This window comes from Trachurus japonicus, chromosome 3 (genome assembly GCF_045865225.1).
Source record: "Trachurus japonicus isolate A0001 chromosome 3, Traja_1.0".
In the NCBI taxonomy this organism is placed as follows: domain Eukaryota; kingdom Metazoa; phylum Chordata; class Actinopteri; order Carangiformes; family Carangidae; genus Trachurus; species Trachurus japonicus.
The window spans coordinates 35,926,141-36,049,445 of NC_140909.1; the positions used below are offsets into that span (position 1 = coordinate 35,926,141).

The following is a 123,305-nucleotide window of genomic DNA, read 5'->3' on the forward strand; positions in this document are numbered from 1 at the left end:
TCATACTCTCCTTCTTTGCTCTGGGTTTTGTGATCAGTCAGCCACCTGTATGGTTTTGGTCTGGTGGATGCAGAGGCCATGGTACTGGAGGCTGCAAAGTGGAGGACGGTTCCTTCTCAGCACACCTGCAGTAAGAAGCCTGAGCGACGCACCAGGTGAGGTGAGGGGCCGGTTGGTGCAGTGTGTCAACTGAAAAAAACTCAACCTGGTTGGGCACAGGAACACAGACTCACCTCATGGGATCCCAACTGGACAACACCTGTTTGAAATTATATGACTTTATCTATTACATCAAAGGTTTTTGTTAAAGATTTACCATAAATATCTCCAAGACATCCATCATGAGACACGTGCACCCTCTGCTCATGTACTTTACATGGACATCAATATATTCTAACAGCTAAGATGTAATCTTCATGATACACTGATGATCTATGCTCAGGTACATCCATGCTGGTCAGAGTGTAAACAGCAGCATCACCACATCCGGATGTTCAGAAGATCCCGAGCATCACGTGGACTACCTGGAGCATGTGGTGGTCAAGGTTCTGATAGCCCACCCACGACGAGGAGACCTGGAGATCAACCTCATCTCTCCATTGGGGACGAGAACACAGCTGCTGGCCAAGAGGTGAGAGCTGAACTATGTGCACTGATGTACAGTTTAGGTTTGACTGTATATGAAGATCATGGTGGCCTTTTATTAAAGGCTCAGTTCTATCAAATAGTCCGGTGGTTCTGGTTCTATCCGCAGAGGTCTGGACCGTTTTCATGATAGTTCATAGCGTGGTGAATGTGCAGGTCACAACTTGTCCATCAGAGTTCCAAACAGTTTTGGAATTGTTGGATTGTGTATTTGATGAGTTTGATGAAGGAAAGGCCGAAGTACCGCGCACCGTGCAGAGCTCACGTCTCTGCCCCGCCGTTCTAAAAATAGCTTACACCCACAATTAAAGGTAATGAACCTACTCCTAAAACTATAGGGATTGCAATAGGTGAATTTTCCAAAATTTTGAAATATCCCTTTAACCAGGTCAAAGATTACAGTCACTGGGCATTTTGGTTCGGTAGGATTCAAAATAGTGTGGCAGCACAGGAAGTAAAGTCATAACTAAGTCTCCACAGCTCTTCTCCTGCTCAACACCAGATCACCAGTCGACCTGGGTCCCCTGTGGTCCCAAGACACTCCACTGGGGCTGCATTACCACCTGGCCTCAGCTAGGTGCCCCTTTCTGACATCACTGACCCTCCTGTGGTTCTGAGTGCCCCTTAGTTCTAACCCGTGGCAGATTTCCCCACCTGGCCTGCTGCCATTTGGCCATGGCTGGTGCTGCAGCCTCCTATCAACCTGTCTCTGAAATGAACCAGACTGGAGTCTGTCCACCACAGGACAGCTGAGCTCTCTTATCCAGTTGTAGGATCCTGAAGAAGGATCAGATGGTAGGTGCAACAAGTCTCCCTCACCAGGACCAGCAAAGATCCACCTTCCAAGATGTATCCCACCACCCCATCACAACCCTACTTGTCTAGATGAGGCCTGTTTGTCACACTGTGATTCAGTGATAAAGGTCATGGTGAGATGTTCAGAACGTCCGGTTTGCCACATGTATCTTCATCTGTGGAGAATAAAAGTTGTTAGAGAATAAAAGTAGTCCTAGGCCCCATTTACCTGCCCTCTGCTGGGGAGCTGGTCCTCAGCCCTTATACTGGTTCCTCCTCTCTTCTCAACCCCTGCTCCTTCTTCCTGAATGTCCCACCAGGTCTCCCTGCAACCTAAGAAATGCTATCACATCCCAAAAAGTCTCTCACAAATATCATACTTAAAGCTATGGTCTACGATTTGGAGCATTGGTAATTATTATTAACATCGTTTATACAGTGATTATGGTCCTGTGGTCCGATATACACAATATAAATAGCAAAAAGAACCAAAAAAATCCATTCAGTCTATCAGCCGTGGGCCTGCATAGAAATTGACCAATGGGCGCCGCGCGCCCCGTCCGGCTCCCACTGGCTCTCACCCTCCATCCAATCCCCTCGTCTCTCCTGCTCCTCCTCGACCCGCCTCGTCCCCACCCCCTCCGCTTAGAAACTACAAGTAGTTTGTAACCGCTCTGAGCTGCTCAGCCACAGACACATGAACCCACCAATTCAGCGCCTGCTGCCCCCCACCCCCAGTCGGTCCGCCGAAAAAAAGCCCCACTAGGATTCAGAGAAGCACAGTACAGAAGCACAGAATGTGTTGCTGGCCTTATTACCGGTACCGCGTCGAGTCTCCCTGATCCTCTCCCAGACACACAGCTGCTTCCAGCCGCAGCCGCAGCCTGACCGGTGCTCTGCACCCTGCACACCGCGGCCCTGCTGAGCTCCTGGTCTTCCTCCTCTCCCCGACACACAGCTGCTTCCAGCCGCAGCCTGACCGGTCTCTCTGCACTGCGGTGCTGCGGAGCTCCAGGCCCCGGTCTTCCTGCTCCTCTTCCCCAGACACAGCACCCTGTGGCCGGTCACCCAGCGCGAGGAGTCTCCCTGTAGCATGAGGCTGTGCTAATGGTTGCTAATGGCGGCGCTGCTCGTACCAGCGGTCGCCGCGGTCCCGTTGCCGGGGACGGCGACGACGGTACTGGCACCGCCTCGTTACCGGCAGCTGGTGCACAGCGGCGGCGCCAGCCCCGATGCCGCCGCTGTGCACCAGCTGCCGGTAACGAGGCGGTATTAGTGGGCTAGCGCCGAGCACAGCCTCATGCTACAGGGAGACTGTTGGCGCTGGGTGACCCAGGACAGGGTGCTGTGTCTGGGGAAGAGGAGCAGGAAGAGTCGGGGCCTGCAGCTCCGTGGCGCCGCGGTGCAGAGAGACCCAGGCTGCAGCGGCGGTGCTGAGTTTATGTTGAACAGGTAATCTTTGGTTTTATTGTGGAAGTTGTGACTGTGAATATGACATTTTACTCTGCATTCAAAGCTGCGTTTGGTTTCTGCAGGCAGCAGGCTTGTTGCTTGCTCCGAGTCCGCTCTGCTCTGTGAGGGGAGGGGGGGGAGGCGTGTCGCGAGGAGGTCCCGAGGGGCGGGCCATACGAGCTCAGAGGGGAGGGGCGGGGGTGTGTGAGAGGTGCTTTTTTCAAATTTTTCTCATCCTCTTTCAAAATGTAGACCATAGCTTTAATAGTTGACCAGGTATGTCAGAACAAAACTTACTCTAACCTGGTCAAGCCCACATTAATAATTTAACATGATGGCCCAATCAAACACCAATAAGAACCTTCTCTAATGATCATCATTATCTTCAAACCTGCAAAAAGAAGAAGGATGTGTGTACATGACCTTATCTGCCCCCCTCTTGCTCCACTGTCCACAGGAAGTTTGACAGCTCCAGCGAGGGCTTCAGGGACTGGCAGTTCATGACAGTTCATTTTTGGGGTGAGAGGGCAGAAGGCACATGGACTCTAGAGATTATTGACTCACCGTCAAAGCCACGTAACCCCGAGGTACTGGGTAAGGTCCAACCACACATACACTCAGGTTCACATTTACATTAAACCTCAAAAGATGTATCACGATTATCATGATTGCTCCTCGACTCAGGCAACCTCAAAGAATGGACACTGATCCTTTATGGCACATCTCAGGACCCGTACCAGCCCCACGGAGCTCAGCATGCCTCCTCCAGGGGTTTGGAGATCCCAGAGCCAGAGGAGCTCCTGGAGGAGTCGGAGGAAGACGAGTACAATGGTGAGAAGATCCAAACACCTCATCGTCCTCACACACTGACACAGTGGTGGTGGTGGTGGTGGTGTTGTTGATCATGATCCATGTGGTGTCCATCAAGGACCTTGCCACAGTGAATGTGGAGACCAGGGCTGTGACGGACCAGATGCTGACCACTGTCTCAACTGTGTCCACTTCAGCTCAGGCAGCCTGAGAAGTGGAAGGTAAGACCAGGCTGATAGGCAGACCAGCAGAGGTTATAGCTTCTTAGCTGATTGTTTTGGTTCCCACAATGCCTCTCTCACATTAGCTGCAGTTTTTTTTGTGCCAACTGCCTTTGTCCCCTCTCTGTCTGTGGAGAAAATGTGTGAGCCACTGTCCACTGGGACACTACGAGGACACAGCGTCCCGTCGCTGTCGACGCTGCTTTAGAGGCTGCGAGAGATGTGAGGGTCGATTACCAGGAGACTGTCTCTCCTGTCGCAGAGGTCTTTACCTCAACACGCTCAACTCCAGCTGCGTGGAGACCTGCCCCACAGGCTACTTTGCTGACCAGAGTAAGTTCACACATCTAGTTCTTGTTTTTATTTTATTTTTTAAATAACTGAGTATGTATAGTCGCATCCATCAGGGCTTCACAACCTTTCTCTCATATTGTCAGTTTTCCTGCTCGGCTGTGGGACATACTGGGGTGTGTTAGTTTCAGCCTAGTGCAGGTTTCAGAATGATAAGACTGTAGTGTGAGCAGGGCCGTTGCTAGGAATTCTGGGCCCCCTGAAAGAATACTAAAGTGGGCCCCTGTCCCCTGACTTTTCCACTTTTTTTCTTAGACTACGTATGTATTATCATTTTTTATTTACTTTGTTTTGATGCTAATGCAGCATTACTATGAGTATTAGTCAGGGTTTTATGCAGAATAATTCAGTCATACAAAGATTAGACTACTTGGGTTTTTTGTGGGCCCTACTTGGTGCTGGGCCCCTAGAATTATCTTCACCTTTCCCCCCTACCCACCTTTTTCCGAACGTCAAAAACATAAGCCGGTTTTGCTCTTCCGGTGGAATTTTATGTTTATGTTTCCATGGTTTTGGTAGTCGCGGTAAATGCATGGATTTTTTTTTCAATGAAAATCTGTAAAACGCATGGATCATCACACCAGCTTTTAACAATGGATATCACATTTGTGTTAAAAGCCAGCGTTAATAGATCCATGCGTTTACGGCAACTATGACAACGACTGAAAACCATGGAAACGTAAACGTACAATTCCACTGGAAATGCAAAACAGGCTTCCAGTTTTGACTATAGATGACGTGGAAACTTGTGGATACAACGGCCCTGAGTGTGTGTTGTTTGTGGCAGATCAGAGACAGTGTCTGAGGTGTCACGACACCTGTATGAGATGCCTAATGTACGCAGACAGATGCAGCGCCTGCAGTGAAGGCTACAGGTACATGTACATACCAACACACATGGTAATATTTGAGCTTTTATTTTTAAGAAATATTGTAACATAGCTGTGGTTTTTGTTTGCAGTCTGGCAGGGATGACTTGTGTTCCTGAATGCACCAATGGAACCTTTTTTCACCTGGAGGAGATGACGTGCAGCTCATGCCATTCCTCCTGCAGGACTTGTACAGGTCAGTGTGTTTGTATTTGCAGAATCCTGAGAGAAACAGACCTGTGATTAAAAAGATTCAAGTGTAGGTGTCAAAATATTTGATATCTCCTTATTTCAAAAGCTGCTGGTAATATATGACCCAGTGACCTGCAGGTTTCAATCTTGCAGGGCCAGGTATGGAGGAGTGTATCCAGTGTGCTGGGGGCTACATGCAGCAGGGCTGGAGGTGTGTGCACACCTGTTCTCCTGGCTACTACTCTGGAGAGGCAGCAGGAGTCCCTCATAAACTGTGTCACAGGTGAGTGACTCACAGACACCACTGACTCAATCATTTGCTGATCTCAGATCTGTTCTGCTGGCTTCATGTTGCTCTGTGGCTCCAGGTGTGAAGAGAACTGTCTGAGCTGCACCGGCCCGGGAACAACCTGCATCAGATGCAGAGAGGGTTACAGTCTGGTCAGCAGGACATGTATCGTGAATGCATCATGTAGTAACGGTGAGTTCAGCTGATGTAGTGAACCTGTACAGGGAGGACAAGGGAGGATGTCAGTTCTTGGCTTCAAGTCTTAAAGGGATATTTCAACATTTTGGAAAATCTATTGCCATAATCCCTATAGTCACAGCAGTAGGTTCATTACCTTTAATTGTCGGTGCAAGCTATTTTTAGATCGGCGGGGCAGAGACGTGAGCTGCTTGGCTAACGCAATGGAGGCATATGGTATTTCCGTCTTTTTCTCTCATCAAACTCATCAAATACACAATCCTGTGGACATCTCCTGGACAAGTTGTGACCTGCACATTCGCCACGCTATGAAATAATAATGGAACGTTACAAGCGTTGTTTTCGAGGCAAATGCGTAGCCAGAACTACATTCCAGACATGGCTGCTGGGCGGAGTGATTTCAAAAGCGCAAGTAGTTCCGAGTATTTTCCTCATGTGTCGTAATGTTACATAATTATACGTTATTATTTCATAGCGTGGTGAATGTGCAGGTCACAACTTGTCCACGAGAGTGTTTTGGAGTTGTTGGATTGTGTATGAGTTTGATGGGGGAAACGTGGAAATACCGTGCACCTCTGTAGCGTTAGCTGAGCAGCCTGCATCTCTGCCCCGCCAATCTAAAAACAACTTGCACCAACAATAAAAGGTAACAAACCTACTGCTATTACTTTAGAGATTATGATAATGGGCAAATTTGCCAAAATGTTGAAATCCCTGTAAACTGCATCTCGGCCTTAATACAACTCATTTCAGTCGTCCAGTGTATTTGAGATGAAGTTGTGGAAGGATCTATCGCAGTTTGGAAGTGATAGCTGGGAAATATTTTCAAGGATAACATGAGTTGTTTTTTTTTGTAAAGTCATTCTCTCTGTGTTATCCTGAGTCATGGTTTTTCAGTTTATCATATTGAACTTGTCAGACTGCAAGTTCATGTATTCTCAGTATTGTGCTGATTCTCTGTCCCTGTCAGCTGATGAGGTCTTCTGTGACATGGTCAAGTCCAACCGTCTCTGTGAGAAGAAGCTCTACCGTCAGTTCTGCTGCCGTACCTGTCTGATGAACGGATGATACACCCGCTGCTCTCTCACTCTCTATCAGGGTTAAACCTAACTTAGTTATCATTTATCATTTCAAGTTAAAATGACTTTTAATTGTGCTTTTCAGCAAAATGTAACAGGGCATTAAACACATCTCTTTGAGTGAAGCTCTTCGGTTGTTTTTCTGCAGGTGTTAAAGGTCTTGGGTCTGATTTAAAGGTACAATATGTGGAATGTGTACAAATACTCAAATGTGTAAATGTACAAACTGCATAATGATGTATGACCTACTGTTTAAAACATTGTTTATTCATATACTGGGATGAATGGAGCTCAATCTAAACTGTGACAAAGAGAGAAATAAATCTTTTTTAGTCAGTTTTAGTCTGGTATTTCCACCCACAGTTCACAGCACTAGCAAAGAAGAAAAATAAATCTGGACTCAAATAAATGTAATTCTACTTAGCAATGCAACATTATGTTTCTTGACTAATTTTACATAATTTGCCAGATTTAGAAGAAAAGCTGTGGTTTTAGGATGTGTCCTGTAGAAACACAACAAAAAAATCTATTTCAATTTGATGGTTTCAGAAGAAAGCACATTTTTTTATAACTACACTTAAATTCACTGTAGATGGATCAAATATTTAATATTTATCATTCTTCTGTGGTTACACCATTAGACATTTTCAGGGCATTCAGTCTTACTTTTGTTTAAAAGTGGTTCAATTTCATTTCAAATGGCATAAAACCAACATGAATAAAAAATGTATATTATAACAAATCTGATACATGCTTTTAAAACATTTATTTATTTTCATTTATTTAAAACAACTTTGACACTCACTGAAATAGGGTCACACAATAACACAAATGACTGTCTTCATATTGTAGGCTCATACAATGGACTAAGTCACTTTGTTTCCAGGTCTCTATCCACATTCACATTCACAGCTATGTTCAATTTACCCAAAGCTACATGTAGGCCGGAGAACATTCACACAAAGTCATCAAATTCATAACTCGAGTCCAAGTCATGTGACTCGAGTACGTATAACTGTATTCATTAGATACAAAAATACAAACATATGGAACATATGAAAATACATACATTTAAAGTGTCCTGCTCTCTTCTACATTTCCGTTAACAATTCTCCTAACGCCTCTCTCATCTCTACATTGTTGTTGGAGGTTTTCTCTGATACTTCCCACTCTAGACACCCCTTTATAATGACAATGTGAGTTATTATTTGCCACTGTACAAGTAGAATCTGATTGAAGTGAACTGTGAGCTTCTGTGTAGAGGTCTGTGCCTGCGTGGGGTCTCTCTGGGAACTTTGGTTTCCTCCCACAGCCCACATACATGCACACTGGGTTAGTGTTGCATCAATGGCTGACGCTGGAGCTGGTGTGGCTTCTACAGTCTATGGTAGCTACTCTGCAAAGCTGAACGAGTGGCAGATTTGAAGCAATAATTGATTAAAACTGCAGGCCATAATAATATTCCATAATTTCTGCAATATTAATATGAAGTAGCTGACAGTGTCAGGTTGTTGTGAAGTTTGTTGTGGTTCTCCTCCATTTGAGACGGAGTCTCCCCAGCGTTCCTGTGGAGGAGTCAGAGACAAAGTCAGGACCAAACTATGAGAACCTGTAGCACCTCATATCTTCACTTTCTGGGTAATAGGCTGAAGGAGTGGACTGACCAGAGCCACAGGTTGCAACACATCACGTCCCTCCTGTGAGAGGAGACCGGAGGTGAAAAGTCTGAACCATGACATTTCATTTCATTTCGATTTATTTCATTCATGGTATACATTCTCACATAGTTGCACATATTTACATAATATACACATTTTCACCATGAATGAAAAGGAGCAGGGTGAAGAAAACCAATATTATTCTCTGTTTCAAAATATTAAGAATGATGAAACATAGTAATGACCAGAAAACAAACAAAATAACGGTAGACACCACTCATCTATCTATCTTTTCTTTTTTCCTTTCTTTTTCTCTATCTCCTTCTTCTTTTTTGTAGATGCTTATCTTTTCTTTTTTAAACATATTCTTAAACTGAGACATACTTGTACAACTTTTCAGACATCAGATTCTACACTCCACATGGTGCTCTGTCACTCACTTAATGACGGCAGTATCTGCTGGTAGAGATCTGAGACCTGGAGCTCCTGGAAGGCTGCAGACAGCTCTGCTGAGGACTGGTAGTCCACCACCGCAAACCTCTGAAGCCTGACAGAAGACATGAGAGACATTAAGGGCCTGTCCCAGACACACTTACACGCTTGGGCACTTCGCGTGTGCGTTCATGGGCTTAGTGTGTCCCACTTCTCCAACGACCAAAAGTTTGAAAAGCTTGATTTGCACTTTACTTACACTTAGGTTAATACCGCATTGGAGCGTAAATATAAATCCCACAATGCACCAGCTGGTGAAGTCTGCTGTCACCAGGAGCCACAAGCAACGTTTGGGAAATGCCACTGTGTAAATTTCAATAAAATTAATTTTTACTTTCTAATGGACTTTTTAATCTCATATTTTATATTCTTTTATCTCATATTTTTCCATTTCAGTTTTGTTCTCTTTAGGCTACGTTTACTTTTACATCTGATCATTTTGGCCTGTGATCACATAGTGAATATTCTCTATTGATTATAACTTATGTGAATATTTTTCATCATGCTCTGTTTAATCCTAAGGGTTTTTCTTTTTTTTTTTTTTACTTACGGCAAGGCAAGGCAATTTTATCCAGCAGGGGCATAGCCCGTTTTTACAAACAGTTTGCCTCAAAGGGCTTTACATGGCATCATAACAACATCTCTGCCCTTAGACCCAAGGCTCGTCCTCATTCAAGTAATGTGATCCCTACCCATGTTCACAGGAGGAAGACGAGGGGGCTTCGATGAGAACCTTCATCATCCTCTCCTTGCATTTTTTCCCAGAAGAATCCACATCCACCTTCACCGTCTTCAACAGGCGACAAAACTCCTGCGGAGGCAACGCAACGGTGACTCTGAAGTAGGTAACTCATCATGTGATCACAAAAACACTGTTGAAAACATGACAGTGAAATGTGGGACGCTCCAACTTCAACTTACAGAGCATCACACACAATGTGAAGGTAAAGATAAGTGGGAGGTGGACGGCTTTCCTCACACATACAAGGTGCAACAACAAAGTGCAAGGTGCAGCGACCATGTGTTAGAACAACATGAAGATGAAGATGAACATGAACTGTAGAGAACTTTTGAACTGGCACACACATGCATACAAAAGTGTTAATAATGAACACAACTTATGACACGTGTCCTGTTTGGATTAGTGACTGTGGAATGAATGGACGGACAGCCCCTGTACTGTGTGCCACCCTCTAGATAACTCAATAGAAACATTCTATTTGAATCTTATTTAAAGGGGAACTATGCAGGATTTTTTACCTCCATTAAGCAGCTCCAGAGTCCTATTGCTGGTTAAATCAATGACTTGTAACTTGTTCCAGGGAGAATGGAGACTCTCTACCTTCCACCTAGCATCTCTTGGCTGAAAACCAACCTTGTAAGATCAGAACTGCCACCCTGGTGTCCCAGCTCTTGTAAGCCCCGGCCGTAACCTGTAGTAACCTGTAATTTCTTGTTCATGACAGATAAGACTACACAAATATACACATTGTAACATTGTATATGATAAATAACTTTATCTATCTACCACTCTATTGACTGATTTCTCACCAGCTTCGTTGCAAACAAATGCACATGGCCAGGAGGAGGGTTAGCAACACAGAGGAAAGCGACCAGACTTGCATAGTTCCTCTTTAAATAAAGGTTTAATATACAAATAAACAATGACTATCTCACTCAACCCCACATCAAATAACCTCAACTATCCCTTAAAGCCAGTGTTGCATTTATAGCACAGGAGGTTACAATGTGCCCTCTGGCTGACACAGTGACTCTGTCGTGGAGAGGGACAGCTAGTTAGTTAGCATGCTAACTTCAGAGGAAGGAAAGGAGTGATGGGGAGTGTTTTGGGGTTTTTGACTGATTACATAATATCTAATCAATTATAATTGCCCTCTGGGGTTCAGCCATCAGTGAAGGAAATGATACACAGAATGAGCTTTGATGATGAAAATGACATAATGTTTCATACTGTGACACCTGGTGGCACTTTGAAGGTTGTTCAGTCCATTTACCTTTTATCTACATGTAACACAAGGATATGTGGTGATGAGTCAGTACCTTGACGTCAGCTCTGGCTCCCTGCAGAATAACCAGTATGATCCGTCCCAGTAACAGCCTCCCAGTCAGCTGCAGCTGCTGGCTCCAGCCCTCCAGCAGTCCAACGTAGCGGCTCAGAGATCGTATGTGGTCCAGAGACAGCACAGCGGTCCACCTCTCCTCTCTGTCTCCACCTTTCACCCCCTCCTCTGCTCCTCTGGTGTCCTTAGTCCCCTCCACATCCTGATGCTGTCAAACATCACACAGCGGCTTCATCATTCAATCCTGCTGATGTAGATGTTGCTAATATTCATGAAATATATAATCAATAATATTCAGGAAACTTTTCAGAGCCACACCTCTACTTACAGGGACTGAGACTTTTACATTATGTTTATCAAATGACTAAATCAAATAATGTGCTACAGATAGCTCAATGGGCCTTATTCACGAACCACAATTTGTTCTTAAGTCCCACTTATGCAGTTTTTACGAAGATTGTGGCATTCACAAATGTTTTTTTTTTCAGGATTTGTTCTTAGCTAAGAACAAAATCTATGCACACACAAGAGCATACTTATGCACATTTAAGAGCTGGTAGGCTACTTGTGCTAAATAATACAACTTACGAGGAGATCACATTTCTGTGGTCTAAGAACACGTTCATGAATCTGGCGTTTGGAGTTTTCTGGAGTTTTCTTAAGAAAAGTACCTGGATCCACTCTACCAGCTGATGAACCATTGGCTCTGGTGATAAGGTTGCAGCTTGGTCCAGCAGCTTCTGTCTGATGCTGTGACACTGGGTCCTGGAGAAAGCAGTGGAGGAGACGGAGATGTCGGGGGGGCAGGAGGGGTACCGGGGGTGCAGGTGGAACAACAGACTCAGGTTCAGCGCTCTCTCTCCTCCGGTTGAGGTGTTTATTTGGACCAGGAACCCGTCCTGCTCTGTGAACACAGTCACAACGTAGCAGCAGAAAGGAAAATAAAACCAGCAGCCATCTAGACCAACATATGCCCGGGTCCTTGGCCAGAGTGGGGCCCACATACTTCCTATTATAGGACTGACTGAGAATCCTCTGTTTATAGACCTCTTCATGTATTAACATAACATTCAGAGTAAGACCTGAATTCTTTTCCAGAGAAAGCAAATAATCTCTTAGTAGTTTCTGATTTGTGAAACCTTTATTATTTGTGTAAGTGCAAAAACCCACTGCATTTTTCTTCATCTAGAACTCATTAGACCAGGTCCTGATCAAAACCCACAATACCTGAACTTTTCAGATTTGGTCTACATTATCCCACAGAGGATATAGCCTATGTCACAATTTCTTATTTGGGAAACCTTTGAAAATGCAACAAAGGGACCTTACAGCATGTTTTTGTCTGCATAGTTCACGTTAGACCAACGTTTTGTTTTTTGCATTTTCATAAATAGAAAGAAGATTTCACAAATCACCAATCACCCAGGGCGATAGATATAACGTCAACCAATCAGAAGCTGACTTCCGCTGGGACACTCACCGGACTGCTGCAGCAGCTGGAACTCCCCCTGTCCGCAGTAGATGGCGGAGAGAATAGAAACCTCCTCTACTGCAGCTTCAGACATGATTCATGACGTCATCTGCACCACCGCTGCACGAGACACACAGCATTTAACACTTTTAATACCGTACAGACTCAGTGGACTTTTTTTTGTTTGTTTCAGTGGACTTACAAGTTCCAAAGCAAGTTCGGCTGCGGGATGTACTACACCTGTCCGCAGCTACGTTGTCCGGGTCGCTCCTTACACCAGAACAACAGTTCCGGTCTGGGCTCCATTCAGTGAAGCGCAAGCAAAGACGGTTTATCTTTGGCGCAAGTAAAGTAAACCAGAGAATTTCTAATATTGAGGTTTAGGGTCGTAGACTGGCTCTGAGTAAACACAAATATCTTCTTCTAGGATTCCGGCAGGCTGTACCTACGCCATCCAGCGTAATGCTGCCCTCCATCGGTTATAGCCAGATCCTAACTAAATTCTCTCATATAACCAAAGTCCTTACGTCTCTGATATAACCCAGTAAACACAAATATCATCAAGGTCAAGGAGAGATGTCGAATGATGATTTTATTTAGGACCATAAAAATCTAGAGGTTTAAAAACAAGTTGCAGAACAATATCTCTATCAGATGATGTAATATATAGGCTACGGTGTTGCATTGAATTCCCTGTCAATAAGCGTTAACAGTAACACATCCCACATATGACCATGCAGCTATTTACTCCTGCCTCTCACCTCTCTGCCTGGTTTAGGCAGTCAGCCAGATGCTGCAGATGTTATTGTAGTGGATATAACTTTAACAAACCAAACTAAACAAACATTAAGTGGTCCAGACAATGGTTTGAATGGGATACTTAATTGTTTAGGCCTTACAGGCATAAATGAAGACAGATTATGTGACAAAATAAAACTAAAATTAGGCTATGTATGTGTGCTACTGAGGAGCTTTTCACCAGATTTCAACATGAACAAAGCTGTACAGAGGGTGAATGAATGTCAAAGACATTAAACAATTAATAAGTCTGTAGCTGTGATGCCATTTCCTATTTCCATTTTTTGTTTTTTTTTAATGCAAGACTTTGTGGCTTAGTTTAAAATGTGTAGTGATTTAACAAGAAGACATAGAGTGTGAGAGCTGACAACATAGAGGCGTGTTGAGACCTCGCGTCAGGTCTGGATGACTCAGAAACACACACAGTAGGAGCAGAGAGTGGTACGACACATTTGAAATTTATTCATAGACATAAGAAGACTCCAATCAGATTATAAAAATAGTCATCAGGCTGTATTAGACCACAGAAAAAGATAAATAGTGTGATTTCCCTCTTCAAAGTGCACAATCAGTTTGGTAGCAAAATACTTGACACAACACCACTCACTGTTTCCATTTAAATCACCACAATCATTCATTTTCCACCAGACCACCTGACACTGACATGCCGCTACAAGTAAAAAAAAAACAAAAAAAAACATCAATTAAATAATTATCTATGGATCTATACACCAGTTTCCCCAGAGCAGTAAAGAATGGCCTTTAAAAGTTCCCTCTCCTCAGTTGTGGACCCGTTTCATATAAAATAGTACAAATGTAAAAACTAAAAGGACTTAAACAGCTTTTTTTTTTTGGCAGCAATTGCATCAGTTTAAAAATCTACCAGCATCTGTTCATCATTAAAACCGGCTGGTGTGAGAATGAAGATGAAATACTGCACAAAGCAACTGCTGATTACAGAGAAGTAGGTGACACACTGTTTTCTCTGTATGTCAACAGAGGTGCAGGTGCCCAGCTCAGGGTATAATAATGTGGACACATCTGAAAACACTGATCACGTGTGACAGTTATCATACAGATGATTATAATATCAGTGTTTAAAGTGTGGGGAGTGAGTGAGGGATGTCACTGGGACTGCAGGTGGGTGGTTTACGATGCAGCCTTGGCCTCTTATGTAGTATTTTAACCATGTGCCCCGTTCCTGTGTGTGTGATATGCATTCATACATGATCATGTAGACGATCACAGAGAGAAGGAGCTCATGTGCTAATGCTAACATGATTCCACAGTTCTAGACACATTCATGTACAAATGGAGCTAGTGTGCATCTCAGATGTGTTCACAGTATAGTAGTTAGTTAGCAAACGGAGTGACTGTCGACAGAAGTAAAACGTCACCGTCTAGAACAGAAGAACTTCACCACGGCTGCAGAGTAACAAGGTGGAAGGATGCATTCAGGGACTACAGTCAGTCAGGACTGCTTCACATTCACTTTCTGCACACGCAAACATTTGGACTGTTAGCTGAAACCCTCTGGTTGAATCATTATGAAAGAGTTTTTTTTTTTAAAGTACAGGACTGTGTGCTTCAAAAGAAATACAGCCAACAGGAGCTTCAGATGACACTGTGTAGAAATCTATTGGTTTGAATTTCTTCACTTCAGATCAATTTAAGATAAATTAAAAAAAACTCAGATGCTTTGTTTTGTTGGAAATTATCCTTTTCGACAAATGAAATTGGACTTGTCAGGAAAAGATGCACAGGTGGATCGTAGCCATCACAGGCAAACAGTTGACTGTAACAGTGACTCACTGTCTTAGCCTTGTTTAACCAGGTGATGGACGACTGTTAGTATTCATCTACCTCTTGAACCAGAGCATCCTCCTACTTTGTCACCCTTTTAAATTTTTAAATTGGAAATGTGAAGACTGTACACCTGAAACATGTGTGACTGTGTGGCTTCCAGATGGCACGACACAACATGTATGAAAAAAAAAGGTCTGGGTTGAAATCACTCAGGAGCCAACATGGCTGCCTCTCGCACAAAAATAACAAGATAAGATCAAATTTAAGGCACAAGCTGACATGATGAAACTACAGTACATTCAAGTCAGTAATTTGTTGGAATCTGATTGGTTATTGCAAACGCAGCGGTTTTCACGTCCCCTCAGGACCAAACCATTTCCTCCTCAGACCCAAGAACAGGTAAGGACCGCAAAGAAAAGACCTGACACCTGGTCTGTGGAGGGTCAGGTCCTTGGGTCTGCAAGTGTTCATAAACGATGTGTTCTGCTGACAAGAGCTGAGAACTTCCAAACGGACAGAGACAAGTCGTGTGACAGTTGCTCTTGTAATTTCATGAAAGGCACAGAATCATTGCTGGTGAAGGTGATGGAGACGGAGGAAGTGGAGGCAGATGTGAATGCACTTTTATGTTCTTGGAAACCTGAGAAGAGAGGAGGTTTTCCTGCCTCTGATTACAGTACTAGACCTCCTCTGGTTAACGAGACGGAGGTTGAGGAATGGTTGTAATTAATGTCCAGAAAAGTCTTTATTAACAAGCTGTGTTTACCCCAGGGATGGAGCTGCAGCCCTGATTGGGAGATTGTGAGGTCTTACGGTCTCAGCGTGTTTTCCTATAGAAAACGAAGGCTGCTACCAATGCTACTGATGCTACTGTGGCCAGAGTCCTCCACCGGGAAAAGCCACGGATCACCCCCTCCTGAAAAACACAATAACAAGAGACCAAAATGAAGGGCTTTGGATCTTACAGACAAGTCCACGTACTGGACCATAAGACCACGCTTCACTTCACTTACCCAGCCTCCCTGCTGTATGAGCCAGCCGTAGAGCTGCTCTCTGATGACTTGGAGAACCCAGCTGATGACCCTCCTGATGTTTTCTAGATGGTTGGTGGTCAGAGCCTTTAAAACACGAATGGCAAGAACACAATAACAGAACGTTATGAGACAAAATTGTTTTTGAGGTAAAGTCATGCAAAACTACTGATGCACATTGCCACATTTGGGCTATGTACCATGTAACGTGTGTCTTATGACAGCTGTGAGCCAGTAATCGTAATTGTCTGTGTGGAGGCAAGTCACTGACTCTTGTGAAAGATTTGTGATTGGTGAAATGAACAAATCTGAGAGACACAAGGTTAAGTTCATGTATCCATTAGTATATGCAGTTGAATTGTTGATGTGTCTATACATCATGAGTTGTCAGGCCGTCCACAAGGTGAACAACACACCACATGACATCATATCATCCAGTCAGATGTTCTCTGTAAGTCTTGGAAACCACTTAAACAGCTTGATGCTTTACCTACTGAACCCAAATTCTTCCTTCTACACTGCCATCTAGTGGGCATTTAGACTAACACACCTAATTAAGTGAATGTCAATTTTTCAATGAGGAGCAACCTATAGAAATATAGATATTAATAGTGTCAACATTCCTGTTTCTTCTCTTTAAATGGCTGGGGTTTAAAGGGTTTCCCATCAGAAATTGATAAAGTGGTGGCACTCAAATTTTAATATCTTAAAGGGATAGTTCACCCCAAATTCAAATTGCACTCATTATTTACTCACCCTCATGTCGACTAAGGGCTGGGAGAAGTTTCAGAGTTATCCGTGGCTTCTCTGAGTTACAGGGGGTCTCGGCGTAGCAGTGCATGCCCATATAACGGTTGCAAATGGATACCACTTTTCATCGTAACAAAAAGACACACCAAAAAACATCCAAATACCTCCATGCTGCTCGTATGTAATGTCCGTCTTGTATTGAAGCCCCGAAATGCGAAATTGTTCCGAAAAAAATTGAATAAGTCTATATTTCAGGCTTGTTTGTAGCGGAAGCTCCTCTTCCTGGTCCGTCCAAATCTCGCGCGATTTGCACTGGGGTCAGTGCGATTACTGTGGTAAGTGGTATCCATTTGCAACCGTTATATGGACATGCACTGCTACGCCGAGACCCCCTGTAACTCAGAGAAGCCACAGATAACTCTGAAACTTCTCCCAGCCCTTATTAGTCGACATGAGGGTGAGTAGATAATGAGTGCAATTTGAATTTTGGGTGAACTATCCCTTTAAGACATTAGCATTAGAACACTGTAATCTGCTGACCTAAAGTGTGCAAACTTGACGTCTCAACATGGAGGTCAGAAAACATATTTTGTACCAATCTGTGCTCCATAATCAAGGGGCAAATAATATAAATGGTTCAGAACAGTTCACTTTTTTAAATACACTACAGATTACATCTCCCCCTCTACAGAGCAACTTAACCCAGCATCCTCCCGAAAACTGGTCCCTGACTTCTAGCCCTGCTCTGTGTTACCTTGTGTATGAGCCTGTAGGCGAGGTGGAAGAGGGCCACCACTCGGCCCCAGTTGATGCCATCAGCAAAGATGCTCCGGGCCACCTGCATGAAGATGTCTTGAGCACAGTTACCCTGAACCTGGTTGATCAGTCTGAAGGGAGGGAAAGGACACAAATTTAATTAACAACATTTATTTAACAATTTACTGTCGGGTCCACGGCCTCACCCCACCTACCTAGATCCACCATTCAACCTCGAAGTTTGTTTACCTCTGGGTTTACTGCTTCACATACAAAGAGTGAGGCATGCAGCAGGGAAACCCAGAAACAAACATGAACTGCTATCTGTTACTACTGTCTGAACATTTTCAAGATATCTAAACAGTGATAACCATGATCATTTTGGTCACTACAAATGTCATATTTAATTTATTTTTTTTCAATACTTTTCTTGTCCTTTGTCTTGCCAGTTGCATCCAGCTTGAAACTAAATATTAGGTGCTTTTCTTTATTTTTGGCAACAAGCTCCTCCATGAATCATATGTTTAAAATGGTGTGTGGGGACTTATGACTAGTATATCAGCTGAATCTATCAGCGTTTACCAGAGGTTGGATCAATAGAGGAAGGTTAAAAAATTGCTCAATCTAGGGACAATAAGATGATTAATAACCTAACCCTTATGACTTTAAACCAACACTTAGTAACTTTTCAACCTTCATATAATATTTTTGTGATGGTACATCGACTTACAACAGGTTGAATGACACTTCTGTCATGGCCTGAGGGTGTCTGTGTCGCCTTCACTGGCACTAAGCAGCTTCCCCCTTTCCCCATTCATGTGGGATTACCGCTATCATGGCAGGAGCAGCAAGAAAACTAAAGAAATTTAAAATTTTGTCCGAGGAGACTAAAAAACCAGAGAGGGACAGTTATGCGGAACGGCTGCGGAGCCGATACGTTTCTATTCTAGTCAGTGTATCCACCGGTCTGAGCAGGGCCGTTGCTAGGAATTCTGGGCCCCCTGAAAGAATACTATAGTGGGCCCCTGCCCCCTGACTCTTCCACTTTTTTTCTTAGACTACAGATGTATTATCATTTTTTATTAAGCCTACTTTGTTTTGATGCTAATGCAGCATGAGTATTAGTCAGGGTCTTATCCAGAACAATTCAGTCATACAAAGATTAGACTACTGGGTTTTTTTGTGGACCCTACTGGGCGCTGGGCCCCTAGAATTATCATCACCTTTCCCCCCTATACAATGGCCCTGCCTCTGAGTCACGGCCCCTGCACCCTCCGCAGAGCTTTTATTTTTGCTGGATGCTGGAGCACCGTGCATAAATTCAGCACAGAGCAGCTAGTGTGGGACAGAGAATCGTGTAAGGCCTGAAGTCAACAGGTCAGAGGTTTTCAGACACCATTTCACCACGTTGACACCATGAACGAGGAGATACTGATTGTAAAATCACAAAATAGGCAGATCAACAAGTCAGCACCGAGTTGTTGCACATGACCAGGAGATCAGGATGTTTATGACACTACGCGCCAGTGCTCATGGGAAATGGGGTCTTCCTTCAGGCAAAACACAACCGCTCTGGTCCACTGGCACCGCCAAACTCTACTAAAGTATTGCTTTAAATAATGAAAACTTAATGAAACCTGGTGTTTGTTCTATACATTAATGTGAGGATCCTAATCATCGTCACTTATTCAACTATGTTACACAACAAACCCTTCATAGAATGATCTCTACTCCTCTCAAACATATAGAAGGTTTGTGCTGCTGTGTACGAAATCAACGAGTGTGAGTGAAGGAGTCTGAACACCTTGATCACTGTGACCAGTGAAATCTCACCGTTGGAACTCGACGTTCCTGTTGAGATCATCGGCGATCTTGAGCAGCTGCTCCACCACCTCTTTGACCTGCGGGTCCCGCTGCTCGTCTGGACGTCCTCCCAGGTCCTCAGAGCTGACCTGTCGAGCAGGGTCCTGTGTGTTTATGCGCTCAATCACGTACCTGGGACAAAGGAAAACTACTTTATCAAGAGAATCACAGGTCGTTTCTTCTTTGTTTTTTCAATGGAATTACAAGTTTAGTTTATTTGCGGGAATCCCCATTAGCTGCACGCTAGAGCACTGCTAGTCTTCCTGGGGTCCACATTTAAAAACAGTACATTTAAACACACATTTACAATCACAACACGAAAAAGACAAGAAAAGGTAACAAAAACTTATATTAAACCTTTACAATAGGTATAAATCGTCATCTACATCAAAGAACATAAATAAGACACTCCAATATACAGTGGCTATAAAATAAAATAAAGGGGTAAAACAAATCAAAGTGACAACAACAAGATAACCTACATGAGCCTATATAAAACCCTATGTGTGTATGCATGTTTGTGTGCATGTGTATGCGCACATGTGTTATGTTACACATATGAAATTCCAAGATGTTTTTTTATTAGCTTTTTAAATGATTTCCGTGTGAGTTTGGTTATTGGAAAGTGCAGCTAATCTACTGGTACCTCACTTTCCTCTGTAGCCACACCTATACTAATGGCGCTTTTCCACTACACTTTCACAGCACGGAACGGCACGGCACGGCACGGCCCGGTAAAGGTACTTTTCCACTACAGCTGAGTTCTCTAGTACCTCCTCCGCGGGGGCGGGGGCGGAACGGGGCTGATCGCAGAGGCGATCGCGGGGCCGCATTGTCCGCCTCTCTTTTTTGAATCCGCTCGTCAGCTCCAAACTCACTCGTCTGGACCTCGTTAACAGACCAAAGTGTGGTTTTACACGCAGAAGTCATTTGACTCGGGTGAAGGAATAACAACAGTCTTGGTACAGATCAGCTGGCACTGTTGCCACTGTGGTTTTGAAATTTTTTTGATTCTCATGTCGGACGTCGCGCTCGCGCCGGCGCTCTGCCCAATCAGTGGAAGGCAGTCGGCTGACGTCCCGTTATAGTATCGCTTCGGCTCGCTTGGAACCAGAGCCGAGGAGGTACTAAAAATGGTACCTGGTACCAGGTACTAGGGCTAGTGGAAAAGCAAAATATGCGGGCCGTGCCGCGCCAGTGGAAAAGCGCCATAACACAAATAAGGCTTCCAGGAAAACTGGATTGTGTCACAACAACCAGTATAAATGCAGGGTGTCCTGTGACCTTTGACCTTATGAGGAATTCCTTAGTATCTGGTTAAAATCTTTACATTTGAATAAACCGCTGAAGTAACAGTATCGTTCTTTTCACTAACATTGAGAAAACATATTTACAAAGACACTCCAGAAAAGTGGCTGTGCTACAAGGCCCAAATAAAAGCCCCAAGGTTAGGTCATTGTGGCTTAGGCAACAAACATCTGGAGGCTAGCTAAGCTCGCTAATGTTTAGTCCGCAACGTTTTGAAATATTTCATAGGGTATTTTAGGCATCAAAAGGCTTAGCATAACTTATAAATAACTCCTAGAAACTGTGCTGGGAATTGCAACCTGTGGTAATGTCATGAATTTACATTGAGTAAGGAACATGCTGTTTTACCAAATTCCTAGACAAGACTGAAAAGGCTAAGTGGATTGAAATATGTAGAGGTCTGCCTGTAACAGAACAAACACGGGGAACAACGTATGTGGAAATAACCAGTTAAATGTAATGAAGTTCCATATTAAGAATTATAGCTGCTGCGCAGCGATGGGTCGGGTCCGGGCTACTTTTGGGCAAATCTAGGCAATTCTGAGCAACAAACAGGAGAATAGGAAGACAAGACAGTTGACCTTATAATGTTCAATTTGCATCAGTTGAGGATTGAACCCATAACCTCGGGAACCAAAGACCGGTGTCTATCGCACTGAGCTAATTGACAAGTGCCATTCAACAGTGGCTTCACAAATTGAGTAAGCCATTCACTGTCGTGTAGGCAGATTTGAAACCACAGTAAAAAGAAAAGTCAGTTTTTGAGGTAAAATAATGATATGTATTTGTCAAACATCTACTGTGACTCTAAGATGTTAGGAGCCTTCGCACATGGTCCAGTCCAAACTATTTGGATTTTTAAACTTAGAGGCTTGCTGTGATGCCACCATTAGGACAATTGTATTGTGTTTCGTGTTGAGGACAACTGACATTTAAATCTGTCATCATCATCGTCATCACCCTTGCTGGGTCTCGAACTCACAATCTCTGACACCAAGAACTAGCTCCTAACTCACTGAGCTAATTAGCTGATAGTGAGACCTGCTGTGTAGCTTCATTTATCCACTCAGGTGAGCCAGTGCCCGGGCAGCTGTTGTGATGAAATGGTCAAAATGTCAGAAATTCAGTCATCTAAACAAAAATCTGATAATACATAAATTGCATCTTGACAGCATGGAAATGTTGGTGATTTGTTTTTAATGATAAGTGTTTTGCTTCATAAGAGAAAATATGATGTTTATAAATTCCACACTCACATTGACTGCAGTTGTTCCCATGAGAGCAGAATTCAAAATGTTCTCAAAAATTCAGTTTTTGAGATAAAATTCTGATATTTGCCAAACTTCATCAACCATGACTCCAGAATATTGTCATTTTTTTTCAGGAAGATTGAAAATGTATTTATCAAGAATTTGATGGTATATGTTTACAGTACTGTTTACAGTCAAACGTTTTCATGCACTGTAGGCTCAATTTTTGCTTAATCAAAAATCCAAGAAACAAGTTTTGTGGAGGACGGTCTGGAGATGCTCTGTAGCAAGTTTGGTGTCAATTGAGCAAAAATTGTGGGAGGAGATACATTTTAAAAGTTTTACAGTTATTGAAAAAAACAGAGTGATGGACTTCATAATTTGTAATAAGTTTAAGTGGAAAAGTGCAAAAGTTTCAGCAGTATTGGGGCTACATTGTGGTGAAGTTTCAAAACTTTAGCATCTACCGTTGGTTTGGTAGGAATTTTTAAAGTTTTTTAATTTAAACGCTTGAGTGAATCTGGCATGGGTTTGGACCTTTGTGCAAAGTTTGGTGAGTTTTCGCCCATGGGAAGTATGACTTCCTTGGAAGAAGAAAGAAAGAAAGAAAGAAGAAGAAGAAGAAGAAGAAGAAGAAGAAGAAGAAGAAGAAGAAGAAGAAGAAGAAGAAGAAGAAGAAGAAGAAGAAGAAGAAGAAGAAGAAGAAGAAGAAGAAGAAGAAGAAGAAGAAGAAGAAGAAGAAGAAGAAGAAGAAGAAGAAGAATTCCTAGGAATACAATAGTGTCCCGGCAGCTTAGCTGCCCGGACCCTAATAAACAGAACAAGTGTTCAGTTGCTTTACTGCTCTGAAGAATCTTTGTGTGTGTGACTGTAGGTGATTAAAATATTTGATATTTAGATAGATAAAAGGATCAGACTGGTGTTATTCCATTTCAGTGAATCAATACTCAGCCCACAGCTCCACAGTGGAAGACATTTTTAGCCATTTGAAATAGAAAGAAACAGAAAATCAATATTTGGTTGGGTCAGTGTTGATGTTGTGTTGGGCTGCCTGTCAAAGCATGGGACACTTTGCACTTGTGTTTTGGTGAGACTTACCCTCTGAGGACCACTGCCCCCGTCTCCAGGATGGGATCATCGATGACATCTGGAACAGTAAGAGGACCAATCAGCACAAGATCAAGGGAATCAATGTGGTTTCCAATCACTTCATCATAACATGAATGATTATATTCAGTACAGAATCAGATCATTCAGTATGTGTGAGCTTGAGTGCATATACATATGTGTATGCATGTATGGAAGTACATCATGTATGATAATAGGCATGTACAAGTGCTTAGTAGCAGTATGTGCACGTGAAGTATTCAGTGTTGACCTGGGGTGCTTCTCATAATGATGAACTGGTTCAGAGTAAAAAAGTAAAAGGCAAACAGCTAGGGTGTGCACGGCAGCTGCACCACTACATCACTAGTGGAAATCACTGACAGTGTGGTGGTGAGATGAATGATGCTGTGAAATTTCAGTGGCTGGGCTCTGGTCTGTATTTGTGCTGCCGCTGAGTGCATAAGGGGGGAGACGATGGAGTGAATACAAACATGTTAAACAAAACCTGACACTGTGGCTTCATTCGTAACATTAGCTGCCTTTGTATCCATTAACTGGTGGTACTTCCCACCACTGCATGAAGAAAATATCAGTAAATGTAAATTAACAAATAGATATTGTTAACCCAGATGTATGTGTGGTATCTGACTTTGTAAATGAAGAAAAATAAGTAAACAATTTGCACATTAGTCAGCGCAAGTTATTTTCTCTGAAGGGTGTAGTTATTCTAAAGTTCAGATAGAAATGTCCATCATCTTGTCTTAAAGGGATAGTATCATTTTTTAAAACTGGGATTGTACGATCTACAAATAGCCCCTAAGTACTTTAATTGCAGTAGAAGACTCTCTGCACTCCTCCCGTTAGCAACGCCAGCCCATAATAGCCCTGCCCAGAGATTTACAACATACAGTGTTGTGAACAGACCCAAAGAAACGGCCTATTTTCACGGCCTAAAAGAGGTTTTACCTGGAAAAAAAAAATACACATTTCCATTGTTCGCTATAATATAATTTTTTAGCAAACAATGGAATGTGTATTTTTTTTCAGGGTTAGGGTTAGGTTAAAACAATGGACATCAATTAGGGTTTGAAAAAAATGAGGAGGAATCAGTTCAACCATCTAATTCATAATACAGATAAAGAAAAGATTTCCTATTAAACCAACATGAAGCATGGACGCTGTTTGCCTGGGGCTTTACAGTTACAGATTTTATGTCACTGGGAGGTGGAACACAATTTAATTTAATTGGATTGACATTGTGTTATAATGTGATAATAGCCAGAGGTCTGATCTGTTCAGCTGTGTCTCTTACTAACGGTGGATTCAAAATTACAGATGGAACAGCGACAGACTTTCAGTTTCTGTCTGTCTGTGTACACAGGACAGTCGTCATTACAGATGAATCATCTGCTGCTTCATGACGTTAACTACACAGAATGGTGATTGATGTCTGTCCTACAGATCTGAATGACTCTTGCTCATCTGTTTTGCAGCTGTTTTCGGTTTTGGGAAACCAATAAAGATGCACAGAGCTTTGGTCAAAATCAAAATCACAATAGAGCCATCTGTAATATTCAAATCCCAAAAGATGTTTATTTTTTGATAAAGGTAAATGTGGCACACTGGTGTGCACTGTTACCATAAGTGTCTATAGAGCTTGGTGCTATAATATAGCCTACTGTAGACCTACATGACTAAAAAATCTCTGAGATGTAAAGGAATAGGTTTGTTTGGTACAAGACTAACAAACATTTACATCAGTGTAGTATTTCTCTGTGAAAATCTAAGTGTGTAGTAGGGTGTGTAGGGTTTGGGGCATATAGTGTAGCCTAGTTGTAGCCTAATGCCTGCCTACAGAGTCTCAGTCATTTGATTTAGTCTGCCTGGATAAACTGGGCGATGTGCTTGAGTTGGTGTGAAGTATGTCATCCTCAACTACAGTGTTACTGCTTAAATGTTGCTTTTCTATTAGCTACATAATAAATACACCGTTTTAAAAAGTTTCTTTCACTCGTCTTCGGGTGACGTCATCTTCCTGAAGCCATCAGCCTGTGGTTGTCGTCTCCATCTCGCCCTTTCACCTCATAACAATAAAGCTGTAGCTAATCAGTGTTTGACGGTCACGTATCTCACTGTGGTTTCTCTTCAGTGTTTGTAAGTGTGAAGGCTCCACGGAGAACAGCGTGTCCTCCCCCCCGAGCAGCACCGCTCACACTGCGGTCAGGTCTGACTCTTTTTTAGGCTACGTTGTTTGTCAGCAGCCGCACCGAGCCGACCTGAACTCATCCCTGCTTTACAACCACTGGCCTACATTAGCTCGGTATGAATCCAGTCGTAGCCTATAGTTTTTTCACTAATAACCCAGTAATACTGCTCTAGGGTCAGTTCAACCCAGCAGTCTCTGCTCTGTCAGACACACAGACATTGAGCAGCTCTCTGGACAGAAACCTCCAGGTGTGGCCCGCAGCGCAGCGGCCCCTCGTCGCCGGGTTAGAGGGGGTAAAGGCTGGGGTCAGGTTAGCGACAGGAAACGGTCGGTCGGAGTCAAACTTGGGTTCATGTTAACACGGGGAAATATGTCGACGCGTTTACCGCTTGCTCAATTCCTGACGAGTTAAACACGGGCGTAAAAAAAACCACCGGCGGAATTTAAAAAGTTGTCGCGGGCCGACTCGGCACGGCTCGGCTCGGCACGGCTCGGCTCGACTCAGCGTCAACCTGACATGGCTCCACATACCTTCTCCACCCACGGCTCCCTGAGGCTCCTGCTCTGGGCCGTTCCTCTCCTCTTCTCCCCGCCTGTCAGCCATGACTCACTCCACACCGACGGTCAGCTCGACTACCACCGCAAAGTCTTCCTCCGACATGTAACGTTACCGTTCAGGTGCTCGGTTGTTCACGGAGCGGCGTCGCTCCCCGGGTCTGTGCCTTCCGTGAAGCTCGTTGCTTCCCATGCAATAACAAGGAAGTGACACGGAAGAGACGGAGCGCAGCAGAAACCCGGCTCCCGCTCTACGTACGAGACGAGTCTCTGGTGTTTGGTTTTTTACAAAATAAAGAAAGGCCTCCCTCATTTTTCACTCCTCCCTTAACTTATTTTTAGTTCAATAGACTTTGCCATACTGTAGAAATAGGCTACCACATGACGTCAGGCGTTACAACCCACTTAAACAAAGTGTTTCAAAAAAAAAAAAAAAGGAATGGAACTGTTATTCCCTCATCCTTAGATTAAAAGCATTGGTTTATCGTAGGCCACTGTGCAAAAGTTTTAGGCAGATGTGAAATGCAGTGAATGAACAGAGAAATCTAATCAATAGGCTATTTGGTGACCACCCTTTGCCTTCAAAGCAGCATGAATTCTTCTAAGTACTTGCACACAGGCAGAATTGCAGAATAACCACAGATTGTGTGGATGTCGGCCTCAGTGGAGGCCATAACATAGGACTTCTTGATCTTTAGGCTTGAACATACAGTGGCATGAAAAAGTTTGGGCACCCCTGGTCAAAATGTAGCCTACTTTATGTTAATGCCAACAGTTCATCAAGTGGAAGATGAAAGGATCTCTTAAAGGCATACAGTAAAGTTAAAGACACACTCACTTCACATTTTAAACAATATAATTTTTTTTTTTTTTTTTTTTTCATATTTTACATTTTCAAATGACTGAATGAGAAAAGGAAAATGACCTGCAGTAAAAGTTTGGCCACCCTCATAGTTACCTATGCCCAGACTGATAAGCATTCTTACTTTACTGCCTGCTTTTGCACAGTAGGCCTACTGTAAATATTTCAAACTCAAAACTCAAAATAAAACGCTGGAATAGTTGGATCTGAAGTGTCTTTAATTCAAAAAACAACCTGAGTTGCATACAAAAAAGACCAGAAAAATAAAAGTTAGGAACTACATGCATGTAGCAATGCATGGCAATAGACAAAGGCGACTGAATAATTGACTGAACTGAATTATTCAGTCGCCTTTGTCTATTGCTAATCAACACTATATAAATATAGTGTTGATTAGCTCATCCCAGTACCAGTGGGTACCAATCCCTTTTAGTTACTTTTATGACTCCCACACTGTGGCTTGCAACACACACACACACACACACACACACACACACACACACACACACCCAATGCTAGTTAATCAACACTCCCATGTGTCAGGTTGGCCTATCTGTGAGCCCATTTCTAGTCAATGTGGTGCGTCTCTACACTCTAAGTTTTGTGGTGGTATTTTTTAATGAAAAATTAGGTAAAAGTTTAAGAATAACAAGACCTGTAAAAGTAAAATATTATGCCACCTTTAAAAATCAAGTATGGTTTGTTTTATTATTTCAGTAATCAAAGTATAATCATTTTAATTGTTTTGATGTTTATTATTTTAATATTATATCTATGTTTGATTTACTTGTTTGAAAGGGTAATGCTCTATACTCAGTAGAGTCATTTGCGGGGACCGAGTGAGTCCATGCCTATGACAGCAGTAGTCTGAGGTTCCCACAGATGACCTGTTGCTAACCCCCAGAGTGATGACATGTACCCCTTTAATCTTGCTTCTGGATGGGCAGGGGACCTGAGCACAGTGAAGCGTGTCCAATTAATGTTGATTTAAAGCCATGACATCTCAGATAAGGGAATTGTGTGTGCGCTGTCAACATGCATAGATGGGGGAGTGTCTGCTTGGCAGCCTAAGGGCCCTTGATTAGCTGGCTCTCATATGTTGCAAGCTATGATATCGAAGTCATAAAACAACTTTTGACAGAATTATGGGTGCAAGATAAGCTCACGGATGAGAAGAGACACCTGTAAGTGTAGGAGGAGTTGAACAGGTCCCCTGGCACCAGAGGAAGGGGGCTGGTGTTGGAGTGAGATCACCATACTGAGCTATATAAGCCCCTGCGCTACCAGTTTGATTCAGTCGCTTGTGTTCGTTAATGCAATACAATACCTTGCATGAAGTTCCTTACTTTTATTTTCTTATCTTTTATCTATATGCGACCTGGGTTGTTTTTCTTTTGCTTTGTTCTTAAGTGAATTAAAGACAACTCTACTTCAGATCCATCTTTTCCAGCGTTTCATTTTGAGTTCAAAGTTTATTTTTATTACGTGGTGTGGGACAACTCAACGGCCCAGATTTTTTCCTTCATCAGTTTCAAGTTGGCCTCTCTGTGAGCCTGGTTTCTAGTCAATACGGTGACTTTCCTGTCACTCAATGGAGAGAACTCTACACTCTGCATGTGATTTTTGGTACGCACACCACATTATTCTGGGATCTCCTGTCCATCAACACATACATACACAGTCACATACATACGCATTCACAAACATACACAGTCACATACATACGTATTTACATACATACACATTCACAAGTACTGGGGTTTCCTGTCCATCCAGAATGAGGTACAGAGAGAGGAAGGAATACGATGCTCTCCCTTCACGCAAAACACTACCGCTTTGGTCCACCGGCGCCGCCAAACTCAACCAAAACTGAAAGTTCTTTAGTACTGCTTTAAAATAATAAATAAAAGAATCCATTCCTTGATTTTAACAGTGGCGTAATATTCTTTTATAGGTCTTGTTGTTTCTAAACCCTAACGTCATTTTTTATTTAAAAAAATGCCACCACAATGGCATCCCATTCCTCAACCAGGAGTTGTTGAAGGATCTCATACCAAATATGTTTTACACACCACCACATGATGGCAACAGTGAACCATATATATAACTCTGTTGCTGGCACTGTGAGAATCTGTAATCCATGTGTCTGAGTTGTGACGATGGACTGAACAGCCTGAGGTTTGGTTTTTTTCGTGTTTGTGTTTGAACTTAATCAAATGTTAAATATTTAACCATAATATTACACTGAGCACTGTCTGTTGTCTACAAGTCTCAAAAACTAAAGCTGAATTCAGGACATACTGGTTTTAATGTGAGAAGGTTGAAAAAGAAAGGGTGAAAAATAAACCCACAACTGCCAGTCATCAACGCACACTGTACATTGTGTGTTTAATCTGTACATCAATAAACGTATGAGTTATTGATGTTCTGAAACTATTTCTTGGTGAACCACAGTTACAGAGGTGTAAAGCTACTGTAAATGGATTTATATAGGGCTTTAACAGTATTACTCAAAAAAAAAAATCATACAGTGATAACGATAGTTTAATGTTGTAGAGTGTTATTCCTTTCCAGGCAACACAACCCGAGCCGTGTCAAAAGACAGATAAAAAGTAGGAGAAAGAAAAAGAGGAAGGACAAACACAACCACATGAGTCTCAGCGTGACACAACTGATAATTTTTTGCATATTTTTCATATTGACATCGGTTAGGGATAGACTACCTCTTTCCCCACCTCCTCATTCCAACCAATCATATCACGGACCATGATCACATTGGCCTTTACTGTACATTCCCCAGAATCGCTGAATAGACAAACTTTGTTTAGTCATGGGCAAGACACAAAGTGGTTCCCCTGGCTTCACACCTAAAGCTGTCCTTTATCTTCTTTGAAGAGCTCTGATGGTTCGATTCCAGCCATTCTCTTAATGTGTCTGCCAGGTTTCTCTACACCCCTCCATCTCTGTGTGTCCCAGCTCAGTGCTTCTCTAATACAGTGTTGGAGCTGATTTTCCTACCAGAAAATACAGTGTTACATTCTGACTCCTCCACTCAGTCAGTCCCTTTAAAAAGTTAAAAATGAAAGATAATGAGTTCACATGTTATGGTTATATGAAGTTACATAATGTGATCCCAAAAATTTGTTATCACACACACTACCAAATATGTTTTACACACCACCACATGATGGCAACAGTGAACCATATATAACTCTGTTGCTGGCACGGTGAGTTGTGATGATGGACTGAACAGCCTGTGGTTTGGTTTTTGTAGTGTTTGTGTTTGTACTTAATCAAATGTTAAATATTTAACCATAATATTACACCGAGCACTGTCTGTTGTCTACAAGTCTCAAAAACTAAAGCTGAATTCAGGACATACTGGTTTTAACCTCCTGAGACCCGGCCCATGCATGCGTGTCCTCTGTAGTGGACACTTTGTTCACCTGTATCTTCCTTAAGTATTTGGAGTTACCCTATCAAGCCCTATAGTATTCTGTAGAGGACATCCTGGGCTTTCCAGTGATGTGTCATGTGATGGGTTTGCATGGTGGGAACTTTACTTTTTTTCTCTATCAAGATGGCCGCCATACCAAAACACACATTTCATGGAGAGAGGAGGGGTAACACAAATATTTGTTATCTATTGCTATTTTTACCAGGATAATTATATATATTCTTGTTTATTAACATGTCAATAACAATATTATTACATCTGAAAACAGTTTCATAATTTCTGTTTTGAAATAACAGTCCTCTTATGAATGTCAACTGTAGTGGACACCGGGACCATTTTAATGTATTTAATGACTGCACATCGTTGTAGGAGAAAGAAGTGAAGCAGAGGGGATTCTAGTAGATAATAGAGAGAGATTCAGATTTGGAGCTGTCAAATGAGGAAAGGGATGGGGATGAGAATCAGCCTATGATAGGGAAAGGTGGTGATGAAGAAGGAGAGGAAGAAGATGTAGGATAATCTGATGAGACAGACTCAGAGCCAGAGAGGGAGAAGGAAAGTCGTCATGCTCTGTTGGCCAGACTAACTTGTAGGCTATGTTTTTTTTTGCTTTGTTTCAGGTTAATGTATTTAAATCTGTTAGATTATTGCTGTACTATGTGTCACTATTGTTGAATATTTGCAAATTGCCAAAAATATGCTTATGAGTTTGGTCAGTAGGGAGTCAGATCACATCCATGACACTGGAATTAAAACACAGCATTAAGGGATATTCCGGCACAAGTTTAACCTATGGTCTAATGCACCATCAGACCCAGTAGAACTCCCCCTCCAGAGATCAAGTTTTTAGACTGCAAACTTCTCTAGCTGTAGTGACTTCAGCATAGACAGCCAGATAGAAAAACACTGCTGTCTATGGAGCCACGAGCCAACGTAATCAAAAAAGCCACTGATAGCGACAAATAATGCTCAGAACAGCACCAAATTTCATCAGCAGTGCAAACAGGGTTCCATCCCATACAAGGCATCAAACACCTGCTAGCTTTGACTGATTTCTATTGAAAAGAAACAAAAACACAACTCATCCACTCTCCTCCAGCTTCTTCCTACTGATGCAGAATCCCTGACAAGTCGATTACCAAATGCATCAATGTTCCTATCTGTCTTCCCTATCTGTTTCTAACAATAGCTAGCTGTTGTTGTGTTTAAGTACGTAGTTTAAGTGTTTAAGTTAGATATGCTTCTCAGTTAGTGTTTGGGTTAGTTAAATAGTTAGTTCACTTGATTATAGTATGGACCCTGTTGTTTTTACTTTGACTTTTGGCGAGGCTGCCATAGCAGGCCTACCAGGTTGTGGTGAGCTCAAGAAAAAACTAAACATGGCCACATTTGCCTAACACTAAACCAGTGTGTCCTCTGTTTTCTTAACATAACACTAGCAGGTATTGACAGGGAAATGAATAGGTTGAGTTGCTAATACTGTCACAGTCAGCAAAGTGTGTGTGTATTTTGGAACTAATTGTGACTCCTCACTTTTCAACTGCATTCTGTAATCGACTTGTTAGGGCTTCTGCATTAGCAAGAAGCGACTGGAGGTGTGTGGGTTAGTATTTTTTATCTAATTAAATGTATTCTTGGGTTAATATCACTATTACACTGCTATAACTATATTACTATAATTATCTCAATTCAGTTGTATTTTCACACGGAAATCGTCCTGTTGTCCTCTACAGTGGACATGCTGTAAAATTAAAATTAAAAATATATTAAAATAAAATAAAATTGTAAGGTGTTCTTTTAGGCCCAAACAGATAGGAAATCAAAAAAAAAAAGAAATTGTAAGACACTTTTTTTCTCTGGTTCTCAGGAGGTTGTGAGAAGGTTGAAAAAGAAAGGGTGAAAAATAAACCCACAGCTGCCAGTCATCAACGCACACTGTGCATTGTGTGTTTAATCTGTACATCAATAATGAGTTATTAATGTTCTGAAACTATTTCTTGGTGAACCACAGTTGCAGAGGTGTGAAGCTAAATGGATTTATATAGGGCTTTAACAGTATTACTGACCACTCAGAGTTCTTTGAAATACATCCAACAATTCACTCACACTTTTATACATCACATCCATACACACTCTGATGGAACAGCCATTGTGTATCCTCCCCAAAGTTCACAACTGAACATAACAACATACGCCAGCAGATCTGGTACAGTCATATGTACAGAGATCAGAACCTGTGCTCACAAACTGTTTCTGTTAACCAGTGACAGATGGACTGTTGCTTATCAAAGTAACAGTTTGAACACTTACTCTAACTCCTTATAAAACCATATTGTTGTATAGCAATTATGAAGGTCTTTTAGTATAAAAGTTAGGTGCTGTTTTGCACAAGATTAAATTTGCATTGCATATTGTTGAAATATTTATTTACTGTTGTTAGCTTTACTTTGTAACCCACATCCCTAAGAAAGCACAAACACCAAGACAACAACAATCTGTGTAACCTGAAACTCCAGAGAAGGATCCAGAAAACTGACCCCTCTTTAGATGGAGCAGTGCTGAGCCACAGTCAAACTGACAGTTCTGGTTTGGTATTTATGGGCTACTCTACTCACCTTATTCAAAGTCAGAATTTAGAACATCTTGAGATAAATATCTGTGTTTTTCTCTCTCCTGTGTGTAACATGTATATTTACACTGCTGTGACGCAACATTGGGTACAATACATTGAAACTATTTGACATAATAATGACACTCTATAGAAACATTGGAATGATAGGCTACTTAATTCATCTATCAATATGCATGCAATTCACAATTCATACATGTCACAATATTTCCAACAGTTTTGTGGTTTCAGGTGCTCATTGTGAGCTGTGTGAAACATTATTTTGTTATGGTATACAGTTGTCTCGTGTAAGGTCTAAATGACAGTAGTGAATCTTTAATAGTCTTTGTGTGTGGATGTTTGTTAGACATTCACCTTTTGATAAACAAGGCAAACTGCTCATTAGTTGGTTTGTACAGACTCAAACAGGTCCACCAGCATCTAGACTGTGGAGTTGTCTGGACATGAATACATGTATTGAAGGTTAAAGAGATGTATAGGTTCAGCCTAAATCGCACTCCTCACACTCACACACACACACAGACATGTGTGCGCACGTTCGTGCAATTAAATATGTATTTGGTTTTATGTAAAGCATCTTTGAGAGCTGTAAAAGCACTGTATAAATAAAATGTATTATTATTATTATTATTATTAAAGGTACATTGTGTAGGAATTACTCCCATCTAGCGTTGCGGTTGTATATCGCAAGCAACTCAATCACATTTTTCATGCTGCATTCACGTGAAATTGGGCAGACGGCAGAAGGACGACAGCTGCTGCAGATAACAGCATAAACAAGCCTCTATGTAAACAAGTGGTCCGTCAGCACGAGGCAAAACAATACACGTGACAATATGTTGTCATGGCGATGTGGTATTGTTTTACCGGCTTTCTCTCGACTTCTGTGACTAAAATGACATCTGGTTTGTTACCGACGGCCGTCTGCCCGACTGCAGGTGAATGCAGCATCAGTGTAACGCTCCATTCCTCCTCACTGCGTTACCGCGGTGACTTTTCACAGACGCCACCTCCACCTGAGCCGACAGCTCCAGTGTCTCTCCGGGCGACACGACATGGCAGCCAGCACCGAGCTTACCCGCTCCATGTACTATATATGTAGATATGAATGATATGAACGGCAAATTCAGAGTTTACCAGAACACTTCAATTTGTTGATGGGGGGGATTACTGATTAATGAAAAACATACTTTTGAATGAAATAATCGATTTTCGTGAATAGATAACATGAGAAGTTACACAATGTCCCTTTAAACAATCATGCTTATTAATAGCAACTTTGCCCCCACTCCCAGGCCTAAATTATTAAACTGCTCCATTTACTTTCAAGTACTTGCTTTTGATCCCGGTTATTTCTATTGTTGCACTGTATGAAAACGCACACACAAAGTTGTGTCCCATAACTCCTGACCGCCACTGTCTTTCTGTGAACGACTGTGAGAAAATGCTCCTAATCTCACTGTCGGCTACAGAGTGGTCCAAACTGACAGCATGTTTTAATTTCAGCCTTGTCATGACAGGAAGTCTGTGTGTGTATGTGTGTATGAGAGAGAGACGGAAAGATAGCTATAGAGTGTGTGTTTGGAGGAGTGAGGGGATAACAGGAAGTGGAGAAGATGGTGCATGGGAAACAGTTAATGGAGTTATTTTTGCTGGGGACACTGGTGTGAGGAGGGCTGCTTGACCTAGGTCCTGTTCACACTGGTGCTAAATATGGCAACCAGTACTAATATTAGTGTAACCGGTCATCTGTCACTGAGCGTTCGTAGTTCAACTGCAGTAACAAATGAGCATCAAAATGAGCAAGATAAGAGACGACTGAACTACACAAAAGCATGAGTTAATTTAATCTAACCTAGCCTATATAACATTTACTTACAGTGTCATACAAGTTTCTGTTATATGTGCATTCAAATTAATAAAACAAGGTTGTAAGAAATAAACAGAGTAGCTACCCTCCTCTTTCAATATTTAAGTTTTTATATTGATTCAGACTGTAAAGCTCCATCAACAACTACTGTCAGACAGTTTTTGCACAGTCACTGTGGCATCAGTGTCAAAAATAAGGAAGAATGGAGTCATGTTTCTGTGTGTTTTAAATGGCTGGAACAGGACACAGATGTCATATTTCCTCCTTCTCTTCTTTATGGAAATCTGTTTTGACTGCAGATGTGCACAGCATTTCTGTAACAGTTCATTGAATGCAATATCTTCATTTCACGTCACTTGTACATAGTTAACTGATAGTGGTCAGCCCTTTTCTTTGTAGTTTAGTACACACTTTAGTAAAAAAAAATGAAATGATATATTTGATTTTACAAATTAAGATAGGTTTGTATTTGTGTCAGTATTTACTCTCAAGTTCAGCTGTTTTGTGACGGCCTGGAACAGTTCACATATCATCTGATGAGGGGAACTGTTATTGAGGCTATAATGATAGCCTACAATGGATTAAGTCAGGTGACAAAGACATAGATTTAGAGCAGACTACTCCAAAATTGTGACATTGTGAACATGTTTAATATTGTAACCATGACTTATTTAACCCCAAAATACAATATGTTCCTTCACCATCAGGTGGTTTTGTGCCTAAACACCCTAACTAAACCAGCTGGTCTGCCCTTCAGTCACATTGGTCCTGTCCCTTTGCAGGGGTATGCTGTTGTATGTTGTACCATAATGGGACAAGCAACCTATTGTATAAGGTTGTTTAGCTTAAAGGATTTCGTATACAATTGATTCCATGTTGATTGATGTGCAGTCATGTCTATCACCAGCTCTTTGTTCTCCACCAGCTCCTCCGGAAAATGTTTAAATGCTCAATTGTATTCAATTTAAGTCACATTTTATAATTTGTTTTTACACCTTGTTTTTTTTTTTTTTTTTGATCAATACATTGATCAACCATAGCACTCAAACGACTGACTTTTACTTTATTGTCACATAAAGGAGAAATTATTTTCGACAGCACTGCACTCATTTGACAAAATACAACAGAAGCAACAACACTCCCCATCCGCCCTTACACAATAAAACAGTTGTGATCACACTCAGGGTCTGTTGTTGAGGGATGTAATGGCTGAAGGTATCAGGCTTCTTCCTAAGCCTAACCCGTCCTGCACCTCAGAGTCCTGTACCTACGCCCTGAGGGCAGTTGGGCTATTGAGTGGGTGTGTGGATTCCTGTTCTATTGAAATTGTGATGGGTGTAATAGTCCTGTTAATGGCTTTAATGAGGTTGGGTGTGGGGAGACCTATTATTATTTTTTTGCAGCAGTGTTTGGTCACCTTTGTAAGTTTGGTCTGGTTTTTGACAGAGAGCATGATGAAAAAACTGATGGAACAACACAATTAAACTGGCTGAAAGATTCTTTGAGACAGCTGCAGTAATAGATGAGGAGCAACATGAAGTCCTTTGAGTTTATGTTTTAAATTAAGAGTCTTTTGAGTGGATGGCTGACAGGTGATTGGTTTAATGTTCTGAGCTGATATGTGTTCAAGTCAGTCAAGTCATTGAAAGTACAAATTATGTCTCATATCAAGACGCTAATATTATAGAGGGAACTCTTAAAACAGTTCACAGATATACAATGAGATACGACAATAACAGTTACCAGTTTTAATGTTATGGCTGATCAGTGTATTTGAACCCGGTGAAGGATTTTAGTAATTGGGCACTTAGATGTGAAGTTAATCAGAGAAACAAACAGAGTAAATGTGGGACAGCTCAGCTGGCAACTCTTCCCTGACTGTAGATGTGAATGTGATCTTACTGAAACTCGAAACATGGAGAGATTTCTCAGGTAATGGAAGGTGTGGTTCCTGTGGAGGGGGGAGGGGGAGAGTTTTGGTGTGATGTCAGTTTTGCTGCTCTCCCTCTTGGTTGGTCAGGTTTCTCACAGTGTGCCTGCCACCGATCTGATCTTCAGGTTGTATCTTGCCTGGGGCTAAGAAAAACACCGCAGGCAAACAGACAGCAGACACACGGTCCAGCCAAACAGCAAAAAGAAAACAACAGAGATTAATGGTTCACTGTGATCTAAGTTGATCTTTTCTTCCACCACCACACCTGTACCCACATACCTGCAGAACTTGTAGATGTCCCACAACATTGCAACATCACTGGAAAAGCCAGTTTTGGGCCTGAACACAATCACTGACTGAGACACTGACTGTTTAGTGTCAGAGCAGTTTCAGTTTTTGGTTGGAGTCACAACAGGAAGTGGTAGTTATAGATCATCAGGAGCCAGGGTTAGAGGGCTCCTCTCTCTCCCACTCTCGACCTCACACACACACCCTCAGATGATTTATTTTCACATGTATTGGGTACAAGACGATCATTTTCAATCAGCGGACTGAAGAGGTATCCATATACTCATCATCTCAACCCACACATTCACTTTGAACAGTGGATTTTATTAGACATAATTGGTCATCACATTTGTATTTTCTAAAATGAATATAACTGCACAGATTTACATGATGTCAGAGGTGGCTCTGTGTGCATATGGTGTCTGAATGTCAGTGTTGTTTTGCTGTGGTCTTCACTCAGTGGAGACACTGAAACATTTCCTGAAGCAAATGTCTCCCTTGAACCCCACAGACCCTCTGAGAAGGGTTATGTTTATTCATCTGTTTGTACTGAGTGTTTCCAAACACAGCATGAACATCTGCTTCACACTCATTTCAATTCACTTGTGAGGCTGCAAATGAACAAGTGCAGATAATTGTAGTGTGCAGCAGTTTTATTTTCGGCATCAATGGTGTGAATTCACGCAATTTTTCCCCATGTATGGTTCTGCAAGTAACAATTATCAACACACCCAGCTTTATCAGCTCCACCAGCATCACAGCACACACACAATTTAGTCCACTCTAGTGAATTTTATTTTACTAAATCCCATTATTTTTTAAGTTCTCTGTATTGGAATCATGTATGAAGTCTGTGTTACCTTTTTTTTTCTTAAATATGTTTTTCTTTTTTTCTTTTTTAAATCTATGCCTGTCCTGCTACATGGTAGTTTCCTTATTGAGTAATGAATAATGTCTTAGCTTAGGTTAACAAATTAATTATAGTTAGTTTAATTGGCAACAACTTAATTATAAGCTAATTCACCATAAACCCACTCACCTTCCACATGTGATGCCGAATTTACTTGAATTGTTGTTCAGAATCTCCATGTTCACCTGATGCATGTTTAAATTTATCAGCTTAAATATTGTTGTAGGCTATGATTACCATGTTACCAAGTATGAACATGTATTTTGTAGTATAGGGGTCCTTCAGGCAAGTATGGGGTTTGTTACAACCAACATGTTTCAAGCACTTTCAAGGAGAATTTTCAATCTTTTCAAGTACTTTACAGCTGTGGTAAATTATATATTTATGTACACATACAGTAAAGCTTACATCTATACTCAAAATTGTTGTTTCACTTCCTCAGATGTTATTACGCTATAAACAACCAAATTTCTGTTCATAAGATTCCACAGGTACAGTAGTAGTCTTGTCGGGACGGGATCAAGCAGACATGTGGCTGACTGTGGAAGAAGTAATTGCAGAAGTTAAGTCTGACGTAAGTCGATGGGGGAGAAGCTGACCAAGTATATGCACTAAGTCTGGGACGTGCTTCTATAGGTGCTGTTATCCATTACTAGCAATCTTTGTTCTAATATTCACAATCTTTTCAGTAAAGAAACAAAACACACTGACAGAAGTACACTCCTCTGGGCTGACTGGCACTAAGCAGTTATCCCTCATCCAGTTGGCTATGTTCTATGATTTAGCTAATCGCCCTCGATGCTTCCAGCTTATTTAGCCTGTGACTTTACTCACAGCTGGTTAGCTGAATTAAACGTAGATAAAATGTTAGCCTAATGCGAAATTCCCCCCTATGGCCTATATACCATTCATGTAGCTTATCAGCACTGACTCTTAGCTCCACATACTTTTTACACATGTTGGCAGGATATTCTTGGGTTTGATTCGTGTTATGGTCATGTTTGTATTTGTTATCTTTAAACAAGCCCCTGCTGTAAAAAACAAAAAACAAGCACATTCTGGCCTGTCGTCACCTCCCACACATAGTGATCAGAGGTGTAAGGTCAGAGGTCACATAGGGGAGAGCGGGGTAAGTAGTGCCAATTTTTACTTAAATTGCCTTTAAAGCAAGGGGACTATAATAATGCCCCCAACTAATATATGTACATATAGTTTAGGATGTTGTGCATCCCTGGGAACAATCACTTTGAATCTTAAATCAACTGTTTCAGAAATATAGCTTTAGAAAAAAAAAAAAAATTCTGGCACAACTTGCCCCCGGTGCGGGGTAAGTTGTGCCATTAGAGAGAATACACTGGGGTAAATTGTGCCATTGATAATTGAAGTAAAACAGATCATTTTAATCTCACAAATGTTAATGCTATATAAAAGCAAGACATTCAATACAAAATTAAAGCCAGAAGCGGCGATGATCGGGCCCTCGCTTGTCCCCATGCAGTCGCGGAGGCCTGAGCCACGCTGGGGGCTGTGGCGCAAAGAAACGCCATGTTTTGTTCATCCACCAGGCTACGAGCACAACCAGACTGGGCAGGTGTGTTCAGGGGCGGTCCCTCATCACACATGTCAAGTTTCAAGCAAATCCGTGCCCACTGCCATGTTTCTCCTATACACAGACAGCACTGCCACTGGCACAACTTAACCCAGGCCCTTTGGCACAAATTACCCCAAGCCCAGCATTTTGAGAGAAAAGGATTCCCCAGCTGTTTTGAGCTGGCATCATGCTAACTGTATAGACTCATGGTGTAGCTTAATAAAGCACTAAAACATGTGTGAACTGTTTTCAAAGTTATCTATAATTGTTCAAACATGGCAATCAAAAAACCTTCATCATAGAAATTTTACTTTGGAGGGCAAAAACTTGTTTTTTAAACATAAATGTGCTTTCCTCTCAAGCCATGTGTCTCCCTTCTTGATAGGATGAGTGAAATGGATGCCCCTTCAAAAATATGTGGTCACATGACCAACTTCTTCTATGGTTTTCTAGATAACAGGGGTGGAACTACTTGCCCCATGGCACAAATTACCCCACTCTCCCCTACAGAGTGAAAAACAAGGCCATCTGTATTTTATGTGAAACTAAGCAGTTAGACTTGTATCAACTTATTTTTTCCTAGCCTCGTAAACCAGCCTCTCGCGGAAGTGCATTTCATTTCATTCCGAGGGAGAGTCTGGCCTCATCCCCATTCTAAGCGTTTGGACTGAAACCCTCAGAAGGCCGAGCCAATCAGCTTCGCCCGCTGTGATTGACACAGCACGTTGGCCAATCAGGGACCGACTGGTGCAAAGCCCCGTCACTACACCGACTTGCTGATTGGCTGAATGGGGTTGTCTGTCAACGCTACTACCAAAGATATTAAACCGTCTTTGCTACTACTCCCGCCCTGCTGCCGCCCACCCCAAACGCTTGCAGGGGGGATGAGGCCAGACTCTCCCGAGAAATGAAATGAAATGCATTTCCGCGAGAGGCTGGTTTACGAGGCTAATTTTTTCCCCCCAATATTTAAACATTGAACTATTCAACAATTACAATTTTTAGAACTTTATCCCAAAAACAACTTTTTAAACCCTGGCATCACCTTTGATGATTTAAATTTAAAACATTTCACTGTGTGTGAATCTGTTTATTGTCTGTCTGTGATGAAAAACTTTTCCCGTGCCCTGAACTCTGTTCTCCCCACTGTGGGTCGTCGAGGGTGCACACTCGGCGCCTACGTGACACATACATACGCACACCTACACACACGCTCACCTGCTGTTGCTGCGGAGGTCTGACTCGGGTTCACTGGCCGAACCGAGGCAGTTCCGGTCCACGTAATAAGTAGCGCACTGTGGCGCGCTACCTTGGGTCAGGTGACCACGGACTAACCCATATGTGGTGAATTGTTATAAAGTATTGTTAATTTATGTGTTCTGGCAACACAGTCTCACCCCTTTGCGTCAAACGGTTGACGCTTGGTCAAGGCCCCTTACGTCAATATAGTGACGTGGAGGGGGTACCCTCGAGGTCGTTTCTCGACGAATAGGGCCACTCATAGACTTGAATGCAAATCCCTCATCGTCGGATTTAGACGAAGGGGGGCGGGACCGTTTCTCCCTCACTCCCAGTGCGTCAACAGCCTGACGAACGGTCACTGTCCCTCATCGTCACATACCTGACTCATTAGGTGCCCGTTTTTCGTCAGGTTTTGGCTCGGCTTTCAGTTGATTCCAATGCAGTTCCCTTCGCGGCGATATGTGACGCTCAGAGCAAGTGATCCAGCCGACCCGGCTGCGGCACTGACGGACGCTGTGAGCAGAGAATAACTTTTTTTTTTTTTAACTTTTCCTTAAATCTTTATTGAACCTGATGCTGCTGTGTCTGACGTAGCTTTCGGCAAGGACGTCCTTTCGGTTATTTATTTATTTATTTATTTAGTGATCATGGTGTTTGGTGCAGAATAATCAATCAATAAATAAATAAATAAACTAGAAAAAACATTTCCAAGAATGGAAATGGTGTGAATGCTGAAAGCAATGCTGAATGAGCTGAAGAAATTGTTGAAACAATGCTGAATGAGCTGAAGAAAGAAAGAAAGAAGAAAAGGACAGAAGGAAAGAAAGAAAATGGGAAGGGTAGATGGAGAAGAAAAGAAGAAAAGAACAAAAGGACAGAAAGAAAGAAGACACAGAGAGAAGGGTAGATAGAGAAAGAAAAAGGTAAGAAAAACAGAATAATAGAACATAAAGAGAATAGAGAATGAATGAAAGAGACAGAGGAGTAGTAAGAAAGAAGGAAAGATATTGGGGTGATATATGAAAGAAGAGATATACAGAGAGCAGTAGAAAGAAAGAACGAAATGGGGTAGAAACAGAAAGAGAAAAGGAGTAGAAAGAAATGGGGTGAAAGAAACAAAGAAGTAAAAAGAAATGGGGTGAAAGAAAGAAAGAAGAAAAAGAGAGAGGGGGATGATAGATAGAAGTTATGTAAAATACAAATGAGGGACTGTGACATTACTTCCGGGTCGCTGCTCGTGCGGTTGACCGGCTGGCGTGCTGAAGCAGTTTCTTTTTAACTTTTTTAACTTTCTTTCTTTTTAATCTTTCTACGCTTCTTTTGTCTTGGGACTGCAACTTTAAGTGCAATGGATTACCTGGGCCTGTTTTTTTTATACTGGTGCTTCTGTTACTTATGCACATTGCGGATTACTCGTCGGGCACGGAGCTCAACCAGCGAGTTGTGTACTCCAGAGACTTCCTACTGCAGCTTCTTCGGCTCCACGCCACTCAAGCGCCTGGAACGGGGACGCTTCCAGAGGAGATACTCCACGTCCCTCGATCCAGCTACGCCCCGGATAACAAAGGGAAAAGAACCCGGCGGGGAAGGAAGAAAAAGAGCGGAGTGAGAGCCAGACTCAAACGGGAAAGAGGTAAACACCAGCCGCTTCCCTCTGTTATCTTAGCCAATGTGCGCTCATACGGAACAAGACAGACGAACTACAAGCTAATGCGACATACATGTACGAGTACAGGACAGCGGAGGTACGAGTACGGAAACCTGGCTCAGTAGCAATGACAGCGACAGTTCTCTGTATATTGATGACTTTGGGACTCAGAGAAGGAGGGGCGACCTTTGTGCCCAGAGCTGTCCTCCTGCTCAACTCGCAGCCATCGCTGCCCCAAGAACTGTGTTGGAGCCCCACCCAATCCCAGCCCCACCCAATGCCCCCAGCCCGTCCCCATCCAGTCACTTCAACCCAGCCCCACCCAACCACCCATCACCCTCCACCCACCACTCACCTCCTAAGTTGTGTGGAGGGTTGGACTGGACTTGATTGGCCTGAAGGACATGAATGCACTGCACTTTAAAGTTGCAATTACTTATATTTATTTATTTATCTCATACTTGTGTGTGTGTGTGTGTGTGTGTGGTTGTGTGTGTGTGTGTGTGTGTGTGTGTGGGTGCGTGTGTGTGTGTGAGTGTTTGCTGTTTATTGTGATCTTACCTGAACTGCTCAGCGTGCTTTTTAATTGCCCCTTGGGGATGAATAAAGTTTTTTTTTGAATTTTGAATTTTTAAAAGAAAGAAAGAAAAAGAGAGAAAAAAAGAGACAAGGGTTTATAGATAGATACTGTAGATAGATAGATAGATAGATAGATAGATAGATAGATAGATAGATAGATAGATAGATAGATAGATAGATAGATAGATAGATAGATAGATAGATGTTAAAAGCTGCGTCCTATGTCCCAAGGCTCCACCTGTAATTGTACTACTATTAATAGAGTTGGAAAGACTAAACGTCTGAACTTAAATTCATGAGAAAAATATAAATTGTTGGAGATGTTTACATCAGAAGTATAAAATAATTGGCCATTTTAAAAAGACGACAGGGGGGGGGGTGTTACGTTTTTTTTTTTTTGACCAAAAATTTAAATTTCTCCAAACTCGGATATATCATCTGGGGGTCCGAGGGGAGTCCAACGCAGAAGGTTTGGTTGAAATCGGGCCGGTGGTTTTGGAGAAAATGACCAAAAACCAAACAGGCCATTTTAAAAAAGACGACAGGGGGGGGGTGTTACGTTTTTTTTTTTACCAAAAATTAAAATTTCTTCAAAATTTCTCCAAACTCGGATATATCATCTGGGGGTCCGAGGAGAGTCCAACGCAGAAGGTTTGGTTGAAATCGGGCCGGTGGTTTTGGAGAAAATGACCAAAAACCAAACAGGCCATTTTAAAAAGACGACAGGGGGGGGGTGTTACGTTTTTTTTTTTTTGACCAAAAATTAAAATTTCTTCAAATTTCTCCAAACTCGGATATATCATCTGGGGGTCCGAGGGGAGTCCAACGCAGAAGGTTTGGTTGAAATCGGGCCGGTGGTTTTGGAGAAAATGACCAAAAACCAAACAGGCCATTTTAAAAAGACGACAGGGGGGGGTGTTACGTTTTGTTTTTTTGACCAAAAATTAAAATTTCTTCAAATTTCTCCAAACTCGGATATATCATCTGGGGGTCCGAGGGAGTCCAACGCAGAAGGTTTGGTTGAAATCGGGCCGGTGGTTTTGGAGAAAATGACCAAAAAACCAAACAGGCCATTTTAAAAAGACGACAGGGGGGGGTGTTACGTTTTTTTTTTTTGACCAAAAATTAAAATTTCTCCAAACTCGGATATATCATCTGGGGGTCCGAGGGGAGTCCAACGCAGAAGGTTTGGTTGAAATCGCGCCGGTGGTTTTGGAGAAAATGACCAAAAACCAAACAGGCCATTTTAAAAAGACGACAGGGGGGGGGTGTTACTTTTTTTTTTTTTTGACCAAAAATTAAAATTTCTTCAAATTTCTCCAAACTCGGATATATCATCTGGGGGTCCGAGGGGAGTCCAACGCAGAAGGTTTGGTTGAAATCGGGCCGGTGGTTTTGGAGAAAAAGACCAAAAACCAAACAGGCCATTTTAAAAAGACGACAGGGGTGTTACGTTTTTTTTTTTTTTGACCAAAAATTAAAATTTCTCCAAACTCGGATATATCATCTGGGGGTCAGAGGGGAGTCCAACGCAGAAGGTTTGGTTGAAATCGGGCCGGTGGTTTTGGAAAAAAATGACCAAAAACAAACAGGCCATTTTAAAAAGACGCCCGGGGGGGGGTGTTCCTTTTTTTTTTTTTTTTGACCAAAAATTGAAATTTCTTCAAATTTCTCCAAAACTCGGATATATCATCTGGGGTCCGAGGGAGTCCAACGCAGAAGGTTTGGTTGAAATCGGGCCGGTGGTGTTTGGAGAAAATGACCAAAAAACCAAAAAGGCCATTTTAAAAAGACGACAGGGTGTTACGTTTTTTTTTTTTTGACCAAAATTGAAATTTCTCCAAACTCGGATATATCATCTGGGGGTCAGAGGGGAGTCCAACGCAGAAGGTTTGGTTGAAATCGGGCCGTGGTTTTGGAGAAAAATGACCAAAAACCAAACAGGCCATTTTAAAAAAGACGACAGGGGGGGGTGTTACGTTTTTTTTTTTTGACCAAAAATTAAAATTTCTCCAAACTCGGATATATCATCTGGGGGTCAGAGGGGAGTCCAACGCAGAAGGTTTGGTTGAAATCGGGCTGGTGGTTTTGGAGAAAATGACCAAAAACCAAACAGGCCATTTTAAAAAGACGACAGGGGGGGGGTGTTACGTTTTTTTTTTTGACCAAAAATTAAAATTTCTCCAAACTCGGATATATCATCTGGGGGTCAGAGGGGAGTCCAACGCAGAAGGTTTGGTTGAAATCGGGCCGGTGGTTTTGGAGAAAATGACCAAAAACCAAACAGGCCATTTTAAAAAGACGACAGGGGGGGGTGTAACGCCCGCCAATGTAATAATGCCCACAAACGTAATAAACCACAAACGTAATAAAAATATGCAGCTTTTAATGTAATAATCCTGCAAACGTAATACATTTTCCACAAACGTAATAGCCGCTGCCTACTACAAACGTAATACGCGATTTCCCACAAATGTAATAACTATTACGTTTGCAGAGATTTATTACATTTGTGGGGAAGTGAAAATCTTCAATTTTCAATGTAATAAAATGTAATAACGCAATGGTCGTTGTGTTGGTTGTTGTTGTTTATATCTACTAATAGCCCACCCCACCCTGCCCACCCCCAAGCAGCGCATCTCTCTCTCTCTCTCTCTCTCTCTCTCTCTCTTCCTCCCAACCGTGTACCTATCACAATCAATCCTAAGCAAATGTTTATTATAGAAGCATCTGCAGGGGACAGCGCGTGTCATAAGCAGGAGGACAAAAATGTACGCAAAAGAAGTAAAAGAAAAGAAAGAGGCATCTCTCTCTCTCTCTCTCTCTCTCTCTCTCTCTCTCTCTCTCTCTCTCGGGCAGTGACACGCTGTCATTCATTCATATTTCAGCACTGAGACAGCGGACAGCGGCTTGGTCATATTCAGCACTACTAAGACAAAATATCAGCAGTTCCCCGATAAATCCATGGCACTGTACATATAGTTATGAGGCAGAAAGAGAACTCAACACTGTCTTCTCCCGAAGTAAAACAATATTATATAAATAAATAAATATATGATAAAGACAACGTTTCGAGCGACTGGCTCTTCGTTGTATTTGACTCCGTACAGCAACAATAATAATAATCATAATAATAATAATGACTATATAAGACCCCCCTACAGTGGAGCAGTTTGCAAGTAGCCTATGGTGTGTGTTTTAAATAGATAGCCTGGATAGTTTTACGCATGCCTCTGTCAGGCATACAACAACCACTTCATGCAGTTTTGTTAATTTTTTAGTTAATTTTCGTTTCTTTTGGATTTTTTGTGCGTATTATGGAGCCGTTTTGGTCCATGTTTGTAAGTCTTTTTTTCCCCTGAATATAATTTTCTAAAGATGCAACAAGCGGGGTCGGAGTGTGTGATTGAAAAACCACCACGGTCTGCTCCCCGTTCACAGTATCGAGCCTCTGATCAGCAGGTTTGGTTTTTTAGCCAGGAGCCTCTACTCTCCCTGTAACAAGCTCCAAGTCATTTGTCAGTACAATTAGTCCCAAGCAGTTTAAAAAAAAATGAAACATAAGGTAAATATCCGGCATATTTTCTCTTTTGCTCCTCGGACCAGATCGCGTCCATAGCGGTGTGTTGGCAACGGTCTGTCATACAGAAAGAACAAAGTAACACACACGCATCACATTATGAAAGTGCTTGTGATTTTTGGGGGCTAAAGTGGGGACAACAGAGCTCAGCCAGGTGGAGAGCGTAGCTATAGCGCACACCCTAGTGTACATTCAAAATGATAAGTTAGTTTAACATTAAGGTCGGAGGGTTTTTCCCCCCCTACCTGTTTATTGACAGGGCTGATACAGACAGAGGACACATATGTGATTGACAGAGGGAGATAGCCTGATTTTAAAAAAAAGGTAAACACAACACTTATCAGTCTAAATAGGCATCTAAAGGTTTATTAATTCAATTCAATTTTCCCGCAGACAGCGGCGAGAGAGAGAGAGAGAGAGAGAGAGATGCGCTGTTTGAGGGGTGGGCAGGGTGGGGTGGGCTCTCCGTGATTGTGGAGCGGAGAGTCAGCAGCTGGATTTCGCACAGTCAGTAGGCTATTAGTAGATATAAACAACAACAACCAACACAACGACCATTAGTCATTGCGTTATTACATTTTATTACATTGAAAATTGAAGATTTTCACTTCCCCACAAATGTAATAAATCTCTGCAAACGTAATAGTTATTACATTTGTGGGAAATCGCGTATTACGTTTATAGTAGGCAGCGGCTATTACGTTTGTGGAAAATGTATTACGTTTGCAGGATTATTACATTAAAAGCTGCATATTTTTATTACGTTTGTGGTTTATTACGTTTGTGGGCATTATTACATTGGCGGGCGTTACAGGGGGGTGTTACTTTTTTTTTTTTTGACCAAAAATTAAAATTTCTTCAAATTTCTCCAAACTCGGCTATATCATCTGGGGGTCCGAGGGGAGTCCAACGCAGAAGGTTTGGTTGAAATCGGGCCGGTGGTTTTGGAGAAAATGACCAAAAACCAAACAGGCCATTTTAAAAAGACGACAGGGGGGGTGTTACGTTTTTTTTTTTGACCAAAAATTAAAATTTCTCCAAACTCGGATATATCATCTGGGGTCCGAGGGAGTCCAACGCAGAAGGTTTGGTTGAAATCGCGCCGGTGGTTTTGGAGAAAAGACCAAAAACCAAACAGGCCATTTTTAAAAAAGACGACAGGGGGGGTGTTACTTTTTTTTTTTTTTGACCAAAAATTAAAATTTCTCCAACTCGGATATATCATCTGGGTCCGAGGGGAGTCCAACGCAGAAGGTTTGGTTGAAATCGCGCCGGTGGTTTTGGAGAAAATGACCAAAAACCAAACAGGCCATTTTAAAAAGACGACAGGGGGGGTGTTACGTTTTTTTTTTTTGACCAAAAATTAAAATTTCTCCAAACTCGGATATATCATCTGGGGGTCAGAGGGGAGTCCAACGCAGAAGGTTTGGTTGAAATCGGGCCGGTGGTTTTGGAGAAAATGACCAAAAACCAAACAGGCCATTTTAAAAAGACGACAGGGGGGGGTGTTACTTTTTTTTTTTGACCAAAAATTAAAATTTCTTCAAATTTCTCCAAACTCGGATATGTCATCTGGGGGTCCGAGGGGAGTCCAACGCAGAAGGTTTGGTTGAAATCGGGCCGGTGGTTTTGGAGAAAATGACCAAAAACCAAACAGGCCATTTTAAAAAGACGACAGGGGTGTTACGTTTTTTTTTTTTTTTGACCAAAAATTAAAATTTCTCCAAACTCTGATATATCATCTGGGGGTCCGAGGGAAGTCCAACGCAGAAGGTTTGGTTGAAATCGCGCCAGTGGTTTTGGAGAAAATGACCAAAAACCAAACAGGCCATTTTAAAAAGACGACAGGGGGGGTGTTACGTTTTTTTTTTTTTTGACCAAAAATTAAAATTTCTCCAAACTCTGATATATCATCTGGGGGTCCGAGGGAAGTCCAACGCAGAAGGTTTGGTTGAAATCGCGCCAGTGGTTTTGGAGAAAATGACCAAAAACCAAACAGGCCATTTTAAAAAGACGACAGGGGGGGGTGTTACGTTTTTTTTTTTTTGACCAAAAATTAAAATTTCTCCAAACTCTGATATATCATCTGGGGGTCCGAGGGAAGTCCAACGCAGAAGGTTTGGTTGAAATCGCGCCAGTGGTTTTGGAGAAAATGACCAAAAACCAAACAGGCCATTTTAAAAAGACGACAGGGGGGGGTCCCTAATAGCAAAGTTCCTTTGGCTTGGATGTGGCCCAAATAAACAGCAAAGATCTGGCCCACTTACGGAAGTGAATGACGGCCCATATCTGGCCCAAGTATATGAAAGCTATGCTTAACCATAACATAACCAGACCTCTACCAGAACTGTACCAACTACATATGGCTTATAGCTGGGCTTCATAGGGCCTGCCTGTATGGCGATTTTAAAAAGACCACAGGCGCGCGGCTTACGTTTTTTTTTTTTTGACCAAAAATTAAAATTTCTCCAAACTCGGATATATCATCTGGAGGTCCGAGGGGAGTCCAACGCAGAAGGTTTGGTTGAAATCGGGCCGGTGGTTTTGGAGAAAATGACCAAAAACCAAACAGGCGATTTTAAAAAGACGACAGGCGCGCGGCTTACAGTTTTTTTTTTTTTGACCAAAAATTAAAATTTCTTCAAATTTCTCCAAACTCGGATATATCATCTGGGGGTCCGAGGGGAGTCCAACGCAGAAGGTTTGGTTGAAATCGGCGGTGGTTTGGAGAAAATGACCAAAAACCAAACAGGCCATTTTAAAAAGACGACAGGCGCGCGGCTTACGTTTTTTTTTTTTTGACCAAAAATTTAAATTTCTTCAAATTTCTCCAAACTCGGATATATCATCTGGGGGTCCGAGGGAAGTCCAACGCAGAAGGTTTGGTTGAAATCGGGCCGGTGGTTTTGGAGAAAATGACCAAAAACCAAACAGGCGATTTTAAAAAGACCACAGGCGCCCGGCTTACGTTTTTTTTTTTTTGACCAAAAATTTAATTTCTCCAAACTCGGATATATCATCTGGGGGTCCGAGGGGAGTCCAACGCAGAAGTTTTGGTTGAAATCGGGCCGGTGGTTTTGGAGAAAATGACCAAAAACCAAACAGGCCATTTTAAAAAAGACGACAGGCGCACGGCTTACGGTTTTTTTTTTTTGACCAAAAATTAAAATTTCTTCAAATTTCTCCAAACTCTGATATATCATCTGGGGGTCCGAGGGGAGTCCAACGCAGAAGGTTTGGTTGAAATCGGGCCGGTGGTTTTGGAGAAAATGACCAAAAACCAAACAGGCGATTTTAACGAGCGTCTAGGCTGCACCTGCACTGTTCTATTTATAGACTTTGATAACGAGCTGGCCCCAACAGCTGGCCACTGCACACAGAGCAGAGCAGAGCAGAGAGATTTGTGCTCTGAGCAGCTTCCGAAAACAGCCCAGAAAAAGAGAACCGTATCTCTTATCAGAATGTGGCCATGACTACTGGGGCAAGGAGACCTTCCTGAGCACATTGATGTGCATTAAATGTTTGTAGGGCAAAAACTTTTCTCAGGGTCGCAAGGTAGAAAAGGGGGCATTTCTGTTTTTCTAATAAAATCAGCTCCTACTTTTATATTGAAGTGGATGAGCCACTGGAGCGGGTCTAGCTGCACAATTAGGCTCATAGAGACAATTCTGTAAGTCTGTCTGCTGTTTTGAACACATCAAATGAGACACGACAAGTGTGGCTACAAACCAGTGAGGAAATCATGTGTCTAGAGTTTAATTTGTGGCCGTGCTGGCAATTTATCCAGAAAAAATCCTGAATGTTTTTTCGATCCCTCTCACTCTAGCGATGATGTCACTCACTCTAAGCCCTGCTCGTTAGACGCAACACACACCCATTATAAAGCTGGATTTTGTCAAAAAACTTAATGATTTTAAGCGGCCAAATATCAGAAAACTGTTGAAGATATCAATAAGCTGAGTCATAGAGGAATACTTAAAAAGTTTGTCTACAGCTCAGAATTTGAATGAAGTCTCTAGCTGAAAGTATGTGGACACTTTAAAGGCTGAAAGAAGTAAGAAGATTTGAAGAGTTTCAAGACTGTTTCAATGCATTCTCTATGGGGAAAAAAAAATCAGAAATAGTTGAATATTGCAAAAAGTATGAATAGTTGAAAAGAGAAAAGACATAGCACACCTGTCCCGAAAAGGCTGAACATTTTGATATTTGAATTGTTGAAATAGCACAAAGTATGAAGGACTAGTTACATGACGAAGAAAGGCAGAAAATGGCACGAACCGAATAACAATAGTGTGAATGCTTCCAGCATTCACACTAATTACGTCCTTGTCGGAAGCTGCGTCAGACCAGGAGGGGGGGGGGGTTGTGGATTCTACAGATGAAGACCACTTCCGCGTTCAAAAAGCTGCTCTGTTTAATCAATATTCTGAAGAAAGATCTGATTATTAGCCACAACGCTGTAACCATCCAAGGAAGACTGTGTAACAATATTATGTGCTTCTGCTGAGTCCAAAAGCCCTTTGTAATATCAACTTTATTTTAAGAAAACACGCTTTGTTTCCATGTCATATCACAGAGAAGCACTACATTACCCATAATCCTCATATTTATCAGCGACGTGTCTGATTGGTTGAGCTTGCTGTTACCAGCAAATGAAAAAATAAAACAAATTGAGCTTATATTATTTTCTTAGTAACTAAAAGGTCTTAACATCTTTTTTGTTTTCAACATTGAATAAAAAAAGGGTGCTAAAATTCAACAATAAAGTGCATAAAAGTTGGCTTGACTTCTTTCTTTTTTTCATATTTTCACCAGCATCTTTCTGTCCACATCACATCATATTTATTGTAATTTTTAATTCAATGAGTGACATTTTATTTTTTATCTGAAAAACATTATTATGAATTCAAGGGTCAGAGGTCACTGATTAGTGTTAAATTTAACCTTTTTGACCCTGTTTCCTTGAATAAATCACTAAGACTTTGATGCGGGAAGCTGAGATTTTGATTTGATTTTGTTCAGAGCACTAGGGACAAAGTTTCTGTAGAATTTCAGACCTGTCGGACGTCCAGAAGGGTCACAGCTGACTGTCCAGGCTCGTTTTTCTCGGCCTTCAAAGCCTAGATTTAGAAGCCTCTGACCTTAAAGGAGAAATGCAATTCTTTAATAGCTTCCAGGTGCTTTGGCCTATCAGGCTGAATTTTTAGCTAAAGGAGCGGTGTACGATCAGGAAGTAGGGGAGCTGTGCATAAAAGCCAATTGGTAAGTGTCAAAGGTCACAGGGGTCAAACATCAAATGAATCCAGCCATTCCTGCTTTTTCTCAACAAAACATACACGCTTTAAGTTATCATCATGAAATATTAATAGGTTGTATATCAGAGAGTCCTCTATCAGAATATTTTGGTCCCGTTGCTCTAGGGGCCCCGGGGGGCCACTTGGCTTTCCCATGCTCCCACAGAGTTTGGGTCTCGGGTGATGGATAAGGGCCTCACCATGAGTCCCACAGGCCAAGTTTCAAGTGATTTGGTCGGTTTCTATGGAAACGGCGGCCTCAAGGATACAGAGGAATGCGACTGTTGAAGCCCCGCCTCTCGAAAAGTAATGGCTCAATCAGGACCAAAACACACATCTACGCGTTCGTCTTGGGCCCCCGAACCATATAATTACGAAATCAGAACTGTACGACTTTTGGAAATGTGTTTTTGTCTATTTCGGCTTTTCAGACTCAGAGTCTGTCAGACTTAAAGCTTGAGAGACCCTCTTAGTCAGAAAAGCCGAAATAAACAAAACACATTTCCAAAAGTCGTACAGTTCTGATTTCGTAATATATGGTTCGGGGGGCCCAAGACGAACGCGTAGATGTGTGTTTGGTCCCTGATTGAGCCATTACTTTTCGAGAGGCGGGCTTCAAACAGTCGCATTCCTCTGTATCCTTGAGGCCGCCGTTTCCATAGAAACCGACCAAATCACTTGAAACTTGGCCTGTGGACTCATGGTGAGGCCCTTATCCATCACCCCGAGACCCAACTCTGTGGGAGCATGGGAAAGCCAAGTGGCCCCCCGGGGCCCCCTGGGGCCCCTAGAGCAACGGGACCAAAATATTCTGATAGAGGACTCTCTGATATACAACATATTAATATTTCATGATGATAACTTAAAGCGTGTATGTTTTGTTGAGAAAAAGCAGGAATGGCTGGATTCACTTTGATGTTTGACCCTGTGACCTTTGACACTTACCAATTGGCTTTATGCACAGCTCCCTACTTCCTGATCGTACACAACTCCTTTAGCTAAAAATTCAGCCTGATAGGCCAAAGCACCTGGAAGCTATTAAAGAATTGCATTTCTCCTTTAAGGTCAGAGGCTTCTAAATCTAGGCTTTGAAGGCCGAGAAACGAGCCTGGACAGTCAGCTGTGACCCTTCTGGACGTCCGACAGGTCTGAAATTCTACAGAAACTTTGTCCCTAGTGCTCTGAACAAAATCAAATCAAAATCTCAGCTTCCCGCATCAAAGTCTTAGTGATTTATTCAAGGAAACAGGGTCAAAAAGGTTAAATTTAACACTAATCAGTGACCTCTGACCCTTGAATTCATAATAATGTTTTTCAGATAAAAAATAAAATGTCACTCATTGAATTAAAAATTACAATAAATATGATGTGATGTGGACCAGAAAGATGCTGGTGAAAATTATGAAAAAAAAGAAAGAAGTCAAGCCAACTTTTATGCACTTTATTGTTGAATTTTAACAATATAGCACCCTTTTTTTTATTCAATGTTGAAAACAAAAAAGATGTTAAGACCTTTTAGTTACTAAGAAAATAATATAAGCTCAATTTGTTTTATTTTTTCATTTGCTGGCAACAGCAAGCTCAACCAATCAGACACGTCGCTGATAAATATGAGGATTATGGGTAATGTAGTGCTTCTCTGTGATATGACATGGAAACAAAGCGTGTTTTCTTAAAATAAAGTTGATATTACAAAGGGCTTTTGGACTCAGCAGAAGCACATAATATTGTTACACAGTCTTCCTTGGATGGTTACAGCGTTGTGGCTAATAATCAGATCTTTCTTCAGAATATTGATTAAACAGAGCAGCTTTTTGAACGCGGAAGTGGTCTTCATCTGTAGAATCCACAACCCCCCCCCTCCTGGTCTGACGCAGCTTCCGACAAGGACGTAATTTATTTATTTATTTATTGATTGATTATTCTGCACCAAACACCATGATCACTAAATAAATAAATAAATAAATAACCGAAAGGACGTCCTTGCCGAAAGCTACGTCAGACACAGCAGCATCAGGTTCAATAAAGATTTAAGGAAAAGTTAAAAAAAAAAAAAAAAAAGTTATTCTCTGCTCACAGCGTCCGTCAGTGCCGCAGCCGGGTCGGCTGGATCACTTGCTCTGAGCGTCACATATCGCCGCGAAGGGAACTGCATTGGAATCAACTGAAAGCCGAGCGCGTCAAAACCTGACGAAAAACGGGCACCTAATGAGTCAGGTATGTGACGATGAGGGACAGTGACCGTTCGTCAGGCTGTTGACGCACTGGGAGTGAGGGAGAAACGGTCCCGCCCCCCTTCGTCTAAATCCGACGATGAGGGATTTGCATTCAAGTCTATGAGTGGCCCTATTCGTCGAGAAACGACCTCGAGGGTACCCCCTCCACGTCACTATATTGACGTAAGGGGCCTTGACCAAGCGTCAACCGTTTGACGCAAAGGGGTGAGACTGTGTTCTGGGGGAAAAGTGGCGCAGCCATATGAGGGGTTGTTAGTGCCACAGTACTGGGGTTAGATTTAAAGGGGTTCGGTAAGTTTTGTGTATTTTTCCCAGTTTATGTTTCTTAACCCCTGTGTTTTGGTAATTGGTTTGCCCGGGGGAGGGGCCAAGGGGGTATTTAAAGAGAGCTCAGCTCACTTGAAGGGGTGTTCGGCTGAGGAGCATACAGACTTGCTGCCTGATCCTTGTACATATCTTTTGCCTCCATCTTGTTGTGAATATTCCTGCTGGGTTTTTTTTTTTTACGTTGCCACCTGTGAGTATTTTGGGTTTTTTTTTGGTGTAATAAAAAGCAAATCACCCAACAAAAGTTTGCCGACTGGGCCATCATCCATCATCCGTCGCTACAAAGTATCGAACCCCGACACAGACATACCACTAGTCAAATGCAATTCAGAAGTCTTGCTGCTATCTAGTGTGATATATCAGTATGATACTGTAATTCATCCTCAATATAACTCCTCAGACATCTTTACTGTGCATTGGCTTGTCATCTCTGCTTGAACAGCAAGACTCGTTGTTTGACAAAATGACCAAACACAGACAAGACTGAGTTGTGATTCCAGCTGTATTCACTGTACGCTGATCAGAAAATAAGAAGAGACAAAACATCATTCTTTCATTTTCAGACTTTAGTCATTATTTCAGTCAAAAAGAGAAAATACATGAAAACTCCAGAGAGACAAAGAGGATGATACAAAACAAAAGCAACAAGTATTTTTCATGGGGGGCATAACAAAATTGGACAACAGCTGCTTTAATGCCCATGGTTATTTATGTACAGTAAGATACTAATCACAAATATGAATAATTAGGAATAATGAAGCCATTGTGGAAATTCCACATTCAAGTGAGTTTTTTATGATCAGATTCCTCTTCACATTTCTGTACAGCTCACTTTGTCCTGTGGGGAGGAGACGTGAGTCCACAGAGGTGAGAGAGGTGGAGAGATGCTGGGAAACTCACACCTTCTCTCTGAGAGACGCCTCACTCTTCAAATAAGTGTGTGCACTCTGCACCCTCATAAATGACCTCGTGAGGACAGAAAGACAGAGGTGTCTGCATGTGTCCATAATGCACAAGCTGCTGTAGTATTGTTGTTGGATGGTTACATGGTTGATGATGGATGGTTTAGCCAAAGGATGTGAGTTCTATTGTCCTGAGGAAATGGCACAATACAGCTGTGATATCCACTCACCTGTCAATGGTTGCACCTTTATTCTGCCTTACCTTGCTGTGTGGATATATGCATTTACCTGAGTCCTACACTCTGATGCTGCGACCAGAGCTCTGGGTGAACTGCATGGAGGACTGATCTGTAAACACCTGTGCAGAGCTACAGGAGAGGAATCAGACGGAAGCACCAGGAACACATGCTGCTGTAACGCCACATCCAGTTACACCTCCATAGTTACCACGATAACTGGTTCAGTTTCTGGAGCAGGAACCAGACATCACTGCTGGGTGCTGTATTGCTGTCAGTGCATCTGATTCAGCAACTAAAACTACTTGATATTCACATTTTAAAGGTACATTGTGTAGGAATTACTCCCATCTAGCGTTGCGGTTGTATATCACAAGCAACTCATGCTGCATTCACGTGAAATTGGGCAGACGGCAGACGGACGACAGCTTCTGCATGTAACGGCATAAACAAGCCTCTATGTAAACAAGTGGTCCGTCAGCACGAGGCAAAACAATACACATGACAATATGTTGTCATGGCGATGTCGTGTTGTTCACCTGACCCACGTTTTACCAGCTTTCTCTCGACTTCTGTGACTGAAATGACATCTGGTTTGTCCGGCTGCACGTGAATGCAGCATCAGTGTAACGCTCCATTCCTCCTCACTGCACACACATACTTTTGAACGGTTTTCATGAATAGATAACATAATAGATATAATAGACATATTACAATAGACACATAATAGATAAGTTACACAATGTCCCTTTAAAGAAGGAGCGCTGCTACTCTCTCCCTGACCCTCAACCATCCTTCCGAGGAAGCCTCGTAGAAAATTTCAATGTAACATTAGGCACAAGCATACAGTTAGAAAAGAATTCAAAGTTTTTCCAACCAGATAACAGATAATCATTTGTCAAGGGAGTGTGTCCACTAGGTGAACACTGGAGGGGTCAGGGGGTTAATCAGCATAAGCAGCCACTGACTGACTCTCTGAAGTGACAAAGGTGCAATGACCTGTTGTGGATGTAAGAGGCTGTAACAGATAGATGTGCTGAAAGGAGCAGGCAACACCTCCTTTAATAACTTTCACACAGTATTTCTTTAAGATCGCAGCAAGGACTGATAATGATTAATGATTAGGAGGACAGTAATCCTGTTTTCTTGTTGGCAGAGCTGCCCAACAAAGATGTTCCTGTTAAACACAAAGACGTACAAATTTGTATTGTGACACAGCCAACAGCGTCCTGTTCTGAAGAAACTCCTGTCATGACAGTCATTCACCCTAACCCTAACCCTGCCTACCTGTTTTGCATGCTACAAGGCTTGGCTCTGCTTCAGCATTGGTGATTGTGAGTGACGCTCTGACTCACTGCGTGGAAAATACTTTCTACGCTGTGTGTAGTGACAACAGGAACAAAGACTTTCCCTGAAAATATTTGTGCAGGCAGGGTGATGCACACACAGATATAGATCTGTGACCTTTTCAGACTTTACTTCCAGTTTTTCTGCATCTTTTTGTTGTTTGTTGTTGTTTTCAGTACTATCATTGGTTAAGTGAAAGGTTATTTAAAATAATCACCAATTGGGTGTTGAGGCTCATTGGGTAAAAATGCTGGAACAACTTCTGCCACAACACATGGTTTCTGTGTGCAGGATTTGGGTGTGGTGTGTAAACCAACACCCAGGGTTATAAAGTCTGATTCTTAGTGAGAAACACAAAAGGCAGCCTAGGTTCACGCAGATGCACAATTCCCTCCTTTCCGACCATGCCCTGCTCTCTTCCTTACCTGGGGGATTAGATTTCAACCTGCATACATGCTCCCACTAGAGTCCACAATCACACCTTGGAAATATTTTGCAAACAGAACTCCCTGGCTATGATTTGGCAGTGTGAGAAAAAAAGCAGAAGAACAAAAAATAATTGAAGCTGTTGTCTGTCATTAGACAGGAGTTTAATAGTTAGTCAGGTTTGGTCACTTTCTGAAATGCATTCTCTCTGTGAGGACTTCTGGACTGCTCAGCGCTGTATGGATGAATGCAGGAGTCTGCCCTGTATGCAGGTGAGCATGAAGACACACCTATGACAAACACACAGAGAAAAGCCTTCACTTCTCCACAGACGTGAAACATGGCCGTCACATTCTTGTTAGATTCCTCACAGGTTCGATATCTGCACAACAGTGAAGGTCTCTTTCACACAGCTCCCAGTCCTCAGTGTGACCTGTCATGCATGTGCTGACAGAAAGAAGTGTGAATGCTCCTGATGCTAAATACCGTTCCTCCCTCACACTTACAGCTGGTAGAAAAAATCTATACAGCCATAAATCACAATAAAAAAGCCTTTGATTCTGTTGACCACACTATTTTACTTTTCAAGTTACATTGTTATGGTTTTCATGATTATTCATATATTTGGCTTGTCAATTATGTTTCAAATCGAGAACAATTTGTTTATGTCAATGGTTGTAGCCTACTTCTTCCAGAGCCCAGTTAACATATGGTGTCCCCCAGGGTTCCATACTTGGTCCGTTATTGTTCCTTGTTTACATTAATAAACTTGCAACTGTTTCTTCCACTATGCTACCAATGCTTTTTGCTGATGATACGAATTTGATTTTGACTCACAGTCACTTTGATTCTTTAATTAGTGAAGCCAATTCTGGCATTATTACATTTTCTGAATGGTTCCAGTTAAATAAGTTAACATGTAAAAAAAAATAAAAATAAATAATAATAATAATTGTATTATATTTACAGGAATCTAGTGCTAAGATCACTATTGGGGATAACAATATAACCCGGATTTCCTCTACCAAACTTTCAGGGGTATTAATTGATGAGAGGTTGTCATGGTCTGAGCATGTTAAACTTGTCAATAACAAAGTATTGAAATCTACTGGTATCACTAGAAAAATTTGTTATTTCATATCTCAGAATGATTCAGATTCAGATCAGATTCAGATTCATGATTTATTGTCCCTGAGGGGAAATTCATTTTCACAGTTCTGTTCCAGACAATGCTATAAATATACTGTATTATAGTTTAATTTATCCACATCTCAGTTATTGTAATATTGTTTGGGCCAGCAGCACCTATCCTTCTAATTTACAGAAATGATCACAAAAGAAATTTGTTAGATTAGCCACCTTCTCTAATTATTTGTCTCCATCTGCCCCTCTGTTTAAGAAACTTTACATATTGTCAGTCTATGATATTAATATACTTCAATCTTGCATATTTATTTATAAATATATTCATCTTTCCCAATTGCTGCCCAAATCTTTTCATGAAATCCATTCTTACAACACAAGACACACTGATAAACTTCATCCTCTTTTTTGCCGCACTACACATACTCAGTTTTTTTTTTGCTTACAGAGGCTCCATACTTTGGAATTCTCATCTTCATGTAAATTATCTTCATCCCTCAATACTTTTAAGTTAAGACTGAACGCTTACCTGTTAAATCAAGACTCCTAATAGTTTCTTTTCCAGTATAGTTGTCATTGGATCATTATCTCTTATACATCCTCATACACTCATACACTCAAATACAATTATTTTACGTTTATATGCACCCATGTTTTTATTTCTGACTTCTTTGTGTGTGTGCTATAAAATGGCACTTACTATTCTTGTTTCATTTCTGTTTTTTGTAATTGTCTTTTCTTATGGTGCAAATAAATAAATACAAATACAAATACACTGCTGCTGAAACGGTCCATCTGATCAGATTCTCTACACCAGTGATTCTGCTGCTTGGCATCTCTCAACAGCAGTAACTAATCTGTCTGCGGTCAGACAGGTGACAGGTGTGAGATGTACCTGCATCACTCACTCCACTCAGCTGTGTGTCTTCATTAAATATGTAGTAGGCGACGCCATTCGACTGTCGCATTTCTACACAGCACCAACAGCTAAGTTGGCGTTCGTCAGCAAGATGTAATGAGCTCCATCTGTCGAAGTTGTGAATGATTTTCATGAAAGACTGGATTTTGGTTTGTTTTGTTTCTTTATGTTGTTGTTTTCCCCTTAAAGGTAGGGTTGGAGATTCTGGAAAAACGGTTCCAGCAGGCCACAGTCAAAAGACCCAGCCCCTTTCCTCAGACTTCTCTCTGAAGCCAAGCCTTCATCTTTCTGTGGATGTAGGTGAAGACACCCAACGTAGGTGAAGATCATGATCGCGCAAGCGGGAGGAGGGATAGAGACAGCAGCTTGATTGGGCATAAACACAACTAGACAAGAAGGCATCTGATTGGTTTTTGCTTTTCGGAGTGAAAAGCATGGATTGATCAGAGTTTTGTCAGTCCTGCAGCTGCCACAGAGGTCTGATTATTTTGGTTCCTTTTTCTGAATACATATATACTGTATATATAGGATAGAAGGACCTTTTCATCCAGTATAACAAAACGTGTTTCTGAACAGGATTAATATGTACAATTCTATTGCTCTAGTTATGTGTTCTTTTGAAGTTTTTGTGTTATCAGTATCTCAAATATGTGATTTTTAAAGAAGAACTATGCAAGATTTTTACCTCGATTAAACAGCTTCAGAGTAATAGTGATGTAAATGACTTGTTCCAGGGAGAATGGAGGCTGTCTGCCTTCCACCTAGCGTCTATTGGCCAAAAACCAACCTTGTAAGATCAGAGCCTCCGACCCGGTGTCCCAGCTCTCGTCTCGCGAGAAACATGGACTGCTTTACGGCATAACAACGTAAACACGCCTGGTCATCCACACACATGGCTCGATTGGATGGCCTCAGTGTCTCGCACTCTCTCTGTGTCTCTAGAGGTCCATCCCTCTGCACCAACCACAGCCTGCATCACCTCCTCTCCCCTGCTCATGAACCAGTCTGCCATCTATTACTCCCATTAAGCTGGCCTGCTCTCCCTGCCGTAGAAGCTGCCTTCATCAGCTCTTGTTAAATGACCGATTATATATTCCTGTTTGACATATTCCATGTTTTCTTGTCTTTATACGACATCTGTTGCACGTCTGCCCGTCCTGGGTGAGGGATCCCTCCTCTGTTGCTCACTCTGAGGTTTCTCCTGTTTTTTTTCTTGGGAGTTTTTCCTCAGTGGATGTGAGGGTGTAAGGTCAGAGGATGTTGTTATGATGCTAAAGACCTTTGAGACAAACTGTTTGTAAGAACGGGCTATACAAATAAAATTGCCTTGCCTTGCCTTCTTGTCGCCTCATTAAAAACAAATGCACATGGCCATGCATGGTTCCACTTTAAAATTCCACTTACTTTACTTTATTTTATTTGTTTATTTGAATGGGACAGTCAGTGCACATTAATGGACAAAAACATGTAAATGTGCCGGATTATAGCAAGGTGCTAATTTCCATCCGGAGTACCATAAACATAAAAACAGTTCAATAACACTACACATAATAATGTAGACAACACAAAAAGACAAAAAGGCGACTATGACAATGAAGAACATATTGACAAACACATTCCACAGGTAGGAGGAGCATAAGAGTTTTGTTCTCGGATATAAAGTGCATAAGAAAAATAAAAACTCAAATGGTGCCCCGGCAGTTGTTTTATACAGGTTACAGGTGGTTGCATGTCTGGTTTGCTTGTAACCATGCTTTTACAGTAGGAACAAATAAAGTTTCTTATATCAAATTGAATACTGATACTACTGACACTTCTCTCCTGCTGCTACTACACTGATTGTGTAATTGCAGTTACTACTAAGCTGACTACACTTGTCTACCTGTAGCCTGTGGAACTGCAGCAGGTAGAGAGATGCAGGGCTGTAGGAGGCAGTGATGCTGCTTCAGGCTGGTGCAAACCTCCTGCAGACAAGAGCACAGAAGCAAATACTTGTCATGAGGCTGTTGTCTGTCTGTGATTTCTGTTTTCACCATGACAAAATGACAAAACACATCACTGAATAATGTCTGATTTAAAAACATCAGTGTCTCCTTCTAACAATTCATTTGTGGTTTTATGGCCGTTTTCTGGTATAAGTTAAGTCAGTCAGAGATGAGTCTCATTTCTGACCGGGGCCTCTTCAAATCCAGGCTAAAAACCTATTTATTTAGGATGGCTTTTAATACCCAGTAGTGTGATGACACTTTTAACTTATTTGATTTTGCTGTATTTTATTGCTTTCACTGGTTTTATTGTTTTGTTTTTATTTATTCTCCTTTTTTATTACCCGCTGTAAAGCACTTTGGTGCACCTAGGGGATTGTTATAAAGGGCTATATAAATCAAGTACATTTACATTTACATTTACATCAGCTTCTGTTAATGTGGAGGAAAACAATAGTAAGTAAGAGTGTTAGCTACTGTACTGGAGTCATGTTTGATCAGGAGGAGGTACATGTAGATCCTGCTGGAGCTGTGGACCATCAACACTCACCATGTGTGCCTACATCTGCTGCAGATATGGTAAATAACAACATAGTTATCATTGCTGTCATATGTATTCTCCAGTAACGCAGCAGATTCTGTGTGAGTGTTGCAGCGAGGGTGATGCTCAGCAGCACGACTCAGTCTTCAGCTCGGCGTTCTCAGTGTGTCAGTGGGTCCTTCAGGGAACAGCTCCAGTTCCCAGGCAGCAGCAGCCAGCAGAGACACTTTGAATATGGAAATACGGATGAAACATTTGGCAGGAAAACATATGAAGAGAAGCTGTTGTTCTGTCTGACGTTCATGCCTTTCCACATGTAAACTACCTGCATCCGGGTTAAAGCCCTCTGAGAGGGTGTTCGAGGGTGGGGTCATGTTTCGGAACTTGAATAGGTAGTCGCCTGCTGCAAGTCCACACCTGTCCAATGCAGGAATGTATACCAAACCCAAACACCCCCTACCCACACACACACACACACACACACACACACACTCCTCCCTCTCTCCAGTGACTTCACTCTGTGCACAGCAGCTGTGTGGGAGGAGAGAGTCTACCTGAGGAGGCCAGAAGCACTTCCTCCTCCGCCCTGTCTGCACACAGGTGAGGGGGAAGTGTTACCTGGTGAATACCTGCTTATTCCTCCTCAGCCTCTACACAAGTGGTGCGTCTTCAACTCTGGAGGAAAGGTAAATATTCACTTGTTCTTTATTTGTAGGCTTGCCTCAGCCTGGTTGCTTTACCACTGTTTCCATGCATGTGTTTTCTACAGCTGTTGGTTGTTGTTGTTTTTTCTGACACAGACTTTTAGATTTGTTTTTTTTAATGATTTGTGAGAACCTGCTCCTCAAACTGCGGCTCAGTGTGTCACGTGAGGCCGGGTTGCCTGTTCAGCCTGAGGTGGGTTTCTGACTGAGGAGGATTTTCTGGGCTCCGTGACTCACACACACTTAGACAAGTGAATACCGAGTGACAAATGATGTGAATTTACGGGCTGCAGGATTTTAAAACACCGCGTCTAGAGACAGCCCGCAGGAGTATACTGCTCTGTGCTGCTCCGGTCTGAAGTCCGCATCTGTCTCTGAGGTTCGGGTCTCACCCGGTAACCCGGAGAGCAGGCGGACCGAGAAGGGGCAACACTGAGGAGCGTGGTCTCATGAGGGCAGCAGTAGGCGGCGGCTTGTATTTATAAACGCTACTGTTCATCTAGTGTGTCCACATTCCTTTAAATCTTTTTTTTTTTTTATAAAGTGTCTCTGTCTCACTGTCGGTCTTTGCGCGAGACCACTACAACGCTCGCTCGTGCGCTCCGATCACCTCGCGCCTACTGGAAAGACTCCACAGCGCGAGTGGGCGGCACCAGCTGGTGCGCTGATGCTCGAGCTGGAGAAGGATGCTGCGTTCAGGTTCCGCAGGAAATAACAACGCTTTGCTAGAGAAATCGGGAGCGCTTGTTCCCCTAATTTACACATTTTTTCCCTGTCACTTATTATCAGCATCTGGACAGTTCATTTCCTCTTGAGTAGAAACTTCTGACTTTTCCTCACATGGGGTAGCCTAAATGTCATTCCCTCCCTACAAAGGTTTATTTTAGTAAGTGGGAAGAATTTTATTTTATTCTGAAAAATGACACAGACCATAGTACACTGTGTTCATCGTAGGAGAGAAAACAATGGCTGGCAGCCCCCACACTGTCAGTCATCCTGGAGCAGCTCACTTAGAATTGTGTTTTGTGTCCATGTCTACAGTTTGTGTGTCTCGTTAGTCAGCATCTGCAGTCAGTCAGTAGATTGTCAGAGTCGTCTGTGTTATAAACTGTTGTCTTGTCTGTATACAACATCTATTGCCTCTATGTCCGTCCTGAGTAAGGGATTCCTCCTCTGTCTCTCACCCTGAGCTTTCTCCTGTTTTTTCTCAGGAGTTTTTCCTCAGTGGATGTGAGGGTCTAAGGCCAGAGGATGTTGTTATGATGCTGTGTAAAGCCCTTTGAGACAAGCTGTTTGTAAAGTCGGGCTATACAGATAAAAGTGCCTTATCTTGCCTTTAGATTATGTAAATTTGCAACAAAACTGAAGGCTACTGTACCTCCCTCTGGACTTTTCAACACTTTTCAACATCAAGTCCTCCAGTAGCTATTTCACAGACTGATCAACATTTTTGGAGTCATATTTGACCAGGGGGATCTACTCTGATCCTACATGCAAATGAGGTGATGAAGCTGTGTAGACTTTATATGCATGAATAATGAGGCATGGTTTGAAACCGTCTCATGAACATCACATTGTGGCTGACTCTCAGAGAAATAAACGGGCTACATGTGATCTTTGTACAGGGATGTTAAATGTAGTTCCTGCTGCTCTGAATGTGTCCAGAAATGTCAACAACTTGGAAAAAAAAAAATTCAATTCAATCCAAACTTCTGCATAGTTAAAATTTTCGTTTCAGGTCATGGTTACAGGTTATAACCCAGGTACAGAGACTTGCTCACGCTGTTATTGTGAATCACAAGCAAAACAATAAGGGTGTCTTTGTCGAAATTCCTTTCACCAACATGTTTGGGAGTCTCTGAGAACTTAAACAGTCGTTATGTATGTCTAAACACTGTCCATGTTGTAGAGCAGCTTTCACACACATCTGAAAATTGCAAACTGTGTTGAGCGGACGGTCTGGTGGTGACTGAGGCGTGGGTAGATAAGCAGGAAACTCAAATTCCCCCGTTTTTTCTGTAGACATTGAACACAACATCCTCGTAGACCGTTTTGGCACGATTTTCACCAAGGCTCCCCGCGCGTTATCTCTGCTGTCTGTGAGGGGATCATCTCATTTCCACACAGAGGCTCCTCACGCGGAGGAGGAGGTGTGTTAATCAGAGAGTCAGGCTGACAGGTGATGTCATTTAAACCTGGAGGAGCTCCTCTCTTATTCCACTGACACCAACTGAAACAGACGCTTCATCTGGACGCACAGTTTGTTTTGGACACATCTGACAGGAAACAGTTTGACTGCGGTCCACCAGCTCTCCATCAGCTCTCCATCAGCTCTCCATGGGAATGAAGAAGTGCTAGTTCTCTGGTCAGCGTTTCCATGCAACAGCGCAGGCGGCGGTGAAGCCACGGAGCTCATAGATGCTGTTGTTGCAGAGAGCGGCGGCGCAGTAGATCTGCTTTGGGGGGTCTCTTGTATAGGAACCCGAACCCGCTTCTCTTAATAAAGCAGATGGAGCGACAGGATGATGGAGAGGAGCCGCTCGGGGGCTTGAACCACCATGGGAAAACACAGGAGCCAGGTGAGCGCGCTCTGCTCCTGCATGCGCACATTTCTCTCCAAACTCTGCAGAAATATGCAGGAATATGATGATGATGGTGATGATGGTGGTGGTTGTGATGGTCGTGATGATGATGATGCATGTGATGATGATCTGTTTGGCTGGAGTTTATTTCAGGGGGAGATGTTTGATTGGTGCAGGCGGGCTGCATAGTTGTTGATATGAAGCACATGGGCGCAGAGAGAGTAGCCTACTGCTGTTCACACCAGAGACACTTCAGTTCTGTCATCTGATGCTGACGAGTCTGAATGTTCACATGCACACACGGTGTCGGTTCCTTTAACCTTAATTTTAAAGGGACAGTTCAGGGTTTCATCTTTACAGTCTGGAAGATATTTAATTGAGTGTGTGATGTGTAAACCCAGCTCACAAACTGTGTTCCCCTGATTCCTAAAGATGACTTTTCCAGTTAGGACAGAAAGAGCTGCTGGTGGACACAGACTGTTCAGCTCAGTTTCTTAGCTGAGACAGTTCTGGTCTCGGTTTCCTCTGACATTAGAAGGGATGAATATTTCTATAACTCATTGTTAATATTTTCTTAAGGCTAAAAAGTTAGGATTGAGGGTGTGGCGTCTTGAGTGACAGGTGAGTGAGCATATGCTTGTCATAAACCAGCATGCACTGAAGTGCCAGATCCACATAGAGGGGCGGTGTGCACTATATTGGCAAGAAGATGGTGAAATGATATCTCAGTCTGATCTTCAGAACTGGTGTCACAGCTTATAGCCTATTAACAAGTGTGTGGTTAAACACAAAAGATGCAGCATGTTTTGAGTAATTACTATTCTCAAATAACCTGTACCAGCTTCCGTCTGTGCTGGGCAAGAAGAATGAGCTGACAGAGGCTAACTGTGTGGTTGTGTTCTCTCTGGTGTGAAGTGGCAGGCAGATTTGTGTGTGCAGGAGTCCAAGCACATTTTCATTTATCTTGTTTGTGCAGCAACTTATGCTAAATATGCCACAATTTTGCCAATATTTAATCAGACAGCAGGGACTAAACACACAGAGAGGATGTTCCTGAAACACTTCCACCTCTGTAGCAGCAGGTCAGTGTCTGGCAGAACACCTCCAGAACCAGGTCCAGCCAATGTACTGGAAGAAAATGTTAATTTGAGTGTACCCTCATGTTACATAGGAGAAAACTTATTCTAAAAGATTTCTAAACTTATTTCTTGAAGAAAAAAAAAAATCTCATGACAAGTGTAATTAGAAATCGACTTCACTTTGATAACTTCCTGTTCCATGTTTGGCTTCCCTATAGTTATTAAGAACAATTTCAGTTTTGCATGACAACATTACCATGGAATCAGATGCTGGCACGCTCCTGTTTCCTTTAACCAAACAGTGCCAACCTGTTTAGTTATAGGAAACAACCATAGCCAAAATGACTGTAGCTTTTCAAGGCACTCAAACAGTGATCATCTTCATCATCATCATCATCATCGTTGTCGTCGTTGTCCTCGTCATCACTATCCTTTATTTAGGTTTTTATTGTTTCTTTTAGAATCAAATAATCTCAGCAACATGATAGGATGTGATTACAAGCAACACTATAGAATTACTATGGAAACAAGACTGTAATTAATGATGGTTAATAGAGATTTCTGGAATAAACTGATGCTGACCTGTGTTGCTGGCTTAGAGAAAGTCTCAACGTTTTAAATTACAAGACCTCTTTAGTAGAGAGGTAGAGAGCCTATTTACAATTTTTATGTCTATGCTGCGGTAAACCTATTTGTCTCTGTTGTTCACAATGCTATTCAGATCATCTGGTTACTGATGACTGCTCTCTTTGTTTCTCTTGCCCTCTCTCTGCACAGTAGATTTAGATAATTCCCTGCCTCATTCAGTAATAATTACATGTGTGATGAAAGTAGCTCTTTTGCTCAGTGTATTTGGAACTGCTCATCCTCTTCCCTGTAGTTTCTGGTCAGTCAGTCAGTCATTTGAGCGGTGTATACACTTGAGACACAATCTGGTGTTGATGGCTGTGTAAACACACTGCGAGTTCACACATCACCCTGAGTCAACACTGCCAGCAGATGCCATTAGCCTATATCCTGTTAGATCTTTCTTTATAGTATAATACAGGGCACAACAGGCCAACGGTGCCTGAGGGGTTAATTTTATATACACTTTTGGATATTATAACTTCTTTAAAGCAGAAGTAAGCGATATTTTTGTGTTAATATAAGTCTTAAATAGTTATATCTTCCGACAGCAATCACTTACACAGAGTGTTTGGACCGAAACACGGGTCTGTCAGTCACTCTGCTCTGCTCTGAGCCGAGGAGAAAACTTTTCTCGTATCCTACAATTTTTATCCAATGAGGAGAGAGAACGGCATGCAGGGCTGTGTGTGCAGCCAAGCGATGCGCCTGAATGTGGTGACGTAGGGACGAGGACTGTTATGGTGCGTTCAGGGCAACCCGTAACTCGTGATTTTCCGACCTGTGAAGTGGTACCAGTTCGATCTGGTACGAGTTTACAGGTCAGAAGTTACGAGTGGCCGTTATAGTGACTTTCACTGGTAAAACAGGTCGGAAAAACACGAGTGGGTTGCCTGGAACGCTACAAAGTCGTAAGTTGTGACTTGAAGCTGTAATTTACGGTTTCAAAAGCCTGCCTGGAACGCAGCATTAGCCAAAACGACCGGATCGCTTACTTCTGCTTTAATTCATATAATTCTATGATCTGTGGGGAAATCCTAGAGGTCTCAATGTGTTGCCACAGAGGTTTTGTATTTTAAGTGGCTATAAATAATAAAATGACACCTTACAGACAGACAGCTAAATGTCAGACAGATAGACTCATCCAGTGTCGGTTTACACAGAAAATATCTTGTGTTTTGAGAGTAAATACCTGTCCATCTATGCTGGTTTTGCCTGTCTCGCCAACAACATATTTGGCAGATGATATCAGGTCTGGGGCAGGGTTGTGTTGTCATGAAATAGATGTAACTACACAACACAACCAAAATATAATGTTTTCCCCTATTTTCTATTTTACATTATAAACTCTTTGAGATAACTTTTGTTGTGATTTGGTGCTATACCAAATAAATTGACTTAAAAAAAAACAAAACTTGTTAATCGATTAAGTAGCCTACTTTTTGCATAGAATATACACTGTTTAGTAAGATGACTGTAGTTACAGCAGAAGCAGAAGCAGATCTAGATAAGACATTTGGGTAGAGAGGCATGCTTGGGTTTACAGGTGGTATGTGGAGGTGGGTGAACTGTACAAACTGAAACTTGTCACGCCAGACATGTAACGTCAGGTTTGCCTCATGTGTCCTAATCTACAAGGGAACAAGTCGTATTTGCTCATGGTCGACCTGATCTGGGTGTCACCTCACAGCACTGTGGCCCCTCCCTGCTTTCGTTCCTACTCTTTCTCTTTCTGAAGTATAAACTTGAGTAAAACATTCAATTAAGGCATCTAGCACTGAAAAGATGCAGGCTGAAGCCAAACCTTTTTTTCCTGCCTAATTTGAGGCTCCATTTATTCCGTTGTTTTTATGTGATTATTATTATTATTATTAGGGCCACGGGGCAGTCGCACCGAGCACTGGCCCCTACAGCTATAAATTATATATCAAAACGTGCAGTTCGATTGGGATCGGTGTGCTATTACTTTTCTCAACAGTTTACGAATAATAAGATTTTCTGTTCCTGCTTCTTATAATCTCCATTTGACACATTTATACATTGTTTGAATTTCATAAATTTTGCCTGGACCAATAAAATCAATGTCAGATTGATTCTGGTTCCTTGGTCTTACTGCTGCAAAGAAAGTCTCTTTTTGTTTGACTGAAGGATTTCCCTGTTTCCATCCACTGACTCCCCTTGTGTATTCAGCCGTGGTTGCATCGACAGAAGGAGGCTGCTCAAACTCTTTCTGCTTGACTGCATTCAAAATCCAATCAGCTGGATTCTGCTGTTCCTTAATTATGGTTCAATGTATATACAGCAGAGAGCAGCTATAGCATCAATACTTGTGCTGGTAATGTGGAAGACTGTTGTTTGTGCTCATTTGTGGCCACTAACATGAATCTGTAAAGAACCACACAGCTCCATTGGGGTCTTTGAGTTCTGGACATTGAGATTTAAACAGTCTTCAACACATTACCACTCTGAGCCATGACAGTAAGTCATTAAGCGCTGCTTTCAGGGACTGCAGTGGTGAGTCTGTGTTTGATCCCATTAACTAAATGGCTCATACTTCACTCAAAGACCATCACTAGTTCAATGTCATTTCAAGATGTTCTGAAAATCAGTTTGCAGAGTGTTTTATTTGAAGTGTTCATCCATTAGAAGATATTATTCTGGTTTGAAGATCTCCTCAGGTGTCTCCCTGGAGCTCAGTGAGCCAATCAGATGAGAGGAGGTTAGGATCCTCTAGCTCTCCTCTGAGTGATCCAATGAAAATACAGTTTTAAGGTGAAAACCAAACCTGGCACGGTTGGATAGGGGTTCAGAGGGGCAGGGCTACGGACTTGTCTGAGCTTGGCCACTGCTTTGTGTTGACATCACAAAGGAACAGAATTCCAGATTTTAAAGCTCAGTTTCAGACTTACATACAGACTGTGTGTATTTCTCTGTGGACTGAGGCTTTTATACTTTCACAGTTTCACAGTTACCTAGAGCTGCTTTATAATCACACTACACATGGACATTTTCCATTAGACAATATGGGAAGCGCATGCACTTTCACACTGACCTGGGGATGACAGACATTTTACCAAAAAAAAAAAAAAGAATCTATCAGTTTGGTTTCCCCTATGCAGTAATTTTCATGCAGGTTACAGAATTCATAAAAATGAAGTGAAACGAATCCAGCTCTGTCCCTGTCTCTGTCGTAGTGTCGAGTGAATGTGTGTGAAGGATCATGGTGGTGGTCAGAGGGGCCGTTTGGCGCACACTGGCAGCCACACTTCTGTCAGTCTGCCCCAGGGCAGCTGTGGCTACACATGTAGCTTACCACCACCGGTGTGAATGTGGTATGAATGCATAATGGTTTCTGTAAAGCGCTTTGGGTGTTGGGTGAAAAGCACTATATAAATGTAATTTATTATTACCCACATGGAAAGTACCTATAGGTTTGAATATGTGACATACATAAAATTGGCCGTTTTCATATGTATGCATATATGCTATATATATGTGGTGCATATATGCACAGAAAACTGCATATAGGTTTCATATGCGCATATATCTTCATGAGGATATATGCGCATATATGAAAACGGCCAATTTTATGTATGTCACATATATTCAAACCTATATTAAAACCTATATGTTCTTTCCGTGTGGGTATTATTATTAAAATAATAATCAAATCCAGTAATAACATATTGATCTTAAGGTCATTAATCTACATTTCCGTGCCTCCACTGGCCCTGAGGCTTCATGTGTCCGTCTCAGTCACACATCACAACTCACAAATTCATACATCGCCATCATCATGACAACTAAACTCGCAGACCTGCAGAGAAAACAACCACGAGGAGGTGTTTGTAGTTCTGTGTTGAGCCAATGGAGAAGCTTTCTGGCATCTTTCAGTCACAGCCAACAACTTTTTCTTTGTTGGCTGTTCAGTATAAATCTCTGATGAGGACACTGTCCTGTCTTTGCAGAGCTAACAGCAGACAGACACAGAGTGGAGTCAGATCCTACACTTGGTGTGGAGCTAAATGAGGAGTGAATCTTGGACTTATTCTCCAGAAAGCTCTCTGCACTTATTTATATCTGATTTATAGGTTTTTATTGTTCACAGTGACACTGTTGCCATTTTTACATGTTGTGATCAGAGGAGCTGATTTCATTCTTACTGCCAGTCACACAATTTCTGGAAGTGGTGAATGTGTGTGAATGTCATTATGTGTGGTGTTGAGCCCATGCAGCAGACTGACCGAGGGTGAAGAAGGTCATTGTGTGACATGATGTTAGATAACATCCCCTGCCTGCTCAGGGCTCATTCACAGTAGGTGTGAAGAACATTCAAACACAAATTGTGTGGTTGTGTTTGGAAGTCACAGAAACAAAGACTGACTCATCTTAAGCCAGACACTTTAGACACCTTACCCTCAGGCTAAGGCAAGACCACTGTTACTATGGTGACAATCAGTGACAACTGTGTGAAGCAATTACGCCCACAAAAAGAACTTGCAATAAAAACACAACAACAAAAAAAAAACAAATAGTGGTTCATAATTTGCAGTGCTATTCTGAATTTTTTGGTGTTGTTTCACCTGTCATTCTTGTAACTGTTGACTTCTTCCGAACTCAGTTGGATGTGGTTTCTTACCCATTATTTTTTACTGAAAAACTCTGACCTTATTCCGTCTGGCTTCAGTGTCAAGAACTGAACTGATTTGTGCAACGGATGAATTTAGACTCAGTTTATCCTGTGACAGACTAGTAGCTCTAAGCCACAGTCAGACCAGAATAACTGAGAATCACTGCGGTGAGTCTCTGGTCCACCTGTAGGTGAGTGTTCATTTCTTCTCCTTCCTGTTTGTCCACTGTCCTCTGTCCTCGCTCTGAGCCTGAGCCTGACGGTGCAGGTTCTGATAACCCCAGCTTGTGCTGCAGTGTGTGGTGACAATCAAAGAAAGAATATTGATGTGTGTGTGGGGGAGTTTTCTCTCCACTTCAGTGTGGAGGCTTCTGTCATCTTCATATGCAGAGACAGAGGAACTCGTCTGGACTAGCATGGACCGACTTCCTCCCACTGATCTGATCCGGAGTGCGGACTCCCACTTCCTGTGTGACCTGGGTGTCATCCACACACCTAAAGGGGCTGGAAGGGCGTGTGGAGGAGATCAGGGCTCTTCTCTACATCATCCAGCTGTAGGCTATAGGCCTAGATATTGAGAAGCTGCACAAAAACATTGAATGGATAAATGCTGAACTGTTGAGAAAGCTTGAAGTTACACTGAATGTCAGCTGTAGCAGAGTTTATGCTGAGCCAAGCTAACCACCTGGCTCCACCCACCTACATACTTCATTTCCCTTCAGTGCTCCGCCTGGGTTTGAAATGATTTTGTGGCTTTTTTCTCCATGCAGAGAATCTACCAGCGAACAGAGGGAGTGGCTGAGAAGAATGATGTTGAGGCTGTGCGATAAGTTTATAGTTGTAGTTCATACAGTAGTACATGAGATTGATGCTTGCGAAGCCACCTCCCGACTCAGCCAGGACTTCAGCTGACGTTTATTTTCAAATGACTTATCTTTTGTCTTTTGTAGTTTTTCCAGAAATTTTGATTGGGTTACTGCACTAAACTGCATGTGATGACATTGCTACTTACAGTTTTGTGTCCTGAGATTAAACACAGCCATAAAATCTGATTTTCACTTGTAAAGAGATTAATCTGCTTTTATTAGAAGGTTTACTTGTTTTTAAAATAATTGATTATGCTAGCTACTGTAATTAAAGCCCCAGTGTGTAACTTATTTGGCTTTTTATTAGCAAAAATCAAATATTGCTTTCATAAATCCGTATTTCACTGAAGTCGAATCACACCTGCATACAAATGAAAGCTTTCTCGTACCTTAGAATGAGTTGTTACAAGTCGTTACAAATACATAAGTGGGCGACGCACCGAACCGAGGCGGCCATGTTGCATCGCCATTTTTTACGTTCAGTGGCAGCGTGACCGTAGGTAACCACGGAAACTCACTGGAGCTGTCGGCTCGGGGAGAAAGTTTTCCAGGTAGCGCCTGTTAAAACTGTCACCACTGTGTAGTGTGAGGAAGGACGGAGGCACTGGTGTTGCATTCAGGTGCAGTCAGGCAGACGGCCGTCGGCAAACCAACCGGATGTCATTTTACTCGACGAGAGAAAGACGGTAAAACGTGGGTCAGGTAAACAACAGCTACAACATCACCATGACAACATATTGTCACGCCTGTATTGTTTTGCCTCGTGCTGGCGGACCACTTGTTTACATAGACGCTTGTTTATCCTGTTACATGCAGCGTCTGTTGTCTGTCTGACGTCTGCCCGATTTCATGTGAATGCAACATCAAGAATACGTTCAGATATGCAACCGCACTGCTAGATGGGGGGAATTCCTACATATTATACATTTAAACACAGCTATATAAGTCCAGCTGTTTAAATCAGAACTGAAGAAGTGGTCTGGTTTCAGTATGGATCTCATGCTCAGGAGATTGAAGGTTTCATGCTTTGGAATGTGGCTGCGGCTGGTTGTCCAGAATCAGAATCAGAATGCCTTTATTTGTCATTATACTCGCGTTATAACGAAATTAGAGCCCCCCTTCAGTGCAAAACAAGCATATCAGAAGATCGGTGGTATGATCCCTGACTCCTCCAGTGTCTGAAAGTCAGGCAATCTACTGAACTCCAGCTGGATGGACGTGGGTGTCTGAATGTGGCATGAGCCCGTCTAAACACTGACGTCTCACCTACATGTACAGTCTGGGGTTGGTGCTGCTGTGTAGGAGGGAGGGAGGTGGGGTGCTGTCATCGTCTGAAAACTGTCCACATGAATCAAAAGGCAGCACAGAGACATTAACACACAAAGCTGATGTGAGTTCACTCTGTTCCTCTCCCAGGTTCTCCTCCCCTTGCCCGTGAGCACTCAGGCAGTCTGCAGCAGGACGAGGCCGGCATGATGAGGAGGAGCGACAACTACCTGCCGGTGCCTGGCGAGGAGAAGAATCTGGATGCAGACTTTCTCAACAACAAGGACAGAAGCAGCGAGTCCATAGTAAGCAGCATTTATACTCCTTCCACACTGTAACCTAAACCCAGCCACCCTGCTGGGCTCTGGCTCTGGCTCGGCCGTGCGGTGCAGAGCTCAGTGAGGTGACAGACAGGTGCATGCAAGTGATCTGAAAACAACAGGAAGTTATTTTTGTTTGTTCCGCTCACACATGCAGCTCATGCAGCGAGAGGCTGAGGTACTTTCAACCACTCACTCCCTGATTTCCGCATTTACTTTGAAATGTCATTCTCCTTCTCCCTATTCTTTTCTGAACACACACATTATACACACAGTTTTAGGTATTATCATCTCCAGTGATTAAAGCAGAAGTAAGCGATCCAGTCGTTTTGGCTACTTTTTGTCAGCTGATGGAGTTAGCAGTCCCCGCCCTCGTCATGGATCTATTGGTCCTCGTCCTTACTTCACCACATTCACGCGAATCCTTTGGCTGCACACACAGCCCTTCATGCCGTTCTCTCTCCTCATTGGATAAAGGTTGTAGCCTAGGATACAAGGAAGTATACAAGAAGTTTTCTCCTCGGCTTACAGCAGAGCAGAGCGACTGACAGACCCGTGTTTCGGACCAAACACTCTATGTAAGTGATTGCTGTCGGAAGATATGACTATTTAAGACTTATATTAACACAAATATTCTGCTTACTTCTGCTTTAATCTTTTCCTGAAATTGATTCATTTTGGACTTGATTGGTTCAACTCCCCGGGATGCGATAGCAGCACACTTCACTTTTAAACACAAAATGCAAGAGTTTGTAGTTTGGGCAGTTTTAATGAAGACTTGAGAGAGCAAGGGTGGAGTTTGTGAGGGAGCGGGCAGGTGAAGGAGATGAAGTGGAGTTACAGGTGAGGACTAGGCTGGATTTGACTGAAAACTGAGGGAACTGATGATGAATGGAGGAGACAGAACAGTCTGGTGTGGACAGGAGAGACGTCTGTGGTGTGAATACAGCAGTAGATTGTTGAGCTCATGAGACGACAAGTTGCAAGTGTCAAGGTGGATGCCAGGAGCAAGAAAACAAACCAACTAACCATCCACCTGCTGGGCTGCAACATGAGGCCAGCACCTAAAATGACCATACAAACTGCAGTTCCCCTAATGACCACTAGAGTCTGGTACCAACAGTGAGTAAGTCTCCATAGACCCATATAGAGAGATTAGCTGCGGTCAGATACTGATACTTTTATTTTTCTTCTTTTTCCATTTTTATATTCTTTACACCTACAAAAATTTATGTTTGTCTCATTGTCATCATTTCTGTTAAATGAATGGTTATGGCTGTAGCCTCCAGAGCTCAACAGCTTCTACAATATCTTTTATAATCACCCAGTGTCAGGGAAGAGGAGATTACCTCTTCTACATATTTAGCCAGTGAAATGCAGCAGAGCACTTGAATGCTGAAACAGACTGTGAAAAGTGCAGCACTTAAAGCAGCATCTGAGCTGAGGGATATTCCTTCAGCTCTTCAATAACACAGCATAACACAAATGAGGGCAATCCAATCTTCAACGAAACACAGACATTGTGCACTCACTTGAAACGATGATTGCATCATGTTATTGGTATTGTTGCTCACCTCTCGCCTGCTCTGCTCACTTGAAGTCGCTATTATACTTTCCTGTGACGCACAATATGCAAATGAAGCTGCTTTTCATGGCTGCTGCTGATGTATCCTCATTATACACGCTGTTCTCACAAGACTGTAAATCCAATGGAGCTCCCTTTCCTCCAACCACATTGGCAAGATGGTGACAGATGAGAGTGACAATGTGTGAAATGTCCAGTTCACACTCACATATGTGCACCATTCAGATTATTTCCTTTCCTCACCTTGGTATTGTAAACATATTAATACTCTCAGTGTAGCACGTGCCAGTCTTGGAATATGTGAGCAGTGCATTCATCAAACACATTGCACTGGGGAGCAGTAGTACTACTAACCGTGCATCTTTCATATACGTTTTGAGTCATGGACTTTTATTAGATTTTACAAAAATGTTCCAGAATGTTTTATTACAGTAGCCTAATATAAATTTCATCTTCTCCACTTATTTAATTTGGTTACTCACAAAGTAAGATCTGCTGGGAAATCCTTATGTGACCACTGAGCTCACACCTTTTGGTAATTCCACAACCTTTTAGCAAATAGTCTGTTTGTTTAAAGGAGAATTCCGGTCATTTTTTACCCCTAAATCGTTGTCCTGATGGTCACCCAGTGTTGGGGGAAGCAAAAAACGCGACTAAAATTGATGCAGGCAAACCAGAGTTACACCATGGAACTGTGTACGGGCTAGTGTAACCATGGGTAGCCGTGTAACTCCAGTTTGCCTGCAGAAGAATCCTCCTTTAAGCAGCAAAATATTTAAGCCAAACAAGAAGCGGTAGTTACTACGGCTCCACAGCTCCACAGTTGCTTTTCGAATCACCCAGTGTGAGGGAACAGGAAATGATCTGCTAGAGGGTTGAGACTAAAATGTAACAAGTGGGGTGAGAAGAGGAGTGACAGGAGAGAACAGGAAGAATCTACTGCTGAACTAATGACATGATATACTGTATGTGTTTGTTGTTTGTGTTAGTGTTAGTGTGGGTGCTTTCAGCTCGATGTGTTTCATACTTTCATACATTCATACTTTGTAGATCTGTAATGAGTTGTTGCTTCTGTTGATGGCTGCTTGTCCTCTGTGTTGATTTGTTATTATTGGATGTATGTATGTGTTTTCGACATTTGATAGTTGCTGTGGTTGTTAGAGTCCAGCTGTCAGAGCACCGCTACATCTGACACTAAGGCTGCTGATCAGAGGCTATATAGTCTTCAGAGTGGAGTTGCATCGTGAGCATCTCCAGTGGTGACATAATCGCGTAGTGGTTGTGGGTGTATGTGTGTGTATGTGCATCAATCACAATTAAACCATGAGCTGCTGTTAAGTCACATCTTTATACACACACCTCAGGTCAAAACCCACGAGTGCAAGTGGAATAGGAGATTCTGCTAATCATAACTGAAGTGAATCATAATCCATAATAATTCATTCCTTCATGGGCCAAACACATTTAATCTGTTAGGTCTGCACTATTATTCTTGGCCTTAGAAACTGGTTATATCAATATCATGAATTGTTGAAGTCTTAGGAGATTAGATTTAACCTGAGCACAACAATGCATCATTGATTGTCTTGAAAATGTACAATGATCAGTCAGGACAGCAGGATAATGACATGGCAATCCTGGACAGGATGAAAAAGTCATAATTGGGAATGTTGCTTTTGTTGTAAATCAAGCCTACGAAAAAAAACAACCAATGTCAGTTTTAGTGTATAGGTTTTACAGTAATAGTTTATTTACATAATTGATTATAATATGTGGTGGAGAAACCTGCCATCCCTTGCAGCTCAGAGGAATTGATGTAAAACTGTGGCCTCTTTGCTTTAAGTACCGTAGGTTAAAATATTTTGAAGCTTCAGTTTCTCATCTCCTTCTAAAGTGTTGCAGTAATCCATGCATAATGCTTTGGGGTTTATTTCCCAGGATTTAAGATACCTACTTTGCTGTCAGCAGGTTTCATTGGAAATAGTGTCAACTGAAGAAATAGTCACTAAAGGTGCAGCCACACACTATACCCGACCAAATCGCGGAGTGTCGTGTCGCACTCATTGAGAATACATTGGGTCGTGCCCTGGCCCCCCGTAGCATATCCCAGCATGCTTTGCACGGTGACGGCGACACCCAACGGCACAACCCAATGTATTTTCAATGAGGGCGACACGACACTCCGCTATTTGGTCGGGTATAGTGTGACTGCACCTTAAGAAAACAGTCAACACTGAGGTCTGTGTATTTAAGTCATGCCCAGACATGCTAAAACCTGTGTGTTGATGTGCTTTGTGAATATGAATGTGTTTGGAAGAGGAGCATTAGATACTGACACTGCTGCTGGTTATGGAAGACTGATGTCCCCAGTGACACAATGAACCTTCAACCTTGAGCATGTCCCCGTCACTGCACGCTGTTGCACAAACACTACTGACTGTTCTCTCAGCCTTAAGCTTATTATGGCTCAGACATGCACATGTGTGTATGTGTGTATGTGTGTGTGGCTGTGCACATGTGTGGGTGGTTGTGTGCATGTGGAAGCCCAGAGGAGAGGAGAACCTTGTTTCCCAGTGACTTGGTGAGAAAAGAGTTTCTATTGGCGGATGATACATACACCACCGCATCCTAATGCGGCCTCCGAGAAGCGACCTCTGACCTTTTCAGCTATGACTCCTTCCTGTTGAGATGAGGGCTGAAGACCTAAATGTGTGTGTGTGGGGATGAAGCTGGGGGCCATACACACTCTACACACGGTGCTGCTGCTACACAGTGGGTTGGTTGGTGGCTGTAAAGAGGAAAAGCAAACCACTGTTTCAATATTGGTTTTGTGATTCAGCGAAGATCTATGAGCATGAAGGCAATTCACCAATTCATGACTCTGTTATTGACAGCGTTCTGTGTGATCTTCTACATGATTTGCCTTGTAATTTTCTTTGTATTGCTGTGTAAACACCAGGAGCCAGGTGCATAAAACTTGTGACTAAAAGCATGTGTCCACACATAACTTGAACAAACACAGACACATCATTTCCATCAGAATTGTAAAGGTGTGTATTTGCATGGTTCTGCTTTACAGTATAAATCTAAAACACAGAGATAATGGGCACACATGCACAAGCCTCAATTCTACTACCACATAATTAGCCACAAATTACAGTAATACTGTAAAAGCACTTTCTCACTCCTGCATAAAAAGCTGTTGCCTGCAGAGAACACAAGTGTACAAATCACAAACAGCAAATCAGAAAACACAACACAAAAAGAGAAAACACAATGGCAAATTGTGTTGTTGATTTGCCGTTATGTTTAGTTTGTTTAATTTGTTGTTTTGTCTTCTCTTTTGCTGTTGTGTTTTCTGATTTGCTGTTGTGACCACCGTACAAGTGCAGCTTTAATCTCTCCATAAAAACGGTTTGCATTCTGAATGTTGGTTAACCAACATATAGGAGACAGGTTGTACAGATTAACTGGGCAGATATTGAGGACGATATCCCAACAAATAATTTGTTAAAAAATATTTTATTTATTCATTGAGTTAAGTTTAGTTTTTTTACTCACTGGAATAACAGTAATAATCTTATATTGTTATAAACGTCTTGGCAAACAATGGATTAATTTAATGGAACCTTCTTCTGACGGTATCCGGGAGCAGAATGTCTTTGACTGCTTCATGGGCACAAGTTGCTGTTTGTTAACCGTGTTGGTCTCATTGTAATTGATTTTAGGTTGACCTGTGTTAGATTTTTTGTCCACTTTTTTTTTTTTTACCACCACCATTTTGATATTTAGCCTATAGTATTTCTTCACACTGAACTTTGAACATCAATTTATATCCATCTTTCATTTGTCTTTTGTACAACAGGCATCACAGCCTCATACAGCAGATAGTGTGGCTGGAAACGTTGTCTTATTTTGTATTGTTTTAAAACAAACCTCAAGAGTACATACATACTCCAACACATACTTCATTTTTATATGGAGGACACTGTTGTAATATGTTCTTCATGTTCTATTTCTCCCTGTTGTGTCCTTTTTAGTGCTGTAATTAACATAATCTCCCCATGTGATCGCAACAGAGAGTTTATCTCCTGCAATTTATACAGTGATAAAAAGACGGTAGTTCTTACTGGAGGTCAGTGAAGGCAGCTGAGGATCTATGTTTGTTTGACCCTGTGTGCTCACTGTTGTGTCAGACGTGTCACTGCATCTCAGCCAACACACACACACACATACATACTGAGCAGTGATATACAACTAAGCAGAAGGGCTCAGGGGGAAAAGCACCATGGAGAGTTGAGTGTGTGCATACACACACACACACACACACACATACAGAGGTCTACAAATAGCCTGGAGTTTTTGTTCATCAAGTGGCAGTGTAGTACTCTCAGATATAATCAGATGGATCAGGATGGAGGTCAGACAGAGGACATTTTACACTCAGATCACATGAGAAAATAAATTGGGAAAATAAATCATGGCCACTGCTGGTTATGCTCCAGGATGTTTGAAATGAGAACAACAAATTAGGTCAAATTTCCATATTTGAGGTCTTGAAGGTCAGCGGAGAGGGCTCCATGTAACCAGATGTGTCCCCCAGCAGTCTAAGTCTATAGCAGCGTAGCTATAAAATGGTTCAGAGCTACCTGGACCAGCCCTAACTAAAAGCTCTGTCATAAAGGAAGGTCTGAAGCCTAGACTTAAAGCAGAAGTAAGTGATCCGGTCGTTTTGGCTAATGCTGCGTTCCAGGCAGGCTTTTGAAACCGTAAGTTACAGCTTCAAGTCACGACTTACGACTTTGTAGCGTTCCAGGCAACCCGTAACTCGTGTTTTTCCGACCTGTTTTACCTGTGAAAGTCACTATAACGGCCACTCGTAACTTCTGACCCGTGAACTCGTACCAGATCGAACTGGTACGACTTCACAGGTCGGAAAAACACGAGTTACGGGTTGCCTTGAACACACCATAACTTCTTGTCAGCCGATGGAGTTAGCAGCCCCCACCCTCGTCATGGATCTATTGGTCCTCGTCCCTACGTCACCACATTCAGGCGCATCCCTTGGCTGCACACACAGAGAGGACTGCCCCTTTATGCCATTCTCTCTCCTCATTGGATAAAGGTTGTAGGATACAAGGAAAGTTTTCTCCTCGGCTCAGAGCAGAGCAGAGTGACTGACAGACCCGTGTTTCAGACCAAACACTCTATGTAAGTGATTGCCGTCGGAAGATATAACTATTTAAGACTTATTAACACAAAAATTCCACTTACTTCTGCTTTAAATGTAGTTAGAGTGTCTGCCTCTTTGACCCATGGAGAGAGCTGGTTCCACAGTAAAGGAGCCCGGTAACTGAAGGCTCTACCTCCCAGTCTGTTTTTAGAAAAACTGGGAGTCAGACCTGCATTCTGGTAGGACACATGGACCTCTACCTTTATACTGAAATGGCTCAGGTTCAGGAGGTAGAGCGGGTCGTCCAATGAGGGTTGACGGTTCGAATCCCACTCTGTCACAGTCCCTGTCGTAGTGTACTTGCCTTGTGTGAATGTGCATGAATGTTTGGTGGTGGTCAGAGGGGCCGTTTGGCATGAAATGGCAGCCACGCTTCCATCAGTCTGCCCCAGGGCAGCTGTGGCTACAAACGTGGCTTGGTGTCAATGTGGTATGAATGAATAATGGTTTCTGTGCTTTGGGTGCCATAAAAAGCGCTATATAAATCCAAGCCATTATTATTATTATTATTATGGAATCAGATATGTCAGGCTTTGATACACACAATACTGCACTGTGTTATGTTTTATTTTGTTTTGTTTTTTGTAATTTTTTTGATTTCACAAAAACAAACAATGAACCATACAGCACAGACACAGCCAAACTGCAAAACAAAAATACACTAATTCACATACAGTACATGAATTGCACATTATACAACATACAAAAACTGACATGGGGACTATACTGAGAAAAGGAGAAGAGAGAGGAAATGAAAGTATTCTATGACTTATTGATGAAGGCAAAATATGGTCGCCCTTTCTGCAGCAGGTCAACATCAGGAAGGTAATTCAGGAAAGGTTGCCAGACAGACACTATAAACAAGTCATCATTGCCCTTTAATGAGGCACTGAGATGTTCTATAGCGATATTTTTCCAATATCTGGCTATCAAGGGACGCTGCCAAATACAGTGATAGTATGTCCCTACCTCTTTTTTTTGCACTTCCCACATAAGGGGGAGATCTGGGGATTTATTTTGTTTAGAAGGTGAGGGGTACTCAGTGTTATGTTCATGGGAACTGATGATGAAAAGGAAAAATATTATCAGCTGTGTCCTTCATCTGTAACCTGCACATCCACAGCCACTGCTGAGGGGCTTTCTAGGTGCAGCATTCTTTACAAGGCACAGTACACACATACAATTATGCCTCATGCATACAGCATGAGGCAGCATTGAATGTGTGCATTTGTCAAAAATATTGTAGGCTATTAATCCACAGAGGTACAAGGACAAGAAGACCTGTGTGTTGTTGCAGTTGTAAAGTGTGAACTATAAATAGCCAGTGCATGATATATATATATCACCCTGTACATGCTATGTGATGTATATGTTCAATATTAAATGATTCAGATGCAGAAGCACATGTTTGTTGTATGTTGCTCTCTGTAGAATACAGATGGACACTGTTGTCTCCACTGAGCATCTCTGGATAAGAATAAGTCGTACATTGATGGTGTGAAAGTATATGGTGCCCAGAAATCCATTAGTCCAGTGAACCATGATGTACCAGTAAATGCACTGCAGAGAATGAATACCATGAGGTATGTTATCTGGCCCACCCTCTCCCCCACCCACTGCTCCGATATGTCTCCATCTCTGTTTGTATTCATGTTCTCTCCAGAGGGAGATGAGGAAGGGTTCACAAGTTAAATGTAAATATGGGATTAAATGTGTGTGTGTGTTTTATGCTATCACCTGCATAAAGTAACAACACATCCTCATGAATAGAAAAGGTGATCAGCATCATGTTTTTCTTAAGAATGTATTTGCTGTTGCATAGTAGTGTTACACAAGTTTTCAGGTAAGAGACGGATTGAGGTGTAGTTAAAGGGATAGTTCACCCAAAATTCAAATTTCACTCATTATCTACTCACCCTCATGTCGACTAAGAGCTGTGAGAATTTTCAGAGTCCTCCGTGCCTTCTCTGAGTTACGGGGGGGTCCGCTCAGCAGTATTTGTCCATAATGGTTGTCAATGGATACCAACATTCTTCATCCAAAAAGACACACCAAAAAACATCCAAATACCTCCATACTGCTCGTCTGTAATGTCCCTCTTGTATTGAAGCCCCGACATGAGAAATTGTTCCGCCGGTCATGACACAGGAAGAGCAGTGAACTGAGACACTGGGAGCTTCCGCTACAAACAAGCTTAAAATATAGACTTATTTAATTTTTTTCGGAACAATTTCTCATGTCAGGGCTTCAATACAAGAGGGACATTACAGACGAGCAGTATGGAGGTATTTGGATGTTTTTTGGTGTGTCTTTTTGGACGAAGAAAGTTGGTATCCATTGACAACTATTATATGGACAAATACTGCTGACCCCCCCCGTAACTCAGAGAAGGCACGGAGGACTCTGAAAATTCTCACAGCTCTTAGTTGACATGAGGGTGAGTAGATAATGAGTGAAATTTGAATTTTGGGTGAACTATCCCTTTAAATATTACAGTCATCACAATCTACTTCATCTAACAAGTACACATGTAAGTACAAGTACACATTATCATCCTTGTCCTTATTGTCTCTCTGTTTGTTTCCAGCCGATGAAGAACCTCTATGGGGACGACGTCTCATCACTGTATCCACAAGGTCCCTACTTCAACGATGGCCGCCGGCGGGTGGACTACGTGCTGGCCTACCACATCCAGAAGCCCGCCAGCGTCCGTCGCCGCTCGTCCAGGTTCGGCGACAACACCTTCATCCGACGGCTTCGCCGCAGCCTGAGCATGAGGAGCAGCCGGGCGCCGCTGCAGCCGAAGGAGGACCCGGAGATCGCCGCTCAGGAGCAGCAGACAGATTACCACGAGGACGATAAACGCTTCAGACGGGAGGAGTATGAGGAAAACCTCCTGGAGACAGGGCTGGAGCTAGAGAGGGATGAAGGGGTGAGGAAGGGGCGGGGGCGCGGCTGGATCTAGATTCCATTCCCATATCTTGTTCTCCTGGTCACATATCCTCTGACTTCACTTCGATTGCCTTTTAATTCCAGCTGCTGAGGTGATCAATCAGCAGGTGTCAGTGTGATTATGTCCCAGGATAATGCTGCAGGATGACCAGATCAATGAGCCTCCTCTATTGAGGCAAATAACTAAAAGTCCAGTTGCTTTCGATTTAACCTCCTTTGAGATACTATGACCTGGACAAATGAGAATATGCACATCCTTATCCTCCTCTATTGTTCCTAAGTGGGAACCTTGGGGCCTCTGCAGCTCTGTCCTCCTCTTTTAATACATGAGAGGGGGCGATCACTATAGTCCATTGTGTTGTACTTGTGGACACAGCATGAAGATAGTATAGGTGGTGTGTTTAGAATCACTAAACCCCTGTATTAGAGATCTGATCACTAAGACCACATTTAGAGCTGGTCTTGTCTGGACCAACACTCTCACTGTTTCTCATCAGCAGGTATCATCATCAGGAAACAGATCTTTATAGGTGTAATACACACAGTGCTCTCAGTCGGCTACTTTGCGTTGGATGTTATGTATTCCTGTATCCAGACAGGTCAATGTACTGAGGTGTATGAAGAGAGTCTGACTGTGAAAGAGGTTTTACATAAGTGAAGAGGCTGCAGGAATAATCTGATATGCAGCAAAGTAGTGACTGTTTGTAGTGGTGGTTTAGTTTAGTTTTTGAACTGCCCAGTGTTTCTGCTGTGTGTTCCTTTTGCAAATATCCAACTCTTTTTGTGTTTTGTGTTTCAGGGTAAGATCCCTGGAATCGGCTTCTTGAAGATCCATGCTCCCTGGAACGTCCTGTGTCGAGAAGCTGAGTTCATGAAACTCAAAATGCCAACAAAGAAGGTACTTCTAGGGGCGGTATCTAGCTCAGTTGGTAGAGCAGCTGCCCCATGTGTTAAGACTACCACTGTCCTGCCTCCCCATTTCCTGTCTCTCTCTCTCTCAACTGTGCTTTCCATTGAAAAAAAAAAAAAATATATATATATATATATATATATACAGTGTAGTGGCTATCTTACGTTCTTTTCTTCATTCTTCGTTTCTTATTCTTTTAACCACTCATGAGAAATAACAGGAGACTGTTCTACTCGTTGAGCTGGCCGGGTGCCGACGCAGACGGTAAAACGACTTTGTCGCTCCGCCGTTATTCTCATTTATTCAACACGTTCAACATGTTCTTTACAACAACACTTCACTTCCTGCTTTCTCTACGGAAGCCGCATAAGCCCAAACCGTAACACAGATGGCTCAAAACCCGAAGCACACTCAAAAAAAAACGTATTCCTAGTCGGTATAAATCAGCGCAAATAGCAAAACAATAATAAATGGTGCTTACATACAGTATATACTTAAAAAGAAGAAGAAAGAAGGAAGAAGGTACTGTTCCCTGCAGCATCCAGTGCTCCCTGAGTGGAGAGCAGTGGTTAAACGTGTGAAGATTCCTCTGTTCTTTGCATTCATGTAGTGTTGCGACACCCTGATGGGGCCATTTGTGGTGACATCCTGGTAATGAGGGTTTGATAGAAATCCAATGCGAATGTAGAGTGAATAACCATCAGACACTTGTCAAGTGCCACAGGGAGTGTACCACACCCAACCACAGTCTACTGCACATTGAGCCGCAGAGGTTGTAGGAATGGAATTAACAGCGATGAATTTTGGATTTCCTTTTCCTGCTAGCACTTGCTTCAGTTTGAGGAAATCCTGCAGCATCCACTCTCTGTGCAACAAGGACGCAGCTGCACCTGTGTAGTGCTCGCAGACATCCAAGACCTTTAGTAAAATGCTGCTAGCACCCTGACAGTAGGACGTGTCACTGTGAGTTATTTCCTTCGTGTAGTCTGTGCATCTGCCTCAGCGAGTGTGACAACCTGCTGCGCTCACTCTGCTGTAATCTGTCTGAATGATGGACGACCTCCAGAATTTTCCTTCATTCTTTTCAAACTTGGTCAATAAGTGATTTAACGTGACCCCAGGTCACATGGAGATATTGGATCGTGCAAAACATCAAGTGACTGAAACCAAAACTGCCAACCACATCCCTAGAACCTTGGAGTCCCAGTGAATGGATAATGTGCATTGTTTTGCAACCTCGGTGGTTTGGGTGCAGATCATTCAAAACCAGCTCAAAATGAACCAGTGTGAAGACTCCACCCACCTCTGATCGCCTCCACTCTGTTCAGCTGTTCACATGACATTATAATGGCATTTTAACTCTGACTCTTGATGAAGAACTAACACTGATCTCAGTGACCAATTTGCTTAACTCCCTGTTTAGGTGTATGATGTGAAACAAGGCAGCAATGTGGTGGAGAAGATCCGACTGTTCATTCACAAAGTCACAGCTCCGCTCCATCCGAAGGTGGACGCCAACCGACAAGACAGCATCAAATCCCTCTCCCATCCGTTCTCCAGGGAGAAGCAGCATCTGTGAGAGAACCTTTTAAATTCATATGATCACCTGGTGACATCTCTGTTTTCCGTCATTACCATAAGAATGAAGGTCTCTCTGAGCAGCAGACTTAGTTTTATAAGCTGTTGACTGTGGAGAAGCTTCACGCCACCATCATTACCTGCTCAGCACCAGAAAAGAATGAGATACCAACAAGCTGGTGATCATAGTGGAGCATGTAGCACCCTCAGGAGTTGGTGGAGACCAAACACAGAGCTACAGTAAAAAAGAAGGGACACTGGACTGAGGTTCAATGACAATACATCATCATCTGATCTGTAACAAATGGATGTAGAAATAGGCAAATGTTAGCCAACAGACCAGGGGCCGTATTTATCAAGCTTCTTGGAATTATTCCTAAGAACACTGCGAAGAGTTGACTTATGAGTAAAAAAAATCTTCGCTGAAAGCTGCACTTGAAAGTTAGTTATCAAGCATCTTACTCACACTTTTAGCGAAGTGTGGAACTGAAGTGTCAGTCTCAGAGCTGAGTTATGACAGTACCATGTTCCATAAACGGAATTTTGGATGACGCCACTTTCATAAGTCCATAGGAATGACCAATCCCTGAAGGGAATCCTTATCGAAGAATATAAAAATGTCCTAGAAATATCTCAGTGAACAGTTCAATGGCCAATGGGAGTGTAAATTCAACCATATTTTGACAAAAACCTACAAAATAATACAAAATATATACATTGGGAATGAATCAAAAATAAATATCTCCCAATCTTTCCAACTCATTATTTCAGCGTTACATTGTTGCATTTTTCCAGTGGCGACAAATCAAAGCATTATGATGACCTTTAATTCTGCCTGAAAGCTCTGCTGCATGAGGTTATTGGTGAGATGACGTCCCTTATTAAATCCGTGACAAGGATGAGACCCACTCTGTTTGATCAGCTGCTCATCATCAAACAAAGCCAGAACATCTTTACGCTCCCGGAAGTCTCTCTTGCCTCAGTGCCATCTCCTACTGGCAACTCCTAACCACTTACTGTAGGACACCTCTGGAGGTCTCTTTAATATCTGTGGCAGGAGGAGTGATTCTTAGACTTGAGAAAGTCTTGAGAATTGCTTTTATTCATTAGTTTGACAGTAGGACTAAATTTCTCAAATCCTCAGCACTTGAAACTAAAATGGCACTCTAAGACGCTTGATAAAAAACAGCCCCAGGTCATAATAACAACTTTCATTAGAGATGAAAGAGAAATAATATCTCTCCAGGCATGTTCAGAGTCAAATAGCTTGAGAAGGGGCAGACATCATCCCAGTGATGATCAGAGAAAACAGCAGGTGCTATGTCACAACAAATACAACAAGCCCACAATGATTTAATGTTATGTAAGATGTCCTCAAACATGTTTTAATAATAATCACACGTTTTATTTGTAAGCGCTTTTACTGGTGCTCAAAGACATGTTATAAAACATCTTAAAGTCCAAATAAAATAAATGAAACTCTAAAGCAGCATTAAAAACAGTAGGCCTACTAGACACACATAGATAAACATTAAAAGTTGATTTAAAAAGGTTGATTTTGAGCAGGGATTTGAAGGTTGGGAGGTGTGTGCATTGCAATCTCTGATGGATGTGGGGAGTGTCAGTTCCAGAGGGAAGGGGCGATGGAAAAGGCTCTCTCCCCCCAGGTTCGGTGCTATACTAAAGTTATTTCTGTTTAATCTGTTTAATGGGCAAGTTACAAATCCAGAGAAAGTGAAATCCAACTCACAGCGTCAGACTTGGGATTTCATGTGAGCAACCACAGAGGTGTAAATGAGACGGGAATGTGGCCAACAACTCGCTGTCTGGGCAGAGCGGGACAGAGCAGGAGAGTTCAAGCTGAAGCTCTCATTCTTCAACTTTCTGTTTCCGCTAAAACAAGCACAGGGAAACAGATTAGACTGTTTTATTTAATCAATAATGTATTGAAGGATTTTGAAAGTAAAGAATAAATACAAATGAATAATTAGGAGTGATGAACTGAATGAGCTACAGACACAATTGTCTTCACTGTTGCTTCCTGTTCAGTCCCAACAAGTGGAACAATTTTCAAAGGCAGTCTGAGCATGAACAGCAGCCTCCGTCAGGATGTATAGAGGAGAGAGTGGGCAGTGGGCAGCTATATTTACAGCTCTGACTAACAGCTAGCAGGAAGTCTTCCTCCACATCTTTTCATCACTGAATCTTCTTCATCAGTTTCTACAACACCCAGGACTATTCCCTGAGATTAAGGCTAGTTCTGGATTTTACACTTAGGTAGCCTACATCTGTCTTCAGAACAGAAGACATGTATTTTAATGCTGCTACATTTAGAGAAGATTCATCAGTACAAAGACTAAACTGAACGTTAAGGTTCTCTTCATTATCGGTGAAGGAAAACTCCTTCAGAACAAGAAGCACCAGCAGCTAAATGAGTGCTAGCTGACTGATGCACACTGTCTCATTTGGATGCAGCGTTTTCACACCTTTAGTCCAAAAGTAGTTTTAACAACTCATGAATACACAACTTGCCAATTTTATGTCAAGTTGTGGTAAAAAAGAGAATGTAAAGTAACAGATGGTTAGTCGTAGACATGTAGCTGGAGTGTTAGCCAGAAGCTAGCTGCTGATTTCTAGTGTTAAATTCAACATGAGCCAGAACACTGTTAACAAAAATGTTATTTAACCTTGTGTTGTAATGCTGTTAATCGTGCACACACATCAACAAAATAATCATTTGATATGAACATATCTGATAGACATCAGGCTTTGGCAATATGAAAAAAGGTAGGTAGCATCCAACACCTCCTCCTGATAAACAATATAGCCTACAATATAATATCACATCTGGAGCAATAAATTGTGATTATATAGGCTAATTGTATTTTTTTGACAATATGACAAATATTGCACATTATTGGAAATTATTTTCTGTACATTATACATGATATAATGTATAGTTATATTGCTGTTTATTGGGCAAGACACTGAATCTATGGTTTGTGTGTAACTGGTGAATATAGTAAAAAGTCAATAAGACCATGTAAGTGTGGTCCATTTACAATCCACTATGCAGACAGGACATAATGCCAGTAAATTATGAGCATAATTAGCCGAGGACAGGGTTGACCAACTGAGCCAATAAGCTCCTCCACCTCCCATGATCAGTTAAATTGCAGACTTCACCCACAGTTCCGCAACTGCATTTCTTGTTGATTCTGGATGAACGCTGTTGTTGTTCAACATCTCCAACACTGCTTTAAGACCACCTTTGAAGTAGGTGATAGATTTATGAATGTTTTATTGTTGTTAACATTTTATTAATAATTTATAATCTATCTATTAGAACATATTAGATTTAAAGGGTATGTGACCTGCTGTCTGCCAAATAGTGGGCCTGCATGTGTCTGCAATGTTCACCCTCAGATCTCTAGTATTTATCCCTCAGCTGATTTGGCTAACGCGCTAGTAGGACTAGTGAGTAGTAACAACGTGAGTTTGCCAAATAGTGAGAGTACTTATACTTATAATGTATTGATTACTCTCAGGATAGAAGGACCATTTCACCCAGTAAAAAGTGTTTCTGAACATGATCACCAACCCATCTTGTCTGGTGTAACAGTGTGCTGCTGAACTCTTCTGTCGCTAAAACCAGACGTGTTGTGCTTTTTGTTGCCAGGTTTGATCTGTCAGACAGGGATAAGTTCTTTGACAGCAAGACCAGGAGCTCCATAGTGAGTATTGCTTCACTACAATGTTTCCTGATGTTTACTTTTTTGAAGAACACTTTACCTCTTTGTGATCTACAGTATTAGAGAAAACAACTCATTTTCTGCATCATACATGTGCTGCTGCAGTGACACACACACACACACACACACACACATGCTTGTTCATTGACTGGGTAATGTGATTGATGTCTCATTACTGGATGGAGCTCCTCAATCACAGCAGTCATTGGCTTCCAGCTGAACCCAATCTCATCGGCCCTCTGTGGAGGGTTGTGTGTTTTACACTGAGCTGACAGGCAGGCTCCCTGTAGACACACACTCTAAACATAATTTCACTTATGCCATTCTACAGGTATACAATCTGTCATACAAAACTCATCCTCTTCTTTTCATCTACTGTACATCCTCCAGTTTTTAAACTGAAATCCTGAGAATGTAATGTTTTTGACATCAGGTCTATGAGGTACTGAAGAGGACAAGATGCACCAGAGCCAAATACTCCATGGGTAAGACCTATATGCAGATATGAATATATACTTTTTATTTTAATGACTTTGAAGTACAACAATAATGTACAATATGGTGAAAATCGAGGACATGTAGGCTAAATGACAACAAAAATAAAAAGCAGTTAAAAAGACATGATATAAATTGAAAGAATAACATGTGTATGTCATGTCTTATGATACAATGTGTGTGCTTTGTTGTACTTTTCATGGTGTATATGTGATGTACTGTAGTCATGTATCTGCTATATACTGTATCTGTCTTTTGGGAGACGGTTATTTAAAAAAAAGTATAGAGGACATTAAAGCAGATATCATCGGCACAGCCGTTTCGGCTAATGCTGTGTTCAAGGCAGGCTTTTGAAACCGTAAGTTACAGCTTCAAGTCACAACTACGACTTGGTAGCGTTCCAGGTAACCCGTAGCTCGTGTTTTTACCGTCCTGTTGTCTGTGAAAGTTCCCTATAACGGCCACTCGTAACTTCCGACCCGTGAACTCGTACCAGATCGAACTGGTATGACCTCACAGGAAGGAAAAACACAAAGGACGAGTTTCCTTGAACGCACCATGAGTTAGCAGCCCCCGCCCTTGTCAGGCATCAATTGGTCCTCGTGCTACGTCACCACATTCACGCGCATCCCTTGGCTGCACACACAGCCCTTCATGCCGTTCTCTCCCCTCATTGGATAACACTTGTATCCCACAAGGAAAATTTTCTCCTCGGGTTACAGCAGAGCAGAGTGACGGAGAGACTCGTGTTTAGGCTGAAATACTTCATGTAAGTGATTGCTGACGGAAAATAGGACTATTTAGGACTTATATTAACAAAAACATTCCACTGATATCTGCTTTAATGGTATAAAATATACTTGTAGGGAGAATGTACAATAGAAAACATAAGTAATAAAAAATTGATATTATAATATTATAATTAGATAAACACAATTATATTGTGTAACATTTAAGATTTATTTTGTAGTAATCAGAATTGATTGGTTCAGTCAGACTCTAACACACTGGACCAGTCAATGTGCAGTTAATCTGTGGCGTAATTGCTCGCCCAGAGGAAAGCTGGGGGTGTGTGGTTATCTATCTGTATCATTCATCAACATATATGCAAAACTAAGGATTGGATTTTATACTGAAATGGGCAGAGCCTGGATTTAGTGACAGTCAAGTGTGTTTGTGTTAATGTGTGTGCGTCCCTGTCTTCCCCTGGTGTATAATCCCTCTGGATGTGTCTTGGATGTGTCTCCTTACAGGGATCACCAGTCTGCTAGCCAATGGTATCTACACATCTGCTTATCCTCTACATGATGTGAGTATCAGCGCTTCCTCCTCTCTCAGAAGGCCTGAGAACATCTGATTATCCACTGTTTATGTCCACAGAGAACCTTTTAGCCTGAAAATCAAAAAAGCATTTACAGCTCATTCTCAAGAATTTATGTCTAACAATCGGTGACTAGAATGACACACTCACTGTTAAATTAAAAGCATCACTCATACTCAATGAGCAAAATATATTTACTTAAAATGAGACTGTGTGTGTTGCAGGGAGACATCGAGGAAGCAAATGCAGGACCTAATGACAGGAAGGTAAGTAGAGCCGATCCCCTCATCAATAAATTGAATCACCAACACTATTCCATTTACAGTGTTTCATTAATCAGGCCAAAGAAAATGCAGAGTCTTTGATGACAATAAAAAGACAATAAGATTTTCAAAGTAATTACATTTTCATTGAGAACATTTTTCCTTTTGATTAAATCCATAGACCATAGACTTATTGTAGCAGGAGATGCAACTCCAGATTTTACATCTGACAAAAATATAAATGAAAAACAAAGACTGAGCTGTGATTTTACCTGAATGCTAATGGATACAGTTGGAACATGCATAGGAAGTTCCTACAATGGAAATGCACCTTTAGGGTTGTTGGTATAAACTCTTGTTACCTTGTTGCTTTCTTTCTCTCTGTGTTCCGTGTATTACATCCTTGTGTTCCTCTTCCTCCTTTAGTAATAATGATACATATTATAAAAGTAGTTGATCTGCTCTAATGGAGGGGAGGCTCAGTGTGTTGGAAGCACTCTGCCTCTTCCTTGCAGTTCCCGAGCAGCTTGGGGAACCAGCCGACACTGTTGCCATCCAGGCAAAAATCAGAAAATATATTTTACAACATTATTATACTTCCCTCACATCACGATAAAAAATATTACATATAGCCTATCCTGTTGGTCTAGTGGAAATTAATGGAAGATATTCATTAATTAATTACAATGATTTCATCTCAGTGGGAAACCTCTCCAAAGTTGAGAACTAGCTTGATAATTTACAATGTGACAACACTGAGTTATTTATTTACTTTTTATTGTACTTAATCCTATTTTGAAATTTAAGTCAGTTGTGTTTTCATGCTTTTTTAAAATTATTTGTTCACTTTTTACATTTTGACCAATAGGGAATTTAATTTATGTATTATATAAATGATCTATTATTACTGGATTCAGTAATGACCCAGGATAGATCCCCATGGTAACCCGGGAAGTACAGGGCTATCAATTAAAAAGAATTAAAAATATATATATATGTTTGTGAAATATTTAATTTAGGGTGTCTTCTATGAGTGACTGTAAAACACCTCCCTTATATCATTCTGGATTGTTTAAAGATTTTGCATCTCTGAGCCTCCAACCTATTTTGAGAATGAAATTATCTCGACAACTGGAGAGAAACAAGAGCTCATGCTGAGTCTGAAGCAATCTCCTACCCTGCAAACACGCTTCATAATTACACTGCAGGCTGTGTGTCACTAAGACAACGGCCACAGAAATGCTTTAGCCTGGTGTTTATATACAAATTAAACAATCACACCCATACACACACACACACACACACATACAATGCCCATTTGTCACCTGCAGCTTGCTGCTGTTGCTGTGAATGCATCGTGTTATTGTGTGATTAAGGTGAAAGTGTTGCACCATCTCCGAGTGATTTATGAGCTCTTTGTTGTTTCAGCAGAGCTTGTACACAGAGCAGCGGTTTGATGATGACTGATCATACAGCACTGATGTAATGATAAATTATGTTTGACCACAAATCGATTAAATTTGATACATCATCGATAATTAAGAATGCATTCCTACATATTATATTCTCCTCAAAAAAGATATTGAACATGTACTGTAGCTCCTGTTCACTCATTCAGGGGTTGTTTCACTAGAGCAGCTGGTCTCTGGAGCCCACCTGGAGGATGAACCATTGTTCATGAACACAATCCTCATGTGGCTCCAACATCTCCCATAGTTCAGCTTGGCTATGCTCTTTTTAATGGAAAGAAATGTTCAGAGAAATGTAGCTGAACGGTTGGCTGTAGATGCTCAATCAGCATTTATTTTCATTTTATCTATTCTTTGGGTTTATCCAAGCTACAGTTAAAGTCTGCCTTTGTGAAAGCCCTGGCGACTGTGAGTCTCCTAACATTCAGATCATTTTCATGCTTATCAAACTGTTCACCCGTACGATGAACATGAAAATAAAATGACTCAGGTAACAGTGAATTCAGTATATTGTATGTTTGCACTGAACTGCATCAACACTCAGCCATGAGGCTCTGCTGGCATCTGTAGCTCAGCACTAGAATTAAAATGAATAATGAATGAATAGAAGGAACACTTGAGTTTCTATACAGACTATACATCGTGTGTGAGTGAATTCACCAAGACAACAGAAGTGAATGCAGATACAGGCTGTGTCTTACATATGATGGACTCCTGCCTCTCTTCACAGCTTCTGTACGAGGAATGGGCCAGCTACAGTGTCTTTTATAAATACCAGCCCATTGGACTGATCAGGTCAGTGCCGTTATCATGCCTGGGACACAGCTTCATGTCCTCTACACTGCACACACCATAGTCAAGATGTAACAATACAACATGATAGAATCATAAGAGCAGCATTTATCTAATAATTAAATCATTTCATCTGCAGCAGAATGCAGGTTTGTGTCAGTGGCAGTAATGGTTTATGGGTAAATTATCTCCAACAACTAGAAACAGCAGGAAAAAACTGGCCTTAATATATGATCTAATCATATAGACCATGATCTCATTAAGTTAAGGGTGACACTTTATGACTAGTAGTTTGTCCTCCCACAGGAAATACTTTGGAGAGAAAGTGGGTCTGTACTTTGCCTGGCTAGGAGTCTACACACAGATGTTGATCCCTGCAGCCATCGTTGGAGTCATCGTGTTCCTCTACGGCTGCGCCACTGTTGATGACAACATACCGAGGTACACACACACACACACACACACACACACACACACACACACACACACACACACACAGAGAAGCTCAAAAACTCAGACCAGGATCAGAAACTAGCAGACATTCACAGCAGTTAGCACAGTTAAAGGGATAGTTCAACATTTTGGCAAATTGGCCCATTGCCATAATCGCTATAGTCATAACAGTGGGTTCGTTAATTGTCGGTGCAAGCTATTTTTAGAACGGCGGAGCAGAGCCGCGAGCTGCTCAGAGCTACGCTACGGAGGCTAATGGGATTTCTTGGTTTCCCTCATCAAACTCATCAAATACACAATCCAACAACTCCAAAACTCTCTGGTGGACAAGTTGTGACCTGCACATTCACCACGCTGTGAGATAATAATGGGACGTTATGAGACGGAGTCGTTTTCAAGGTAAATTCATGCAAAACTGCTGATGCGCGTTGCCTTCAGGGACAGTTTTTCATCAAGCAGTCTCTGCATTTACCTCGAAAACAACTCTGTCTGGTAACGTTCTGTTATTATCTCATAGCGTGGTGAATGTGCAGGTCACAACTTGTCCACCAGAGCGTTTTGGAGTTTTTGGATTGTGTATTTGATGAGTTTGATGAGGGAAATCAAGAAATCCCATTAGCCTCCGTAGCGTAGCTCTGAGCAGCTCGCTGCTCTGCTCCGCCGTTCTAAAAATAGCTTGCACCGACAATTAAAGGTAATGAACCTACTGCTATATGACTATAGGGATTATGGCAATGGGCCAAATTGCCAAAATGTTGAACTATCCCTTTAACATCTCTTATGTGTTTATGTTGTTTGTTAGCACAGATGTGCTTTGCCGCTCTATACTGTACTGACAAGGTTTCAGGTTTCACAGGATTGGTTAATTTGGTTTGTGATGTATGAACCTCTGACTGTCTGAATCTGTGTTTTTGTTGTTGGCTCACTCACACTCGGTCATAATGTTGACTGATTATTATTCTCACCATGTTAATGAGATAAAACTGCATTGTCATTTCAATGAAGATGATCCACCTTGGTGGTCCAGTCAGAGCTCAGAAATGCAGTTGACTAAGCTGAAGAGGGAACTGGTCCAAACTTCCTCTTGAGCATTGAGCAGCTCTGATCATCAGTGTTTCAGGTTAATGAAGCCAGAGGATGGTTAAGCAGTTATTAAATCCAAGGTTCACTGTGATTTAATGACTGTCTAATGACCATGTTTAATAAAGACACAGCATTATAATGGGTTGTTTTATTAGCTCAGGGATACTGTGTTTATTTATACAACTTAATGAAGATCAGTTCAGATCTTATGAACAAAGAACACCAGGTTACTCAGATGTTCACTGACATTTTCTGACCCCAGCATGTTGTAGATATCCAGATGTGAACCTGAGGTACAGCTCCAAGATAACACTGATATTTTTTAACAGTGTGATTTACAAACAGGTTCTCAAACCTATATAAGATAAATAAGATTATAAAAAACACTGAGTAAAAGCTGAGACACTTTTCAATACAAGGTTCTGTGAACACTGTTTTTTTTTTTTTTGGCAACAGGGAGTACTGGGGAAAACTTAAATTATTTTTATATTCCTATCTTCTCAGTAGCTTTGGCTTTTTGGTTTGTCTCAATAATCAGACAGATCTGTTATTTTAATAATTCAGGGTTTACCTATCCCTATAACCTGCTCCTAGGATGAGCAGCATGTGTAAACTTGGAAGCGGAGACTGGGACTTATTGAGATAGAGATGTCTGTAGTGTGGAATCTTCAATGCAAACATCAGGCTTAGACCACACCCTGTAAATGACTCCACCTCTTCCCATAATCACATAGCTTTAGGTTTATTGCCACACCAAACCATTACAGATTATACATGCACAGAACATGTTTGTGGAGGTTTGGAATTATGATGATACAGTATATTCAGCAGTGTAATAGATTTTTTTCCCCCCCGAAAACTGGTTACACTACGGTTACTTTCCTTTTAACATCTGTGAGAGTATGAGCTTGTAATGTGCCGTGTTAAACATCCATGGGCAGGACTTCCCTGTGGAAAGATGTCATGTCAGCATTGTGGGTCAGCAGTCATTTATACATCAGCTATTTAATTTACTGCATCAGCAGCTTTTCCACAAAATATTACAGTCAAATGAATGTTGATGTTCATGTAGGCTACTGGGATTTATCCAAATGATGACCAGACAGAGTACATTGGACCATTTTATATTGCTGTGAGAGTAATATTTTAAATATCTAAAATTAAAGAGAACTGCTGTAAATAAATAAAAATATGATATATGAACATGTTCTTGCATGTAACCCTGAACTTACAGTAACTCAGCGCCTATGAATTCCTCATGTCTTCCTCCACCTCTGTGTTGTCAGTATGGAGATCTGTGATGCCAGGAACAACATCACCATGTGTCCACTGTGTGACCGCGCCTGCAGCTACTGGAAGCTGGTGACTGCGTGCGGCACAGCCCGAGCCAGCCACCTGTTCGACAACCCGGCCACTGTTTTCTTCTCCATCTTCATGGCCCTGTGGGGTGAGGGCTCTCTCACACTGATACACACACAACAGAAACTAAAGGCTGCAGTAGAGACCACTAGACGAGCAGACAATACAAGACAGACTATGGATAGATAGAAAGAGGTACATAGATAGCGATCGGGAGGGGTAGAAAGAAAGAAAGCAAGAAGTAAAATGATGCAGAGGGTAGAAAGAAAGAAATAAAGAAAGAGAGAGAAAGAAAGAAGTAATACGTAAGACAGAGAGACGGGGTAGATAGAGAGAAATACAGAAAAGAGAAAGAAAGAAGTAAAAAGACAGAGATAGAAAGAAAAACAGAGAGAGAGGGGGTAGAAAGAAAGAAAGAAAGAAAGAAAGAAAGAAAGAAAGAAAGAAAGAAAGAAAGAAAGAAAAAGACAGAGAGAGGGGTAGATAGGAAGAAAGAAAGAAATAAGTAAAGCAAAAGACTGAGAGGGGGTAGAAAGAAAGAAAAAAGACAGACGGGGTAGATAGAAAAAAAGAAAGAAAGAAATACAGAAATACAGAAAGAAATACAGAAATACAGAAAGAAATACAGAAAGAAATACAGAAAGAAAGAAATACAGAAAGAAAGAAATACAGAAAGAAAGAAAGAAAGAAAGAAAGAAAGAAAGAAAGAAAGAAAGAAAGAAAGAAAGAAAGAAAAAGACAGAGAGAAGGGGTAGATAGAAAGAAACAAAGAGAGAAAGGAGACAGACAGACAGACAGACAGACAGACAGACAGACAGACAGACAGACAGACAGACAGACAGACAGACAGACAGACAGACAGACAGACAGACAGACAGACAGACAGACAGACAGACAGATAGAACAGACAGACAGACAGACAGACAGATAGAGCAGACAATACTGTGGCTGTGGATCTGATCCAGTTCATAGAACCATTTAAACCCTACAGGTCTACAGAAAAATATGGACAGTAATCAGCAGTAAGAGTCCACAAAGGTAACTGGCGAGTAAACACAGCCGCGGGCTTCCTCTAATGTCCTGCCAGGACTCTCTGCCATCTGTCAGCAGCAGCAGGACTTCACGTCAGGGAAGTGTTATGTGTTTAGCTGAAGCTCGTGTCTGACAGAGACCGCCATCTGGATTTACCTACAGGGGCCTGATGATGGAGAATACCATAAGACTGTGTGAAGGCATTCTCACTGAGAAAATATATCACTGTTTTTTTTTTATTTACAAAAACAACCTGTGTATGCGAACAGATGAAAATAGTTCATCACATGCTGCTGGTTGTTAACAAAGACCCTGTGAGTCCTGTGTGTGTGTCACCATCTGGTCACAATAGTGTCCCATACAAGAAATAACCCTTAAATAGACATTTGCTACTTTTATATGTGCAGACCTGTATGATTCCATCTTATACTCTAGATGAATGAATGAATGAATGAATTTATTTATTTCGGTATATATCAAGCTTATATAACCGAAAGGGTGTAGGTTGAAGCCAAAGCTTATATACCCCTACCCCTTTTACCTTAAAAAAATTTTAAAAAATAAAATAATAATAATTATACGCATTAATACAAAAGGATCAGATCACAGACATTTGAAATTAATCAGTACACTTAAATTTCTGATCACAACAAAATAAAGAATTGTACACAGCGCATAACCCAAAATAGTACAAAATCATTGAACTTAATTTTCCATACTGTAACGAGAAATTATGTTGTTCTTATAAAGTCTTTTAAAGCTGACTAGAGTACAGCATAATTTAATATTTTCATACATACGTATATCCTGTATGTCTAGAAATACTGACAAGTTTAGTAGTTGAAGTGTAGGCATGTGGTAAGAGTGTGTTTGTTGTGTCTGTGTGCCTGTAGCTGTTCTCTTCATGGAGCACTGGAAGAGACGACAGATGAGACTCAACTACATCTGGGACCTGACAGGCTTCGGGGAGGAGGAGGAGGTGAGACACTGTCACAGATCAGATCACTGTTTCACAAACATCCTGAAAGATGCTCAGTCACAGGTGTATGACCCACAACAGCAGAGCACTGTGGGAAATAATAAGTCGTTTTACCAAAACCAATCAGTTACATGTGATTGGCAGATCTGAATATGGGTACTTTTTGTTTAGTGTTGTCAAAATTAACATGCTAATTCTTGCAATTATTATTAAATGTTAAATGCTTAAATGCAGCAGTGTTGTGTTGAGCTCTGCTGCTCTGGGAGTCCAGGAGGATTGCATGTTCTCATCAGTGACTAAATGACAACACTGGATTGTTGCCGTGCTCACACAGTGAGCCAGTAAAATCATTAGCAATTCATTGATAGAAAGAGTGTGTGAAATTTTAGAGCTGATATGTGCAGCGATGTGCAGCTACTGAATGAATGGAGGGAAAACACTGTGTTGTCTGTAGTATACTTCATTCAGGATCCAGTTTCACACATGACTCAAATTTATATCTGGAACCCCCCCCCCCAATCAAAATCAGTCATTGAATCAAAGAGTCCTCTATTCTGTCCTTGTTCTTTTTTCATATTTTTTTATCAATATCATTGGTATTACTGTAGATAAGAAATACAATCTGATCAGCTGAAAACTGTGATTCGCAGTGTCTGAATTGATATGTTTCCACTGTATTGACTCTACATAAGTCCTGTGTTTTTAACTTAACTTAAAGCAGAAGTAAGTGGTCCGGTCGTTTTCGCTAATGCTGCGTTCCAGGCAGGCTTTTGAAATCGTAAATTACAGCTTCAAGTCACAACTTACGACTTTGTAGCATTCCAGGCAACCCACTCGTGTTTTTCCGACCTGTTTTACCGGTGAAAGTCACTATAACGGCCACTCGTAACTTCCGACCGTGAAGTCGTACCAGATCGAACTGGTACGACTTCACGGTCGGAAAAATACGAGTTTCCTTGAACGCACCATAACAGTCCTCGTCCCTACGTCGCCACATTCACGGCGTCCCTTGGCTGCACACACAGCCCTGCACGCCGTTCTCTCTCCTCATTGGATAAAAACTGTAGGATACGATAAATGTTTTCTCTTCGGCTCAGAGCAGAGCAGAGGGACTGACAGACCCGTGTTTCAGTCCAAACACTCTATAGAAGTGATTGCTGTCGGAAGATATAACTATTTAAGACTTATATTAACACAAATATATCACTTACTTCTGCTTTAAACTTAATCACGATTAATATATATAATAACACAGCAAACTGACTGCACTACTCTTCATGGCCATCTCAACAAGCTGCTATTTTGCACTAAGCTCTAATTATATTATATTTTATTTGTGTAATTACAGTAAGTACATGTGTGTAAATCAACACAACAACTAACTAAAATTAAAAAGGTAAAACATTTTCAAAAACCTTCACAGTGGAAATTGTCTCATAAATGAAAGGCTGTAAGTGTTCATTCTGTTGCAGCTAAAGAACACAGATCTCTAGTAAGATACAGGCTGCAGTCAAAGTGCAGGTGTTGGACTGTGGCATATTGCTGACAGTTTACATCATATCAGTCTCACACACTTGCTGCAAACAATAAACAATACGACATCGCCATGACAACATATTGTCACGTGTATTGTTTTGCGTCGTGCTGACGGACCACTTGTTTACATAGAGGCTTGTTTATGCCGTTACGTGCAGCGGCTGTTGTCCGTCTGCCGTCTGCCAAATTTCACATGAATGCAGCATGAAAAATACGATTGAGTTGCTTGCGATATACAAGTGCAACGCTAGATGGGAGTAATTCTTACACAATGTACCTTTAAAACGACCGATAATGATCACGGCTTACCAAACGGGCTATCGATAAACATCAGTGACTTCCTTGCGCAGAGTAGGATGTCCAGATAAATCCAACTCTACTGTACATGCTGATTATGAAACTAAAACACAACATTCTGCAGTGATTGGATCCCAGTGTCTTGGGTGACAATTTCACGCGACCACTCACTTTCACGGTTTGCGAAAAGTGAAATCTTCCCCTCATCGTGCCTCTGTCTCGGTGTCTCAGATTTTCAAACTGAACCATGTGTCTGCTCAGTCACAGGCTGATGAGGTTGACACAGGCAGATGTCAGGATGTACCTCTCCTCCATTTGTGCAGTGACTCAGACTTCATCTGAAATGTTCCCACACAGACAGCCTCAGACATCAGAGCTGTGGCATTTTAGGGCATTTTAATGGAAACGTTTTCTTTTCTTTTTTTACAGATACAGTATGTGTTCATCCTCAGAGATGATGCCAGCTGACTGATCATGTCCTTCTGTGTTTTTGTGTGTTGTGTTTTACAGGAGGAACATAAGGTTTGGATCAAACTTCACTTCCCAGCCTCTCATATTTAAACTTCTTTCTTTGAACTTCCTGTTTCAGACCTGTCCTGCAGACACTGGTTCCTAACACTGACCCTTTCTCCCTCAAAGTGACTAACAGTAGCTGCTCTCTCTGCTCCTGATGGTGCTCATCCTCTCTCTTTGCTCCTCTTGCCTCCTTGACTTTTCTTCTCATACCTATGAGATCCACAGCATACACCATCCCACACTGAGGACATACAGTACATGTCAAACCTGAGCTGCCTGGATGATTTAGGGAATGCCAATATAGTGCCCTTGGTTGAGTTGTGGACTGTTGTTAGGATTCCTGTCCCATCCCACAAGACTCCCGAGACACTGTCAGCTTCCTATGTGGACACTGTGGTATATCGATGTGTTGATGAAAAGAAGGGATCGCCGCCGACACGTCTTTACTTGCATTCAAAAAGAGTTTATTACAATAAAAAAGAACAGTGTCAAAAATGCCGAATCCTAGAGCATCTCTGGTGCCAATATGAGATCTCTCTCTCTTGGCCTAAACCCTAAACCTTATATACGTCTTCTAAAACTCCGCCTTCTCCCAATATAAGGATATGTCTGTCGAAGATGGTCAGACAAAGACAGGATCTAAAAACAAAACCTAACCTATGCCATCTGACATTTAACCTCTTGACCAAGCTAAATTAAACATAGATACAGTGTCAAGTATCCCCAAAAACTATGACCCACAGAGATGGGTAGATGACAAGGAACACATTAGTAAGGGTACATTCCACACTACTGCTAGACACCTAATCTAAACATCTTGCTGTAAATGTATGCTTGTGCCTTTTCTCTTGTAACATCTGAATTTATTTATATTTATTCCATTTAACTATAAACTGTTACTTATCACAAATGAAGTTCCTATCCAAATGGTGAATGACCTCTGACATATCCCTTAACTTTTAGGCTAAGAAAACACCATGAAGAACATAAGATAATTCAAAATATTAAAGCAAAAATGTTCAGGTGGATAATACACTACAACACTCAGACGTCTCACTGCAGCTGAATGAAGCTGAGACAGGAGGGAGGGAATGTTTGACTTACTCCACATCAGGTGCACAGAACCAGCTCTGTCTGCTAATGTGTAAACGAGTGTTAGGTGACACGTTCACTGTGTCAACTTTAAGAAGTGACAACATGTCAGTGTTGTGTCGACAACTTGTAGCGGTGACTGACAGCAGTAATGCAGAGTTGTGAGGAGTTACGGGGACGGTTGTCTGTCTCCTCCAGAGCTGTGATCACATGTCTTCACTCCTCTGCTGACTGCAGACAGAGGCTACTGTACTGTATACACTCGCCTCTGGCTGCATATTACATAACATAAAATATTAATTCTACATTCCCCCTCATCGTGAAAACGTTATCCGACAACAACACACGCACACCAACGTGTGGAACTTCACACTAAATCAGAGTCAGCCACATGCACACACGCACACACACACAATGAGAAATGGTAATACCCACAATGTATTGGGAAAAGTAATTTTCATTCGATGGTCACTAACCAAGGAAATATACCATCATGCATTGCACTTGCATCTTACAGATGAGTTCACTTTATGGTACTCGACAGCATTCAGTGACATCAATGTCAAAGAGACTTTTTTTTATTTTTTTTTTTAGCATTTTTGCTAACTGTTGCAAGTCTCACCCTGTACTGGATGCACAGAGATTATATTGATGTCTGATTCAGTTGTCTATTATTTATCATTATTCACCTGTTGAGACTCTTAAAGTTCAGTTACTAGTTATTAGTTTGGTTGTGGGTTAGGGTTAGATAGTGATTTGTGCTTCCTACTTCATGTTTTCTCAGTGCATGGTCAATGCTTTTTTTCTCCTCTTGCACTTAAACACACCGTGCTGACCTCAGTGTCTCTACTGTCCTGCTCTCTGGCTGCTCACTAACACACTTGTATCAATGACTGTAACATCTGGGATGGTTTCTCCTCCAGGACCACAACCGAGCAGAGTACGAGTTCCGGGTCATGCAAAAGACGATGAGACTGGAACATTCAACCCCCAAGGTAAAAATCATTCACTCTGATTTTTATCTGGGTTTAAACTGAACATATTCAGTCCGATGAGTGGAGTCCAGAATCAGCTTAATGTTTTATAAATTACTGTCAAATGTTTTATTCATCATAAGTTGCCATTCACACAGTGTGAAATACAGCAGCTCCACATTTAATACCACACTAAAATCACCACTTTGTTCAGATGCGCCATTCAGTGGAGGACCAGGGATGTCAAAAGAAATAAAGCATTCCCTTAATCTTATATTGTAAGATATTAAGATAAATAGAAAATAAAAAGCTCTAGGCTATTTTATTTTTAAATCATGAGTATTCATTGGTGGGTTAAGATTGTTTTTATAATTCATATTTTAAGGCCTCTTAAAGTATGAACCTAGAGAGACACCCTTGGTCCTTCATACATCAGTACTGTGTCAGTTCATCTTGAGCTGCACATGAACAGAAACACACCAAATGAAAATGAAGCATATAATCTGAGCAGAGCTGTGATTGTCCAGGCTCTGAACTGTAGGTCACACACTTATGGCAGAGCTTCTTTGTAAGATTGCCATTGCCATAATCCCTATAGTCATAGCAGTAGGTTCGTTACCTTTATTTGTCGGTGCAAGCTACTTTTAGAATGGTGGAGCAGAGCGGCGAGCTGCTCAGATCTACGCTACGGAGACTAATGGGATTTCTTGGTTTCCCTCATCAAACTCATCAAATACACAATCTAACAACTCCAAAACGCTCTTGTGGACAAGTTTTGACCTGCACATTCACCACGCTATGAGATAATAACGGAACGTTACAAGACAGAGTTGTTTTAGAGGGAAATTCAGAGACTGCTTGCTGAAAATCTGTTCCCGACGGGAACGCGCATCAGTGGTTTTGCATGAATTTACCTTGAAAACAACTCTGTCTCGTAACATTACGTTATTATCTCATAGCGTGGTGAATGTGCAGGTCACAACTTGTCCACCAGAGCGTTTTGGAGTTGTTGGATTGATGAGGGAAACCAAGAAATCCCATGAGCCTCCGTAGCGTAGCTCTGAGCAGCTCACAGTTCTGCGCCGCTGTTCTAAAAATAGCTTGCACCAACAATTAAAGGTAACGAACCTACTGCTATGACTATAGCGATTATGGCAATGGGCCAATTTGCCAAAATGTTGAACTATCCCTTTAAATGATTGTCATTAATTTCATTTGATCATGACAGAGTTCTTAAAATCATCCTATAAATAACTATTACAGCAGGTTCAAGTAGTGAGTCCTTTACTTTCAGGAAACACACACTCAGCCCTGACAAGTGGAGCAGCCTCATCAGTGTGTGTGTGTGTGTGTGTGTGTGTGTGTGTGTGTGTGTGTGTGTGTGTGTGTGTGGTGAACACATTCGAGATGACATGTAGTGAAGGATGTTCATGTTGATGATCAGCCTTTAGACATTTGTCTTGTACTAAGGTCGCTTCTTCTTTATCATCTTTTCATGGAACACAGAAGAGGACACACACACACACACACACACACACACACACACACACACACACACACACACACACACACACACACACACAACGGTGCAAATACATAAACACACACAGTCACTTGGGCTCCCTGACCCAATTCTCAGTAGGCTTGAATGTGACACAATAGCTCGGGGCGTGGTTAGCTTTGCTCCACTGGAGCCGCACAGTGTGTGTGTGTGTGTGTGTGTGTGTGTGTGTGTGTGTGTGTGTTTAGGATGTGTGTACTGTGTGCATCTGTGTGCCCAGGGCATAAAGAGCTGCTGCTGACAGGAGATGTCATACGGTTGTGGCAGCAGAAACACACATTAACATACAGCATGAGATTATATTCATGGTACAAATACATACATAATGCTGTGTATGTGTGTGTGTGTGTGTGTGTGTGTGTGTGGTGCAGGGTGAGAAGGTGAAGCTGACGTGTACAGACAGAATGCCAGCTTACCTGACGACTGTGGTGATGATGTTCTTCCTGGTGAGTCTCCAGTCTCCCTCCTCACTGTGATGAGTGAGAGTGATAAGGTTTACAACCCACCCATGGGTCTGTGTTCACTGCTTCTATTCTGGGTTTGACCCCTGCTTCCAAAATGCCACCGAATCTCTTGTTAAACCTTTTATTAAGTTTTCATTTTGTTACTCAGCAGTACTCACTGACAGAGTGACACACTTAATGACCCTCAGCGAGGGTTTTAAAACTCCTTAAAGGATAATTACCGTTTTTTACAATCTGGACCTTATTTCTAGACAGGGCAGTGCAATGCAGCCTCTAAATAACACATGCGCTGCGAAATTTTACTAATATTTTGTTATGATATGCTAGTGCTATTCCCCTCTGAGTCCGGGGTTACCTGTTATCAACATCCAGGGTCTGTAGGTTGACCTACTGACCTCTGACCTGGATGATGTCATCTCCGACCGCCGCCCGGCTCATTCTGATAATAATCATTCCACTTTGGCATTCGGGTCCATTTATAGCGCGACTAGCCAGAGTTTTAAGTCCAGGTTGTGGAGAGGAAGCCTGTGGAAGCTGAACTTCATCCAGCTGCTCATTTTGTTCTGACAAGTCGGAAACACGCAGAAACGAACCGTAGCATTAACAGTAGCAACATGCCGTGCTCAGAGATGACATCATCCAGGTCAGAGGTCAGTAGGTCAACCTACAGACCACGGATGTTGATAACAGCTAACCCCGGACTCAGTGGGGATTAGCACTAGCGTATCATAACAAATTATTGGTGAAATGAACGAGTTTCGCAGCAGATAATGTGTTATTTAGAGGCTGCACTCCGCTGCCCTGTAGACTCGCATTATATGGCTCTCGGCTGGATCTAATTTCGTCGGAACGACTTGTAATGACACCAAAGTTATCTGGGTGAGTAAATGATCGTATTTTATGCTATAAATAAGGTCCAGTTGTAAAAAAAACGGTAATTATCCTTTAATAGGCGGATGTGATACTGGTCTCAGATCTGATAAAATGCTTGTGTCTGTGAACCCCAGCCCTAACACTATGATTGTTTCCACAGAAAGACGCAACAGTCAAAACAAAAGCTTTACAAAAATACAAGATTGACACAGATTTAACACATGTGTAAACTGTCATGCCTGCTACACACTGAGGCTCATTGTAGAGGTTTGGTACAATTTATTTTTTAGGTATAACAGCAAATCATAATCTACATGATCACAGTGAAGACTTATCCTTACTATACAGAGAAACAAAACAGTTCTCACAAAGAGCAGCACAGCACTGTCACAGTGGTTATCTTCGTCAGGGACTGCCCAGAATCAGGCTGCACCCACCTTGACACTGTAGTCAGGCAGACCCACAACAACACCAAAATAAATCAATGAACATGTTCAAGTTCTACAGTGAAAAAGAAACAGACAGTATCACAAGTACAGTATCCTCTGAGAGCCAAACATCATATCTCTGGAGTTACATGTTTACACCAGTCCTTCCTGTTGTTGTTGCTGCTGCTAATTAAGTTTGATAGGGTGAATGTTTAAAGAACAGGAGGTCGATCCAGCAGACATTTTATAAGCTGTCACATACACAGACTATTGATCAGTAAATATTAGACCTGTTCTCCTCCTCTGCTGTAGATCACTGTGACCTTTGCCATAGTCTTTGGGGTCATCCTCTACCGGATCAGCATTAAAGCAGCCCTGCACATGAGCAACTACCCTGCAGCGCGGTCCAACATCAGAGCCACAGTGAAGACCACCGCCGCCATCATCAACCTCATCATCATCATCGTCTTAGACGAAATCTACGGCGCCATCGCCCGCTGGCTCACCACGCTTGGTGAGGAGCATTTCATTAAACACACTCAGACACTGACTCCAGCTGTAAGACGTCTTTTATTGTCTCTGGAGAGTCTGTCCATCTCCACTGGAAACCTCCTGATCGATAAACTTCTCACAGCTCTGTCTGAATGACTTCCCGCTGTGGCACATTACTGTAATTACCATCAGTTCAAAAAAAAGACCCCAGAGCAAACTCTGAGTGGAGAAACACAGGTTGAGGGAGGCATTCTTATTTTTATGTTACTCAGAAGTAGTTCTAAAAGACTGAGAAGATAAATACATTTAAAGGATTGTTCACAAATGCCGGACTGTGGGTTACTATTGGTGGCTTTCCAAAATGAGAGGTTAAAAGATATTGAATGAGTCATTTAGAAGAACTACCATTACCTTATGTCACACATCCAACACACACTGCACCTGTGCAGGCATTTCTATAATATTGTTTATATTATATAAGTGATTTGAGGGGCACAGTCTCAGACTGCAAAAACTCAAAATCTTTCCAAGAATATTTGTCTTATTTCTTGTCAAAATGTCTCATTTCTAGTCAAAACTAATCTCTTTCCACTTAAAATAAGACTCATCACCTAAAAATTAACTTGTTCTTAGATAATTTTCACTTGTTTCAATCAAATTTTCACTTGAAATAAGTAGAAAAATCTGCCAGTGAAAGCAGTTTTAAGTTTTAAACTTGCTCTACTATCAGATTTTTTTTTACTTATTTAAAAAAAAAAGTGTCTAAAAACAAGCTACTTTTTTATATGATGAGTCTTATTTTAGGTATTATGAGATTAGTTTTGACTAGACAGACCTACAAACTCTGGAGTAGTGAAAAGGGTGACAACATACACAACTAAAACCCTCTTCATTCACTTCTACTACCCTGGTTGACATAAAAAAGGTGACTGTAGCCAGAAGGTGACCAGTTTGCAAGTGTGCTAGAAATACTGTAATACAAATATTCTTGGTAAGATATTGAGTTTTTACTGCATGAAGTCATGTGGCCTGTTTTCTCTTCCTCAGAGGTCCCAAAGACAGACAAGAGCTTCGAAGAGCGTCTCATCTTCAAAACCTTCATCTTGAAGTTTGTCAATGCCTTCACACCTATTGTGTACCTGGCCTTCTTCAGGGGCAGGTAACAGAAAACCTCTCACTGCATGTTTCAGTACATGAAGTGAACACAACACATCCTGTCCACTTCCTTTTTTTCCCTCACCAGCATGACAACCTTTAACCATGTGTTTACTCACAGGCTTGTTGGGCGTCCTGGGAACTACTTGTATGTTATTGGATCATACAGAATGGAGGAGGTAATTCTCTACTTTGTGCTGGTTTTTGTGGTTTTAGCAGCAAGGTTAACAGAGTTTTTAATTCAATTTTAGAATTAGAATCCAAAAATAAAATGATTGCGGTATTTTAGGTTAGTGTATCTCTTGGTCTTTGGATTTTCTTTTGATGAATGGGAATTAAAAAACAAAAAATGATTGGTTTCTTGGATTTTCATTTTGAAATACACAAAATAAAATTGAAACACAAAGCATTATTTTTTTTGAGTATCAAAGAACAATTCGCTAAAATGTAAAAACAGTTTGATTTCCATGTTCTATTTTATATAACAAAAGTAAAATCTCTAGACAACAGAAACAAAAAAACATATTCTGGCACTGGAAGTTGTCATTTACAAGGCAAGACTGCTGGCTGGGCTGGTCTATATCAGGCCAGCTGATAGTCTTGCCTTTTTGTATTTCAAAACGAAAATAGAATAAACCAATGATTTTTGTTTTTTTAATTCCCATTCTTCAAAAGAAAATCCAATGACCAAAAGATACACTGACCAAATTTTAATATAATCAGTGAACTTTGTAAAGATGAAGCCTCCACTGTATATAAATGCAGCTGTGATCTATTTCTGCTTGTTTTAATGTCCCACAGTCAGCTCTGTAAACTTTATATTACACTTTGATTTGCTGTCACCTCCTGACTCGTGTACTCCTGCTCCCTCCCCAGTGTGCCCACGCAGGCTGCCTCATGGAGCTGTGCATCCAGCTATGCATCACCATGCTGGGCAAGCAGCTCATCCAGAACAACCTGTTTGAGATCGGCATACCGTGAGTGCAGAGCTGTACACGCAATCTCTAGCACAGACCCACAACACCAGTGCACAAAAAGACGGAGCTGAACAACACATCACAACATGTGGGTGCAGAGCCACAGAACAAATTATGCACACCCACTCAGAGAGCAGCCATTTAAACGGCCGTCTGCTTTTCAGACACACTTACCTGGAAACCAGACATACCTGCTGAACTCTGGCAGCCTGCAATTTTCTCTGTTCTCCTCCTCACAGTTAATTCCATCAGAGTTTACTGTACTGTACTGTACATACAGTCCACAGTGTTAAGATGAATTCACAGACCTAATACACTGTGAGTGCACTAAGACACAACACGGCTATGATCCACCTGTAATCCACATGACATGTTACTAAGAGACAGAGGGATTAAAGATTTAAAAGAAAATGCAAGGCCTCAGGTCATCAACATTATTTTCATAACTCTTAACTCACCTGTGCAAAGGTCTCTGATACAGTTGCCACTTTACAGTAACATTATCATCGAACACATTATCACCTGGGAACTGAAGCTTTTCTCTAGAGCTTCAAGACTCAGACACCAACTGTTGTTATGTTTTATGAAAACCGGACTGACTGAGACAAAGAACTGCAGAAAGTATGAAGTAAAAACTGCTCAGACACAAAACTGTACTGCAGTAAGATGTTATATTAAAACAAGTTATAACGAAGCATTGCATTATAGTTTGAAGTGAAGTTTTCGGCTCCCCAACAGATCACTATAGCCTACAACACTGTGTGTGGTAGACAGATTCTTTTTTTTTTTTTTTTTTTAATTGTGAAATAAAACAAAACAAGACAGGTGACACCATAATTGGACTAGATTACCAACAGACAACAACAACAAAGTAACACAGGAACCGGACAAAAAAAGACAAACTCAACAAGCAAAAAGGAAAGGAGAGAGAAAAGAGAGAGAGAGGGGAAAAAATAAATAAATAATAAATAAATAAGATGAAATAAAAGTTTGAGTGTATCAGTGTGTGTGTGTGTGTGTGTGTGTGTGTGTGCGTGTGTGTGTGTGTGTGTGTGTGTGTGTGTGTGTGTGTGTGTGTGTGTGTGTGCGTGTGTGTGTGTGTGGGCCTATAATCTGGTATTTGATATGGTACGAGTGACAATGATACGATAATGATGATGATAATAATAATAGTAATAATAGTTATGGAGGTGACACCTATGATAATAGCCATGAGAACGAAAATAACAAAAATAATTCCACATAGGCATCACACCAGTAACAAAAATAACAATAGCAAATTGTTGTGGAGGAGTGTGGAAGAGGGGAGGGCTATGGGGTGTTAGATAGGTGAGTTTACTAAGTCTTTTTTTTTTTTTTTAAATCTCTTTTTATTGAGAGTTTTTAGAGATGGGGATATACATTTAGTTTCAGAGAGAAAAAAAGTGACAGAACAAGTTTAAGGCGGGGAGTATCTTATGCAGCTCAAAATTCGTTCAGGAAAAAAAGAAAAAAAAAAGCCTTCCCCGCCTCCACAGTTCATCATCCCCCAGACATTCTCCATCTCATACCCACTCACCCAAAAAATAAAACACAATTGGATAAATTAATACATAATGAAAATGAAAAGGCTCTTGTAAATAAATACATTAAGAAAAACAAAAACAAAAAAAACTATGTAAAGACATTATATCAAAATGGGCACCATAGCTTCCCCACATAATAAACTGCTACAGCATCCTACATCTTCACATAATCAAACAATTAGACAGGGCTGGTAAATCCCAAATACAGTGTGATCTACCTTGGCAGAGACCACATTCCTTACATACTGTATCAGGACGTTACTCCCAAACCAAATCCACTTCACTATCACTCAAGCTATAGCAGATAGAAAAGAACACCAAATGTTTTCATATTAGTCCATAGAGTTTGTGTTGCGTTATATGACTCTTTCCATTGAACCAGTCTTGGATAGTAGGAGCTGAAGTGTTTTTCCATTGACAATATAATAACTTTGTAGCAACTGTGAAGGCTATTGCTAGCCAATTATTATTAGTAAGTGGTAGACAGATTCATAGACTGATCCAGTCAGGACTTTCTGTGTAACACTGTCTACTGACAAACAAACATACTGGAACATCTCCTCCACCTCTGGTCCTCTGAGCAGGAAGCTGAAGAAGCTGCTGAGGAAGAGGAAGTCAGAGCTGGACTCAAAGGAAGAGGAGGAGCTGAACAAAACCCTGCACCGCCACGAGAAAGACCACCTGCTGGGGCCTTTTGTCGGCCTCAGCCCCGAGTACATGGAGATGAGTGAGTCTGAATACAAACACACACCAAATGTCATTAAACTGAGTTAGTTATTATTAAATCTGACATGAGAAGAATGAAGAATTTTAACAGCAAATAATAAGTAAGATTAATGATGGTATGAGATAATACAGGTAGCCAGGCAGACTGGCCACAGTTGCTAGGCTAACAATAAGGCTAGCTCTAGATAAGCTTTGGGCACATGAGCAAAGGGTTTCTGAACTACACACACCCCAGCAACAGAGAGATTTACACACTCCCTAATTCCTGGTGCCGTGTTTCACTAATGCAAAAGCAGGAACACAAAACACGTTTACAGCACTGTGAGTGAAACTCACTGTTTTCTGTTGGGGAACCCTAATCCAGTGTGTATGCACCAACAAACACAGCTGACTCCTGTTTCTCTGTTTGACCTTTGTTGACATTGAATGTCAGCTCTATTCAGCGTTGTGTGTTGGCTTAAGGGAAACACCATGCTCGGATAACGACAAGCTGCAAGGTCTCAAAGGTCTCTCTGACGGTTCACTGTGATCAAGCTTCAATTAACAAATCCAGTTTTACAGGATCCAGAGGCAGAGTGAAACCTCAGCTTCATCTGCGCCACACGCTTCTGTGTATGTGTGTGTGTTTAAGGACAAACGGTAGATTCAGGGTTTTACTGTGTACATACAACATATGCATACACACACCGATCAGGCCTAACAACACTGAACAACACTTCATCACAGCACCTGTTAGTGGGTGGGGTATATTAGGCAGCAGGTGAACATGCTGATGTGTTAGAAGCAGGAAAATGATCCTGGGTCTCATGTGCTGCAGCTGCAGCTCTTGTGGGCTGTTCCCGGTCTGCAGTGGTCAGGATCCATCAAAGGTTGGTCCAAGGAAGGAACAGTGGTGAAGCAAACTGGTCAAACCTGATGGATTTGACCACTTTTTTTGACCACTTTTTTTGCCACAGGCTCATTGATACACGTGAGGAGAGAAGGCTGGCCCGTGTGCTCCCATCCAACAGACCAGCTACTGCTGCTCAGACTGCTGCTTCTGATAGAAAGCTGTCAGAAAACACAGTGCAGCGCAGTTTGTTGTGTATTTGGCAGCAAAAGGGACCAACACAATATCAGACAGGTGGTCAGAATGTGATGTCTGATTGGTGCATATTAAGTCTGACCTTTATTCAATTGTTGAAGTGTGATATTTTTGCAGTAGCCTAATAGTCGTTGTCTACTACTACATAAAGAACAGAGATGATCAAGATGGTTCGAGAAGAAAACTTCTGACAGACATTTCAAAACCTGCAGCTGAGTGATTAGGTTCCTCAGGGTAGAAGTTCCTCAGTAGAGAGTTCCTGATCTCAGTCATTTTCCTGTTTCTCTTCACTGCTCTGTCCCATTAATGCATTGAAATGTTGCAGAATACGAGAAATTCACTGTTCCACTGCAGACACTTCTCCTGCACAAGCTCTCCATATCATAGGTGATATCAATAGGTGGCCTGTGAGTTTTATTTAAATCGTTAAGTCCTAGAATCACTGCTCTTGAATGTTGCTCTGAGCCTCCACAGGCAGCTGTTTTCGAAAAACATTTGAACATTTGTAAAAAGGTTTGTTCTTCTGCTCCCAACTGGTTAAAACAGTGATTCACTTTATATTTAGAGCTGTAATCCAGCTCCCAGACCTGCCCAGTGCTCCATCCATCCATCTTTTCCACGATCTATACAGAGATACTCGGCTGAATGTGTGCACAGCAGACAGTTAGATGAGATAGTGGTGCATTGAGTCAGTTAGTAACAGAAGGAACAGGTGTAGGTTTAGAGTTAGTGGGTTGATGTCGTTCTTCTCATAGATGTTTAGGAAGTATAGCTTCTCTGGTATAGTCCCCTTTACATAATTTAAACCGCATGTGTCATATCAGCAGACAAATAACATAAATATGCTTGTGACAGTTGATGGGTCCTGTCACCATGCCTCTAGTTGATCATGTGCCCTGGCTACATTTGACTGCATATGACTTTGTGTATGGACCACAACACTGAAGCCAGGGAAGTCTGTGAATACAATACCAGTGCCAGCTTAGTGCAATTGTTGCTACATACTGTATATCAGGGATTCAGACTCTTTAGTGACTTTTATGACAACAACAGCAAAACCAGCCCTTTAATCTCTAATGTCACTGACTGACTGACTGACTGACCAACATTTCCTCCACTGCTCAGCAGAGTGCTGAGCCACAGTTGCACTGGTTTTGCAGCCGCTCAGCAACTGCAGTGAAGAGGAGGAGCACTTCCACCACACTGAGCCTCACTTCCATTACAGCAAATAAACTACTGTCATTATATATACTGTGTATCATTATTACTAAAGGAGGAAGAGGAAGAACTGAACATAAGACTCACCAGGCAGACAGAGCATTAGAGGGAGGGAGAGAGAAATCTTCAGAAGGTGATCATGTTACAGTGAATCCAGCTCAGTGTAGTCTTTCATTTATGTGTCCGGGGATTTTGTCCATCCAGAAATCCATTGTCTCTACTGTACTTCTTGTCCATGCAGGGTCGCAGGGGGCTAGAGCCAAACCCAGCTGAGTTTAATGCAGGGCTGACGCACAGAGACGAACAACACTCACACACAACAACAAGGATTTGACCATAAACAGTCCAGACATGTACTGTACTGGCGTCAGACCCAGACTCCTTTTTTCCCCTTAAAAGAACTCAGCAACAAAACTAGTGACCTTTTGGACAAACCTAAGCTACTTCCTGTTTTAAAATACTGCGTAAGCCGACACTACACTAGGCTGAATGCTAATACAAAATCATGAATATGCTAATTAGCATTTTACATCATCCAACAACATTAAGTGACTTTTCCAGCAGCTTTGGTCACCTTCCATCAAAGTAGTTTTTAACAGCAGTTCCACAACCTAGTCTATGTCTGGACACATCGTCAGACATAGACTAGGTTTAGAACAAGTCTTGATTAATATTTCATTTTTTTCACCTCGGCTTTTTTGAGCTGTTTATAAAAATCCTGTTTCATGGGGAATCACAAGGCAGCCTTCCACTACTGAGTTGTGTGTGTCCTGACAGTGTGTTGATCCAGCCTCCTCTCCTCTCCTGTCTGTTCCTGTAGTCATTCAGTTTGGGATGGTGACTCTGTTCGTGGCCTCCTTCCCACTGGCACCGCTCTTTGCTCTTCTGAACAACATCATTGAGATTCGCCTGGACGCCAAGAAGTTTGTCATGGAGCTGCGGAGGCCGATCGCAGCTAAGGCTAAAGACATTGGTATGTGTTCTCTTCATCGTCTCATATTAACTTTATTTTGAAGGATGAGGACTGTGGACTTAAGTATGGAGTTGTATCAGAAGTGAATGCCTTCACTCTACCAGGGACCAAACTGGTTCCAACCAACATGAAACCAAACTGTTGTTCTTTAAACCAATGAAATATAATGATGGGTGAGATTCTTATATGTCCAAAAATGCACTGCACACACAATCTACTGTCTTTCTGACAAACGATCTCTGTTTGCTGCTTCATTCACACAATAGTCTGCAACTTGAAGCTGACAGCAGTGTGAAAGATTACAAAGGGTTAATTTGGATTTTTGACATGAGGAAATAACACTGTGTTGAGTATTTGTTTTATGTAAAATATTTCTGCAGTTTATCTTCCTGTGAAAACAGAACTTAACTTCTGCTCTACATTTTTTTCAAATGCCGACTATTATTTCGATTCTTAGGAATCTACGTATCTGTACCCAACTAGAGAGCTGCACAATACAGTGCACTCCTGTGTCTGGGAACACAGTAGTCCATCCCATCTACCTCATAAAACCCCGCATCAAAAAACCCAAATTTTAATTCTTTAATGTAGAGAAATGACCAAACATGAACAGAAAGTCAGCCTCAAAATCTATGGTTCTCTTCTGCAGTGATATAAAGAGCACGTTTTACCCCTCAGCTGACACACACACATACAGTACAGCACAACACATCACGGTGAAATCTGTCCACTTAATGCTTAGGGAGCTCCTGCCATGTCGTGGGGACATGCTGAAACTCCTCTTCTCTTTTCACACCTACAGGTATTTGGTACAACCTCCTGAGAGGCCTCAGCAAGGTAGCAGTCATCGTCAACGTAAGTCTCATATGACTTTATCATCACTTTACAGTTGAAATGACAAATCATGGAACACAGGTTTGTCCACACTTTTCACACAAAAGGCCACAAGTAGAATGAGTCTCTCTAGTCATGAGCCTGGACCTTAATTTAAAAGACTGTCTGTTTGTGGTATACACTTTGAATGTGCAGCATCTCTGTCCCTCAGTGGTAAACACACTGTTCCAAATAGGATCAGTCATGTGAGACCTCAGACTAAAGGTAGCTGTATGGTCATGTGGAAGTCTCACACTGCATTGTTCAAAAAAGTTGAAGCTGCCAAACGAATCATTTCACATGAAAGGGGTGTGCACTTTTGTGACACAATCTCTGAATTTCCGTGCAAGCTGACTGCTCGGTTCAACAAGGCTGTGACCTCTCCGTCTAAAAATGGTTCAGAGCAGAGAGCAGCTTCAGGAGTGTCCCAGGTCTGAAGCTGTACAGTGTGTAGGTGGCAGATTATGTTCCTACTGTACGTTGCATATGAATCCCCAACAGGCAGGGACACACCACTCCAAACCCCTGGGTAGAGAAAGAGCACACAAGGAAGTCAGCGTGTGGAGCGATGTTGACATCTAGTGTTCACTATGAGGCAAGGCAAGGCAAGGCAATTTGTATAGCCCATCATTCAACAGTTTGTCTCAAAAGGCTTTACACAGCATTATAACAACATCCTCTGACCTTAGACCAGTGGTTCCCAACCTTTTTTGGCTCAAGACCCCATTTTCACAAATTTCTGGTGACCCATGTCAATCAAGATGCACAGCTCAGATTTTATATGTTGCATTTATTTGAACTGGATTTATATTTGAGAAAGTGAAAGTATAGAATACAGTTGTTTAAGATTGCCTGTGGGGTTTTTAATCATAATTTAAAAGAATAATAATTAGTTAAAAAAATATTTTTATCAGTTTTTATCAATTACTAGACATTTCAGGTGACCCCATTTGAAATCCAGGCGACCCCATGTTGGGTCCCGACCCCAAGGTTGAAAAACACTGCCTTAGACCCTTATGAGAGCTGCATTCATGACAGTGGGTATGTGGTTGAACAAGAACTTAGGGTCATAGTTATAAGAGCACACATGGCCTTTGTGTTGCATTTTGATCAGTCAGGAACACACTGGACATGTGGCATGAGTGTGACAACAGATGCTGACCTGCTGTGTGCGCACACACACACACACACACACACACACACACACACACACACCTGTCTTTGCTGCCGTACTGTAGCTCTGTCTCTCTACATAGAGTTTGCAAGATATTGGAATGTTGTATTTCTGTCATTATGAATTAATTACTTTTTAATACTTCTGTGGTTGAAAATACACTTATATAGTTGAATATTTCAGATTTGTATATTGTGGAATATGACATCAACAGGTCTTGTCTATATCAAATTATACTAGGAGAGACACAATATGATATTAAGAGAGGCCCAATTTCAAAATCATGTACTGTAGCTGCGATGTGTAACAGGCCGGTGAGACTTCCACAAAAGATGAGTCACAGTTGTTTGATCTGATGAGAACAGAGATGAACTGATTTCTCTCCCTCAGGCCTTCGTCATCTCCTTCACCTCTGACTTCATCCCCCGGCTGGTCTACCAGTACATGTACAGCCCCGACGGGACCATGCACGGCTTCATCGACCACACACTGTCTTACTTCAACGTCACTGACTTCCAGCCGGGCACAGACCCCCTGCAGCCAATGCACCTGGGCTACAAAGTGGACATCTGCAGGTAAGGATTCTCTTAAAACCTTGTTGTTGTCTCATGTCTCTCATAAAACTGATAAAGATTGTGTGACAAACTGTAAAGCATCAAATGAGACCTCTGAAGCCTTCTCCTCTGTCTTCAGGTACAAAGACTACAGAGAGCCGCCCTGGTCCAACACTCCATACGAACTGTCCAAAGAGTTCTGGGCCATCCTGGCAGCCCGCCTCGCCTTCGTCATCGTCTTTCAGGTTCTGAACTACACAACACTCAGCACCACACACACATGGATACACATGTCACTCAGTTTCATTGTTTATATGGGCAAAGCAAACAAACAAGTCATTAATAATTGATGCTTTATGGCCTAGGAAATGTACGATAGAGTATAAGGGCCACACTGACAAATAAAAAAAATCACAAACTTCGAGAATAAAGTAGTAAATTTACGACTTTATTCTCGTAAATTTACTACTTCATTCTCATAATGTTGTGCCTTTTTTCTCGTAGGAAATGTACAACTTTATTCTCGTAAATTTACGACTTTATTCTCATAAATTTACGAATTTATTCTCGTAAATTTATGACTTTATTCTCGAAGTCTGTGTTTTTTTGTTTTTTTGTTTTCTCAATGTGGCCCTAATACTCAGTCGTGGAAATGTGAGGTTATTAATTGAGTGGAAATGAATTGACTCTTGAGAGCAGGGAGATGATTGTGGTTAACTTCTAAACCCAGAAACACACATAAGTACACACAGTGTTGAAACACAATTAATGAGTTAATAGTTCTTTCACATGCATCATTATGTTTTATGTGTTACTCATGCGTTACTCGAGCAATGACGAGTTGATTTTTCCACCACAACATGTCCATCACCACATCTAGCTTTTTTAAATAATTATATAAAGCAAAAGTAAGCGATATTAATATAAGTCTTAATAGTTGTATCTTCCGACAGCAATCACTTCTATAGAGTGTTTGGTCTGAAACACGGGTCTGTCAGTCACTCTGCTCTGCTCTGAGCCGAGGAGAAAACTTTTCTTGTATCCTACAAGTTTTATCCAATGAGGAGAGAGAACGGCATGAAGGGCTGTGTGTGCAGCCAAGGGCGCGTGAATGTGGTGACGTAGGGACAAGGACCAATAGATCCATGACGAGGGCAGGGGCTGCTAACTCCATCGGCTGACAAGAAGTTATGGTGCGTTCAAGGCAACCCGTAACTCGTGTTTTTCCGACCTGTGAAGTTGTACCAGTTCGATCTGGTACGAGTTCACGGGTCAGAAGTTATGAGTGGCCGTTATAGTGACTTTCACAGGTAAAACAGGTCGGAGAAACACGAGTGGGTTGCCTGGAACGCTACAAAGTCGTAAGTCGTGACTTGAAGCTGTAATTTACGGTTTCAAAAGCCTGCCTGGAACGCAGCATTAGCCCAAACGACCGGATCGCTTACTTCTGCTTTAAATAATTTTATAACGAGATGCTAAGTAAAATAATTATTGCTGATATGAGACATATTGTTGATGCCGATACATTACTTAATTATATATTAATTGACAAATATGATGACCATACTTGGGAATCTGTCAGCTGCCAGTTAGAAGAGAGGCTCTGGGGGGTGGGCGGAGACTGTGCTGCTCTGCACCCGCCCAGCCACCCCCCAGTTTGCATCTGCCGTTGGTTCACAGCAATTAGAAGGCAGAAAAACTCAGAGATGCAATTTTGCACTTTTCTGCTGATATGTCCTCTAACATCAGAAAAATGCCACAGGAACACGTGAAAAGCTCAAAAAACACGATTTTCATCGGAGGGGGTCTTTAATAAATGTGAATTTGTTTCTGTTTACTCTGCAGAACGTGGTGATGCTCATGAGTGACTTTGTGGACTGGCTGATCCCAGACATCCCCAAAGACATCAGCCTGCAGATGCACAAAGAGAAGATCCTCATGGTGGAGCTGTTCATGAAGGAGGAGCAGGGCAAACGACTTGCAGGGCGGGACAACCACAACCAGGACTACAGCGCCAACCCCTCACCGGCCAATCAGAGCCCACCACAGCCCCGCTCGCGGCCCATCTCGCACGCTAACTGCAGTTAAACTGCTGCCAGGCTCTGAGGAAACGAGCACAAACGGAAACAAGCAAACACCAAGACCTGCACTCAGACTGTAAATACATGAATCAGCTACTTCCAGCTGGCTGCTAAAGGTCGACACTTCATCCATTAACACATCATCAGTTTGTCATCGCGTGCGACGCTTCCGCTGCTGCCAGATTGTTCAGCAATATTTTCATAAAACCTGAATTGGATTCCCTCAGTTTACCTCCTCTTAGCATTAGTTTGTTACATTTTACAGTAACCAAAAACACACACACATCACTCACACAGACATCATATTCTGGATGTAATTGAAAGGAACAAGCCATTAGTTCACTGTAGGTGAGAACCTTCAGGATGTCTGAGAACACAGTGCCAAACCTGCAGCCTGAGCTCATATGTGCCGCTTCTCCCGCAGGACTTGAATGAAGCTTCTGCCTCCATCAGTCCGTCCACATGGTCCTGCTGAAGACAGTGTCCCCGTACTGCCGTCAGATGTAAAACTCCCACAGGCCTTTTTTTAAAATTCTTTTTTGCACAGATTTGTACAAAAACAGGAATGAATACTGATGTCTTTAGTTTAGGACACGTGTGATCTGGCTGTTGTATGAGGCCTGTTGATTTCTACCGTTCTCTCCTTGTTATATTTATGTCGTATGAACAAACAGCAGCTTCGTGCCTGGATAGCTATGAACTGGAAGATTAACAGTATAAATATAAAATGTTATGATGTCATCTGGCTGTGCTGCTCCGACACTGAGTGTGGAGAGAAATCTTTCCCACACAGCCAGAGGGGAAAATAATTAACAATAGTGTTTTTATAAATGAAATGATTTCATGCCTTCAACAAAACAAGCAGGAAACATGTTAGAAAACCTGGTTTATTCAACATGTTCTCAAAGAAGCACTATTATCATTAATTTCCCTCCAAACAAATTAGATATGTATCAATATATATACGTATGTCATGTCAACCTAAAAGTGTCACAGAGTGAAATACTTTCCTCAACACAGCCGTCAGCAGCTGTGCTGACCGGTGATCCAGATGTGCTCACCAAATTAGCTTAAAGGTATAGTATGTAGGAATTCTCCCCATCTAGCGGTGCGGTTGCATATCTGAACGTATTCGTGATGTTGCATTCACGTGAAATCGGGCAGGCGTCAGACAGACAACAGACGCTGCATGTAACAGGATAAACAAGCGTCTATGTAAACAAGTGGTCCGCCAGCACGAGGCAAAACAATACTATATATTACCTGACCCACGTTTTACCGTCTTTCTCTCGTCGAGTAAAATGACATCCGGTTGGTTTGCCGACGGCGATGCAACATGGCAGCCTCGGTTCGGTGCGCCGCCCACTTGTGTATTTGTAACGACTTGTAACAACTCATTCTAAGGTACGAGAAAGCTTTCATTTGTATGTGGGTATGATTCGACTATAGAGAAATACGTATTTATGAAAGCAATATTTGATTTTTGCTAATAAAAAGCCAAATAAGTTACATACTGGGGCTTTAACAAGGTGAAATTTTAATTGGACTTTGCGTTGTATTTCTCGCCTCTGAGCAGCAGCACCAGTGAAGTCTCTCCTTCACCATCAGCGGCTCATTTATCAGCTTTGACACAAAAGGGACAGAGTGGCAAACCAGGAGAAGCAGCTGTGTTTTATTCTTATTATCTCGCCTTGTCCTGAAGCTGCAGCTCTTAAACTGTTCAAGCACAAAGACTGAATATTAGATTTTATTTTTTTGTATTTACCAAAACTGCAAAAAAAAAAAAAAAACACGTGGGAGAGACTGGACAAAAGCTTGAAGAACATAGATTTTACTGTTGGCTGAGACGTGCAGGCCCAGTCTCAAACACTGCCCCCTGCTGTAAATATTCTGAACTACCCAAATTGAGGCCATCAGCCCAGACTGACAGAATGTATTACTGTACTGAATTTGTCATTTTCAGTCATGATCAGTCACATTGAGGTCAAACTATTGTTTATCTATTTTATTGTTTAGTTTTTTTAGTTTTATGTGTTTCTAAGTGCTTCTAACATGTTGAAAGGGAACCACCGATCTACCAACTAGAAACTTTACTTTAATGTCTTATACGGACCTATTCCACTGTACCTGGAAGAACACATAGCCTAAAGTTCCATGTTAGCCAACAATGTCACTTCTGTCTGGGCTTTGACTCATTTATTTGAGCAAAAACTGCACATTTATTTATTTTATTTTTTAGCAAATCTTAACACTGTTTATACTGTGTCTGTACGGGTTAGTGTTGATATTCAGTGATAGGTCATGAATTAGAATCTCTAATAACCTTAGGTCACATGTGAAACCCCACCACCACCACCCCATGTCCTCCTCCTGTTGCCATGTTGTATTTACAGCATCAGTACATCATTACAAGTGTGACATGCTAATATCTATTATAATGTGTGTCAGTGCCCATTTCACTACATGCATGGTGTATATGCACGTATAACAGGCTTGTCTGTTTCTGATACTATGAGTCTTATTTTTTTTTTCTTTAAATAAATGAGTGACGAGCTCCTGGACTGTACACTTTCATTAAAACTCCTGCATTTCACCTGCTGCTGCTGCCTCCTGGATTCTTCATTAAAATGTTTTTTTGTTGTGATTTTTTTGTGGCAACAACATGTAAAGTGAACTTTTGTGGAAAAACAACAACAGCAATATTAGAGTGGTATGAACAAAAGCCATGATTCAAATTCATCTTAAACCTGGACTCAGTGTCAGGAGGTGGAGACGGTTTGTGATCACAACTGTAATAAGATCAACTGATGAATATAAGCTCAGTCAAACATGATATAACTATGTGTATTATCAATATCAGTATTTCATTCTTTAATGGCACCATTACATTGGATTCAGGCAGGATATAAACACAGGGTGAAGTGTGTATATTACTCTTTAATGTAGCAAAACACAAGTAAGTAAGCCGCTGAGGGAATTTTAATAAAGTTTAGCACAAATGTTCACCTGGAATCAAGGTTAACTGGTTAGAATTCGGTCCATGGTCATGGTCAAGGTCTGTTTTGACACAATTTCAAACAAATGGTTTATATATTAAATGACACGTGATATTGATGGATGTGACCTGACAAGAGCTGTGGACAGGTGATTCCAGTGTGTCTATGAAAACCTTGGTGTTAACAGTGGTTATTCTGCTCTACTTTAAATCAACAGTAGCCTAAATAAATACAAATATGCAATAAATCCTGAAACAATGAATTAGGTAAAACATAGTAAACTAAGTGACTCAAAAAATAAGTCTATAGGCCAAAATAAAAAAGTAAATACCTTATTATTTTAATAGTGTGTTTTCAAGGAACTTTTTTTTTTTTATCCACCTTTAC

At 41.7% G+C, this 123,305-nt stretch overlaps 4 protein-coding genes across 6 annotated transcripts in view; 2 read left to right on the forward strand and 2 right to left on the reverse strand.

Moving 5' to 3' along the window:
- The window catches only part of pcsk6 (proprotein convertase subtilisin/kexin type 6), a 23,943-nt gene extending 16,921 nt beyond the window's left edge, over nucleotides 1–7,022 (forward strand). Inside the window, exons 11-21 of the mRNA XM_085771684.1 lie at nucleotides 38–155; nucleotides 443–631; nucleotides 3,350–3,486; nucleotides 3,577–3,723; nucleotides 3,821–3,923; nucleotides 4,060–4,256; nucleotides 5,062–5,149; nucleotides 5,236–5,339; nucleotides 5,489–5,618; nucleotides 5,704–5,816; nucleotides 6,793–7,022. Of these exons, the coding sequence (XP_085627810.1) occupies nucleotides 38–155; nucleotides 443–631; nucleotides 3,350–3,486; nucleotides 3,577–3,723; nucleotides 3,821–3,923; nucleotides 4,060–4,256; nucleotides 5,062–5,149; nucleotides 5,236–5,339; nucleotides 5,489–5,618; nucleotides 5,704–5,816; nucleotides 6,793–6,890 (1,424 nt within the window). The 3' untranslated portion in view covers nucleotides 6,891–7,022. The remainder of the gene's footprint in view (nucleotides 1–37; nucleotides 156–442; nucleotides 632–3,349; nucleotides 3,487–3,576; nucleotides 3,724–3,820; nucleotides 3,924–4,059; nucleotides 4,257–5,061; nucleotides 5,150–5,235; nucleotides 5,340–5,488; nucleotides 5,619–5,703; nucleotides 5,817–6,792) is intronic.
- Nucleotides 7,023–8,427: 1,405 nt separating this feature from the next.
- Nucleotides 8,428–12,875, reverse strand: rwdd3 (RWD domain containing 3). 2 transcript variants are annotated; one of them, XM_085771694.1, is made up of 8 exons: nucleotides 12,844–12,875; nucleotides 12,613–12,723; nucleotides 11,804–12,036; nucleotides 11,113–11,340; nucleotides 9,744–9,862; nucleotides 9,000–9,106; nucleotides 8,566–8,598; nucleotides 8,428–8,466 (listed from the first exon to the last, which is right to left on the reverse strand). In XM_085771694.1, exons 2-7 carry the CDS (start codon nucleotides 12,695–12,697, stop codon nucleotides 8,588–8,590), a joined length of 783 nt encoding a protein of 260 aa, XP_085627820.1. In that variant the 5' UTR covers nucleotides 12,698–12,723; nucleotides 12,844–12,875; the 3' UTR covers nucleotides 8,428–8,466; nucleotides 8,566–8,587. The 2 variants fall into 2 exon arrangements, with proteins under 2 accessions (XP_085627820.1, XP_085627828.1); XM_085771702.1 differs by lacking the exons at nucleotides 8,428–8,466; nucleotides 8,566–8,598; nucleotides 12,844–12,875 and having other exon boundaries at nucleotides 8,992–9,106; nucleotides 12,613–12,776.
- Nucleotides 12,876–15,383: 2,508 nt separating this feature from the next.
- On the reverse strand, nucleotides 15,384–26,235 carry LOC146990310 (apoptosis regulator BAX). The gene is made up of 6 exons (XM_085771712.1): nucleotides 26,010–26,235; nucleotides 23,264–23,312; nucleotides 19,578–19,739; nucleotides 17,743–17,875; nucleotides 16,221–16,325; nucleotides 15,384–16,123 (listed from the first exon to the last, which is right to left on the reverse strand). Exons 1-6 carry the CDS (start codon nucleotides 26,080–26,082, stop codon nucleotides 16,025–16,027), a joined length of 621 nt encoding a protein of 206 aa, XP_085627838.1. The 5' UTR covers nucleotides 26,083–26,235; the 3' UTR covers nucleotides 15,384–16,024.
- A 36,271-nt stretch (nucleotides 26,236–62,506) lies between these two features.
- ano1a (anoctamin 1, calcium activated chloride channel a) lies at nucleotides 62,507–120,077 on the forward strand. Of its 2 annotated transcripts, none has more exons than XM_085771783.1 (25): nucleotides 62,507–62,665; nucleotides 73,884–74,038; nucleotides 83,459–83,803; nucleotides 84,623–84,721; nucleotides 86,157–86,308; nucleotides 89,991–90,045; nucleotides 90,497–90,548; nucleotides 91,812–91,867; nucleotides 92,104–92,145; nucleotides 94,342–94,406; nucleotides 94,710–94,844; nucleotides 97,226–97,386; nucleotides 99,224–99,309; nucleotides 103,674–103,745; nucleotides 105,657–105,731; nucleotides 107,363–107,564; nucleotides 108,590–108,701; nucleotides 108,819–108,876; nucleotides 109,574–109,674; nucleotides 111,824–111,966; nucleotides 115,088–115,240; nucleotides 116,043–116,095; nucleotides 117,678–117,862; nucleotides 117,981–118,086; nucleotides 119,687–120,077. In XM_085771783.1, the coding sequence occupies exons 2-25, from the start codon at nucleotides 73,940–73,942 to the stop codon at nucleotides 119,927–119,929; spliced, it is 2,850 nt and encodes a 949-aa protein (XP_085627909.1). In that variant the 5' UTR covers nucleotides 62,507–62,665; nucleotides 73,884–73,939; the 3' UTR covers nucleotides 119,930–120,077. The 2 variants fall into 2 exon arrangements, with proteins under 2 accessions (XP_085627909.1, XP_085627901.1); XM_085771775.1 differs by lacking the exon at nucleotides 62,507–62,665 and adding an exon at nucleotides 64,994–65,262.
- Nucleotides 120,078–123,305: the final 3,228 nt, after the last annotated feature.

Bases quoted from the DNA above. Each gene is read 5' to 3' on its own strand.
- rwdd3 (XM_085771694.1), bottom strand. From the start codon at position 12,697: ATGTCTGAAGCTGCAGTAGAGGAGGTTTCTATTCTCTCCGCCATCTAC. The intron at 9,863-11,112 runs GTACTGACTCAT...TTGCCTCCGCAG, and splicing joins GAGCCAGAGCTGACGTCAAG to GAGTTTTGTCGCCTGTTGAA. The intron at 9,107-9,743 runs GTAGGGATCACA...GTCTTCTGTCAG, and splicing joins TCTTCCTCCTGTGAACATGG to GCTTCAGAGGTTTGCGGTGG.
- LOC146990310 (XM_085771712.1), bottom strand. From the start codon at position 26,082: ATGGCTGACAGGCGGGGAGAAGAGGAGAGGAACGGCCCAGAGCAGGAG. The intron at 23,313-26,009 runs GTATGTGGAGCC...TTACTGTTCCAG, and splicing joins GGGAGCCGTGGGTGGAGAAG to ATGTCATCGATGATCCCATC. The intron at 16,326-17,742 runs GTAACACAGAGC...CGTGTTTTAAAG, and splicing joins CCTACAGGCTCATACACAAG to GCTCTGACCACCAACCATCT.
- ano1a (XM_085771775.1), top strand. From the start codon at position 65,193: ATGGAGCGACAGGATGATGGAGAGGAGCCGCTCGGGGGCTTGAACCAC. The intron at 65,263-73,883 runs GTGAGCGCGCTC...TTCCTCTCCCAG, and splicing joins TGGGAAAACACAGGAGCCAG to GTTCTCCTCCCCTTGCCCGT. The intron at 107,565-108,589 runs GTGAGGAGCATT...TCTCTTCCTCAG, and splicing joins CCGCTGGCTCACCACGCTTG to AGGTCCCAAAGACAGACAAG.